Genomic DNA, 105,340 nt, shown 5'->3' with positions numbered 1-105,340 from the left:
TGTAACTACTTAGGCATAACAGTGCATTGAACGTCAATCAATAATCCACATAGCTAAATTATATTTCTTTTATTTCAGGAACATGTAATAGACTGTTTCATTCTATTCCACTTCTAGAATGGAAATCTTATGATTACACTCCAACGATACAACCCATTACCATTTAATGAACAATAAGCGGGAATTAATTTGTCACTGGCAAAAGTAACCTTAGCTACACATTTTTAAGGGCACTTTAATAAGAGCAAAATTCCCTCATCAAATTCATACCGTGACCAAGGCTCTGACATTCTGCATTCTGGAAGTGCTTTGAGTTCTCCATGAAATCAGTGATAAAAATGAACATCTAGTGAGGATGAAATATCCAAGTTAAGATCTGCTGCCTTTAGGTCAGTGTAATAGTAGACTGCTCATGGACCAAGTTCCAGCAGAAGAAAAAGCAGGAAAAAATAGGAAAGATACTTACCGGGATGCTGAGTTGGCCACCTGGGCTCCTACCGGGCAGCAGTGGAGATGCCACTGGGAGAGCAGATGGGTTTCCCTGGCCCACAGGGAGGCTTATCCTGGGAGCCAATGCTGATTGGCTGAATGCCTGGAAAGCCAGGTAGAAAGCCAGCTGGGACACAAATCTTCCAGAGAGGGGGAGAAGGAGTCAGAGCAGCACAGGGCTGCTGTGAGATCCATGCAGAGGCACAGAGGGAAACTGAGGATCTGGAAAGCCCATACCATGGAGGAGCACCTGAATCCGGGAGAAGGATCAGTGGGTCAGTTTTCATGAGGGCCAGCTAACACCGGCTGAGCCATGAGGAGCAACTGTATTAGAAAGAAGATGGAAGTGGGTCTGAGATGGGACTTACAGAGACAGGGGACAATTTGAGCCAGTCCCCTTTTCAGAAGGCTGCAGGTAAAAGAAGAGGAGACTTCTTTACTGAGGAGAGTCTGTGAGAGAAAGGAGAGGGTTGTCTTATGCCCCACCACCCTCTGGGAAGTGGAAGGAGGCTGTATTGACTAATTGGAGGGACCATTGTAATTCCCTCCAGCACAGAAGTGACGGACTTAGACCAAGACAGAAACCTTCACTTCTCTGAAAGAGAATATCCATGTGAGGGTGACCTCATGAGCCAGGGCAAATTGCCTGCTTGCTTGAGAAAAAAGATTAACTGACAAATTAAATCATTACCACCTCCAACGAGTGTGGTGTGAACAGGGTGTAGGGGAGGTGGAGCCCAGTGGATAAGGCCAGGACATATACATTTCAGTCCCATACCATCTGATCATTGACTTCTCCCATTCTGATTATTTCTTTACCAACAAAGAAAGGCAGGCAAGTGAGGTGGAAGACCAAGACCAGATTGGAAGAGAAGGGTATCTGGTTGGGTCACCCACTCACAGTCCTCAAATATCCTAGTCTTAGAAAAACTCTGGCCAGTCAAGAAATTATAAGTTTAACCGTTTAATGAAAAACATGCTACAGAAATGATATATACATTCCCTAACTTAAGAAAAATATGTTAAAGCTAGAAAAGAGATCAACTTGAAACTCTTTTAATTTTGAAACACCAAGCAGATTATTTTCGATATCACTTAAACTGTAAAGGGGTAGAGATTAGATCAATAGGATTTACATTGAAGAGGTGTTCAGGAGAAATAAATTTCTTAGGATACAATAGGGGATTGCCTGGATATTATGAAACAGTTTAAGATTATAAGTGAAAAGCCAGAAACCGTGACTGAATAGAAAGTCTCAAAAATACAGCATAGCCTTTATTAAATGACGTGCTATCCTTAACGTGAATAAACATGTTCAAAATTGATAGTTCCAAGCACCAGTAGTAGAAAAACATATAATTAGATAGACGTTGGGAAAAAGAAAATTCCTCAGCTACCACAGAATGCCAGAAATCTATTGCAGGCAGAACTATTCAGGAAAGAACAGCTTAGAGGTTACCCGATAATATATAAGAGGGAATTTTTCCTCTAGGTTGGTGATTTTAAAACAAAGAAATATTGAAATAGAAGGTGGGGTGGATGGGGAGGGGAATGGGGTGGCCTGGTTTCAGTTCCTGACTACCAATGACTCAGACTATGTTTATACCAGAGGTATCAAATTCGACCCTGCAGGCTGGATGAGTGGCATGGGGCTGGTCCTTGGATTAGATCAAGCCCACAGATCCCCTACCTTCTGCCAGCATGCTGGATCTGGTGCCTGCTCCAGCCAGTCTGGGACCAACGCTGTGTGTGGCATGGATCCTGGAGTGGCCAGAACAGGCACCACATGGCATAATACAGCTGGGGCATGTAGTGTGGATCCCAGACTGGCCAGAATGGTAACCACACTGCCTGCTGTGCCCTGGCCGGACTGCATCATATGCAGCAGCATACTCAGCTTCTGCTCTGGAAACCATGCTGCCTACAGCACCTGCTCCAGCCACTCCAGGATCCACAGTTCATGAGGTATTCACAGCCCCCTGCACAGCGCAGTCACAGATTCATAAATTGTAAGGCTGGAAGGGACCTCAGAAGATCATTGGGTCCAGCCCCCTGCACCAAGCAGGAAAGACAACTAGGTCCCAGACTGGCTGAAGCAGGTGCCATATGTGATGCAGTCCTGGAGTTGCTGGGGTAGGCACCATTTGCAGCTGCCACTTCCTCTTTTTCTTATATCCTTATCATAAACTAGATGTTTTTTTCCAGAATTGTGCACAAGTAATGGCTCTTTCTGTTGCTGCAGCGAGTTCCTCCTTCATACAGGTCTCATCAAGGAGTCGGCAAATAAGCAGGTGCTCTATAGTCTGTACTTCACTACACTCACATATATTCATATCGTTAGAGAAGCCTCATTTGATCATGTTTGCTTTTGATGTTGTAGTTTGCATGTGCAAGAGATTCAGGCATTGCCATGTTGGCCAGTCCAGGACCAACCCCTTTGGTTTCTGGGTCCTGCTGGGGTTCTAGGTCCATTTTGGAACACCTGATTGCGTGTAATCTTTCTTTTCATAACCTCAGTCATGCCACATCAGCCGTCTTGTCCAATGGCATGACACTGGTCACAAAATTCTTTTAAGCCATTTAGTGCTTCTTTGTGACCATGGAATGGATGCCCAGGGTTTGTCATCTGCCATGATCATTCTTTTTGGCTTGTAAGCTTTCTTTTGCAGGTAGTGCAACGCCAGTGAGTAAGTACAGGCTATCCTTTGGTGTTGGCTTTAGACCTCCTATTATTTCATGACAGCTGCCATTTAGAACTGGGTTTAGTTTCATGGCTACATGCAGCGCGTGATCTGGAGCTGTTGCCTTATGTGGCACAGTCTAGTTAGGGTGGGTACTGTCCAAGGTTCCCTCTAAGGTGTGCACATGTGCAGCTGCGCACGAGTAAAAGTTTGGCCGTGCACAAACTTTTTCAGGCCGCACACCCACCGGAAATGGAGCTGGGCTGCAGAGTGGGACACTTGGTAAAGGTAAGCTCCTCTCCTAGGCGGAGGTGGGGGCTGGCGCAGGCTCTGCTGGCTCTGGAGAACTGCTCCACTCCCCTGCATTGCCTAGGGGAGCAAGGATGCACGTGGAGTCAGGGCCAGGGAATGTAGCATTTCCTGGAGCCAGCGGAGCCCATGGAGCAGTGCCCCAGAGCCGGAGGAGCCTCACTCGGGGCAGGCAGCAGCTTCTCCCTGAGGTGAGGCAAAGCAGAGATGGAGGCTGGGGCGGGGGCTGGCGTGGGGTCCGCTGGCTCCGGGAAGTGCTCCACTCCCCAGCCCTGATGCCACGTGCCTCCTCACTCCCCAAAGCAATGCAGGGGAGCAGAGCAGTTTCCGGGAGCCCGTGGAGCCCACGCCAGCCTCCAGCCCCCACCCCACAGGCTCCAGCCCCCAACCCCCAGACTCCGCTGCCTGCCCCGGTGAAGAGCGAGGAGTTAACCTTTTGTAAGTGTCCCACATCTCCCAGAAAGGGGGAGGCACGACCAAAGCAGGGCGCTCACGGACTGAAGCGGCACACTCACAGATGGAAGTGGCACACTCATGGACTGCTACTCCTTAGCGGGAACATTGGTACCGTGTGTAGTGTGGTGCCTGCTCTGGTTCAGCCAGTCTGGGATCCACGCTTTGGCCCCGCTAGCTGGACTGTGTTGCATGCACACCTGTTCCATCCACACCAGGGTCCATGCCTCACATGCCCACACATGCAGTGTGGTCCCAGCAGCTTGCAGGGCTGATCTGGAATGTACTGTGCTCCGTGTGGGTCTGCTGAGGCCCAAAGGCAGCACCAGGGGCTAGATGGCAGGGCTCTGGAGGCCAGATATGGTCTGTGGGCCATATGTTTGAAACCCCTGTTCTACATCACAGAAGTGTTGCCACAGCCAGACCCATTGATATGGATGCAGCTCTGCTAGAAGTTTTTCTGCCTCCAAAATTACACTCTAAAGTCTACACGGTATCTGCCAGCAGGAGTTGCCCTCTTTCAACAGAGTTGGGTCCAGCCTGGGGGTCTTGCCAGGAGAGATACGGTGGCTGCAGCTTTTCACTCCCTCTCATCAGCATAGTTCTGTCATGTAGTAGACAAAGCCTGTGTGTGTGATCTTGGGCAAATTAAAGAACATCTCTGTGCTTCAGTCCACGTTCACCACACAAAGTTCTGCCACTCTTTCGTTGCTACCATAGTTAGAGCAATAGCAGCCCTATAATGGAGACATAACCCAAGTCCACTAACTATAAAATGTTAGTCTTCAAAGGAGACTGTAAATATTTAGGGTCCCATTTGCTGTATGTCTGTACTGTGGCTATCATAATGGCACTTTAATTCCATTGATATAGCTGTTATTAACAATGTCAAAACCAAAGCAGCGAGACTGTGCATTTGGCAGCTATGAAATTTGCCAAGGGACGTCACTTTTCCTATAGAAATGTAGACCCATAGACCCATAATATCCTATGGACCCATAATATCATTTTGCATGATTTTTAAATGTATTTGTAGTTCTTCTAGTTGTGAAAATTTTGAAATCTCACATCAAGAGCAATCAATACAGAGATAGCTTCCTGAGTCTCTAGAGAGTAAAACAACATCTTGGGAGGACTCCCCATTCACCATGGCAAGGGCTAGGTGAACTTTGGGCATTTTTCCAAGCTGCCATAGAGATCAACATTTTTGCTGTGAATTTGCCCTTCCCATTGTCCTCCCCTCAGAAAACAAACCTGGCTACAATTCACAGTTGAAATATATGTGGATGTAACATCTGCCAGTCACTATTTTCAGTGAAAGTTTTTTTCACTGTGTCTCCGGAGAACTGATTTCCAGAAGTCTGCAATGCTGTCCAACCTCCCCAACTCAAAACTTACTTCACCCTGTGTGGCAGGGACAGAAGATGCTTGCACCAGATCTCAGCAGTTGACCTCTGGCTCCTTGAGCCTTGATGGCTGTGCTGTTCTCTGTGCCTAGCAAAATGTTGGCACATTGGTGCCCCTAGACTACCCACTCACTTCTATTCTCTGCCTATCATCAGCCAAATATGAGGCAGAATAGGTACCTGGGAATGACACTAAGCTCACATCCAGAGCTGCTCTTAGAGTTAGATCTCTGCCTTGGGTATATTTATTGGTGTGCTCTCAGCACTGCTCAAAGGCACTCAGGTTGCCTCATGTCTGGGAGTTACTGCCCTCAGAGCTGGCCAGAGTAACCAAGCATGCTGCGTGGCAGGGGTCCAAGAAAGATCACAGAGGTGGCACAGACAAGTAAGCAGACACCAGGCACAGCCAAATGAGGGTTATTTTAGAAAGAATAAATTTGGAGTTTCTGCCATAAAATATGGTCCTTCTGAGCCAGGGGTTACATGTGGCCTCATAAAAGATTTTGAACAAACAGGGGGATCATTATGTTACCTCCTACTTAGATTTAAAAGAATAAAATGATGGTGTGAGGTTCAGTCAAAGGATTTCCAGGCATTAATCTAAAGTTCAGCGCTCACAATAGGGTCTAATCTCTCTAACCTCAGGTCCCAAAAGATGTTCTGAAAGATTAGAAAGCTGTTGCACCTGTCAGCTTTGTATCACTGTTCTGTGTAACCATGGCACTTAAATAATGTGGAACACTTCAGGGATTCATTTCTGGTGTATGAGAATCTGTTGTGAAGGCTGCTGCTCCATAGTGGGTTCTTCACCATCTGAAACAGGACCCTTCTGATGTGGGGCAGAAAGAGCCATCAGTGTTTTAAGAGATTAATCTAATAGAAAACATCTGAGTACTATGATGCTCTTTCCTGAGAGATCTGGAAATCCTTCCTGATATTCAGAAGAGCCAGATAAACTCTATGTGGTTTTCAGACTGATGAGAAACATCCCTGAGGAGTGGGTTTCAAAAAGCCATTGCCTGTGACATGCTCTACTGTGGCCCCTCAACCAGCATCTTAGACACAGCACTGGCTGAGGCCTGATATGTTGCACTGGACTTGATGAGCTTCATATGAACTGCAGGCCGGAAGACCTTTCCAAAAAATGGACTATTCCTAAGATCTTTTTAAATGGCAGAGGCTGAGCTCACTCACTCTGTGACTATGACGTTATTATTACACAATAAAGAAAGAAAGAAAGATACTTAGCTGTGTTAGTCACGCTTGGCCCACTGGCAGCTCACCCCCTGGCCACAGGAGAGGAAAGCAGACTGAACCAAAAAAGGATCAGGCCCCTCACCACTTCTGCTGATCCTTTTTTTCTGCAGCCAGGGGGCGAGCTGACAGCTGCAATACATCATTGCTAAAGGACATTCAGATACAGTTTAGTTTGTGACAATGCAAACTCATCTAAAGCCCCCATACTGGCGCACATGTAATATGTGATGCCATTAAGCCACACAAATGATATTTTTGTTACATGTACATTGTGATGCCTGTCACGTGTACAAGCACCCTTAGATACAAACCATGGAGTTGAAGACAAATACCAACCCATTGAAAGTGGATGAACAAAAAGACTTCATTCAACTCTATTGTTGCTCCTGATGGACTGGAAAGGAAAGATATACACATGACATTAACTGCTACTTTATTTTTCCTGGAGAAAGAGGATTCTAAGGAACAGGTTAAATTTTCTTATCTTTAGTTTTCTCATGCATAGATACAAGCAAGGTTCCACTTTGAGCACTGTAACAGAACAAGCAACATGCAGAACAGAACACCCTTTTTGATACTTTACTTTTTGAAGAATGATATAAATTATTCTTTCCTAGTAGTAATGTTCAGTGACTACTGATCTCCCACCACAGTCTGTGTAGCAGCTGCTTATGTTACAGAAAAATGTGAGGTCACAGCTTCAGGGGCAAGAGATCATCCTCCATTTGGACAGCAGGATTTTGAACTCAGAGCAGATACTGGCAAGCTACAATTTCTTGCACATAGACCCTAGAGATTGCAACTCGACAAGGAGAAAAAAAATCATTTGAAAACTATTCCATGCAGCCTCAAATACATTTTCCCAAACACATGTATTATTTCCATACTTACTTTGCTAAGAATCAGTTCTATTGCTGCACGCAACCTCTGCCTCTTCAATTTGTGTGTGGAGCAAGAGTGGCATCTGGTGACCAAGCAAAGAAACCACAACTGCTTGCAGTCATACTAAAGGGGAGAGTATAGCAGCAGGACTGTATACATCACACACACACACTTTGGTGGAGCTCAGTATATTCAATGATTCCCAGGGGACAGGATCTTTCCTCATTTACATAATCAAGGCCACCTTAGAATCCCACAAAACAAAAGGGCACAATCCCCATCCCAGTCTGTGAGCCCCTTTGTGCTGCTACTCTGCTGCTATTTCAGCGAAGTTGAACACCTTACTTCTAATATGAGAAAGAACTGTTCTGCTGCATGCACAAAGTAAGCATTTTCTAGCCTGGAAAGAAATCAGCAACTCAGCACTGGGTTGCAGGAACTGCACAGTGCTTATAGCCAATGCCAAGTCATGTCTTTGCATAGCAGACAATAGTCTTCCTATTCATTCTGAAGAACACCCTCTTCTCAGATAGTACTGGGAGCCTGTCAGTGAAAACTTATCACTGCAACTGGGTGAAAAAAAGTATTGGTAGGAAGGGAAATACATCAAACAAAATATATCAGATTCAACATTTTTTATTGAAAAGGGTGTAAAGTCTCATGTCACTCACTGGCAGAACAGAAGAGATAAGACAACAAAGAGGTTTTGTGTTCTATCTTGACATGGGTGGAATGTAAACCTGGACCTATAGTTGAAGACCGGAAAAAAATGATTGCTAAAGAGGTGTAATTGGAAGAGGAGGGAAAAATAGTTTTTAAAAGTCATGATGCAGTTAAAATAATGTATGGTTATAACTGTGTGGATGTTGCTTTTGCTCTCTAAAAGGGTTCAGATTCTGACAGGGTCCAGTTAGTTTTTCATCTTCTAAAAAGTGAGTTTAACTGAACACTAGCAATTAGCTATACAATGGGTTTTCCAGAGGAATCCCTAAAAATGGAGCATCTGAACTGGGTGGCCATTAAAGATCCCAACATGCCTTTTCCAAGAGTAGGACCTGCCAATTTTATTTTATTCTTAGGCCAAAATTACTCACCACAATCACTTTTGTGCAGTGTGATCTCCACTGATTAGTTTCTACTGCTGATTCCTGAGATGGCCATGCTAGGTACATGTACTTTGAGAAGTTTTTCAGGACTTTTTGGAATAAGATATAGCATAACAGAAATGAGAAAAGTAGTTACCATGCTAATCTGCAGTCAAGAAGAAGGCAGGACTGAAGGCAGCACCATGACAGACTGACTAATTCAGAGAGGCATACACTTTTGTAAGCAATAGCTTACTTCATCAGATGCTACAAATATAATAAAAATGTAAGTAATTGGGATTGGCAGAGGATAGGACAAGAGCATGTCTTTAGGGTTTGGAGACAGTTCTTGAAATACTGCTGATATTTTCCCCAAGTTAGATTGTCAGGTGAAGTGTCTTTACCAGACTGGGATTAGTGCTCATCCTATTTCCATCATAGCCACAAACTATCCCTCTCTGTTGGGTAATTCAGGAATGATTCTTTGGAAGCTAATGCCATTTCCATGACCAAGGTCTAAGTAAGGAGCATCCAGAAGCCAGTGAATCTGTGAAAGGAAATGTGGTCATACGAGTCAAAGTATTACCATAATGCAGAAAGGGTCAAAAGAATAAGCAGCCAACCAGTGTAATTTACTTTCCTGGAGTATTGAAGCTATGTGAAGATGGCAAACTTAGCAGCACCTTCAAACACACCACTTTGTGTCACGCAGGCTGTGTCCTGAGCAGGAGTGTAGTAGAGTCCACACAGTGCCACAGGTAAACTAGCATAGGGCTGAAGGACCACACAAATGAGGCTATGGTGCTTTCAGTTTAGGAGCCATCCTGTCCAGAGCAGTGCAGTATACTTGAGGGTATCTCTGCTTGGCACAGGAAGTGTCATATAGATATGCCATTTGCCTAGTCTTATTCCACTCCCAGATTTTGATTTATTCTGTCCTCTGGGGCCACAGCCTATTCCTGCTAGAATCAACACAGGCAGTTCCCATTGTTATCACCCAGAGCTGGACTGTGCTTCTAGTTTTTGGGAGTGTCTACACGGGACACTGTAATGCACATTAGCCTAAGTTAATGTGCATTACGTGTGCACCCTTAATGCACATTTTAAAAAGGTGGATTTAGGCTATCCGTGTCCAAATTTGATACCTGCAAATAATTAAAATGCATTAATGAACACGTAGACATATGTTATTGGTACAAGAGGAGAGTACAGAGGTTTAAGGTGTGTGGTCTACTTCACTAAAAGGAGTTCAGCAACAGTGTCTGAATGGTAAGGACAGAGGCGTTTATATAAAACCCTTTGTAGCAAAAAGACAGTTTAATAGGAACTCTGAAAAAACCCCAAAAGCCCCCATACTGACAACTATTGCTTCAGTCTTTCTTTTACCTTAGCATACTCATTGTACTTTTCACTCCCGTCTGTCCCAAGCTTTTGTTTGTGCAAGTAGGAAGTGCTGCCACTGAGCCATTGTCCACTTTTTCTAATGTGCAGGACCCCATCAAAACTGGCAGCAAGCCACACTGCCACAATTCCCTCCATAAAACTACTGAGCTGGGAGACTACGCAGCAGAATATGCATTACAAGGACAAAGTCTCACCAAAGCAGAATCAGTGAGTGTAAACTAGAGATGGAAATTATAGGAGACGCAAAGCACTGTCCAAACACCGAGAGGACACAACTGTGTAACCATTTTGAGGGAAGAAGGGCAAGAGATACTTTCTATTTAGGCACCCATCTGAACTATGAGGGGTTGCATGCAAGATTTCCTCAAATGATCAGGGGTCAAAAAAGATAATGCAGCAAGAAGCAACAAGAGAAAACTCTCCATGGACCAGGGAGAAGAGAGAGGGATGGCAACATGTTGCATAGCAGCTAGCCAGCCAACCATCTGATGAGGAATGCTGCTGGTGAATGGACTCCTTCCAGAATGGAGAGTATCAAGTTCAGGCCAGCATCTTGAGAGATCAGCTGTTGCACTAACAGTCCCAGGACTAGGGGTTGCAGGGTGCTCACTGACAGCCCAAAGCCACCTACAGGGGATGGTGGATTGTCGCTGTAGCCCCCAGAATCTCTTGGGGTGGCCCACCCCAACCCCCATAGCAGGGCTGTCAGTGATCAAGTGGTAGCTTCTGGCCCTGGGAGGGGAGGTGGGGACCAGGAGGGTGGAGGTCCTACAGCCATGCTCCCCACCCCAACTGTAGGGATGAAGAGCTGTCAGTGAGTGCACTGCAGCTGTTGGAGTTTTGGGGGAGTTGAACCTCTGATCCTCACTCCCTGTGTAGCTATCATTTACCACTAAACTATCATATGCAAGTGGGAAGCACCATCGCCAGCAGCCAGATGTTTGAAAGAAAGTGATTGTGGCTGTTGTGGTTTGTATTTAGTTTAATATTATTTGAGCATGTTAGGCATGGTCGGAGCATGCCTACTGGTTTTGATCTCTCAGGACTTAGGCATAGCTATGCATACTTCTGGACCCTCAGAAAGCTTAGGCAGGCATCTAGGGAACTTCCAGGTCAAAAAAGGAAAGTGCTAGTGAATTCAGACAGCTAGACAGTCACTGAGCAGAGGTGTTTTGGGCCATAGCTTTGGATACGGACACCTGAAATCTGCTCAAGTCCTATTTTAGATACTGAAGTCCTTTATTTGGATCCAGCCTTTAGTTTGGTGAAAGAAAGCATCACTATGAGGCAACCTTATGGAATATGAAAGCGTTTCATCACTACGTGCTGCACTTGGGCAGTGCTTAGGGACTTGGGTGCTGCACTTGGGCAGTAGTAACCGGCAGCACACTTATAAGATGGGAAACTCCCTTCTTGAGAGCATGGAGGCAGAAAGGGATCTTGGAGTCATCACTGATCCCAAGATGAACATGGGCCGACAATGCGAGGTCACGGTTGGCAGGGCTAACCGGACCCTATCGTGCATCCACAGGTGCATCTTAAGTAGGGCCAAGGAGGTGATCCTCCCCCTCTATGCGACACTGGTCAGGCCACAGCTGGAGTACTGTGTCCAGTTCTGGGCACCCTGCTTCAAGAGGGATGTGGACAACATTGAGAGGGTTCAGAGGAGGGCCACCCGCATGATCCGAGGACAGCAGGGCAGACCCTACAATGAGAGGCTACGGGACCTGAACCTGTTCAGCCTTCACAAGAGAAGGCTGAGGGGGGACCTTATGGCTGTCTATAAACTCACTAGGGGGGGACCAGAAGGGTTTGGCGGAGACCTTGTTTCCCCTAGCGCCCCCCGGGATAACAAGGAATAACGGCCACAAGTTGTTGGAGAGTAGGTTTAGATTAGACATCCGTAAGAACTACTTCACAGTCAGGGCAGCTAGGATCTGGAACCAACTTCCAAGGGAAGTGGTGCTGGCTCCTACCCTGGGGGTCTTTAAGAAGAGGCTCAGTGCCTACCTGGCTGGGGTCATTTTAAGCCCAGTTTTCCTCCTGCCCAGGCAGGGGGTCAGACTTGAAGATCTACAAGGTCCCTTCTGACCCTACTTCTATGATACGTACAATTCCTATGAATAAAGAAGAAGGGACATTAACTGAATTCTGGAGCTCCTCCATTTCCATAGAATTAATATCTTACAGTTAGGTTACTTCCACCTTGGTCCTCTCTGCGGCTGCCTCTGTACAACCAGGCCCCTACAATTGGCAAGCCTCATGCAGATATCAAGCAGCCAGAGTTGTTCAAGTGGATGCCTCCTGTCGGCACAAATCCCAGGATTCACAGAAACATGAACCATCCCTCAAAACACAGCCAGATTCCAGAGTCTTCTCTCTCAAAGTTTCCTACATCTAATCCTTGATCAGAAAGACATATTATGGAATTTCTCTACCTCTGTATCTTTCCTGAGTATTTCTCTTTGGGACAAGCTGATCTTACAATTTATGCCATTACTCTAGGGGCCAGTCAGTAGAGTTTAGGGATACAGCTGCAAAGGTTCGTTGACACACCAACTGCTGAAGCTTCCTTAGACTGACGAAGGGTTTTTGAACCCAAAAGCTTGCTTAATAACTATTCTCCAACCATTTGGGTTGGTCTAATAAAAGATATCAAATTCACCCAAGGAACCTTGTCTGCCAAGGTTCGTTGAGTAACTGAAGAGCTGAGGTGTTCCTGATAGTGGCTACAGGAGGTACGGATGGAAATGAGGAATCTGGGTATCAAGATTCAATGCTAAATGTATTCCATTATTTTGATTATTCACAGTTTTCAGACCAAAAGGGAAAAAGTGCAAGCACCCCCAAGCATGCTTTACCAAACAGATTAGGTATGAATTTCTAGTATCATCTTCCCTATGGGGTGTTTATTATTCTTTCAAGACTACCATTTCTATAGAGCTGATCAACTTTTTGTTATTAAATCAAATTAACGCAAGCTGAGAAGGCAAACATGTGCCATCTTATTATTTGGCTTCAGAACATCCGTCCTTTTATTTTTACTAGCTCACTATACAGATGTACAGTACACTGATACCAAGTAAGAACTAGAAGTTTGATTCACAGTAATAATTTTATTTTCAAGGAGGTGTATTTAACTGAAACCAAGAATGAAATCACTTCCTAATACAGTCCTTGGCTAGTGACCAAATTCTACATTTTTCTCCCATTTATTCATCCTTTTTGGTAATCACTGGTGATGACACCACTTAGCCCTGAAAAACGAGGCAGGGGCAAGCACTGATCTTCAGTTGTTTAAAATTTATAATAGACATATTTGTGTATTTGTGATACCCATACGCATACAGAAAGTACAAGAACAAGATAAAATTATTCCCCAACAACAGGGCATGTCGTATAGCCTATATAAATTTATGATGTACAGTAATACCTTCTAGCACATTCTCTATACATCATGGCACACAGTAATAAACAGACAATGATTCATTAAGGTTTACATTTTACAAAGAATTTAGGAAGAGAAAATGCTACCTATAGTGAGCCGATTCACTGCTGCATTACTCCGGGTGCACGAGTGTAACAGAAGTAACAAGGTGCTGAATCAGGGCCAATGTCTAATGTGCCTGAGTTAACATTATAAAAAGTAACCTGAATGCAACCTGAAGTTAAACTATCTCTAGTTTTTTGCAGTTAATTTTTTGTCTGTATTAATATAAAGTAAACCAGTGATATCTGGCTCAAGGATTTTACAAGCTCCCAAACAAATTAACAAACAGGAAACAGAGGCATCACACTCTCAGAACTGGAGAATAAGTTGTCAGGAGCAACTGACAAAAAGGATTAGAATAGAAATAGGAATCTGGTATTTAATTTAGCCAGCGTTACTAGCACTGATTCACATATAGGCTCTCCCCATTCTACAGGCCTAATTCAGTCCATTTTAGTCAACTGGATTGGATTAATTCATTTAGAAAGATATTGTGCTGCAATTAAATAGAAAATAAGATTCTAAATCACATTCAGAAATAGGCTTCAGCTCCTCAACCACATAAAAACTTTTCAAATTTTTATCCATCATCAAGTTGTTTACCATTATATTTGGTTTACCAGAAAAATACAGACTGCTAGAGTCTATAGGTTCCGACTACAGATTCTGGAGTCAAGAGGTTTACCACAGTAAATGGAGAAATACATATATGTATCTAAATCCTACCATTCTGTAACTTTGCAGGTTTTATGTAGTACGAAATCAGCAAACTGCAACCTCAGGAAAGAGGTGAATGCTTTTCTTGTTATCTTACCATAGCTGACTGGCTTCCAACTTAAACTTACAAGAAATAACAGCAACAGAGAAGACCAGCCACAGGAAGAGAAACAGTAAATGTCACTGAAGATAGAAGTACCAGCCAGCTGGTCCATCCAATTAGTGTTTCTAATCTCTCTTTGTGTTCAGTAGATGCCTTTGATTTCTAGGTTTGCCTATGTTTTTGTTGCTTAATTGCAGCTCCTCTAGCTAGCTAATGGAACCACACTGATGAGATTTAAAGGACAGCTCTGCTCACAAAATTCTTTGTGGATGGGGGTTGTCCTTGGGGCTTTGACATAGACGTGGGTGCTCTCAGAAATTGGGAGAAGGCAGCAGACAGCTTTTAAACACAACTTCAATTTAAAAGAGTGTACTTTACACTACAAATCAATGTTTATTTTACCACAGAACCACTAGAATCTATGTTATGTGCCACAGTACACCTTCACTAGTCCACATGATCCAGGGGCAGAGCTTTCAAGACAGCATAGTCATATGTCCATTATCTATCTGCTTTTGTCCCCGTTGCTTCATTTAAAGAATTGTACTATTTAGAAAGTCTTTCGGACATGTTCACAAATAGCAATACAATTTTTTCCGCCTGGAAATATAAGTGCTGGTGATTCATCATCGTTTCTTTGTCCCACTGTTGCTATTGGTGGACTTGTTAAAACTCCTGCTCATTTGTGGAAAATGTACAGTTGGGGTTCTTTCGGTTGGGCCATACAACCCTAAATTTCTGGCTGCAGTCGACTTTCGAAGAGGTTTGACACTAGGGAAAGGGCTAAAGACTTGCGATTTAGCATTGCTGGCTTGGGGAGTTTTAGCTGATGTCCCACTGTCACTGGATGAACTAGATGACTGTGACGTGTGTGTTTGGCAGGACTGACCGGACACTGGCTCAACATCAGTTTTGCTGTCAGAGGCAAGTTCTAACGCCTCCAATTTTAGCTGAACTGCTAACACATTTGCATTGGTGTCCTCAGAAACTGGCTCAGCCAACTGTCCATCAGCTTGCCGAGTAGTCCTGCCATCGAGGTCACTTCCCTCTCCTTCTTCAAAATCAGAATGTTTTAGAGTCTCCTCTTTTGCACCAGGACTGTTTGTTTTACAGCCTTCGTTCTGCTCTTCTATTAATCCAATGGTATCCCCATAGCCCAGCTGGCTTTTGGCTCTAGCTATGTTTTTGCGATGCACTCGGATATGAGTGCGCCAGGGAGAGTTGAGTTTTGTTTTAAGGTCTTCATGGGGAATGGGTGACATTTTGCCTGCTGCATGGCTTGGAATGTGAATGACTGCATTCTTGGCAGATCTGTTATTTGGTTTCATCTTCTTTCCTAGAAGAAGATGGTTTATCACTGGCGAATGATTTACCTGAGAGGGGAGAAGACTGGTAACTGGCCCTTTGTCTGAAAGAAAAAGTTAAAAACAATAAAAAGTTATGTGCTATTATAAATGTTTATCCCAGTGATCCAAGATCAAAGACAGCCTTGATACTGTTTTTTGTTGTGTTGTGAAGACTTGTAGGACTGTGCCCAGTAAAAACTGAATTCCTCTTACACTATGTTGTACCTTCAAGTATGGCAAAAGCTTTCCTTTGCCTACCTTCTATTGCTAATCCACTGACTACTGTTTAAGCAAGGCACATCTATAAACTGGCTACATTGTTTCTGGAATTGCAGTAGTTAAGGTGTCAGCTCATGTGACACTGGACAACTGTGAAATGTAAATACAAAGATGATTTTGCTTCCTAGTGTTTACAATTGAACATATCACTGCATATGGGTTTTTACCATTAATGGGTATATGGCCTACAAGTGAAAAACGAATGTTAATCTTGGCCTCAAAAATGTACCCTTCTGTTTAATCCCTCCTTCAGTAGTGAGAGGCAATTCAGTCTCTACTTAAGGTCAGTCACACAGGCCTTTCTGTGAGCAAACAGTCAGAAGATACGCCAATTTATTTTTAACAGATGTCTCTCCACACTGGATGGAAACCAGGGCAAACTACCTCATTCTGCCAGAATTCCCAATTGTTCCCGAGTGACAGACACAGATTTATGGGACAGTTTATCTAAATCAAACTAGCCCCTGCTCATGATTAGTAAAGTCAGAAAAGGTTGGGCAGTCCTTGGAAATGAATATCTTTGGTCAGTGCTTCCATTCAAACACTGAACTATTTCAACATAAGTCCCCGCTCCTCCAATTCATATGAATCTAGTATCTGTTAAAAGTGCTGAACAAACTGTTGTGGGGACTAAAATCTTCTATGGATAGGACTGATTTACCACCAGTAGAAGTAAAACTTCCTTGCCCTGATCCATTAATATGCTTTCACTATCTCTTGTGAAGACTCACCCTTAGCAGTGAAAAGGGACTCATTCCTCCATGTACTAAAGATCAAATCCAGCCTAGAAAGAAGAGTCAGCTTAGCTACGATTGATTCTCTGTGAAGACTTCAGTTCATTTAAATGGACATACCTCCACTAAAGTCAATGAAACTAATCAATGTATAAAGTCTGTCCCTTGGTTTTAAAGGATTATTTTTCACTTCTTAAATGCTTAGCTATGGTCAAGTCCAAGGATGCCATGAATTATAACTTGTTAGCAAAACCAATGCAACACACCCAAGTAGCAAAGATATCTGTAAATACCATTATTCAGCTGGTCCCCGGGACCTAATAAGATCCCAGGGTCATCATCTTCATGCCCTGATGAAAGAAAAACAAAACCATCATCTTCTTATTTACAGTTTGAGTGAAATTGGACCTGCTTCATTGCTAATGTTTTGCAAGTTAATTTATTTTCTTTTGTTCTCTCCTTGTATATGATAATTTAAATATAAAAGGACATAATTTTCCTTTCTTTTCTTATAGTGAAGCTGGCTTTCAAAAGTATATTGGTAAAGCATATTCTGCTCCATTACCTGCTCTGATATACACCTGATGAACCTGCTGTTGCTGTTTCTTCTTTATTCGAGAATACTGTCTCTTTAATGCGTTGATGTCAGTGGTCATACGCTCCATCATCATACTGTTAAAAGCAGCATGGTATTCACTTCGACAAGAGTCTATTGCTCCCGGACTTAGCTCGGCAATGTTACTGCAGCCCAGACTCTGTTCTTCATTGTGATCTGTACATGGTGGGATAAAATGAAAATAAAGAACAAGTATCACTTCAGACATGCTTAAGCATTAATCAAAGAAATGCTTAAGGAAATTATAAGCCAAAGTTTTGTTCTCTTATTTTAATTGTACTGTGTAATAAAAACAGTTATCATAATAAAAGTCTAAAATATTTAACACAGTTGTAGAATAAATACCTAAGTATTTAGTACAGCCCCCATAGTAAGACTCAAATTGGTAACCTTCTGGAATCACTACTCAGTTTACAAAAAATAAGAAGGTACAGACCTCTTTCTGCAATAAACCTTGTAAAGCTACAACATTGATCGTATCTATCCGAGAAGATTTAGCATTTATGAATTCTGCATCTGTACAGGGGTCTGGACTAAATGACCCTTCCACTCGCCTCCAACCCTATGATTCTGACTTAGTTGTGTAAAAAAACACAGCTCAGTTAGTCACTGAAGTGGGTATTTCACATAATTAACTACTAAATAAAACTCTCAGTTGTAAAGTCATTAGAAACTGAGGTTACCAAACTATGATCTGTTATATATGTCACGGTCACTTGGATAGACCAGTTATTTGGTTACATGACTGTCCATCTGATGATGTGCAGCAAGAAGGGGAGGAAAAGCAGCAGCCTGAGAAGAACAAAGCAGCTCAGAGCAGCAGAAGGGGCATGTGTGGGGGAAGCTAGAGAAGCAGGTGGCTACAGAAAATGGGTGATCAAAGAGCCACTGAGCAACAGGAGCAGTGTGCATTATTTTCACAGTTGCTCTTGATGTACTGCTAAAATGGCATATCAGGGTTCAAGGGCTAATTTTTTTCATGTCATGTTTGCTTATATTAGGCCTTATTTGCAATAACAGTGTAACATTCTGAGTAAATATCAGCTTGAAGCAGCAGGCAGAAATTTACAGTCCTCCAAAAAAGGAAAAGAGAAAACATCAAGCAGAGAGCTCTAGAACACATATCACAGCAAAACAACAGTAAGCATGATGAAATGAATCTATTAAAAACCACTGTTATGACTACATAACTTGTAGCTATTCTATCTGTTGGCAGAGGTGAGTAAGAATCAATCAAATGTTGGTGTGACCCCTAAAAATGGTCAATGTCACTGACTACGCGACCAAGAAAAGTACAATGTAAATGACAACAAATCTTTAAGAGTGACATATCTTTAAGAAAGCTGTTTAAGAAGAATCTCCTACCAGGCATCACAAAAAGCAGACTCTAAATCATGATATTTTACATATACTATTATTGGAAGTAAAAAAAAAAAAAAAAAAGATAGGTTTCTAAAGTGCATTTAAATTTGCTGATAAGGTTTGGATTTGTAATGCTGAGGTAAATCCGATTCAAAAGTGGAGGGATATTTGAAAATGTATATATGCTCCAAAACATCAAACTGTTGTCCACAGAATTAGACATACACAAAATAGAGTGATAAGTAATATATAGAGTGATGAGTAAATGTTTAACTAGAATCTGCAGAATTATTTTTTGTTTTTACCACTTCCAGATACCAATACCATCTAAACATATTCTAACAAAAACCAAGGTCATCAGTGTTAAATTTATCTGTCCATAAATATTATTTTTATCTGTACTGAACAAGCATTCGATACAGGTTAAGAGACAATGTATTCAAGGATTGTATGCCAAGTTATGATAGTTGCACAATGTTCTTCGCCTGAAATTCACACTATGGCTTGAATAATTCCAAGGAAACTGCAGAAGATTCAAACTTGCAAACATTTAATGCCATCATTCAAAATGAACTGATGTTGCATTTACCTTTGATTTGTTTTTGGTACTTCTGCAGCTCTGGTGCCAAGAGCCCACTGAATGGTCCAAGGCAGCCGACAGCACTGGCAATGGAATCTTCATCTTCTAGGTCATTCTCTTCATCGCTATCTCTAGTTCTGCTCAGCCTTCTGTCACACAGGAACGCATGGAAAAGAAAGCAGTTCTGAAGCATGCAACTAACTCTTCATAACAAAATAGTTTTAACCTCTTCAGATGCAGAATGGAAGATGCCAGTGCATTTGTTTATCAGCTGTATACATATAGTCTCAGCGTTGCTACATCAGAGGTCAGCAATGTTTTTGGATAGTGTGCCAAAAACACCCTCAATGTTGACTTGCAAGATGTTGGCATGCCAAGGGCGAACAGCAGGGGAGCCATGAGGGGCCCAATCCTTGTAGCAGTGCAGCCCCTGCCTTTTCCCTGCCATCTGCCCTGAGGTACATGTGCACTGGCTGCCAGCAATGACCCAGGCCAGGGCTCCGCAGACTCCCATGCAGCAACTTCCAGGCTCCTGGATGCCTGCCACAGCCAGCCTGGGCTCTGAGTCCAGCACAGAGCCCGGGATGCTCACAGAAGGCTGCAGGGAGGCTGCAAGCAGCTGCACTAGGGTCCTCAGAGCTCCAGCCTGGCTCATTGCCAGTGGTGGGTTCACGCATACCTCAATGTGGATGGTGGGGAAGGGGCTGGGGCTGCACTGCCACAACAAAGATCGGGTCCCTTGTGCTTCCCCTGCCCTCTGCCCTGAGGCGTACGTGCCAAGCAAAATGCTGCTGTGCGCCACGGTCTGGCACACATGCCGGGGGTTGCCTACCCCTGGGCTACAGGGAATAAGAGGAATGAGAGATGTTCTGGATTGATTCTAGACTTACCCTGAAACAGAAGTTGATTTTACTGTTGCTGGAAAAGGAGTAATATTGTATGTATATTTCTCCCTTAATTCTGCCAGTTGTGGGAAAGGAAACTGGGCCATGGAATAAACAGTCTACAGAAAGAGAATACAAATTTTAAATCTTGTACATTTAAGCAATATCCGCATTACAAATTACATCATTGCACAGATTTTCATAGGCTTGAAAGATTAAACATTGCACCTTCACATATACACGAAGAAAATGCGATAGGTTTACTTTCATGATGCAATCAGTATTTCCTGTAGGAAAAACAAAGAATGCTTCAATAGAAAAATACATGGTCCCGAGCAAAAGTAAACATAACAGGTAACCTGAGACGTCATGTATGCACACCTATCCGTACAATTGCTCATGTGTCTCAAAGAAATACCCGATGTGAATGGAGGATATTTTGAAAAATTCAATCCATAAAATTATTGTTTGTGGCAAGGCTGTTTACTTTCTCTAATACAAGACTGTAAAGCTTTTTCTAGGCAGACAAGGTTCTTTGGGTGAATCTGATATCTTTTATTTAACTAAAGTTTTTTCTAAGTATTGGGTTTATTCTGTAAACCCACTCCATGCCAGCACCTAACAAATATCCAAAGCACTAATTTATATGAGAGTTACTGAATGCATAGCAGTGGAGAGTTGAAGGGCCGAAGAGAAGAGAAAGGAGAAATCAAACAAAATAGTTTGCGGGCTAAACACTCTGCAAGGGCTGTCTGGCCCAGGTCTATAGCACCTCTGGGCCACACCCTAATGCAGATGTAATGTAGCTACACTGAAACCGTGCTGACCATGCACCAATAAGCTTGCTACCTCACGTGTGCTTATTGGTACATGACCAGTTCCACTCCAAGACAATTCCCTGCTCCAGGGAATAGTGGGCAAAGAATGGGAAGCACAGCCCAGAGGCAGGGTGCCTATGCCCCGCGTGTTTCTGCATTACAAACATTTATCACATAATCACAAACGTTTAAGGAAAGCATAACAGATAAATACAACAAACTATAAAATAGATCTATAATTTTTAACCCTAGGAGAACAACAAAAGATTGGAAAACAAAACTTATACAAAGTTGCCCATGGTAGTCATTTCATTTGTAAAGAAAACTCTGCCCATTAGTTGCAGAGAAAAGAATTGAAGAGCTGAACAACCATATCATTCAAGGCTCATCTTTCTTTGTATTTTCTCTGTGTGCCTCAGTTACCCAAGCTTCGAAATTTCTAGGGGTGAAATTCTCTCCCTACTGAAGTTAGTAACAACATAAGTCAACATTTTGCTACATGTACCTTTAAAAGATTCTACTTTTAGGAAGCCATTAGCAGGTTTTCTGTAGCCTTCCAGTAATTCCCTGAGTACCCAACAAAGCACTGACTCCATCCCAAATACTATGGGGTAGACCCTCTGCTGTTGTAAACTGTCACAGGCCTATTGATGTCAGTGGTGTTATGACTGTGAGGCTCTGTCTTCAATGAGGAAACCCCAGCACTCCCTTATCACAGAAACTACAGCCAGACAGGAAGGTCTTTGGCAGAGAATATTTATCTGCATTCAGGCAAATTGTGACAAGCTATCTTACCAATGGGACAAAACACTTCTCAAAATTGTAAACAATGGTACACTGAAGTTCAGCCTGGTAGTTATAGAAGACAGGGTAGATTTGCATCTTAGACTAACTAAGTCAAAGCAGTATCCAGGTAGGGGCTGAAAGAACATAGATTTTTGAACAACCTAAAAATAATTCCACCTCCAAAGGTAAATGCTTTTTAAGGGTGACAACAGAAGATGCTTGTATTGTGAATTGACTAAAAATTAGCAGTTATAATCTTTGAGGTAACTGATCCTGCTGGATGCTGAACAAGATGCTGAACATTTTCTACTTAAAGATTTATTGATAGTGATTTGATTGGCATGCAAAGAGGATACTATATACAACTGAAACCCAAGTTATCTAACAGGCTAGAAGTATCCTACACATCATAAGCTTAATAAAAATATTTCTACAATTAAAATAATCCAGTCAGGACTATTCAGTGTATGAAATCCAATCATGGCAACATTTAACACCTGAAATGAAAGGGACACATAATAGTGAAATAGACTTGATTGATTTTTTTTTTAGCTCAAGCAGAGATAAAACTGATAAGTATATACTGATAAATCATTTTCTCATTAACAGTATTTGTGATACAGATGCTTATTCACATCAACACGTTATCTTTACTACAGCGCTACTGCTCATCTGTAATCACTGAATATAGCAGCATATGGTTTGTTTGTTTGTTTTTTGTTTAATGTTGTACAATTGTTCAGGACTTCCATGTCATTGAGACACTCCATCAGAAATCAGTGCCAAAGATAAAAAAAAAATTCTGAATGAAAGACCAAGTGTTTTTAAAAGTGCAACTTTTACCCTTGTTGAAACCAAATGGTTTCTCAAGTCCAAGAACTTTGAAACGTCTTATTAGTTGTGACTGGAAACTTTAGTTTGCATGTTTTTCCTGTGGTACAGTCTGCGACATTCTGATTTGAAGGCAAAATGGTCTCAATTAGGATAAAAGGAAATCAACATAGTTTCTAAATAGTCTCTTCATAAGCAAATTTTGGTGTAGGTTTAATGCACTAAAGAATAATCATAAATATGGATTAAATATTGAGTCTTTCTTGACAGAAGAGAAAAAATCATGGCCAGATGCAGTGATGCAAGCAATTGGAAGCAGAAGAAACATTCATGGCTGAACTAGACAAAGGGCTGTTACACAGATGGCAGTTTTTTGCATTAAGAATTTTTATATCTTGAGGTATGTGCATGGCCCCAAGGTCAGGAGCATGCCCCCAAAAATCTCACAGCATGAAACAAAGTTTTTCCACTAGATGAAACTATACAAAACTTCTACAACTATGAAAGGGAAATGTTATTTGAGCCCCACTGATACTTCTCTAATCTACCAACATAAGAAATATGATCAATATGTCTATCTGCTTCTATTTGATCACCTTTATACCTTCCTGCTTTTTTGTGACATTGTTCAATCCCCTTTACCCTAGAGAAGGAAATTTAGGCATGTCTGGAATCCATTTATACTCTGTTTGTCAACAGCCTTCCTGGGTAACTTATTCCATATGCTTGTTACCTACTACATGAAACAGTTATGTTTGATTTCTCCATTCACTTGTTTCCAAAGTTTTAGATACCACTTGTGACTTTCACACACATTGTGGGTCTTTTCCAGATTCTGCGCAACTTTTTCATTCAGCATCTATATTCAGTTATTCAGAGTGTGCACTTAATTACATTTTAGCTTAATTACTCATACTTTTAGGGCCATGGAACTTCATTTTTTCATCTGCTGGCCAAGAGACATATGGCAAAACCTTTCATTTACTGTGATGGAGATGACAAATTACATCACCTAGAGGTGGACCCTTCTTAAAGCCTCCAAATCCTTCAGAAACTGGGTGTATTGTTTGTCGTTATGATGGTGACACTTCTGGATTGTGTTAATAGCCTTGCATCATTTCAAAACACCTCATTTATGACCTGTTTATAAAACCTTGGGCAATGCAATGATTATGGGTGAAAGTAAAAATCTCTCTCTAATCCACTTTTATAGGGTTTCACCAACTCTGTGTACATACTACGTAAAAAATAAGTTGCAAAAGTCTCCACGCTGTCAGAAAAGCACCATGGAGAGGGAGAGTACATAGAAAAAAACAGCAATTTTGCAAATAAGCTTACTGGTAGCACACACAATAGCACTCGCCCCACTGGTTGATGGCTTTCCTTTTTTTTTTTTTCTTTTTTTTTTAATTAAAAAGGAGTGAAAGCTATCCAGAGAGAAAGCTAATAGGGAGAGCCTCAAAATTAAGATAATGGCAGTGTGATATATGAGCGCCGGGGGGGGGAGGGGGGAATAGAGGTCAAAGAAATATACTGTCTTCCCTGAAGGGAGTGGAACAGCCAAATGGCTTATAGTCCAAACTTCTCTCAAGGACAGAATCACCTCAATGTTCAGCAAATATTCACCACTACATTTCTGATTTGGAAATATATAAATTATGAGTAAAATGGACTATAACCCCTTCATTATCAGTTCTGGTTGACTCCTCTAAAGAAGCTGAAAAAAATATAAAATATACCTATTAAACTGGGTGTGACAGTAGGGAGGATATACGTCCCCTAAGTACCCCAGGGACCCCAGTCAACCCCAAACGGGCTGAGCAGAAAGAGAATTTACTTTTAGAGCAGGGAGAGCTGGACTGCAGCAATGTGCGGTGCCACCACCATGATTTAGAAGCTCCCTGTCAATCAAGCTAGGCGGCGCCCAGCTGATGATGTCAGCTGCTGGTGCTGCTGCAGGAAATGTAAAAGGTACTCAGAGTGTCAGCACGGAGAGGAGAGAGAACTGCCTCCGGGCCAGCAGAGCTGGGGCAGGAGTGTTCTTGGAGCACCATGGCAGCAGGGTGCTAGGGCCCCTACGGGCACACCAGCACAGGGCAAGGAGGCCCCAACAGGCTGAGGCCAGAGCAATGGGTCCAGCCTGGCCTGGGGGGGCAGCTCCCATAAGAAGTTAAGAGGATGGCATAACTCAATCAGGGCACTTGCCTTAATTTTTAGTTCTTCCAGAACACAGGCTTTTGCGTTTGTTTTTTATAACATTAGCTTTGATTTAGAGAGGCCCCCAAGGCCAGGGCCTCAGTGGCCCTTTACCTAAAGCCTGCCCAGGTGAAGGGCCTAGAGAGCAAGAACCAGACTGACAGCCATGAGAGGGCCAGAGAAACGCTATCTGACCCAGCCAGCCATTCACTAAAGAAGAAGTGGAAGTTGGAACACTGGGCAACAAATGCCAGGACTGGATGTAGCCGAAGCTACAGCATACAACCATAATGCCTCAACACCTATGGTTGGCTTGTGGCTGGGGTGTAGGGGAGGTGAAGCCCCATCATCAACCACATCCAGACTGTGAGTACCTGTAGCAGAGAAATTCATCATCTCATCACTGAACCCCGCCTTAGAGTTCTATTAACACCAAGTCATGGCGGAGAATTGAGGGAGAAGACCCTGCTTTGGGTACTCTCCGGAGCGGCAGTCGAAGAAGCAAAGGTGTTACAGTGGATCTTCTCACTATTTAACTTTTGTTTTCAATATTCTGTTTCCATTTGCACAGAAAATAGTTCATGTTTTAAGACGTAAGATTGCTACATCGTTGCGACACAAAACAATTAAGCAGACCCTTCTGCTCTGGGAGGGAAAAGTATTAGAGATGGTGAACTCCTATATTAGCTAAAACATTATGCAATAACCTTAGTGGTTACTCTCAGCACTGCACAGCAAGTATGTACTTTGCACTAAGCATCTCCTATTTTTGGCTGAGGTGAGAATAAATTGCTAATCAAAACAAGTTAAATATAAAAAGGATAATTTCATTAATAGTTTACAATGATTAAAAGATCTTTCTTTCTCTTTAGTTACCAGTGGTTTGTCTTCCATGATACACACTAGGAAGGAAAACCCTGTGCCTGAGTCTTTAGCTCACTGCAACTTCACCAACATTATTTTGTATAACAAGGGCCACTTCGTGATTTTGTATTGCACATCAAGCAAGGCATTGAAACATAATGAGTACAAAGAAGGCAACAGCTTGCACTGACATTTATCACTTCCTCCTCAACATTTAACTTGCCTTTTGAAGCATTGTAACACAAATTTAAAAATGTGTGGGGGTAAATCCCATTCAAAGGAACAATTAAAACAAAATTAAGCCAAATTATTCACATCTTCCATTCCTAATACTTTTTCACAAAGCAAAAAGAAAGCAATGTCTGTTAAATTACCATTTTTCCCCCTCAACTTTACCACAATACTTTGCCCAACTTCAGAAGAGTATTCTCCTGTGTAGCCAAGAAAAGCTTTCAAAACAAGTATGTTAGTTAAAAGAATGACAAAAACCTTCTCCAGGCTTATTATTTTGAGAAAGTCTAAATTGACATTCTAAGGATCAGAACTCTTGAGTCAGATCCCACCTCACCCTCTAGTATTACAAGTGAATTATTCACTCCAATAATTGCACCCAGTTAGTTAGTAGATGCTAATCTGGTCAATGGGAGCTTTGTTGCAGAGTCAGTGCAATCTGTTCCAATTTGCAGCTCACAATAGAAAGTATAATGCAATTACTTTAAAGTGGCACAAGGATTTTTTTAGCTGATCAAATCACCCACAATGTCAAAAGGATACATTCTAATGAATATGTAACAGAAAGAGATGGAAATAAGATTAAGATAAGAATGCACAAAATTTAATCACATCAAATATAACACTCAAACATTAAGTTGTTGACAGTGCATCCACTTATACAAAACTGGGCTAGCACCTTCGGAAATGGAGCCTGAGACTGCGTCAGTGAATTTCTGGACAGTGCTAGGGACAGCTGCTGTGAACACATGCCCTGCCCACTCACTCCTGTTTTGTATGAGCCACATGCTGCAAATTTGTCATGTAGGTCTTTTTTGGCATGCAGCTAGGATGCACGCAGTGTTCTGTTTCTCAGTTGCCACTGTGTTCATGAGAATGACAGTTACATGACATTTTTTTCAGTACACAGTAGTCATGGAGCAGGAACAACTGAATGGATCAAGTTTTTATAGCAGTGCTCCCAGACAATCCCTGACACAGGGTATAGCTGCCCCAACAGTTTTCTACATGCAGCTTATAATAGATTAAAATTTTACTTTAACCATAAATGGAGGAGTTGCCTCACTGATGTTTAAGTTTAACAGTAGGATATTGTTTTTTGTCCTTGGAAGAATTCAGGACTCCACAATATTTGACGAAAAATCTTATTATTTAGACACAGGAAATTGACAACTGTTTAAAGAAGAGAAACACACTAATAATCGTTATAGTATTAATCACTTCTTACTAACCTGCATAAGTTCATTGCTGTCAATCAGACTGTCTTCCAACATCTCCTGAGTTAGTTTGCCCATGGTACTGTAGAATTCATCTGCAGTTTCACAACATTCAATTTGCCTATAATCACAACATAATTTTTGTGATATAAACTAACTGAATATTTTTAAAAATTAGCTGTATTTTCTGCAGGGTAAGTATATAGCATGGCTCCTCTATGACTGACTGCACCCCCATTATGAAATCCAAATGCAGTGGTCACCAGCACCAAGTGTCCGGGAAAGAAGGGAGACTACTTTACTAAAATTCAGACTGAAGGTAGCATGAAGTAGGAAAAAAGCAACCTGCAGTGCAGTAATTGGAACCACACTGGTGTTGCGCATGGTATAAGAATCTGAGTACAACAAGGATTATCTTTTTAATTTAAAAATTCCAATGAATGTAATTACAATATGTTGACAATCAGCTTTCTATTTAAAGTTTTTAAAATGGTGACTTACAATACTTCCTCAACTTTTACCATCTCACTTTGATTTGTTTCACTTCACTTTCCTATCCCTGCTAATGGTGTACATTTTTCCTGTGTCATTTTTCATTTCTACTGTTTGCTCCTCTCACCTTCATACCTTAACCCCTCTCTTGTCCTCTCCGTGTTCTGAATCTTCAAAGGCTTTGCAAGAAAGCCTGTGTTCGGTTCTCTGCTACCTTCTATAGATTTAAATCTCTTTGCTTCTTCCAGCAACACTTCATTTATTCTTCTCTTTTCTAGTATATTTACTCACTCCCCCACACCCAGTCACACACAGGTCCTCCTCACTCTGCTCTTTTTCTATGAGAACCAGTGACCCCTGGGTCATAACAAGAAAATGGACCGACAGCAACTCTCTTCTCCCCATCTTCACCTTGGGGACCATCTTCTCCCCAAGGGTGTGCAAGCCTTAAAATTGTCAGAAATGGAGTATTAAGTGAAGCAGCAGAATTTCTCTTGAATCCTTTAGAAAAGAAAAAGCAGCTCCTCCAACACTTCAAAAAAAGGAGCAGAGACTTCTCGGCTCTCTTAACACGCTTCTACCTTATGGTTCACATGCAGTAGAAGGCAGAGACTAACTGAACAGACCTTTGCAGTTTAGGGGTCAACTATCCCATCACACAACTGTCATTTTGCTTGGTATGGAAGTCTGGACCCAAAGCAAATATTTTAGTAGAATTAGAAAAAATGAATAAAGTACTACTCAGTGCAGAACACAGGAAAAATGTCTCGATGTATGTTGCACTATTCTCTTAGTATATCTCCCAGTTGCCCTTACTGCTAGAGACAGGATCCTCTTCTGTTTTTAAATGAATTCCAAGGAATATAAAATTCCCTCACAGAAGATGAAATTGCCAGTTACTGGAGGCATTGGGTATGTATATGCATACTGTTGGCTCTTCTCTCTTCTCTTTGGGCATGCACCAGGTCAAAGTCAACAGATCCCCTCTTCCTAGACAGAGAAAATGAGAAACATGTTCCTGCCCTCTTAGCCAGGAAGCTGCTGGTAAGACTGGATTTCTTAATTTCCACAGAGCAAGATGGCTGGGAAGAAACAGGAGTTTAAACTACTTTTAAAAATCAAAACCATTAGTACTGCATTGAATTCAATGCAGTTAAGACCCTGCTGCCAAATCTCTGAAAGGATGTCAACTTTATAATGTTTTGTATAAATGTAAGAGGAAAAAACAAATTGCTACTTTGTATGTAATGTGCCCAGGAGGGGGACAACAGCCTAGTGGAATGTACTGTTAAAGCTTGTGAAGCAGAGTTTGATTAACAGATGCACTAGCATGATCAAATGGAAAAAGCTTTTGAACATGCCATGTATTTCTTCAGAAGTCCATGAAAGAAGAATAATGAATATAGTTCCCTCTGTTTTTTTCTGAAATAGCATTTGATCAATCTTCAGATAACCACTTAGGTATAATAAAACAAAGACAGAACTATGGTGATAAATCACTACAATACTACTATCTACAAGAGACAATAAAAAGGCAATAAGAGGCTCTCAAAGACAATAAAAAGTCCTTTTTTAGATATGTGGGGAGCTGGAGGAAAAACAAGGGTAACATTGGACCCCTGCTAAACCATATGGGACAACTGACAACAGACGTCCAGGAAAAAGCCAACCTGCCTAATGGGTATTTTGCATCAGTTTTTCACCAGCCCCAAGGGACAGCCCTGCTCAATATGGTACGGGACGGCCAGGGTGAGGGAGAATTGTTACCCTTCATCAATGTAGACCATATGAAGGAACACCTTGAGAGGCTGGACACCTTCAAGTCAGCTGGCCCAGAACGTTTACACTCCAGGGTACTTAAGGAGCTGGGAGGCATCATAGCTCAGCCCCTGGCACACATCTTTAAGAACTCCTGGTGCTCTAGCGAAGTGCCCGATGATTGGAAGAAGGTGAATGTGGTGCCTATCTTCAAGAAAGGGAGGAAAGTAGATCTGGGAAACTACAGGCCTATCAGCCTGACCTCTAACCCAGAGAAGATTTTGGAAAAAAATTATCAAAGAGACCATTCTTGATAAACTGGCTGATGGCAACATCCTGAGAGATAGCCAGCATGGGTTTGTTGCAGGTAGGTCTTGCCTGACCAATCTCATCTCCTATGGCCAGGTGAAATAACACCTGGACAAGGGAGAAGAGATTGATGTCATATATCTTGATTTTAAAAAAGCCTTCAATCTGGTGTCCCATGATCATCTCATGGAAAAATTGGCCAACTGCAGCCTCAGCTACATTACAGTCCAATGGCTGGGGAATTGGCTCCGAGGTCAGACCCAGAGAGTGGTAGTCTATGTAAATAAATCATAACGGTTGCGCCATGACCAGTGGTTCCATCCTTGGGCCTATACTCTTTAACATCTTTATTAAATGATGTGGACATTGGTATCAGGAGCGGACTGGCCAAGTTCGCCGATGACACCAAACTTTGGGGTAAAGCAACCACACCTGAGGACAGGATGGTGATCCAGGCTGACCTAGACAGACTCAGAAAATGGGTGGATGAAAACTTGATGGTGTTCAACACCAAAAAATAAAAGGTACTCCACTTGTGGGGGAAAAAAACCCACACAGCACGTTTATAGGCTCAGCAGTGCTATGCTTGCTAGCACCACGGCCAAAAGGGACTTGGGGGTCATAATTGACCACAAGATGAATATGAGCCACTAATGCAATGTTGCAGCTGGTAAAGCAAGCAAAACTTTGGCTTGCATTCATAAATGCTTATCAAGCAAATCCCAGGATGTCATCCTCCCATTGTACTCGGCCTTGGTGAGGCCACAGCTGGAGTACTGAATCCAATTCTGGGCTCCACAATTCAAAAAGGATGTGGAGAAGCTTGAGAGAGTCCAGAGGAGAGCCACGCACATGATCAGAGGGCAGGAGAACAGGCCTTACAATGAGAGGCTGAGAGCCATGGGACTTTTCAGCCTGGAAAAGTGCAGGCTCAGGGGGCACCTGGTGGCTGCCTATAAGTATATAAGTGGTGTGCATCAGGATCTGGAGGAACGTCTGTTCACCAGAGTATCCCAACAGATGACAAGGTCAAATGGTCACAAACTCCTCCAAGACTATTTCAGGCTGGACATAAGGAAGAACTTTTTTACTGTCTGAGCCCCCAAGGCCTAGAACAGACTGCCTCCAGAGGTGGTGCAAGCCCCTACTCTGGACTCCTTTAAGAAACATTTGAATGTTTACCTTGCTGGGATCCTTTGACCCCAGCTGACTTCCTGCCCCTGGGGCAGGGGGCTGGACTCGATGATCTTCCGAGGTCCCTTCTAGCCCTAATATCTATGAAATCTATGAAGATCAAGAACAAGTTATGAGATCTATATGTATCAGTTAAGAATAAAAACAGTTTCTTTGCTCTCATATAGCATCTTCCATTTAAAGACCTTGACAAATTGGAAGATTAGACCAAAAGAAATCTCATGAGGTTCAATATGGACAAGTCCAAAGTCCTGCACTTAAGACAGAACAATCCCATGCACTGGTACAGTTTGGGAACCGACTGATTAGGCAGCAGCTCTACAGAAAAGGACCTGGCGGTTACAGTGGACAATAAGCTGAATATGAGCCAACAGTATGCCATGGTTGCAAAGGCAGCTAACAGCATGACATTACTAGAAGCATCGCCAGCAGATCAAGGGAAGTGATTCCCTCTATTCAGCACTGGTGAGACTAAATACATCTGGAGTACTGTGTCCAGTTTTGGGCCCCCCACTACAGAAAGTATGTGGACAAATTGGAGATAGTACAGTGGAGGGCAACAAAAATTGCGGGGGAGGGGGCACATGACAGCTAAGGAGAGGCTAAGGGAACTGGTTTTACTTAGTCTGGGGAAGAGAAGACTGAGGGGGGATTTAATAGCAGCCTTCAACTACAGGGTGGTTCCAAAGAGGATGGAGCTGAACTGTTCTCAGTGGTGGCAGATGGCAGAAGGAGCAATGGTCTCAAGTTGCAGCAAGGGAAGTTTAGGTTGGATATTAGGAAAATCTCTCTCACTAGGAGGGTTGTAAAACACTGGAACAGGTTACCCTGAGAAGTTATGGAATTCTCCATCCTTGAAGGTTTTTAAGACCCGGCTAGACAAAGCCTTGACTGGGATGATCTAGTTGGGGCTGGTCCTGCTTTGAGCAGGGGGTTGGACTAGATAACCTCCTGAGGTCCTTTCCAACTCTAATTTCCTATGATTCTACATCAACACATTTTGCAAACATTGACTTCACAGCATCCTTGAAAGGCAAGTAAATATTATCATCCCCATATATAGATGCATGGAATTTACAGAGTATAAGTATTTATCAAACACTTTGCAAGAAAACTGGAATTATAAACAATTTCTTTTGGCTCCTAATCCTATGGATTAATCCAGTGATTCTCAAACAGGGTGTTCTGGCATCCCAAGGTGCCACAGGGTTAGCACTGTATGCAAACACCTACACATGATTAACAAGATAAATGCATAGATTTCAAATAGGCATTTACAGTGTCAGAAACATTCTGACCTGTTGTGGTCTTTCTGAGTTCTTTGCAGAAGAATTGTTTTAGTATTTTTTCATAGTCAAAAGACAAGTGAAAGCTAAACACTGGTATTTTCTGAGGGATGCTTCAAATCTAAGAAGGTTGAGAACCGCTGGATTAACTATTATATATTCATCTCCTGGATATTCTGACCTTCTCATGTCCATGCCACCAACTTAAATTTGCTAAAACTAAGGAACAGAGAGATGTCACTATTGAGAAGACTGGGAGGTTCTGCAGAGAATCCGTTTAGTAAATCATGGACATCTGGACCAGGACGGGATGAATATTATCATTCCAGATAATTTGACAGAGTAAGAAAAGGCATACCTAGAGAATGGCTGCCTGTGGGAATGGTAAACGGAACTCAGGTTCCTTCCAGGCTTTGTCTTCAACTGTTTAAAACAGAGCAGGTGTTTTATGTCATGCCAAATAATCTAACTTTAACATCTGCTGATCCAGCTCCCATCTGCAAGGTGACAGCCTTCTCATTGAGCCAGCATGTCTAGCAAGTCAGTCCCCTGAAAATACTTCACTGCTTTGAACAGCACCCTTTTGATCTCTAACCACTGTAATTTTTTTTTGCCTCCTGGCTCAGCAAAGAACTCTAAGTTTCCTTCCTGCTTGTTTACACAGGAGGTAAGTGAGGAATTTTCTGAGTAGAGGACTTATTATTCTTTTCTCTCTCTCTCTCTCTCTCTCCTCCCCCCCCCCCACACACACACAATTCTTTAGGCAGAAAGTGTGTTGCTGGTGCAGCAAAAAAACCACCACCTTTGTCCAGCACTGTTACAAAAAGGAGACCGAAGCCATTTACTGTGAATGTCTAAATTCAGGAATTATGATCAGAATCTAGAACTGCTAGAACTTGCTCAAATCTCAATATGCTCTAGCTGAAAGGCCAATGATCAGTGAAAAAGAATAAAGGCAATGTATGTTTAATGCAGTATTTATAACTACATTGTCTGCATTATATCACTGTGATATTATACAAAGCCTTAAGAGCTATAATCAGCCTCTAAATATTTTATTCTGACAATTTTATATTTGATGTCAATATGCAAGGTCAATTGCCAAGAAATAATGATCAGCTAGAAAAGCAGCACCCCTTTCAAAAAGAGCATTCACCACAATCTTCTGAAGACTTAAATGCAAAGGGCCTACACCATTCAGCCTTTAATGCTGCACATTCTTTTGACCGTTAATAGTATTAGAGAGTGTAAATTTCTGAGAGAGAGTTATAGTTCAGTGGGTCAAGTACCAAATTAACTAGGCACCTGCTTTTGACCTTGGTAAAATCACTTCACTTGTGTTTGGTGAACTGTAAAACGGAGATAAAACTTCCCCTGCTTCTTTGTATTTATATTAATAGAATTCTGGGGGGAAACATTCATGTCTGGAATCCATGCAGTTCTAGGCTTGCTCAAATGAATTTATGTTACAATAACAAAACAGAACGATTCTCTGCATTATCATGAAAGGAATTCATTTGTGAAGCACCTTTGCAAACTAGATTACAAAGGTGGACTAAAAATGTGAGACACTAAAATACCACAAAGCATCTTTACATGTGCTCCAGGAGTGAGCAGGGAGAGAGCGGGGGGTGGCTCAGTCTGAGAGTTGCTTTAATTAAAGACCCACAGCATATCATGTATTCAGCATCCCATGAAAATGGTGGCAGGGGCACTTTAGCTAAAGCTCGTTTAACGAGATTTAGTGCCCCCGCCACCAATTTGAAGCACTGAATACAGGAGACACAGAGGCTGCTGGAGCATGCTCGTTAGCACACTCCAGCAGACTTGATTAATCAAGCCTGCTCTGACACACGTCTCTTGAAAGCACTTCTGTGCTTTCTATGAGGCTTCCTCTTGAAACTAGTCCAGAGGATTGCTCTCTTCTTCTCCTTCCAACCCTTTGTTGAGGTCTACTTCTACCATCATGACAGCTAATATTAGCTACACAGGCAACCATGATAATGCTCATTTTAGTCAACTGTCCTGTATCTTATCTAGGTTTCCCTCATCCTTCTGCCCCTGTTCCTGACAACTATTTGTTATTTCCATGTTGAAGTCTTGTCTTCAGTTAGATTTTATGATAAACTTCACATCAGCGAACTCCTTTCATTCTGTGTTTATGTACTACCTAGCAAGATGTCCTGATGCCAGGTAAGATATTTAGAAACAGAACTCTGAGCATGAAGGCATTGTGGGACAGAAGCAGCGCTTTGTAGCTACTTTAGTTAAAAATAACAATGACATAACTATGCCTGGTTTAGTGTGAATGTGAACAATTCTCTCTGGCTTTGCTCATTAATTAAATGAAGATTGTGGCTAACTGGGCACCAGTTTCCAATTAAAAAAAGAAACAGAATTATTTTTTTAGGTTAAATAAGCAAGATACAAACCCAGCTCTGATGGAAACCTGTGGGTGAAGTTTTAGTGGTAGTTTATTTTTTTTAATAAAAAAAAAAAAAAAATCCTTTGTGAATACTGCTCTAGATTCAACTCTGTAAATATTGCAGCCTCAGGTTTGTTGCTAGGAAGGTGGGAGCTGGTGGGTGTCAGGAAAAAGCATTAGTTGCAGCTGCTGATTCCAGTACTTTTCCAACTGAATGAACAGCAGCTTGGCCTGCTCCTGCTCCCCATGAACTCAATGACAAATGCTCATAGGGACTGGCCCTTTTGTTTGGAATGCAAATACTTGCTGTGATAAGCATAGCAGCTTAGAAGAACCATTTGGTTATGAGGCTCCTTTAAAATAAAATTAAAAACAAATCCACGTTCAGTTCCTGTTCCCTCACAAAGTGAAAAAAATTGCATGTTGCAGGTTTCCCAGGCCATAGACATGAGCCCTAATAAAAATCTTAGTTACAATGTTCTTTAAAGCAATTGCTTCTAGAAGCAGATAAGGTTTTTAGAGACTTGCCTGCTGGTACTCACTTATCATGTATTTGCAGAGAGAAACCTACTGAAACTTACATTGAGCACATTAGCCAAAAAAAAAAAAAAAAAAAGTCTTTTTCAGCTTCAGACAATGACTGTGACCCCTACTGGCTTCATCTGGTGTTCTAGAAAGTGCAGAGAGCTTGTCAGATCAAACCCAATTCTTTAATATGAAGAAATGTTTTAATGGTATGTAATTGACAATGAAAATTTGATAAGGAAAGAACCAGTTAGATCATCTTGCCCATCTTTATGCCATTATCAGGCTGTTTCCAAGAGTTCATTTTATGGCATACCATCTTGTCACCTACATGGCCATTTTAAAAGTAAGTTTCCTGTCAGGCCATCTCTTGTTAAAATTTTGAATCTGTACACTTACAAATAATACTTATTCAAAACATATATGTCGCTTATATTAAAGAGAAAAAATTACTTACTCTCCTAATTTTGCCCAGATAGCCAAGGCTACCCTCAGTATAATCTCAGAACCTTCAAAAAATACTGAATCCCAGATTTTTAGAACTGTATGGTTAGGAAGGCATGTAGCAAAGAGGGTCAGGAACCACTGCATTGTGAAGACATTTGTTAGTGGGGGTTCATAACCTCCTGAAATGGGAAAAAAATAACATGACAAGTCATTCATGGTTTACTGTTTCCTACTGTTACTCTAAAATGAGTACAAACTGTAGCAGAGTGCATGCTAAAATCTGCAAATACTTCTATTGCAGCTGATGTATCTAGTCACTTTTTGTTCTGCTGTAGCTTTGGAAAGCTCTGAGCAGTAGCAGAGGTACTGAAAATGTCTATAAAGAAGGTAGTTTATTAAGTGATGACTTAATAAACATGAAGTTCATATTTGGAAGCCGTTTTTCCACAAATGCTTGTGGAAAAAATTATTTAGAATTACTTTGGAAGATTTAAAATGTGCAGAAGTTTGTGACAAGTGTTTCTTAAGTGCCCTACGGTGAGCAGCTCTTTCAAATATTGCCTAATACGTTAAAAATCTCACTGTACTGCCATAGCAGAGAGCTGCAGTATATTCAATTTTCCTCTTGGTTTGTTAACAGTTTCACAAAAAACTTACTCTTTCAGTATGGAATTCTGAAATTACACTTTGTCGATATGACTGAAGCATAATCAGTGAATTCTACTGGTGTCAATTCAAAGGAGGTCAGAACAGGAGGGACTGACCACTGCTCTCCAAAAGTACTTTTGTCAAGACACTCAACACTAAATAGAGGTTTTCTTAATTAGTAATTATCCCATTCAGACACCCTAATCACAAGATTCCTTACCTCCTAGACCAGAGATTCCCAAACTGTGGGTCGCAACCCCAAATGGGTCACAACATCAGTGGATGGGGTCGTGGTGCGGCGCTGTCTCCTACACCAGGTCTTGCTCACTGGGCTGCAGAGGCCAGGGGAAGGGCAGTAGGGTGGGGAGACCCAAGCCCAAGCCCATATACTGGGTGTACTGGGCAGCCCACATACTCCCCTCATGGGCTCCGCTCTCACTGTGCCGCCTGCGGGAAAGGGACAGGGGCAGGGAGCTGGGCTCCATGCTCTGGCCTCAGCAGCTGCTGCTTCCTGTGGACAGCAGCTGGGGCTCAGGTGCTGCTGGGCCGGAGGGGCAGGGCGCTGCAGGCTCTGGCCCTGGGGCACTTGGGGAGAGTGGGGGGCTGCAGATTGGGAGTGAGGGGCACCTGGAGGGGTGGAGGGCTACAAGTTTGGAATGTGGGGCCATGCTGAGGAAATGGGGTCGCGCTAAGGGAATGTGCTCATCCTAAGGAAAAGTTTGAGAAGCATTGTCCTAGAGGGCGTAATTATTTAAAAGAATTATCACACTTCACTAACATGGATCTCAAGGGTTTCTAGCTTCTCGAACAGGCTTGTCCAACATTCGGCCCATGGGCCGCCACGTGGCCCGCCAAGCCATTTTCTGAGGCCCGAGGTGCTGCGATGGAAAACACTGTTCACTTTCGTTCACACCCCTTGTCCCTCCCCCAGCCCCTCAGCAGCTTCCTAATGGCTGCTGAAGGGCTGGGGAAGGGACAAGGTTCCCACACGCACCACATCCGCTTGACATTGCCGAAGTGGTACAGCTCCTCCCCTCCCCACTCATTTCACCGTGTCCCTTTCTAGCCCTGACCCTCCCTTCCTCATTTGCATGCCAGCCCCACCCTGCGCCGGTCCCCGCCAGTCACACGGGCTAGAGCAGGTCGCGGTGCAGCGGGCGCAGGGGGCGCAGATGCTGGCTCGGAGGGATGCTGCAGCCAGGCCCATGGGAGATGCTGCTTCCGCTGCTGCTATGGCTGTGGCTGTCGGGGCAGGAAGCTGGCACTGCTTCCGCCTCCCTGCATACCCCTGCACCATCAGACACTGCGCTGGGGGTGGTGAGTCGCGGGCCCTGGGGAGGGAGGAAGCCCTGCTGGTTGGGCTCGGGCTCAGGCTACCCCAGGGGAGAGGGAGCAAGGGGGTGTCCCTGCACGTCCCGCACCCCGCTCTAGGGTCCCTGCATGTCTCCCTGGCTGCTGAGCACAGGCGTGCAGGGGTAGGAGCATCCTCGAGGCTGCCTAGGTGGCAGGGAGGACATGGAGGGGTCAGGAGGTGCCCCTTGACTCCTGTGCCCCCAGGCCGCGGCCAGATTGGACAGGCCACGCGAGTGCCTGCTCCTGCCAGCCCACTGGGTGATAAAAAGTTCATGATCCAGCCCCACATTCAAAAAGGTTGGACACACCTGTTCTAAAATAATAAAAACTTAGGGCTTGTGAATTACACAATGCTGGCATGGGGAGGAGAGAGGAGGGGAGGGTGGGGAATGTTATGCATTGAAGCTCAAAGGGCAAAGCAGTTTTTCAGGCAACAATTAATAAGTAGCTCTGATGTTCAAAATGAAATTTTGCTCAGTGTGTAAATAGACATCTAAGTAAAAAAAATAACGACCAGCCAATTTGGCCTATTGCCCATCGAGCTTCAGAGAGGAACCACACTCAAGTACAGGTTCCACCAGGAAACTGAGGAGGATGCTGAAGACCATGCAATTAGACAAATAACTTGTGCTAAGACAAGAGACAACTCCCTCAGGAGAGCCTTTGTCCCATGCTGAATGACTTCAGTTTGTCATCTACATCTTACGCCCCTGTTAACCCAACTCTGTCTGCAGCCACTTCTGGGGTTAAATTGCCTTTCCATTTACTGTGCCCCAGAGAGCTGCAGGTTTAATTTAAGGTCTCCGGTATTAAAAACTCTCTCATCATATTAACAGTTTTAGTCTATTAGTGAACCCTACCAGTACACAATTCAAGTTAATTGTTCTCAAAGCTACAATATGTACATATTTATACTGCTGTGCTTTTCAATCTGGTGCTTACTGAAGCAGATATTAAAAACAATTCAGCAGTATTTGTTGAACCCACCTCCACTTTCCCTGTTTGCTGCTCTTTGAAGTATATCCAAGTGCTGGGACAGTTCAGGAAGTTTCATTCTCAAAAGATCTCGGAAAACAGCCATATCCACAGATAATGCACGAAGGTTATTGACAAAATAACTATCAGGCAGTACCTTGTCAATTAAGTAAATCATGATCTGTAAGAGATTAAATTGAATATATGCTCATAAACTTACAAGATTGATAAGGCTAGAGTAAACAGTTATTTCCCAAGAATAGCAAAGACCTCTTGTGCATAATATATATACACATTTTGTACTAAAATTGTCTAGTCCACTGAACTAAATTTTAGACATCTGACACAGATCAATATTTTCTAATGGTAACATATCATCATTCGGATGTAAAACATTTGCAGAATTGGGTCCCAACTGTCCTAGTTTGTATTGCTAACAACAGTCTGAATAACTTTAAGAAATTATGAACTGATTAAACTTAATTCAGTTTAAATGGAAGCTACATCAAAATAGGAAACCATTTTCCATTCAGAAAGACTTTTTTTTGCCATTCCTATTGTATACATGTTTAGGAGACACTGTGATGATAAGCTGAAAAATTCTTAAAGCAAATGTCCACACAGTTTAAACATCATAAATGGAAGACTTAATAGTCAAGTCAACATCTAAATTATTGACAGCATATGTGATATTGCTCTTTAAAAAAGCACTTTTCTCACATTTTAGTGAGTGTGATATTTCACTGAAAGTTGCACCTTCACGTTGTCATCTATAAAATCATAAGCTAAGCAATATAACAAGATAATTCAACATTCATATTTTAAGTATAGATAGAAGGTTTAACTTCACTGGAAATAATTTGTATATACTGTGAAATTTTTAAGGATCAAAGACAGATATATGAATGTCTTGGTAGAAGCTGTTGTATACGAGGCGAATTGTATTTAAGAAGTCTAGCAGCATTTATCTCTACTGTAGGCATTCAAGATTTATTTTTGTACCAAGAACATGCATGTCTTCACATCCCTATCCTGACAAATCACACAACTACCTAGCCCTGTCCTTTTCTCTCCAAATTAAACTCTTCAGCCTCTCCTTGTAGAGGTCTAGCCATCACCTAAATCTTAGCATGACTAGAACACAACTTTGTTCTTCCTTTTTCCAGCCTTCCCCACTATCTCTCTTGTGGATCACTATGGACACCACCCCAACCTGCCTGTCATTCAGGACTGTAACTTGGGCATCATGGGTAATTGTGGGGCTGGAGCTGTCTTTTGAATCCCTGTTTTTATAGCTTCTCAAACAGTGGGTTTCTGGTCCATGAATGGTCACCTCAGCATTTGATAATGCAAATAATGAATAATTTTAAGCATTTTTAGGGGGGAGGGGTCCTTTACATTTCTCAGCGTTTCACAGAAGTAGGCTGATTAAAATATTATATGCAAGGAGGAATGAGTCCCGTATGTCTCAAGCTACATTATTAAGTCTTCTGTGCATACTATGATTCTCTCCTGAAAAAAAAAAAAATCTCATTTCTTTAATCAAATTCTGAACATTTTAAGGTAAATTAATTTAATGACATTAATCAAAATGTCGATATATTTTCCTTCAATAAATATCTTCTGATTTCTCATCACTTCACCTGTGAATCATTATCTTTAAAAAATCACATATACTCACAAACAATTAATTCTATCTCCTGTTTCATAATTGATATTACTTCAAGATTCTGTGGCATTTTCCAGAGATAATAACTTTTCTGATTGTTGTTCAATTTTGTAACACTTTTTCTTGTGCCAATGAGTTGTTTAATCTGTTATGATTTGAAAGGTTTTTTTTAAAGCTATAGGAATAACGCACATTTCAACTGTTTCTAGCCACACAAACTGTGTGTACTCATACTTACCTTAGCCACTTCTGTTTAAGTTAAATTTATTTAATTTGCTGAATGTATTGGTTTTTACGCAGCACAACGGTTTTATGGAGCAATTGGTTTAACACCAACAGGCTTACCCTTAGCAGCAGAGCATTGTCACAGCCTGAGTAAAGCTCCCCAGGCTGAATACTTACCAAGCTGCCATGTGTGTCCCATTATGCTAAATCCATATGGTTTTGGACTCCTGATTTTGAGTACACTGTAGCACTACTCCTTTCCTCATCCTCTCTGGGCTACTTTCTGGATATGGGCTCTGTCTGTTATCCCATTCGTAGAAATCTATCTAGCTCTTTTAGACTCCCAGGACTCTCCCCACCCCAACCCTGCACGGACCTAAAATATACTTTCCCAGAACTTCAGCCTCTTACTGTTGTCCCTGAAAAGGTAATATGTCATAGTGGAAATGGAGACACACTTGGACTTTGCAAATGTTTCAAAACTATTCATTGCTTAGTGTATCAGCATAAGAAATACACAAAACACTGAGCACCTGTATTTCCCTTCATTTTCCTCACCACTCTTAAGTGTTCTTTGAGCGTAGATTCAAAGTCATCTGGGAAGTTCAGGATCCTTTCACCTCACATGGTTTCCCCTCCAAAGCAAGGAATCTCTGCACCCCCCCCACCCTTTCCTGCTTCCTTTTTCTTGGTTGACCCCTCTGCTGTGAAAGTATGACCCTTTGATCTTTTCTCCTGTGCATGCTTCTTTTGTCTCTCTGAAGCCCTCCAGCTGTGATCTTTTTAGATCCAGTGCTAAAACTGACCACTGTTTTTCTTTGGGGAGAATTCCAGCCTTTTAAACCCCAGCTCTCCAGAGTGAGGCTGGGGGAAAACTGGTTTTACTTAGCTACCCATTATTGTCCTCAGGTTTGATTTCTCCAGAGAGTGATAATCTTTAATGACTGACACAGTTACAAGTAGAAGGCAGAGTAGAAATGTACCTTATAGACTAACTATATCAGAGATGCATAACTACCTCTATCTCTCTTTACAGGTAGACATGCTGGTGCCAGTCTTGTGTCTCTTTAACAGACAGAGCATGACACTTTACACAAGAAAAAGACAGTAATAAAACATACGCATGCAAAGAATTCATAATACAAAAGTGGAATTCATAAGTAACATAGAGTTTCTGCAAATTGTCAAAAATGTCCAAAGAGCTCCTTCCCTTAAAAAAAACTTGAGGAATATGTGGTTGTCATGAGACACACAATAGCAGTAAATTACTAAGGCAATTACACAAGGCAGTCACTAGGGACAAGAATGATGCAATGCAAATTTACTTCTGTCGTACAGTGGGATCACTAGTATTTTCCTAGTATCTTAAATAAGTCTATAGGATAAAGCAAAGTATCAGACATTACCCATCAAGACCTTCATACCATGCTGGATTCTGATCCACTTATACACTGCTCTATGCTTGCTAGGGCTGTGCAAAATTTTGGCAGCCATTTCATTTTAGAGGTGTTTTGGGCTGTTTCAGCACCCAAAACACCAAATCCGAATTGAAATGGAAGGTTCCGAAATGTTTTAGACATGTTTCAGATAATTTTGACATTTTGGAGCTGGGCTTGCAAGGAAATAAAAACTAGGAGGGAGAGGGAAGAGAGTGGGAAGGACCCCGGATCTGTGCGCACGGTTTCAGCAGGCTGCCATTGCAGGCTGAGGCCAGTGGCAGCCACTTGGTGCAGCCTGCACCGAGCACTGGGAAGACTGCGGTGCTACCACTGGCCCTCAGCCTGCAGCAGCAGCCTGTTGAAAACCGGCACACAGATCTGGGGGCCCGTGCCCCTGGGAAAGAGCTGGAGAAATGATCAGAGAGCTGGGGGAAGTGATCAGAGAGCTGGGGAATCGAACCAGGAACTGGGGGAATGTTCAGGGACCTGAACATTCCCCCAGCTCCCAGATAGATTCCCCATCTCCCCAATCTTTCCCACAGCTCTCTGACTGCTTCCCCCAGCTCTTTCTGCGGGGTGTGGGCCCCTGGATCTGCATGCAGGATGACATCAGGCTGCCAGATGGTGATGGTGGTGGCTCTGGGCTATGTCCCCAGCCAGCAGCAGGAGCCTACTGAAACCCCACACGCAGATCAAGGGGTCCGCATCCCCCCGGAAACAGCTGAGGGAATGATCAGAGAGCTGGGGAATTGAACAAGGAGCTCCAGCTGACAAGTGGAGCTGCCCCAGCTCCCAGACAGCGTGCAGCGCCCTGCCAACCCACACTGCACCTACATCATGGGGCAGCTGCCACATGGTGTGGCAGGCGGTGGGGGGTGGATCCCCACTGCCGTGTGCTGCACTGAGGGGCTCTGACACAAGCCCCCAGAGGCCCCGATCACCACTGCTGCAGCTGGGGAGTGCAGGGATTTTTTTTTTTTTTTGAAGTTCTGCACTCACTGACTGTGTAGTATGCAGATAACAGCATGCTGCGGCTGCAGGCTGGAGCCAGTGCCAGCACCCGAGCATGCCCGGCGCAACCCACACCGAGCGCTGGGAAGAACCAAGTGCTGGTGCTGGCCCTAGCCAGCAGTGGCAGCCTGCTGTCATCCCACATGCAGATGTGGGGGCCTTCACCCCCCGGGACAGCTGCGGGGCTGTGCTGGACTCTGAGGGGTGTAGGCCCCTGGATCTGTGTGTGGGATGAAAGCATGCTGTTGGCAAACAATACTAGTTTTGCTTTGAACATTTTGAAGTGCAGTTTGACAAAAACCCCTGCACCTATCTCCTTGAAACTTGGCAGGCTTCATTCCCTTAGAAGGGGCTACCATCCCTGCAATTTTCATCTGAATCAGGCAGGAAATGTCAAAGTTATAGGCATTTTAGTGATTCCCCATTATAGCCTATGGCCAAAACACTGAAACGGTGTCAGAACTGCGAAACAGATTTGGTCAAATTGAAACAGGACAGTGATCCAAAACACCAAAATGAATCTCTGTCCCTCAGAAACGCTGAATCCGAAACCGAAACAAAACAGCCGTTTCACACAGCCCTGCTTGCCTTTCACAGCATCTGATGAAATGAGCTTGAGTTCATGAAAGCTGATGCCATATATATCTCTTAGATAGATTATAAGGTTCATATCTACCCTGCCTTTGCCTGACTTCAGACTAAGACAGCTAACTTCTTCTCTCTACTATAATTCTGCCTGTAGCTTCTAAGATTAGTAATAATACCTAAATTCCCCAGCCTCTCTGAGGACAATGACCCCTTTTCAATCTCCACTATACCCTTAATTCAACCTCCATTATAAACTAATTTACATTACAAATCTGTCCTGCAAAGAACTCCTGAAAAATACTAGCAAATTTTAAACCAGATCCTAATCCGAAAATTTTGTGACTCCCTTGAAATCGTGTGCCAGTTTCATTTAAATTAAAAGGGCAGGATTCTATTTACATGCAGAAATGATACAGTCTGCATAGGTCATATGCTATTTTGATGTTAAATTATATTTGCTTTATGCTGACCTCATGATTTGTCAACCCAAACATCTGTCATGATTTTAATAGCACATAATTGCAGTGCATAAATAAAGTTCTCAACAGAAGGGTTTTGGCTGCTGAGAAGGTGATGGGTAGGGTTCCTGGGCCAGTTTGGCAGTGTGCAATCAGCACACTGGGTGAAATCCTGGCTCCCCTAAACCAAGTCAATAGGAGTTTTGTTATTTATTTCACTGGAGCCAAGATGTCACCTATTATCTGGGTAAATATTAACAGGGGTGACATTTAAAAGAGGTTTAAGTTAAATGAGGTAATGAACAATGCATTGATAAGAATCAAGCAGTTCATTCCTGTGACTTGCTGTTTTAAGTTGTCTGCAAATTAATCCAACAGTTTACACCAGTGGTTCTCAACCTTATTGGACTCAAGGCATGTCTAGAAAAAGATCAACTCTTAGCTTTTGCTCCGTTTTTGAATACAGAAAAATAATAAGAGTAAATCATTTGCTGCAAAATACTCAAAAACACCAAAGGACAGAATGTTTTTAACATTATGAATTCCTATTTGAAATTTCTGGGTTTTGTGTCTGCACACTTAACAGTGCTAACATTGTACAGTACCCTGCAGCACCCTTGAAATGATTTCAAGGCATCCCAGGATGCCATGGTGCCCAGGTGGAAAATTACTGGTTTATAGCAGGTCCCTATTTAAAGGTAATTCTCACACCACACCTGTTAGAAACACAACAAGAAGTAATACTCACTTTCAGAGCATCCCCTTCATTGCCTTCCATTACCTCCAGAATCAGTGCCGCTAGTATATTAAAGCCTTGACAATAACCAACAGACTTGTTCCATCTGGCATAGGCCAACAGAACCCGTTTTAATACGACTCGGTCTTGTTCTGCCTCCTGGCCACAGTAAGAACTACAGCCAGTTCGATGAAGATCCTAAAATAGGAAAGATATTTGAGATATTGTCCTATTTCACAAGCCCACCCTGGAGACTTTTGCCAACCATACCCATGCATTTATACTCAATATCATTTTGCCACTCCTTAGAGATGTGTGTTTTCTTTTATGATGCTGAGTTTATTGAAGGAGTGAAATACTTTGAGCAAAGGAAGGTTCTCCAGGAGATCCCTGGGGTCTAACAGAAGGTGAGCCCCTGGCTCATTTAAACTCATTGTTTCTCTGTCTACCCGGCTGGAAAAATGGGTCTGGAAGAGACCACTCTATAAAACAAACAATGCATCTGAGAAATCTTGGGTAAGTAAATTACCAGACAAGAGGTTGGTATCAAATTGTCACAAATGGCAATGGGGTTTTGAGCTACTTTCAAATAGGTAAAATGCAATAGCTGCAAAAATTTTAAAACCATTTACTTCAAGGTGCTATTTACTTCTGAAAAGTCCAGAAAAAAGATTTTGGAAAAATTTATCCACATATATTAACCAGAAGCCTAAAAGAGAAATATTTAATTTTCCTGTTTTCAACACCTCAACACATGGGGCAAGCATTGTAGTGCGGGTTTCAGTCAATGGCATATACAGATTTAACGCTGTCTGGTTTGGACAACAGGACTAGTGTGGGGGTTGTGGATGACTAACCGTTAACTGCTACAATTTCAAGTTCAATCTTAGAGTTAAATAAAAATGTTATACTGTCATCATGCTATTTTCTAAAAACATTTTAAGTCTATGTCTTAGGAACCACAGGTCTTTTAAACTAGACATTAATACTGCATATTTTGCAGTTGTGCTTTATCTTGGAACTTGAACACAGACACAAACCCTTCTCCAAGAATCAAAGGAAAAATGAGAATCATCAAAATAAAAACTTGATTTTTAAATTCAAGTCTGGAGACTAGCTCATTTGTGTGTAAGGAGCATGGACACATACAGAAGTACACATGGTGTTTTTCAAACAATTATTTAGCAACCTAAAGGCATGCATGAGGTGCACACTTGCTAAAGTAAAAATGAAATGGATAGATGATCTTTTCATGAAATCATCCATGTAAAACACTGTAGGCTGCAAAACACTAGAAATATATACATAATACCCTGAAATCACCTCCTCCCCAAACTAGCACATACTCTTAAAACAAAAATGCCAAATAACTGAAACATATCACAGGCTGAAGTCTATTTCACTATGGTAGGTTCAGTGAAAATATGGCCAGTTACTATATTACAGCACTGACTAGTACCAGAGCCTATCTTGGTAAAATACAAGCAAAACCTAAATTAGAAGCTTCTTAGCCCATTATTAGTTTGGAAGTGCTAACTATCAAGCAAGTATCCCTTACATTTTAGAACCATTGCTTCTAGCAGGTCTCAAATATTTATTTAACAAAAAGTCAGACTCTGAACTGTAAGCTTTACGTGACTCAGAATACAGTACGCAATTAAATGAACATAGGAAAATGCAATACACAGATAGAAAAGGTGCATTAGACAGCTGGTCATCTCCATCTGCCAGGAAATAACAATTAACAAGCAGTTCATTCAGAAAAAAATCTATCTTCAGTAAAAGCTCTTCTACATGAAGGATTCCCTACATGCACAGATTTTTCCATTCTCCAAATAGGAATTGAGGATTTTCTCTCTAGCATACATTCAGAGAACTGAGGAAGAAATGAAGACAGGTGGACCAGCACAGTTGTTCCTCAATCACACCAGATTTATTATGTGTGTTATACAGATGTGACAAAGGAGACTAAGTGGGTTGGATTCTAGCTTGCAGTTCTAGTGGGGAGCACTTTGGTGGAGCTCAGTATGAGGAGGTTTTGCTGTAAATAATTATGAGTAGATAGGCTGAGGTGCCATTACCTTTACAATTTGAATACCCATGGAATCATCATCAGGATTACTTCTCTCATTGAAGGTGAAGCGCATAGTTTTATCCCAGTCGATTGCTATACTACGTAAGTAGTGATCTGCTAGAGTCAGCCATACCTAAAAATATTCACAGAAATGTTAAAAAATGTATTATTCACAATTTCTGTTTGGAACAGAAGCACAAACTATCATCAGTTCTACCTGACAGTGATTTTCCCTTAGACATGACAAATGCAGAAGGAATGATGTAAAAGCAATTGCTATATAAGAAAAGTAACACCCTGATTTCTAAAATGCAAATAGAGGGACCAGTCCTGCACTCTAAGAACTCCACTGACATCCATTGTACGCTACATGAATAATCACACATCCCGCAGATGCTCCATCTGCCTGTCTTCCCTGAACGCACATATCTGGAGATGCTAGCTACCTTCAACAGCATTCTCTCTCATAGACCCAGTGGCCAAGAATCCACATCTCAGAAGATAGCTGATCTGCAAGACAGGCAGAGGAACAGCCAGGTGACGGATGTCCACATCATCCTTCTACCACAGGGTAACTCACAAGTAACCTACTAAAAGGTAACAACCTGAAGTTACCCTTTCTGTAAGCTCCAGCATGGAACAGCTTTTTTGGAAAACTTGCATAAGAAAATTTGTAATAATTTGCATCTCCCTAGCTCTCTTCTGCTGACTTCTACAAAAGAGGAAGTGATCTGGCAGAGAGTAAGGAATTTCAGAACTAAAATGGTATTCAGCATATAGTAAGCTACTGTTACAAAAAAGCTTTGTGAACTGCGAGCATCTCGATGTATTCTTGAAAAATTAGACTGGTTTCAAGCATAATGACTATATATATCTAGGATGCATAGATGTATATGTGACTCTAGGCCAGCACCATATATGCCTAGAAGTTACAGAAAATATTGGATCCTTTTAAACTAAGATACAGGAAACAGAGAGAGGGATTTCACGGGAAATGTATTTTCTCTAACTATGCTAGCCAGCCTTTAGAAAGAATATGTCTGCATCTGCAGTAGGTAAACAAAAACAGTGCTTAAAATGGTGACATTTATGGCTACATCATCCCTCGAAAGCCCATATGTAAAATGCAGATCCAATCCCTGTTTCCTGAAAATGTTTTGAATTCCTGTTGCAAACAGCCATTTTGAAAAATCATATAAATGATAACAAATTTCCACTTATTGAGGAGCACTGGTACAGAGCTGCCTCCATATGCAATTTGAGGTCTGTGCCTTCATTCATGTTTGGAAAAAGTCCAGCACATTGAATTATAGAAAACAAACAATAGACCATCAAATAATAATGGTTACTGATGTTAAAAGTCTGTTTTTTAGGAAGGTGTAAGAAATGGGGGAAAGCGGTGAGGAGCTGGTTTGTATATTCTAAGTGAAAGACAATTCACACACTTCTCAGTTATAAACACTTAAATATTCACATCTTGCAGGGATTTATTTTCAGCTTGCTGAATCACACTCTCCCTGCATTTCCCACCCTTCCCCTACCCAGAGACAGCCTCTTATGCAGACAAATAACTTGTTCTGCTGTTACTGTTCCCCTGTAAGTCTCCAAGAAAAACTCTGCTCCAGTGCGATTGGCTGGTTAGATTCTTTATTTCTGCCAGACCTTGAGGAAAATGTCCCGTATCATAGGTGAAGTGTCTGCACTCCTGCTGTGCTGCCCTCCCCCTAGCACCAGAAAGGAATCTCACTTGTGCTTTGGAAGCACAGACTGATTCCTCCAGGTCAGCAAAAACATATAAGGAACTGGGTGAGAGGAACAGATTTAACGCAGTTGTATACTGCTATTCCTGCTGGAACAACAGTGAAAGTATAAGCAACATTATAGAGGCATGTATTTTTTCTGGTATCTTTTATTGATCCAAACTGTATAGGTGGGAGAGCTATTGAATAAGCTTTTGGGCATCAGGTGCCTTTTCTCAGGCACTTGATGCCCAAAATCTCTCCCAACGACATAGTTGGTTAATAAAAGATATAACAAAATCCTTGCCTCTTGTACGTTCCCTGGACCATCACAGCTACAACAACACTAGACCCCCACTACAACATACAGTTACAGTTGTGATGAGGGAGAGGAAGAATGATTATGTAGCTTGTTTCATTCAAGCCCCCACAGAACATCAGTGAACAGGATCTGTTCATAGTATCATGGGAAACTAGGGCTGGAAGGGACCTCATATGGTTATCTAAGTCCAGCCCCCTGCTCAAGGCAGAATCATCTCTGACTAAAGCATCCCAATCCAAGTATCTATCTAAGTTACTCTTGAAAATTTCCAGAGATGAAGATTCCATAGCTTCTCCAGGTGAAAAGATTATGCCTTTATGATTCTTTATTTCCCCCGCCTTTGATTTGAAGGGACAAACTCAAATCCCTCACAGACAAACTTTCAACCTATGAAGCTAAATGGCTTCAGATATTGTTAATCAAGCAGTAAAATTAACTCAATTTAAAGTTAACTCAGTGATCTCAATGCAGCTCACAGTGAGCACTTTTTTACAGCACTAACTCACTGCAGTTTCACATTAATGACAGCCTCCACCTCTGCATATTACTCTTGATGCTCAGCTCTACTACTGTGTCAGCCATCTGCCTTTCCCTAATCAAATATTTATGTGACTATTCTTGCCAGCATTATGCCTCCACAACAGTTACCAACTTCAGTTTTATAAAATTTGAAGGCTAGTCTATTGTATGGAGATTTATCCCCAGTGCCAAGCACTATCTAATGGCACATCTTTACCTGTGGAACCCATTGTTGTAAACAAAAACCTCCTAATCTTTTCCCAGTGTGACCCCACTACTGGATTTATAACCCTACTTCCAGTTGACCTGTGACCCAAACTTCTGGTCCAGGTTAAATTGTTACAACAGAATTTCTGGGGAGCTTCAAACCCCACTTACCATGTGCCACGACCCCATGGCACTGAAAGAGTAAAGAGCTGAGATTTGCAGTGGTACATATTACTTGGGGTACAGGCAGAAGTAACTCCACTGGTGCAAAACCTAGCTTTGCTTCTCTTTGAAACAATGCAACTACACCAGTGGCTGGTCATGGAGATGGCTGTGCACCAGAAAAAATCCCCAGTGCATATAAATCCTAAAACTACCAAGTTTACCTTCAAAGACAGTGGCAATATTGATGTGCATGTTTCTAAGCCTTATGAAGAAGCCAATATAATGTACCTTGTAAAGTGTGAAGATCTACCTACCTTTCTCCTCCATTCCTTTGGTATCCCTGTTGGTAGCCTGGCCACTGATTTGAGAGCATCATGCCACTAACAATAAAACATCCAGTAAGAGAAAAATATGGGATTAGCCTAATTCAGTAGCATGGATAAATATTCAATATCACAGGTAAGATGCATTAATTTCATTTCCCACAATTTAGAAATGAAATGCTTAGCTTTAAGATGGATGGATGCAAACTATTAGACTTAACATGGAAGCTTTCTCTAAAGGCAAAATATAATCTATTAATTGTTTACCAATATAATAACCAATTTAAATTTTTTACCACAAAAAGAATTATGAGCAGTCAGATCAAACAAAAGTCGCATTATAATTTCCAAATATTAGTGAGAGCAAACCTTTATGTAGTAGCAACTGGTATTCCCACACACAGAGACAGAACAAAGCAATGCTTTGTAATGAGAGTACACTGGAGAAAAAGTAGTCAGTCATTTAAAAACAAGAGAAAATAAATAGAATTACCTGCTGAAAACCATTTTGACCTAAAGATGGTTCAAGAGTAAATTTCAACTTTGTATCAACCCCTAGAAACAAAAGAAAACAAAAAGGAGGGGAGGGGAAGACGAAACAAAACCATGATTATTATTTGGGAAAGGAAAAATTAAGTCAAGCACAGAAAATATAGAATTTCCAGCTGAACTATGTGCTCCCGGATGACTATATTTCAACCCATTTCTATGAACACTGTTTTCAGTATTGAAGGTGCATGTCAAAACATATCAGTGATGTTTTCATGCAATGTGTCCAATGTGCTGCTGCAGTTCAACACAACTTATTTTGCTAAAAGTGCAGAAACACTCCACATACTGTAAAACCTAGAAGAATACTATTCACTGGAGTGCTCATTGTGTAGAGTTCTCAAACTCCTCTCCCTTCCTCAATGGACTCTCCATTACAACAGGAACTACATATCTGATTTTTCTTTCCATATATTTGAGCTTACCGATGTAAAAAAAATGGTTATTCACTTTAACACTGGCACATTAACAAAACTAATATTTCTCATGTTAAATAAGACATAATCTAACTAGACTTTTTAAAGTTTGCCTAATACTCACATCTAAATGTAGTATTAATGACTTATACAGCCAAATAAAGTCTAAGTATTAATGTTTTTTTATATAGCTGGCAGATTTATAAACACAATGAATGAAGTGTTAGAATCCCAGGCTTGACCTGAACACATCATAATTGTGGCATTTGGGTTCTACTGCAACAAAACATTAAATAATAATAATACTTCTAATTTGATTTGTGTCACATTAAGTAAAGTTATTCCTCAGTCATTTTGAGTGTTGCTGTCCAAACCCAAGGTGCTGAATAATGCAATATTCTATTCTTCACATTCTCTTGCACTACCAAGACACTAGAGCAATGCACACAAAAGAATGAAGCCATTCTTAATGTTTTCCCTGCAACATTTAAAGTCACATGTTTGTATTTATACTTTGTATATGGCACCTAGCCTTCCTATATTTTGGACATAACCTTTTTTCTATCTACATAAAGAAGCTAGTCCTGCAAGATAACAAGTGCAAAAAAAATCCCATGTAAATCAATTATTCAGAAAGGCACAACGCTTCTCAAGATCTGACTGTGTGTGCATTGGGATGAACTGCAGTGGCATTTGCTGCTATTAAGCAGTTAAAGGTTTGTCATTATTTCTATATTAAACTGATGAGAAACTGAGAACATGATTCAGGGAATAATGTAGCATACAAGGGTCTAGGCTGAATAAGCCTTTTCTAGATACATTTTTAAGGGGAAAGTTAGGTTATTTTCAAGGTGGTTTTTTTAATCTATCTGTAAGAGTAGCATTGGGATGCTTTTGTTTGTTCTGTTCAAAAGCATAGCAGAAGCAGATTTCCTCCCTGAATACTCTATGTGGAAGAAAAATAGAAATATGTATCCTAAATTATGGCCATGTAAATCATGGTGATTAGTTCATGATATATCATAACAAAGTGCTACAACTTTTGCTGTAGTAATATAATATAACATTTTAATATAACATGTCCTAGTAGCAGTCAAAGACAAGGTGAAACAACAGTTTTACAGTTGTTCCTCCCAGCTCAACACTCAAACAGTAAAAGTATTTTTACAAGGCTTGAAGACCCACTTAAAGCCAAGGCTTCTGTAATCCTGTAATTTAGGAAAACCCACAAGCCCAGCTAAGAATGCCAACAAGCATTCCTGGTATAATATAGTCTCAGCTTCAGGCAGACTCTCATCCACCCAATGTCTGGGAGCCCAGACATGACAGCAGATATCACTAAGCCTATCTGAATGAATGGGATCAAATGGCTCCCAGATGTCAGCCAAATGCTTCCAAATAATGGCAGAGAATTAATGAAAATCTAAAGTCAATAGGCATAGAATCATCCTTTGAATACAGAAAGATATGACTTCATAGATTTCATAGACATTAGGACTGGAAGGGACCTTGAAGATCATCAAGTCCAGCCCCCTGCCCCAAGGGCAGGAAGTCAGCTGTGGTCAAAGGATCCCAGCAAGATAAGCATCCAAGCATTTCTTGAATGAATCTAGAGTAGGTGCCTGTACCACTGCTGGAGGGAGTCTATTCCAGGTCTTGGGGGCTCAGACAGTAAAGAACTTTTTTCTTATGTCCAGCCTAAAATGGTCTTGGAGGAGTTTATGACCATTGATCCTTGTTTTTCCTTGGGGTGCTCTGGTGAACAGACATTCTCCCAGGTCCTGATGTACACCCCTTACGTACTTATAAGCAGCCACCAGGTCCCCCCTGAGCCTGAGCTTTTCCAAGCTGAAGAGTCCCATGGCTCTCAGCCTCTCTTCATAAAGCCTATTCCCTTGCCCTCTGATCATGCGTGTGGCTCTCCTCTGGACTCTCTTGAGCTTCTCAACATCCTTCTTGAATTATGGAGCCCAGAATTGGATGCAGTACTCCAGCTGTGGCCTCACCAAGGCCAAGTACAGTGGGAGGATGACATCCTGAGATTTACTTGAGAAGCATCTATAAATGCAAGCCAGAGTTTTGTTTGCTTTACCAGCTGTGACATTGCATTGGTGACTCATGTTTATCTTGTGGTCAATCATGACCCCCAAGTCTCTTTCAGCAGTGGTGCTGGCAAACGTAGCACTGTCGAATCTATAAGTATGCTGTGGAGTTTTCCCCACCCCCGCTGAGGTGGAGTACCTTACATTTATTGGTATTGGACATTATCAGGTTTCTATCTGCGCACGTACTTACTAAATTTATTCAAGTCAGCCTGGATCACTAGCCTGTCCTCAGGTGTGGACACTATGCCCCAAAGTTTAATGTCATTGGCGAACTTAGCCAGTGCGCTTCTGACACCAATGTCTACATCGTTGATAAAGATATTAAAGAGAACCGGTCCAAGGACAGAGCCTTGGGGGACACCACTGGTCATGGAGCTCCATAATGATTCACTACCATCAACCGCTACTCTCTGGGTCTGACCTCGGAGCCAATTTCTCAGCCATCAGACTGTGGTGTAGCCAAGGCCACAGTTGGCCAATTTGTCCATGAGGAGGTCATGGGTCACCAGATAAAAGGCTTTTTTAAAGTCTAGATAATATGACGTCAATCTCTTCTCCCTTGTCCAGGTGATATGCCACCTGGTCATAGAAGGAGATGAAATTGGTCAGGCAAGACCTACCCACAACAAGCCCGTGCTGGCTGACCCTCAGGATGTTGCCCTCAGCCAGCTTATCCCAAAGGATCTCCTTGATAATTTTCTCGAGAATCTTACCAGGGATTGAGGTCAAGGTGATTGACCTGTAATTCTCGGGATCTACTTTCCGCCCTTTCTTGAAGATGGGTACCACATTGGCCTTCTTCCAGTCTTCAGGTACTTCACCTGAGTGCAACGAGTTTTCGAATATTTTTGCCAATAATTGGGCTATGACACCTGCCAGCTCCTTCAGTACTCTAGGGTGTAATCTGTCAGGACCAGCTGACTTGAAGATGTCCTGCCTCTCAAAGTGATCCTTTACTAGATCAATACCAATGCTGGGTATAAATATGCCCTCACCCTGGCCATCCCACATCTTGCTAGGCAGGGCGGTCCCACTGGACTGATAAAAGACCAACACAAAGTACCCATTAGGTACCTGATAGTCTTGGTGGAGTAATCACAACCCCGTTCCTCCAGTCAAGCATAGGAGACTTGGGGAAGACAACTGACATGCTACTGCCTAATGATCTTGAGGTGACAGAGGTGCCAACTAGTCCAGTAGTTTTCAACCTGTGGTCTACGGACCCATGGGGGTTTGCAGACTATATCTAAGGGGTCTGTGAAATAGGATGATCAATCAAAAGCATGTGTATAGCCACACTTACAATTCAAAGGGGTCCACACCTCCATTTGAAATTTCCAAAGGGGTCCACAAATGAAAAGAGGTTGAAAACCACTGAACTAGTCTGTAACCTCTCCAAAATTTCCCAATCAGATTACAGCTGGATCTGTCAGTCTCTTCACAGCAGCTGCTAAAACCTCTCCACCTTACCCGTACTGAATATTAGCATCTAGGGTGTGTGTGACCAGAAATATGTGTTACATTGTAAAGAAAGAGGACAGAGCAGCTTTATTGGCCAGGGAAAGACCATACTCTTGAAGATTCTTTTACCAACTATAATCAGATTACTGGTTTAAAAAAAATGCTGCTCAGTTTTGTTCCACAGCTTGTTTTTCTACAAGGTTATGTTCACCTGCGTATGGGGGAAATAAAAGTAGTGTCTCACGTAATCTTTTGTGCAACCCATCATTAGTCCAGCAACTACAAGGTACAGAAGGACAATAATGAAGCACACATGAAAAAAAAGGCCCCCAGGACTTCTCACAATAAATGGGTATCAACAGATACACATCATTAAGGGAAACCCAAACAGGAACCCAAAAAAGTTTATTCAAAATTGAGGAAAGAATATTCATATGCTCCCTGGTCTTTGTTTCATAGTTGGTAGGGTCGGAAGGGACCTAAGCAGATCAAGTCTGACCCCCTGCCATGTGCAGGAAAGAATGCTGGGCTCAAATGACCCCGGCTAGGTGATTGTCTAGCCTCCTTTTGAAGACCCCCAGGGTAGGAGTGTGCACCACTTCCCTTCCTATATTTTGGTTCCAGCTCCTAGCTGCCATGACTGTGAAGTAGTGCCTCCTGATGTCTAGCCTGAACCTACTCTCAGTCAACTTATGGCTGTTACTCCTTGTTACTCCTGGTACTGCTCGGGGGAACAGGGACTCTCCCATTGCCTGCTGGTCCCCCTTTACAAGTCTCTAGATGGCCACCAGATCCCCTCTCAGCCTTCTCTTGTGGAGGCTGAACAGGTTCAGGTCCCGTAGCCTCTCCTCATAGGGCCTGCCCTGCTGCCCCGATCATGTGAGTGGCCCTTCTCTGGACCCTCTCGATGCTGTCCACATCCCTCCTGAAGTGTGGCACTCAGAACTAGATGCAGTACTCCAACTGTGGCCTGACCAATGTCACAGAGAGGGGGAGGATCACCTCCTTGGACCTATGCATCTATGGATGCATGACAAGGTGCTGTTACCCTTCCTGACAGCATCCCCACATTGGCAGCCCATGTTCATCTTGAAATCCACAGCGACTCCAAGAACCTTTTCTGCCTCTGTGCTGATGAGAAGGGAGTTCCCCAGCCTGTAGGTATGCTGCTGGTTCTTCCTCCCCAGGTGCAGTACCTTGCACTTGTCAGTATTGAATCCCATCCTATTCTCATCCACCCACCTCTGTAACCTGTCCAGATCTAGTTGTAGCCTGTCCCTCTCTTCTAGCATGCCCACTTCTCCCCACATCTTAGTGTCACCCGCGAATTTGAACAAGGTGCTTTTCACCCCCTCGTCCAAGTCACCGATGAAGATGTTGAACAGTGCGGGTCTAAGGACCGAGCCCTGGGGAACCCCACTGCCCACATCCCTCCAAGTTGAAAATGACCTGTCCACCACCACTCTCTGGGTGCAGCCCTCCAGCCAGTTTGTGAACCATCTGATTGTGTAGGCATCAACACCACTGTCGCCTAATTTTTTAATGAGGATTGGGTGAGAGAGTGTCGAAGATGATCATGATAAAGGCAGCAATCCTAACTACAGCACTACTGCGTTTCCTGCTACATTTCCCTTTGGTTTACGATGTCCAAAGGAGGGCTCTCACCAAAGTCCACCCACCTGCTTTGGGCCAGATACTTACCTCAATTTTTTTTTGTTATTCAGTCAGTCTCTAGTGGTTATTACCTTGTCTGGAAGGTTTCCTCTCTTTCTCACTCTGCTTTCTCTACTAAGACAGTCATATCACTTTGGCCAGCTGGCTGAAGCCCACCACAATGTTTTGATGGAACATTCTGCACACCCATGATCTCTCCTGCCACGACTTGTTGTTAAGGGAGAAAAGAAATGCCTGGACATGTGGCTTTTGATGTTGTTGGTCTTGATATGCCTCAGTGTAGCGAGGGTTCCACCAACCCTTACACCCTCACCTGTTCCACTGGGTCTTAATTCACAGTCTGTATAGTCAGCCTCAGAGCTGTCTAGACACTTTTTATGTCTCTGGGTCTTGATCCTGGTTATCCTCCACCAGGCTTGAATCAATACAAGGAACTGACTTGTATTTTACCTGTTTTTTCTGGCCTATTGTCCAGATAGTTGCATCTCACTATCCTGCTATATCTGGGAGGTATCCTCTCCCACTTCAAAGAAAAGAGAAAAGAAAACAAACTTTGACTTCTTCCTGCCCTTATAGTCTTGTTCAGGGTTTCTTCTCTGTCAGCTCCCTCAACAGAGCTGCCTCCCTGAAAACCCTTCCTAATTGCTCCCTCTGTGCCTTCAGTCATCCCTGCCACCTCTCTGACTGAGTCAGCAACTTCTGGTTCCGGGCATCCCTCACTTGCCTGCTCCGGGTCCCTTTTTAAATTGGAGCTCATGTTTCCTCCACCTCCCCTGCAGAAGCACTGGGAAAAGAAGGATCCCTGCATGGCTCTTTGTAGCCTTGGGGCTGGGGTGGCTGCTTGCATCTCTGGTGAGTTAATCTTTGTCCCCGATGGCTCTTCTCTTTCCTTACATATGAAAACTCCAAATCAACAGCTAATCTACTGCTAGATATGGGACTGTGATGTTCATGGTTACTCCTCTTTTTCACTCCTTTGCCCTGTCCTGTCTTGGGGTGCAGAACAAGTGTAGGAGCTGCAAGCAGAAATGTGTGTCAGGACTTGCAGCTCATCCAAAAAGTCTGTCAGAAGAATGGCAGTGTCTGGAATATTAGAAGGCTCTTGCTCGGGTCAGCCAGTACAGGACCCATAGATTGGGACCTACCAAATTCACAGAGGCTGCCTCCAGATTTCACAATCCTGGTGCAGCTTCAGGCACCCTTTCTGTAGTAGAGCACAATGCCCCACCACACACACACACACACCCCTCTGACTGGTTGAGGGGCCCTGGAAGTCCTGCCCCTCCCCAAAGACAGACAGAGGTGAGCATCTGTCAATCTCTGAAGAGGGGCAGACTTCTGGGGCCCCTTGGCCAGAGGCATGGGCAGGGACCTGCTGCAAAAACCTCTTCCCCTCTTCCCTCTCTCCCCCCACATAGCTCCCTTTCTCTCCCCCTTCCTGCTTGCTGGCCATTTCCCCACTTTTTCACAGTCCCCATGCTTTTTTTGTGGGACCTACCAGATTCATGGTTTCCATGAAAATCATGAAGTTGGTAGGTCCCTACTCATAGAACAGCCAGGACCATGGGCTGTGAAGTCTGTTGTAAAGAAATATGCTTTAAGTAACTAGAAGCCCCATGTAACTACACCATTGTATCCCTGAGAACTATGTAATGTTGCTACACTAGGCAAATGCCTTTCCAACATAGCCAGAGACTTACCAAAATTGTTTTCAAATACAGATGCAGACAAGCTAAATTGATCATACAAATGGCTTTGCATTTGAGTGCCAGGATGACACATGGTATACACACAAACACATAAAACTGGAAATTCTATATTCCATGTTGTTCTTGGCATTGCTTTATGTTTTAATACTGATCTATAGGAGTTCTATTAAAATGTAATAAAAACTCTAGGGTGACCAGCAGACAGAGGATCAATGTTTAGTCATGAGTGGCTGTTTATACATTAAATTATAAAGTATTCATATTTACAATATTTTATTAAAAATAAAATAATTATTTGTATTATCAGCATTTTAAGCAGAAACATTTTGGTAGTAAGTATGATTGGGTAGCCAACAATTAGAAGTCACCGTAGAATTTAAAACAGGATGAAAGGCCACTTCCCAAAACTGGTCCCAGTTCTTATTGGTTCCCTAAGTGGCTACTTAAAGATTTCATTCTAAAACTGAAACAGCAGCCAGGAAAAAGAGAGAGAGAGAAAAAAAAAGCAGCTCTATAATTGATGCCTATCCCTGTAAAAAGAAGTCCTTTAGACAATACACCAGCACAGACAAAGGAGTTTCAATGGGTGAAACAAAGGATTTTCCCCAGGTCAATTTCTACCAGAATTGGTGGGGAAAGGTAGAGAGTAAGCTCCAAGTTCACTTACTAAGTGGTACAAAAAGCAGAGGAGGGGAAAGGGGATGGTGCAAAAAGAGAAAGGTGACCTGCAGGATGCATTAGGCTGGGCATGGGAGGAGAAGGAACTTACCACTAGAGCACATTGTTGATGATGTCAGGGCACAAAGAGGATACACACAGGCCCATCATGTAACAGAAGTGGCATACTACCTCCCAGGGGAGGTTTCAGGATTGACTGACAGCAACCGTTCCCATACCAGGGGGCTCTGCCATTGGCCAGTGGGTCTGGGAATGTCCCTTCTAGTCTAGGATCTGTTCTCAAGACTGCCTTGACCCATACCCATTTTTTCCTAAAAATAGGTCCAAAGGAACCTCAGATACATGTTAATGCAGCCATTTCCATTGTCTCACTATGCTGCTCTCTAGCACCCTTCATCCTGGGATGGCAAAGTGCTTTCAGTGCATCTATTAGAGATGCATATCATTTACATGAAAAATCAATACAGTAAAGCTGACATTTTCACATGGATTAGAATCAAGACACAACGTACTCTTCAAGAACCATCCCCCTCCCCCCCCCCACACACACTGTAGCTAGTGCAATCTCAAAGGACACTGCAATTTGCTGCTGATGTGGTTAGACCACAGCATTTAGGGATGTTTACCATCACACTTCTGCTGTTGCTATCACACTGAGGAAGACAGGAAGAGACCATTCACCTGTCATTATTCAAATGCAAGCAACACAAACAAGATTTTTGATAGATGCAAACCCTGGCAGGCTTGACAGCACAGTGCAATTACTGCATTGGGAGCTGATGCTGGCAAGGAGCAGCCATTTGTGTGGAGCACGTCACTGAAATATATGCCTGAGGCACACCAGCTCCCTTCCCTACTGAATGCTGAAGCCCACCAGAGCAGTATCCACCCCAAAATCCCCAACATACCAGTTCCTACCTGGGGATTTCATCTTTATCTTGCCACCGTCTTACAAGAAGCTCCTGTCCATAAAGAAAAACAGAAGCCTTTGCCCCTCTCCCCAGCCCCACATCCCAGTCTAGTTGAACACAGATTATGTGATTAAGGCTCTGGGAAAGGCTGCACTTCCCCTGTCAGGATTAAGCATGGCTAAAAGCATTAGGAAACAGCCACATGCACCATCCACAAAGCGCCACATTCAAACAAAAATAAGACCTGTGAAATCAGAAGGAAACAGGGAGAAAAGACTACTGATGTTCTTCTGTCTGCATGTGCCCCAGACCAACGTTACCTGGTTCCAAGGTGCAGAGCAGGCGAGGAGCAGTCCTGGAAATGCAGCTCCTCTTCTTCAAAACATTGCTCAGGATGTTGCCCACACCACCTCCTGTATTTTGCCTCTTTAAACATCTTCCCCCACGTCTCAGGGAGCCTGTCAGCTTGTCCTGCCTCATGAGTGACTACCAGGCTTTGATAAACCATCCAGTCTCTATGCCAGCAGCTGCCTCTCCCCTGCAGGTGCTGCTCCGCTCCCCCAATGACGTAAATTCAGATGGAGTTTTGCTTTACTGGCAGCTCTCAAATGCTTTAGTTTGTCCACAATGGAGAGGTTCAAGTCTCTCCCAGACAAGGGATTAGGGCAGCCTGCTGCCGTGTTTGGGAGGCACTGCAAGGAGGAAAGGTGCAGGAGGTTGATGCGTGTTGTAGGAGCTCAGCTCTCTTTGGTGGAGGACATCTGCAGTGCAGAGACAGAAAAGTCGAAGTGCACTAAAAGAAGAAGGAAAAAATGCTGCTCCCGCCCACAATGCCATCATCACTGACTGAAAATTCAGCAGTTTCCTCCTCCTCCACCATCACCACCTAGGAGTGAGCAGGCAGCATTCTGAAGGAAGCAGCGGCTTGATAGAAAAATAAATGCATCTCAATAGAAACTAGATTACAGCATCCATGAAAGAGCTTGTGAGAACGACAAGAAGGGTTTTAGCTTTGAGGAGGGGCAGCACCACCAAACTCAGAATATTCAGCATATTATACAGTCTTTTAAAAGAGGCTGCTGCTCACTCCATTTTGCAAATAGATCATCTAGCACAGGCAAGAATTACACATTTAAGTACAGCTCTATTTCCTGGGAGTAGCCAAGCCTGCTGTTTTTTGCAAAGGCTTAACAGCAGGACTACACCTTTACAAAGCCAATTTTAACGTGTTTTGTTTTTATTTTTTATTTTTTTACACTAGGTTTCAATCTACATGTATAGAAGCACATATAGCATGTATTGTATTATCACCCATTGCTCACAGCCCTGCTGAGGAAGACAGCCATATGTACTGCAATAACTTAGAGCAGAAAGGGGATGAAGGATGCTGCACGAAACTCTTTCCTCTAAAACAGTGACATCAGGCACAGCAGTTCAGCGCCAGTAGTAGGGAATGCTAGCAGAACTGTCAGAAGGTTCTGCTCAATTGCCTCATTTTTCATACTTAGCACAGATATTTTATATAAATATGATATTCTCCTTGAAACTCCCATGAATCAGAGCTGAAACCTAGTTCATTCCTAGGGCGGTACATCAAATACTAAATAGGCAGCCTGAATTCTGGCCAAATGTATTCAAGAGGTGCATTTTCAAACTTAAATTCACTTCTACCCAACATTTTAAGAGGATTTACTACACAAATAAGGAGTAACTCCACAGACTGTCACTTTCAAACCAGAGACTGACAGCTAGAGAAAGATAATCTTTGAGACACCAATGGCACATACAATCCCTGCTGTTTTGCTTCTATGAACATTTTGAAAACAATTTAGTCAATCTTAAACCAGAGTTCCCAGTATTTTAAAGTACACACACCTACTTCTGAGTCTACTTGCTGGTTGCTGTTGTGGTTTTGTAATGGCAGTTTACTATTTAAAAAAAAAAAAAAAAAGTTTCCATCATTCCAAAAAGAACAGAGAAACTGATTATACCTGACTGAAGCCAGTTACATGTAACATGCTTTCAAATGCACAAATAAACTGAAAAAGAGGGGAAAAAAATCATCTTAGCAGCTACTACTAAAATTCCAGTTTGATTTTGATTGTTTTCCCCCCTTAAAGGGCTTTTTTCTTCTTTTTTGGTTTTCTATAAATTCACTAGTTTTAGGATGCTAGATCGTATGTTAAACAGATAATTATGTTTGTATATCTGGTTCTTTTTTTTAAATGGGTGACCCTTGTCTACCGATGTATGGATGATTCAGAATCATTTTTTTTCTGTGCCAGCTGGAGGAAATTATTGAGGACCAAAGCATTAAATCTGAAATGTATTGGTCTACCTGGATACTGCAGATACAGCACCAATAGCAGAGTCACAGTATTTCCCAGTAAATATATAGAAACAACCATTAAAAGTCTCTCTTTCTTCCTACTCCTCCTGAAGCTATGTATATAAGTAGGTCAATTCAACACCACATAGTTTAACTGCATATGCTTGGCCAAAATATCCGTACGTACAGCCTAAATTTCTGACTGACCCTTACAGGGTATTAGTCATTCTATAAAACTAAATACAGGTAACACTCCATTTTAAAATCATTACAATGTCTCAATACTTGCTGCCTCCATACTAGTAAATTGCATTGGCAACTAACCCAGTGTCCTTATAAGCAACATTTATTCTAATTTGGTCTCCGAGACCCTAGAGAAATTCTGCAGCAGCCTTTAACCCCAAACAGCAGACAAAAAAAAAAATGAAGAACGCCTTGCATTAAAAAGCTTGTCTACTCTATCCTAACTATACAGTTGGCCCAATAAAAGGTATCAATAACCCAAAGAAATTCTTGTCTCTTGAAAAAAAATGAATACAGCCCTACTTAACAGGTTCGATGACAAAGAAAATCACAAACTGGAACACAAAATGGATGCTAGTGATTTAGCTAAGTCTCTTACCAACACCAAGTACCTAATTATTGAAAAATAAAAGCTTACATTCTGCATATGTGTATAGCATTGGTCCCTTTCCACTCATCAGGAAAGGCTTTTTACTTGTCAGTAAATGCTGTCCAGAGCAAACAGTAATCCACTCTCATGCCATAAATAGCTATCCATAAATAGTATGGAAGGACACCAGCAACCAGATAGTGTTATTTTTTTTATAAGTTTGTGGTATAAATTTATTTTGGAGAAATAAAGGGCAGTTCCAGCAAGAAAGTGTATTTATGCTGATATAATTTATCATCATATTCCTTTTGCAGTTTTCTGAATGTAAAAACTAGCAGGAGAAATGGGACAACATGTATGAATATTAATAGAAGTGGCTGCACTGTGTTGACCTCACATGGTGGTAGTGATGAGGCTTCTCCAATGTAGGCAAGAACAGGAAGCATTTTACAAGCATTGCAGGTGGCTGAACAAGTGCTAACAATTTTTCTCTCTGCTGCAGACAGGCCCCTAACCTACTGAAGCTTCAGATTTTTCCGTTTGTAAAGATATAGACATTTCATTTACTCTAGGAAGTAGTGGGAGGGATGAATGATATTTGTAAGGTATAAAAATTAAGTGCAGCCACTGGCAGAAGCAGAAATGGAATTTAAATGTTCTTGGCTCCCAGCCCCATGCAGAATCCACCAATCTTAGACAATAAGGACTCTAGAAATTGTCCCATTTTCCAAGTGCTTTAGGAAACCTTTCAGCAGTACCTAAAGGCTTCCTAAAGTCTGTTCCTATACTGTGATCATACTATGAAAGCTGAGGATTTGCTGGAATGTACAGCTTGCCTGTCAAAATGTATTAATTCTCTGCTTGCTAACCTACCATCACTTCTCCAAAATCAGCCAAGACTATTTTCCAACTCCAAATTTCTTCACATAGTGGAAAAGGATAAAAAAAAACCTATATTTTATGTTCTTACATCATGAATTATCAGAGGTGTCCTAGACTTTTTTAGAATAATTCTACCACAACCTTAAACACTAAATGCAATTTAGCAAACATTTAATGCATGATTCTGCAGAGACATTAATCAGAACAAAGTAGAAATCTTCGACCATGGGATGCTGTTCCAAGAAGAAGGCTTGCTAGGAAGAGATGGGACCCACCTGATGAAGAGAGGGAGGAGCATCTTCACAGACAGGGTCACTAACCTAGTGAGGAGGGCTTTAAACTATGTTCGCTGGGAGATGGAGAACAAATCCCTGAGGTAAGTGGGGAAGCAGGGGACCCGGAGGAAGCAGAAGCAGGAGAGGGCAACAGGGGAGGCCTCATTCTTCCTGAGAAAGTAGAGCAATTGGCTAGTCACCTCAGGGGTCTGTACACAAATGCACAGAGCCTGGGAAACAAGCAGGAAAAAACTGGAAGTCCTTGCACAGTCAAGAAACTATGATATGATTGGAAGAACAGAGACTTGGTTGGACAGCTCACATGACTGGAGCACTGTTAGGGATGGGTACAAACTATTCAAGAAGGATAGGCAGGGGAGAAGAGGAAGAGGAATTGTCCTGTATGTAAAAGAGCTGTATGATTGCTCAGAGCTCCAATATGAAATTGGAGATAGGCCTGTTGAAAGTCTCCCGGTTAAGGTTAGAGGGGAGAGCAACAAGAGTGATGTTCATAGATTCATAGAAGTAGGGTCTAAGGGGACCTGAGCAGATCATCAAGTCCAACCCCCTGCCCTGGGCAGGAACAAATACTGGGGTCATATGAGCCCTAATAAGTTTAAGCTCATATGACCCCAACTAGGTAGTTATCAAGCCTCCTTTTAAAGACCCCTAAAGTAGGAGCCAGCACCACTTTCCTTGGAAGCTGGTTGCAGATTCTGGCTGCCCCGACTGTGAAGTAGTGCCTCCTGATGTCTAGCCTGAACCTACTCTCAGTCAACTTGTAGCCATTATTCCTTGTTACTCTGGGAGGTGCTCAGGGGAACAGGGTCTCACTCAATCTCCTCTGGTCCCCCCCTGGTAAGTTTATAGATGGCCGCTAGATCCCCTCTCAGCCTTCTCTTGTGAAGGCTGAACAGGTTAAGGTCCCGTAGCCTCTCCTCGTAGGGCCTGCCCTGCTGCCCCCGATCATGTGAGTGGCCCTCCTCTGGACCCTCTTGATGCTGGCCTCATCCCTCCTGAAGTGCGGTGCCCAGAACTGGACACAGTACTCCAACTGTAGCCTAACCAGTGTCGCACAGAGGAGAATCACCTCCTTGGACCTGCTCGTGATGCATGTGTGGATACATGACCAGGTGAGGTTAGCCTTGCTGACCACATCCTCACGTTGGCAGCCCATGTTCATTTTAGAATCGATAATGACTCCAAGATCTCTTTCTGCCACTGTGCTTTCAAGAAGGGAGATCCCCAGCCTATTTGTTGATTGACACCAGTGGTTTGTGGATGAGGCTGTAGGGAAGGAGGAGACCTCATTAGCACCTTGGGCACATTCATAAACGGTCAAAGGGGCCTAGTGTACCAGTGTGTGCAGGTGTATAGGGCCAGTCGCTCAGAGATGGCTGCAGGACTTTTAAGCTGGGCCCCAGTGGGGGAACCTTGGCTAGCAGCCCGAGTTAAAAGAAAGGGTGTCCTGGGACAGTGGGAGTTCGTGGCTGCTGCCCAGCCATGGACTTGCGGCCTGTTGGCCCATGTCCAGTAGACAGGCCTCTGGGCCAGACAGCCTGGGCTCCATATTGAAAGTAGAAGGAGGGCCACAAGCCCCAATATTAAAGAGCTAGAGCCTTGGAGTCAAACACTATCTGGTGGGTTTAGACTGGTAGGCCTAGCTAGAGAAAGACGGGGGACAAGAGAACCCCAACACTGAATTACAACAGGCAGTCTCCCGCTTGTAAGAACATCTAAATAATATTTACATCAAGACGTGGCAGGAGTGAAGGTGGGGCACATGACTTATGAGGAGAGGCTGAGGGAACTGAGTTTATGTAGTCTGCAGACGAGAAGGCTGAGGGGGGATTTGATAGCAGCCTTTAATTATTAATCTGAAGGGTAATTCCAAAGATTATGGAGCTAAACTGTGCTCAGTGGTGACAGATGACAGAACAAGAAGCAATAGTCTCAAGTGGCAGTGCAAAACATCTAGGTTGGATATTAGGAAAAACTCTTACTAGGAGGGTAGTGAAGCACTGGAACAAGTTACCTAGAGAGGTGGTGGAATTTAAGGCCCAGCTGGGGTTTAAGGCCCAGGTTGACAAAACCCTGGCTGTACTGATGTAGCTGGGGATGGTCCTGCTTTGAGCAGGAGGTTGGACTAGATGACCTCCTGAGGTCCCTTCCAACCCTAATTTTCTATGATTCTATGAAATACAACCAAGGGTTATCTGCTAGGGCTGCGTGAAACTTCAGCAGTCATTTCATTTCAGAGGTGATTTGGCCCATTCTGGTGCCTGAAACACCAAATCCAAAACAAAATGGAAGGCTCTGAAACATTAACTTAACGAAACCATCTGAAACATTTTGGAGATGTTTCATTAAATTTTGGAGTTTTGGAGCTGGTTTGCAGAGAAACAGAAACTAAGAAGAGGGAGGGGGAAGGATTGTTCTGATATTGACATCTGTAGTTGGTCAGTGTCTGTGATCTTTCCTTGATGTTCCTTCCAATCCCAGTGCTCTGGGGGAGGGACGACAGCCTGCTGTCATCCCTCAGCAGATCTGGGGGCCCGCGTGGGATGACAGCATGCTGCCGCTGCTGGCTGGGGCCAGTGGCAGCATTAGTCCGCCCGGCACTAAACACCGGTCCCAGCTGCAAGTGGCAGCCTGCTGCATTCCTGCATGCAGATCCAGGGGCCTGCACCTCCCAGGAGGAATCTGGTACAGCCCTGTAGCCCTCCCAGGGGGCACGGTCCCCCCGATCTGCATGCAGGATGACAGCATGCTGGCACTGCCAGCAACTGATATGAGTTTTGCTTTGAACTGTTTGAGGTGCAGTTTCACAAAACCCTCTGCACTCATCTCCTTGAAATCTGGCAGACTTCGTGCCCTCAGAAGGGGCTATCATTCCTGCAATTTGCATCTGAATCAGGCAAGAAATGTCAAAGTTATAGGCATTTTAGTGATTCCCCATTATAGCCTATGGCCGAATCACTGAAACAGAGCTGAAACTGTAAAACAGATTTGGCTGAATCAAAATGGAACAGTGATCCGAAACACCAAAATGAATCACTGACCTCTGAAATGGCCAAATCTGAAAATGAAATGAAACATAGCTGTTTCACACAGCCCTATTATTTGCACTTCTCCTGTACTTATTGGTTAATATTAGCTTAAATATTCTTTGTGGGTCAGTCATAAGAAGACAAAAGAAACACTTACTTGCACAGATCTGACATTTTATTATTATTTAATTATTCTTATTGCTGTAGCACCTAACAGCCCTAGTCATGCCCCATAACTTTACCAGTACAAGCTGCTGCACAGAGAACAAAGATATTCCATGCTCCAACCATTCAGAAGTCAACTGACTGGCTGAGGGAGTACTTTTCATTGACACATACATGCAGGAAGCCATGTAATAGCACAGTAACTTTTTATAATTTAAAGAAAAACAATTGTGAACAACCAAGATAAATTAACCTGGCAGAATCCCTACTTTTGTGTGCGTTTCCACAGCACACAGATTCATAGATTGTTAGGGGCTGGAAGGGACGTCACAGATCATCAGGTCCAGCCCCCCCTGTTCTACGCAAGAAGACCACTGGGGTCAAGTGACTCCAGTGAGGTGACTGTCCAGTCTCCTCTTGAAGACATAGTTAAGGCCCTGAGCTGAGCAATATAACAGTAAAACTAATAACTAGAATAATCAAGCATATCTAAGACTCTTGCTCTCCATACTGAAGGGCCTAGGACAACTGGGCCATGAGACCCCACTTTCCTTAAGGGAACACATGGGGAGTATGCCACACAGGCCTAGGGGAGAGAAGTTTTAGTGTAATTTTTATCACTAGAACAAACTGGTGGGGTTTCTGAGAGGATCTTTACAAGGTGAAGACTGTTGGCCACACTATTTTCTTTTAGTATTCTGCAATACTAGCCAATGAAAGAAGTGGTATTCAATTTTTCCTGCATTCCAACTACAACAAGATGACTAAATAAGAGTAACTTTCTGTATCGAACTGCATAAACTTGCACTGTTTCTGAAAAGTGCATAAGCATCAAAGTGGGGGGGGGAGCGTTTAAAGAAGCTTGCTATTACAACAGTTTATTAAACTGAGATAAAAGATAAATGGCACTGGTTGAAGGGGCTTCTTATATTGCTAAACTGTGGGCAAAAAGTTGGGTGTTAGCAAACAGGATCAATATTTTCTCCCATTTATACTTACATATAATGAACAACTTCATAAATGCATAGTTGTTGGTTGAATAGTAGGCATTCTATAGTCAACTGACAAAGGGCATGCCAAACATTTAAAGAACGTTGGTTTATTTTACATATCTTCTTTGAATGTCTGGGGCTATAAAAGACCAAATTGTATGTAGTTACACGATTCTTCAGAGGGTGGGTTTTTGCTGCTCCAAGTCGGTTGAAAAGCTGGGTGATATAGGGATTGCTATGGTAACCATATTCTTTAATTGCTGCAATAAATAGTCACGAAGTCTTCTATAAATGCTTGGGACCTAAGTTTTCGGCAGCAACAATGTATTTTAGGTATAAAATATGTACAGGGGAGCTTTATAATAAAATATCAAGCTGTGAGTTGGAGTGAAATCTCAGATAACCAGAAAAAACCTCTCTCAGAAAGATTATCTGTTTTCATTACCGCAAAAAACTAAATTTTTTTTGCTAGAAAACGTGAAGAAAGAAAAATCTTTGAAGAAGCTCCATATATAAAACAAAACTGCTGCTGAGAATAAATCAGCATAAAAATTACTGAAACTTTCCATTACCTGGATAAATCATGGAAAAATAAACACGTATCTTGGCCAGTGTTCAAGTCATAGAACGCTATGTTAGCTAATCCCAGGCAATCATTATTAAGACTGAATCACTATATTAGCAGATGTAACAGCAGTGTATAAAAAGAACACCAAGAACTACTATTTGATGCTTCTGATTTATAATTACATTTCTAAACAATATTTGCAGCATGCTGTGCAGCAGAAACCACCAACTTTATCTTACCATTCTAAAAACAGAGCTCTTCTTCCATCTTTTCAATTTGATTATTTGTTTAGCAGCTGGTTTATAAATTTAATTTTACAACGTAGAGTGCTGGTTTAATTGTTCTGAGCTATCATTTCAGAAACAATGAGGCTTTAATCACCAAACCTAAGAAATGAAAATAAAACCAAACTATGCCCTTACACTATATTATAAGATCCATCCATTGACAGACCTCAAACATCACCACCAGTACATCTAGAGCAGGGGTCAGCAACCTATGGCATGCATGCCGAAGATGGCACACGGAATGCTTTCGATTGGCACGCAGACTGCTCCCTGCTCCGAGAGGCAGGAAGAGCTGTGCCCACATGGCACGTGGCTGCCCAGGAGCAGGCTTGAGCTGCCGCTGACCCCAGCCAGGTAAGAGCCTGTCGGGCCCCAGCCCCAGCCCCACCCCCAGGCCAGGGGCTGTTGGTGCCCCGATGGCCCCAGCCCCAACCCCATGCTGCCAGCAGGCTCCAGATCTGCCTGAGCCCAGCCGCAGCTAGCACCACAACCGCAGCTTGCCCCAGCCCAGGGCCACCGCCGGGCCAGGACCATCCCAGAGTTGCTGATGGGCCTGGCCCGGCCACATGCTGCTGGCGGGTCCGGCCCCAGCCGGCACCTCCGTGGCCACTGGCCCCAGCCCAGTGCCGCTGCCAGGCTGGGGCCATGGACCTGTGCAGGCCCCAGCCCCATCCCAGCACTGCTGACTGCCCCGGCCCTGTGCTGTCGCCGGCAGCATGGGGCCGGGGTAGTCGGCAGCACCAGGATGGGGCTGGGTCCTGCGTGGGTCCCGGCCTCATCCCAACACTGCCAATGGCTCCAGCCTGGCAGTGGCACTGGGCTTGGGCCAGTGGCAATGGTGGTGAGGGCTGGGACCTGGGCAGGTCCACAGCCCTGGCCCCATCCCGGCACCACCGCCACCACCTGCTCCAGCCTAGTGCTGCTGCCGGGCTGGGCAGCAGCAATAATGCCGGCTGGGGACCGCTGGCAGTGCTGGGATGGGGCCAGGCCCTGGCCCCATCCTGATGCTGCTGATGGCCCCAGCCCAGCAGTGGTACTGGGCAGGGGCCAGCAGTGGTGAGGGCCAGGGCCGGGACCACCAGCAGTGCCAGGATGAGGCCCCAGCCCCGGCCCCGGCCATGTGCTGCTGGCGAGCTCAGCCCTGGCCATGTGCTGCCGGCGAGCCCCGCGCCAGCCGGCACCAGTGCTGCCTCTGCTGGCCCCAGCCCAGTGTCCCTGCTGGGCCGGGGCTGGAGACCTGTTCAGGCCCCGACCCCATCCTGGCGCTGCTGACCGCCCCGGCAGCCAGCTGGGGCTGGGCTGGGCCGGGCCTAGGCCCCAGCCACAGCAGTGGTGCCAGCTGCCGGCAGGCCCGGCCTCAACCCCAGCTCCAGCCCCCACCACCGCCACTGCTAGGCTGGGGCCATTGGCACCATCAGGATGGAGGTGGGGCCAGGGCTAGGGCCTCAGCCTGGTGCTGCTGCCGGCCCCATCCCGGTGCTGGCAATAGCCTGGCAGCAGCCCCAGCCCAGCCCCATTCTGCTGCAGGGCCCAGCCCCGTGCTACCAGTGGGCTCTGACCCCAGCTCAAGGCCTGCGCTGCCCATGGCCAGGCTCCAGCCCCAGCCCCGTTGTCCATGGGCCCTGGCCCCAGCCCCATGCTGCCGGGCAGCCCTGGCCCCAGCCCCACACTGCCCGCAGCCTCAGCCCCGTACTGCCATTGGGCCCCAACCCCAGCCCATGCTGCCCACAGCTCCGGCCTCAATGGGTGCAGTGCCAGCACCTGCTGTCTTCCTGGAGCCCAGGGCCAGGAGACAGCCAGGGCTGGGGTGGGGAAGCAGCAGCTGTTTGCATCCTCCCGACTGCAGCCGGCCCAGGTTCGAGGTAGCTGCTGATAGCCACAGAGCCTGGGGTGCTCCCAGCAGCCGGTTGGGAGGATGGAAGCCCTGCTGCAAATAGCCCGGGCTCCGTGGCTACCAGCAGTTACCCAGAACCTGGGTCGGCTGCAGCTGGGAGGCTACAAACATCTGCTGCCTCCTGGCCCCGGCCCCAGCTGCCTCCCAGCCCCAGATCCAGCCCTGAGCTCAGGGGAGGCAGCAGGTACTGGCAATGCTCCCCACTGTGCTGCCTTTGCCGTCGCTTCTGCAGAGCAGCATGTGACACCCAGCATGACAGGGCACAGCAGGGGGCGCAGAAAGCCTGCAGCATCAGGCAGCTTCCCTGTGCGGCCCCTCTGTGCACTGCCACTCTGGGTCACACATGCTGTGTTCGGGAGGGCCCAGGGGAGGGCAGCAGGGCTGGGAGCACAGTGTGCGTGAGGACAGCACAGTGGGGAGCATCGTCAGTATCTGCTGCCTCCCAAACCTGGGTCTGGGAGTCAGCTAGGGCCAGGGCCAGGGCCAGGGCCAGGGCCAGGGCCAGGGTGGGGAAGCAGCAGCTGTTTGCAGCCTCCTGGCTGCAGCTGGTCCAGGTTCTGGGTAGCTGCTGATAGCCACAGAGCCTGGGCTGGGGGGCATGGGGCAGCAGGGCTGGGGGGCAGGGGCACAAGCAGGGCCCTTGCATGTTGGCACTCCGGCACCTTCCAAGGTAGGCATTGTGGGGGTTTTCGGCACTCCGGCCAAAAAACGTTGCCTACACCTGATCTAGAGCTTTGATTAGAAATGAACTGCCAAAGCTCTTGGATGCCTTTGTGCTGGACCGGGAAACATTTAGAAGCTGCATTTAAACAGCTTTGGCATGGGGCAGGCACATTTATGCGTGGTGACATTAACTCTTTTGAGATGCTTTCTAATTAATCTTTGCTGTCATCCTCGTATCAAAGGATTGCAGACAACAAAAAATTAATTTTTGGGACTGGTAGCTGAAAGAAACTCCACTGCAGTCATTTCACCTCTTGAAGCAGCACTATTGACCATTTCTGTTTCTCTTTGAAACTTCCCCTGAATATAATTCCCTTTTTCTCTTCTGCAAGTGTCTTACTGAGAGTTAGATAAGATTATATAATTCAGTAAAATAAAAGAATGCAAATTTAATAATCTGTGTCTAACCTTCTATGCAATAAAATAATGTGTATGCTCTTTCTATTTAAAAAAAGTTCAGAATGCTGGAGGAGAGAAACATTTGACATTGAAAATACTAATCACTGTGTTTCATTATTAATATCTTGAGGGAGATGCCTACTGATTTTCCTTTATCTGAATTTACAAGCAAGTACAGTACATATCATCAGAAACCAGAATATGTGAAATTTCCCCCAGTCCTTTTAAAAATGGAAGCCATCAACACAAATTGTATTAATCATACTATTTGGTACTCAAAATTTGTGGGATTAGACTGGACTTGTGCACCAACTCAGCAGCACCAGACAGCACTGAGCAGTTATTGTCCTCTGTAAAAATACAACCAGAATAAAAATTAATCAGCTTTGATCACATCAAGGACTTAGCACAGCTTTAAGCATTCATCTTAAAGGAATTAATAGTAATCTATTGAAATTAATAACAAATATCAGCTCATAACCTTGCCACAGAAGTTTAATTTTAGATGCAACCAATTTAATATATTTCTAATGCAAATTAAGTATTAGAAGTTTGCACCTATTCTAACAATTAATATGTGCCCAATCCTTAGTGAAAGCTTGAAGACCAATAAATATATTAAAAAGTTGGAAACAAAAGATAAGACAGAAAGAGATTTTTACTTAGCTTTAGTTAAGAAAAAGAAAAGACAGTAATCATTGCAATCTTGTTACTCTGACTTTAATATTGAGCAGTAGAATGACTAAATATTGGTTCTTAATTCCTTTTTATGAGGCTAATTTAATCATGTGGCTGTTCAAAAATTTAAGTGGTAGTGAAATTTATAGTAGATTAAAAATTAATTTAATGCTGAAGCCTGAACTGCCGGCTTTGTCATTAAAGCATTTTGAACACATATAGCACTCCTACTCACCAGAAATATAGGATTCCCCTAGAATTATTGCTACAGTAAAACAGAGGACTAGTGGATAATTGAACTTTTTGTGTTTCCTAAGAGGAGACATATACTTGAATCAGAGAAACAAAGTCAATACTGCAACTTCACTACAGATGAATGGATTTTAATGAAAGCTAGCTACAAATTCCAGAAAAAGGATAGTAAAAAAGATTTAGTCTCAACAAGACACACGGTTACACATTTAACTGCAGAATTTTATAGCTAAGTACCTAAAGAAAAAAAATGTTTTATTTCCAAGCATATTTATTCTAGGGAATAGTATTTTAAAAACATTAGACTCCTATATGCATTAAAAATGGCCATGTTTATGAAAGATGGACTGGAATTGGGGTGAACTAATTAAATCCTGAAGTATTTTCTACTGAACATATTCCTAGACAATGGTGTGTATATATATATATATATATATATATATATATATATATATATAGCGTTTCTATAACCATAATCTACTGATTCTATCATACCTGAATTTAAACTACTTGCTTACGTTTTGCATAAAGCTTGAGGAGAAAAAAGGTAGGACTTGGAGATTTATGATACAGTAAGTAATGTTGAGAAAGATATTAACTTTACTCCAAAGCATTAGCCTCGTAGTTTCATAGTAGTTTCATAGTAGCTAGGGTCAGGAGGGACCTGAACAGATCATCTAGCCTGACCCCCTGCCACAGGCAGGAATGAATGCTGGGTTCACAAGACCCCAGACAGGTGATCGTCCAACCTCCTCTTGAATTTGCCCAAGGTAAGGGCAAGGACCACTTCCCTGGGAAGTTGGTTCCAGATTCTGGGCACCCTAACTGTAAAATATTGCCTTCTGATCTCTAACCTAAACCTATTCTCCATCAGCTTATTACCATTATTCCTCGTCACCCCAGGTGGTGCTGGGGAGAAAAGGGCTCTACCTCTTTGCTGGTGCTCTCCCCTGATGAGTCTGTAGGCAGCCACCAGGTCCCCCCTCAGCCTCCTCTTGCTGAGGCTGAACAGGTTCAGGTCCTTCAGTCTCTCCTTGTAGGGCCTGTCCCGCTGCCCTCTCACCAAGCGGGCAGCCCTCCTCTGAACCCTCTCCAGGCTGGCCACATCCCTTTTGAAGTGCGGCGCCCAGTACTGGACACTACTCCAACTGCAGCCTGACCAAAGTCGCATAGAGGGGGAGTATCACCTCTCTGGACCGGCTTGAGATGCACCTTTGGATGCATGACAAGGTATAGCTGGCCTTGCTGGCTGCGGTCTGGCATTGGCGGCTCATGTTCATCTTGGAGTCATTACTGACTCCAAGATCCCTTTCCGCCTCTGTGCTTTCATGAGGGGAACTCCCCAGCCTGTATGTATGCTGTGGATTCCAAGGTGCAGCACCCTGCATTTGTTTACATTGAACCCCATCCTATTCTCATCTGCCCACTTTTGTAGTCTGTCTAAATCTAGTTGCAGCCTCTCTCTCCCTTCAAGTGTGTCCACCTCGCCCCACATCTTGGTGTCATCAGCAAACTTGGAGCATGCTTTCCATCCCCTCGTCCAAGTCGCTGATGAAGATGTTAAACAGTGTGGGCCCAAGGACCAAGACCTGGGGTACCCCACTGCTCACATCTCGCCAGGTTGATTACAGCCCGTCCACCACTACTCTCTGGGTGTACCCCATCAGCCAATTTTTTACCCATCCAACTGTGCAGGCATCAATGCCACAGTCGCTTAATGTATTGATGAGGATGGGGTGAGAGACAATGTCAAAGGCCTTCTTAAAGTCTAGAAAGACTATGACCACAGTGACACCATCATCCAAGGATTTAATTACTTGGCAATAAAAGGCAATCAGGTTGGTCAGGCAGGACCTGCCTTTGATGAACCCATGCTGGTTGCTGGACCCATGCTGGGGTGGGGTGGGGTGGGGTGGGGTGGGCCAGCCAGTGGGGGCGTGCAACCCGGCCTCATGGATTGGCAAGAATGCTGTCTTCAGAATAAATTCTCAAAATGTACTCTGAATGATCAACTTCTTAATTTTTTGCTCTGATTTCATTTAGCATCTCTAAGAATAAAAAAAAAAAAAAATCACAGAAGTTTAAATTTGCTTGACTGAAGAGAATCAGGAGAATAATTGTAAAAAAAATCACTCAAAAAGATTAAAAACAAACAAAGCCAACTATTAAAATCACACAGCTAAGCAAAAAAATAGAATCCAGATGTACAGATACTGAGAGTCTACAAAGAGAAACAAAGGCTAAAATAATGCCATAAGAATGGCACAGATAAGCAAGAAAGCAGTCTGCACATTTCATATTCGCCCAACATTTGTTGAAACAGCGATGAAACTGTACAAAACAGAAAGTACTTGATTTACTTATGAAAATTGCACTTTCACTTGACTTTCTGATAAAGAAGGGTTGAAAAGCCATTGGACTGAGATTCAGGTCACCTAAGTTTTATTCCTAACCCCTCTGTCTACTTGTTGAGCATTCTGGAACAAGTCACTTCATTTCTGTTTCAATTTTTCCTTTGTGAAATTTTTCCTTTCCACCCTTTGTTTTACCTGTTTAAACTGTAACATTGAGGCAGACGCCATTTCCTACCATCTATTCTTCCAGTGTCCAGCAAATAGGACCCAGACCTCAGTCAGGGCCTCTAGTCAGTACTTTAGAATAAGCAGTAATAATTTGTAGTTAATTTCTTAGCTTAAAAACTTCTTGAAAGTTAACTATTCACACCATATAAAATGTGTGCGCATAGTTGGCTTGCACTGTCCACTCTCCTGTGATAATTAATCTAATCAGCATAGATATGGAATAGAACTAATCATCTAAAAGTTTTCATTGTTGGCAAATGTAACAGTGCCCAGTTTAACACAAATAAAACATGTTTACATGGATTTTTGTGTGTAAAAAAGGTGTTCTGTGAAACACATATGCAAATTTGATGCCACCCTCATATTTCTGGCAAACTGCAAGCTCAGCCTTTAACCTTACAATGTCAGGGACACACAGTAAATCAACAGCAAACTCAGTTAAAAATGACCAATATCAGAATCCGCATAGCTACAGTGACAGTGGTATGGCCACAGTTTAGACCTAGGACTGCCTTAGTCAAAAATACCACAAATGAACCTTGATCTGAGTGAACTAAATTTTCTACAAAGACTCCCAACAATTCGTTTTTAAAGTTAAATCTATCTTGTAAGCTGTAGTGCGCTAGCTGCTAGCACTTCCTGACTCTCCATTAATTAAGCTATTTCTAGCACTAATTATCCTAAAAAGATGTTTCTTCCCTTTGATCTTCAGGATCCAGGAAATCTTTCTTTCAAAGGATAACTTAAGCAAGCCATGTATAAAGAATATTATGTTCTGAAATAAAAATCTTCAGTACTGCTTAAGGGCCAATTTATCCAACATCATTGGTTGGGCATTTTCAGCTTTACCCCATCAACAGTTTTCTTCAATCTCACAAAAGGCTGAAGACACATTCTGTTAACTGGAGTAAGGTGAACAGTTTGAGCACTGAAGTTATCTTCCGTAATTCATAGGCTCTGAATAGCAAACAACCAAGAAGGTCATGGAAAGCCAAACAAACTTGAAGCACATAGTCTAGTTGCACAATTCCCTCTAACATTCTTTTCTTGTACTTACCATGCTAAAACAGACATTCAAAAGGGTGCAAGAACAGACAAGAAAAATTAGAATATTCTAGTGATATGGGATTCATAGGAGCAATGCCCATATAGGCATCAATACTGAGATTTCATAGGGAAGAAACAGACATCACCTCACTTCACATTTGTGCTACCATAAAATTTAAATAGTGGCACAAATGGCAAGCAGACAGACAGCCCTAAAGGTGTTGTACCATATCAATGACCACCAGAAAAGATAGTAGAATTGTGCCACTTTATTGCGGCAGATGAATATTTGCTTTGTGGTGGGAGAGTGAGAGCAACCCAGGGCTGCAGACACTCTACAGCCACCCTGAGCTGGTGCTCTGTAGGCTTGAGGGTCCCAGTCTTGCACACTCCAGCAATTCCCAAACTGGATTAGACCCTGCAAGCACTGGGTGCACCTGTCCCATTTTTCTCACTTCCAGAGACATGCTCTGTGGAATCAGGGTAGGAGGCAGGGGTCTCTGTAAATGGGGAAAGTCAGTGTTCCCCATTTGCAGAGAACTAGGCAATTTCTGACACCCCATATCTCCATGCCAGGACTTGCACTGACCCATGCCTCTGCCTGAAGCAGGGATCAGTGCAGATCCCAGCATGGGGCACTGGGAATTCTCTGCATTCCACCCCACCCCACACCTCCTTGCCAGGGCCAACACTGATCTGTGCTTTAAGCAGAGGCGGGTCCCAGTGTGAAGGCATGGGGCACTGGGGATTCCTCAGGTTCTGCACCACTTTGTGCCTCCACACCATCCTGCACTGACCTGTGCCTCTGTCTGAGGTATGAGTCAGCAAGCCCATACCTGGCAAAGAGGTACTAAGCAGTAGGCCTGTGTGAAGTGGCTAGTATTCGCTTTGGATTTGACCAATTCGGGGGACAGCAATTCATCCCGGCTCTTTAAAAAAAAAGCTCCTGCCAGGTGGGCAGGCAGTCCCTGCTGCCCCCCACTGCTCCGTGCTGCATGGGGGGGGCTCTGCCACAAGCCCCCAGAAGCCCTGAAAGCTGCTGCAGCAGCCAGTAAGTGTGGGGTTTTGGGGGGGGGTTTTGTTGTTGTTTTTTTTTTTAAGAGCTGGGATGCTGGGCCCTGGCAGGGCAGCCATTAACAGGGCAGCAGGCAGGGAATGGGGCCTGGTGAGGGTCCCCTCCCTCCTCCTCCAGCCCCCCTCCCCCCCACTTAGTGGCATGGAGCCTGGGTCCAGCTCCCTGTGGCAGTGAGCAGGGACTGCCCAAATCGCCAAATCTCTGAATCTTCCTCCAAATTAATTCGGAGGCTTTGAATCGATTCAGACCTTTTTATTGGTCGACCAATTAGATTTGGGTTTGGCTACTGAATCAGGCCAAATCTCCTCCGAATTGAATCAACACCTGAAGTTTCATACAGCCCTATTAGGCAGCAAAGGACATAGGGAATCCCTGGGCAAAGGGAACATGTTGCCCACTGTCCCACATCAGGCCCAATGCAGGACAATATATAATGTGCATTTTGCCCAATAAAGCAGACCAGCTATGGCAGGAAGTGTCCCATCACAGCTGATCTGCTTCATTTGGTGATGTCTGTTTTTACCCATACATACAAACAAATCCTCAGAGTTCCAGTGACAACAAGGATGCATGTGGAACAGGGCTCTGACTAAATGCAGGAGCAAGATCAGAGTCTGACACTGTCAGAATCAAGAGATGGTTTCTATGAGACCGAAGTTTGTGTTATTTACCATATTTACTCAAACAGAGGATGACCCTGATTATAAGATGATCCCCCCCAATTAGATTCTGCATATGGAAAAGTCATAAATTTGTTTAAAATTTCCAAGGTATAAAATATAATTAGTGGAAGTTTGCATTGGATTTGTCTCCCTCCCACTGCTACAGCAGAGAAAATAAAACTGGGAGAGAGGGTCAGGTAGCCCTTTGTTCTCTGCTTCCCCCCTCTTTTTCCCCCTCTCCTTACTGTCACACCCAGCTCTTCCTGAGCACATGAAAGGGAGAAGCAAATCTGAAAACAGAAACCTTGAAATTAAACACGGCTGTAGCAATTTACATATAGTACCCATGCACTTGGTTTATCCAGAATTGATGCATGTTAAACATTTTTTTTAAGCTGCTGCAAGTTTGAGCACAGGTACTCCATAAACATACTTTTGAGCAGCACTTTGGTAGGGGTGAACCGATAGAGATTTTGGGGGCCGGTACCGATAGCCGATAGGAGGCATATCAGTCAATACCAATCAGATATGTGGGTTGAACACGCACAAATCAGCTGGCCTGGATAGACTGTACCCAAGAGTACTAAAGGAACTGGCAAACATCATAGCACAGCCACTGGCAAGGATAGTCAAGAACTTGTGGCGCTCGGGCAAAGTACCTGAAGATTGGAAGAGGGCCAATGTGGTGCCCATCTTCAAGAAAGGGAGGAAAAAAGATTTGGGAATTTACAGGCCAATCAGTTTGACCTCAATCCCTGGAAAAATATTAGAAAAAAAACAAAGAAACCATTCTTGGCAGGCTAACAAAAGGCAACATCCTGAGGGACAGCCAGCATGGGTTTGTTGCAGGTAGGTCTCACCTGACCAATCTCATTTCCTTCTATGACCAGGTGACATATCACCAGAACAAAAGGGAATAGGTTGCTATCATATATTTGGACTTCAAAAATCCTTTGACCTTATTGTCGCAGACACGTCGGGTTAAACGCCCCAGGCGAGAACGAGGAGGTAATAACACAGAGGCAGAGTCCCTCGGCACTTAAAGCGTAATGCGAAAAGTTTTATTTTCGTACTCAGGTTGGTAGTGAGGCTCGGTTTTCTTAAAGCGGTATTCAGCTACTGTGGTTACAAGTACTGCAGTTGTTCGCTCCCCTGGGAGAGATCGCTTATTCGGGATACAAAGGGATCGCCCTGGGTTTTGGATATCGGTGGGCGTTCGCGAGACTGGGGGTAGAATTGGCCAGATTCCACCCTGCTCGTTTAGTCTCGGACTCCGGAGTGCTCTCTTCCGGGTTCATGGTTATTTTATAAGACTAACACGAATGTATGTATCCCCGTAAGCCAACTGGCTTTTAGTATCGTGTTTGTTTCCTTATATGGCGGTCTGTCTCCAGGGTTTGGGGTGGAGCTGGGGTGGAGCTTATCAGTTAAGGCAAAAAGCGTGGTTAATTATGAAATGGCGGCGGCTGATTATCCGGGAGTGAGTACTACCCAAAATGACGGCTGGTCACTCGGGAGCGAGCAAGTGTTATACACTTATGTCCCATGATGTCCTCATGGAAAAATTGGGCAACTACGGCTTTGCTACACTACAGTCTGATGGCTGGAGAACAGGCTCTGAGGTCAGACCCAGACAGTGGTAGTTGACAGAACCGAATCAACATGGCACTCAGTGACAAGAGGTGTCCCCCAAGGCTCCATTCTCAGACCTGTACTCTTTAATGTCTTTATAAATGATCTGGACTCTGGTGTCAGAAGTGGACTGGACAAGTTAACTGACAACATCAAACTTTGGAGAAGAGAATCCACACTTGAGGATAGGCTGATGATCCAGGCTGACCTTGATAGGTCTGCAAGGTGGGCGGATAAAACCTGATGGCATTCAACATGGAGAAATGTAAGATGCTCCACCTTGAGGAGAGGGGGCAGGGGGGGAACCCACATCATGCTTATAGGCTCGGCAATGCTACACTCGGAAGTGTCATGACCCAAAGAGACTTGGGGGTCATGATCAACCATAAGATGAATATAAGCCACCAATGCAATACCACAGCTGGCAAAGCGAACAAAACTGTGGCTTGCATCTACTGATGCATCTCAAGCAAGACCCAGGATGTCATCCTCCCACTGTACTCATCCAGTTCTGGGCTCCACAATTCAGGAAGGATGTGGAGAAGCTTGAAAGAGTCCAGAGGAGAGCCATGTGCATGATAGGAGGGCAAGAGAACAGGCTTTATGAAGAGAGGCTGCGAGCCATGGGCCTCTTCAGCCTGGAGAAGCATAGGCTCAGGGGTGACTTGGTGGCAGCCCATAAGTACATAAGGGGTGTGCATCAGGATCTGGGGGAACACTTGTTCACCAGGGCATCCCAAGGGATGACAAGGTCCAATGGTCACAAATTCCAGAAAAAACTGTTTTAGGCTGAACATAAGGAAAAACTTCTTTATTGTCCAAGCCCCCCCAAGGCCTAGAATAGACTCCCCCCAGAGGTGCTGCAAGAACCTACTCTGGACATTTTTAACAAACATTTGGATGCTTATCTTGCTGGCCTCCTTTGACCCTAGCTGACTTCCTGCCCTTCAGGAAGGGGGCTGAACCTGATGACCTTACAAGGACCCTTCCAACCCTAATGTCTATGAAATCTATGATTTCCGATACAACTACATGCAGCTGGTAAGTCTGTTGTGGTGAAAGGGGAGGGGGAAAGGAAGAGGCATGGGGGTGCAGATTAACACCCCCTGCTGTGAGGGAGGGAGTGGGGCTGGGGCAGGCACCACCCAGCTGGGGTGGCATGGACACGGGAGAGAGCTGTGACTCGTCCAGGGGGCAGGGGTGAACAACTCCCACCACTGCTCTTGCCGCTTGTCCAGGAGGGCACGGGGGGGCATGCACCCCCAGATCTGTGTGGGGTGAGGCAGGGTGGGCTGCAGCTGTAAGCTAGGGTCAGAGGCCACATTGTGCTGTGCACTGGGAGGGGGGCTACGGAGTGGAGGCTGCAGCCATCCCAAATTCTGCTGTAGCCTCCCCCATAACCCTCTCCGAATGCTGCAATTGCCCACCCCAAGTGCAGCGCATTGCAGCCCCCGGCCCCAGCCTGCAGCTGCAGCCCTCCTACCCTGCCCCACCCTGTGCAGATCCAGGGGCACATGCCCCCCCATGCCCTCCTAGATGAGCACTGGGAGCCGCTGGACTTCCCGTCAGATGAGCCATGTGCAGTGGTGGGATCTGCCCCCTCCCCCTGCCTGGGCTGTGCTTCTGTTCCACTCCTGCCCCACCCTGGCTGGACAGCGCCTACTCCAACCCCAGCCCCATTCCCACCCTCACCGCAGGGGGCATTGAGCTGCACCCCGATGCCTCTTCCCTTCCCCCTCCCCTTTCACCACAATAAATCTGCCCCAAATTATCGGCCACTTCAGCCCAATTTCCAACATAGTCGATTTTCTTAATAAATCTGTGCCGATCTGATATTGAACCGATGTATCGGTGCACCTCTATATTTTGGCATCTACTTGCATGTAGTACAAACTATGCATGATATTAGTCCAGTTCAGTGAGCTGGACCTCCCACGAGTCAACAGCATTTCAAACCATGGTGACCTCACAGCTCAGCACTGCTCAGTGTGTGCATGTACTCCAGATACCCCGACAAAGGATCCATGTGCTAGTTAGGCCCAAACATGACTGGAACCAGGTATTCTTGTCACTTGTCCTGGGATGTTTCAAAAATGTATATGTAGACCAGGCACAGGGCAATCTGGTTCAGCTTTACCTCATGGAGGGCAGGGCTATGCTCATCATATGCACCAAGCTGACAGGGAGCAACAGAGGGATTCTGGGTGAACTGCCATGGCTCACCATGATTTGAAAAAGACAGCAGTGAGGGGGACTGAGCTTAATGGACACTACTATGTCTTATTCAGATGGGCTCCACTATTCTTGTAGTAAGTTCATATTGGCATGTTTGCCCAATGTGGGCCATGTGTTACAGTCATGCTCACTGTTTGCTGAATTTAATTAACTTCCTGGTTGGTTTCCATTACTGAGCACATGCTGCTTTTGGCAGCAGTTTAATGAAAGACTGGGTGCGTTTACACACAACCTATTTTACTGTGCATTAAAGTGTCATATAAAAAAACTGTGCAATTATGCTAATGCACACTAAAATAGGCTACTGCACTTTAAGCATCACTTAAAAACCGTGTGCATTGGTTACTGAGGAATACACATAAAGGCAGCCTAACGCACATTTCTTTAGTACCTCATATTGGAGGTACTAAATTTAATGCGCATTAGAAAAAGTACCTTAATGCACATGTAGATGTGCCCACAATGTATTAGTGAGATTTAATTGTGTGCAGTTATAAAATGAGAGCCTTGTTCCCCTCATATCAACTGGGGGAAAACACTCATCTTCCATATGAGTGAATATGGAATATTTAACTCTTTCAGTAATGGACTTCCCCAGTACCTGCTGCACTGCCATGATCCCACTGAAAACAACAAACTGGTTATTTCTTGTGCATTCAGCAGAAACAATGCAAAAATCTTTTTATTGTACTAGAATGTTGCCTACATCATTGATTACATAGGCTGATCTGTACATCCAGCAGGAGGTACCATTCTTGCAAGCTCCTTGTAACCATTCTTGCCAGCTCAGAGTCCAGAGGAGAGCCACGTGCATGATCAGAGATCAGGAAAACAGACCTTATGATGGGAGGCTGAGAACTATGGGACTCTTCAGCCTGGAAAAGCGCAGGCTCAGGGGTGATCCGGTGGCCACCTATAAGTTTTTATCAGGGGTGCTCACCAGGATCTGGGGGAACAACTGTTCACCATAGCGCCCCAAGGGATGACAAGATTGAATGGTCACAAACTCCTCCAGGACCGTTTCAGGCTGGACATAAGGAAGAACTTCTTTACTGTCTAAGCCCCCAAGGTTTGGAATAGACTAAATAGAATGTTTATCTTTCTGGGATCTTATGACCCCTGTTGACTTCCTGCCCCTGGGGCAGGGGCCCGGACTCAATGATCTTCTGAGGTCCCTTCCAGCCCTAATGGCTATGAAATCTCCCAGCCCTCTTCCCATTTTGGCCAGGCCTCACCCAGCTTGGTATGCCCAGAATGGAAACAAAAGCAAAGTCTGGGAGCCCTGGCTAGAATGGGCTGATGATCTCTTCTTAATCCCAAGGTCACTGCCTCAACCCAGAGTGACCAGGTTGCTGTATTTTAGTGGAAAACCATAAAATCCTGATTTCCAATTCAATCCAATATCACTACGGTTTCTCCCACTGATGTCTACATTGATCCCTGAAAGTTTGCAATTAGTCAGGCTCATTTTTCAAAAGTTACTGCATTACATTAAAAAAGTCATAAAGCAGAACAAAGGGCCTTAGCTTCACTTAGTTAATAGTTACAATACCTGTTTATGAAGGTTGAGCTGGCAGGTAGGGGGAGGGGTATGTGAAGTCAGCCATCAATTGTACCAGTGCCCAGTAACCTTCTGGGGGAGAAGGTAAAAGCTCAAAATGTAAATGGAAATTGCACTCATGCATTTTTAAGATTGAAAATGAATGGATAAAACAGAATTGAATCTACCATTTCAGTGTTACCATGGCAGCTAAAAGACTGCCAACTACCCTTCCCCTCCCCGCAAATATTTATGACAGCTGGTGCTCAAAGGCCCAGAATAACAACTACATAGGGATCCCAGAACTCTAAATATGCATATGGTTAAGGGCCTGAGTGCTCTACAGAAAGCTGGGCCTAGATTTTGGTGGAGGGTTCTGTTGAGTTAAATATCCAGATACACCATAAGCATTGTACCTGTTATTAAATAACAGACATTTATTTTATACTGTGCCCACACTCATCTTCTGATACGGATTACCATTCTCCCAGTAGAAAATACAACTATACAAATGTTCACAGTCTTTCTCCTGGATCAAAAATGTCTATTCCAGGAGGAAAAAAACACAGCTCCAAACAGTTAGAAGTTGTTCCCAGGGGAGTTCCTCCCAAGATAATGAACATTTGTACACTTTCCCCCATTTGTACACTTTAACTCCTCAGAGGAGCATAAAGAGTGGAGCCAGAGGAAAAGGCGCCTGTGCCTTCCTGAGACCAGGATCACCAGGTAGCAGGATCCAAGTGCAGGGAGCTGCTCTGCCCCCTCTGCCTTTTCTCACTCCAGAGTCTCAGGAACAAGAAGGTTGGATAACCCATGTTTTCCCCAGACCAGGATCTCCTCAGTCTCAGGAAGACACTAGGATCCGGGGTAAAACGGTGGTTGCAAACTGAACATCTGTACTACTCCTTCTCTCAGAATCATTTCTAGCAGTGGAAATTTTTCCACAGCCAAATATAAAGCCCATGCTATATTTTTGTGCAAGTTTTATGTGGGTCTTCACTGCTGAGGAACGTGGAGCATGGAGTTTGTTAAGATGGCGCAAAGAAGCAGAAACAGGGGGTGGTACCTTTCTAAGGGTTAAGGCTGGAGAAATTTGGAGAGGTGGAATTCAGACATTGGGCTAGTAGGAGGTTGGGGGGCTAGATGGGAAAGCAGGATATAGAGCTGCTGGGAAAAGCATCATGTGGAGCCAGAGAGGCAGGAGGAGAATATTTGGTTCAACAGTAAATTTAGTTCCTTAGCTCCTTCAACCAACCAACTTGTCCTAATGCAAAGATACCAAGAGAATCCTAGAAATGAACTGCAGAGCGATCTAGCTATTTATTTACAAGAAGGGCACCAGTACAGCTAGTTAGGCTTTTCTGATGTCACTTGATTTTTTCTTCCTGTTAGACATAGTCAATTAATTGAAACAAATATGGTTTTGCAGAAAAAAGGGTGGTGCCCTTAAGTAAATTTTGTTTTGGAACAAAAATGTAAAGATTTCTAAATAAAATTGAAACATTCAACTTTGATTCTTTTGGAAGGAAACATTTCAATTTTCCATTTCAAAATGGCTTTTCATTTTTCATTATAAAATAACAGGTTAATCAACCCAAAAAGCAAGTTTTCAAGATTTACTTACAAGAAATTTTGAATATTTTTGTTTAATTCTACTCTGGAACAAAACATTTTGATTTTGTAAAACTTCTTCAAAATGAAAAGTTGAATTTCTGGACTATTCTTGTCAGTCGTTTGTGACAGTTTTTGTGCTCAGTACCACCCTAGTAAAGTACACAGACCAGAGGACAGGTTTTAGTCATGATATAAAACCAAAGCACAGAATAATTCTGCATCTTTTATTTTTTAGTTCTGTCAGGCCAAAAAAGAAAGCCTTTTTTTTTCCAGTTTCAAAATCATTAAGTAAACTTTTTTTTTTTTTAATGTGGATAATTACAAACTGAAAATTAGATCTAAAGCATAAAGTGGTATCAGAAGGTTGCCAGGTCTTTCATAATTTCATTAGTTTGTAACTAATTAACATAAATTGGACAGTTTGTTGGCTTAAATTTACATTGTTTCTTTAGAAAGGAGAGTAGCAGACTGCTGAGCAGCAAAAAGTCAAGTGAAATGTTCTGCATGAGCCAGCCAAGACTGCACAGAACACCTAGCCCCAGCCATGGCCAGAGAACACGCACAGGGAAATCAGCTGTGGTACTTCCTCCCTCAGATTTAGCAATATGACTGTTTAAAAACAAGTCAAAATTTAGAATCTATATAAATCACTGCTAACCCAAACTGCACACAACGTGTTTACCTAGTATACATCCTATCCATATGTAAAAATGATAACAATGATACATGACGTTCTGAAAAAGAGGTGGATAATTCTTACCTGGAAAAACATCAGAAGAAGCAATGGTTGAGGCAGCTCTGGGGCCACTAAGTAGGTTTGAGACTCCATCAAATAATTGCCTCCAACAAGTGACCCACCTTGAACTAAGAGTCTTGTCCCTACCATAGTCTATACTGGCAATTTCCATCAATGCTTAAATCACCAAGTGGAATGCCTTGATATAAATACTCAATTTTACGCTTTTTTATTTATTTTCTAAGGAAATAACCAATAAATCATGTAGATTTGCCACTTAGTACATTTATAGTATATTAGAACATGATGAATGCTATACTGCATATTTACTAATTAACTTTTTGCTCATGATATATGTCAAGGAGCTGCTTTAAGATGGCAACTAGAATTTAATTAAAAAGATGAAACTCCACATAAACCTGAGCATATAAAATTCAGAGCTCAGGTAGGGAGAAGATATAAAATAGGAGTATGAGATCCCTCATGTGGGCCCAACAGGGGATAATCCTGGTGGTCTCCTGGCAACAGATGCTAGGGCCCAACATCTATAATGACGCCAGTCCCTTGAACCTGATAGAACAGGTTACCTATTCCCTGCAGGATCAAGTCCTGATACAGTATGTGATCTATTGTGTCATGTTCATGAAATTTAACTTCAAAAGTTAGACATTGTTCCCGGATTCTTCCCTTAAAAAGAAAAACATGCAGCCTACCACCCAAAGGTTTTATAAAAGCTCATGGATTTAGCATATTTACTTAGACCTGAACATATTTTGAATTCAATTCAGATTTTATTTCAAGCAGGTTTAGGGTTTTCTTTTTTAAAATTGTTTAAGTAACAAAATTCAAGATTTCTGATTTAAATTAAAAATAAAAATTAGATACCCCTTTAAAAATTGCATCAGACCTGCTCTGTACTGTGTAAAGATCCCAATGAACTGTTTATAACCAGGGATCCTGGTTTCTCTGATTAAAAAAAAAAAAAAATCCCCAATTACCGGTTACAAAAAAGTTAACCCAAATCCACATTTTTACATGATTAAAATGAAACACCACTATATATCTATCCATATATTAGTGCTGTTTCATTTAAATCATGGAAAATGTGGATAGGGGGTTACTTTTTTTAACCAAAAATTGGTTGTTGTTTGTTTAAATCAGAGAAAACCAGGATCCCTGTTTATAACAATGGGAAATAATACTAGCATCCCAGGCCTAAATATCAGTTAGTGGCCACCCCTTCAGCATGTAGGTGGCTGTATTTCACTTGTCTTGTGGATGTAGCTTGTAAAGAGCTTGAAGACCCTCCACAGAGGAAGCATTTCCCCAGGTGAGAGAGCTATTTTGAAATACTTGGACCTTACTATGTGGAAGAAAATCAGTTTAAAAACAAAATCTTCCGGCCAAGCATAGCTTGTCCTTGTTTTTATTTGGCTTCAACACCCCCTACTACACATTTTAAGCTTGTGTTTTAGTGTTTCTTTTCTTATATTTCTCCCTTCACCCAAATAATGATGAGTTTTAGCATTCCCAGGCTCATTTACATTTTCAACCATTAAAAATACAACACCCAGGTACCCCTGGTAACATTCTCCATGAACTGTTGCACAAGGTGTAATGGTGTAATAGTGCTGTTCACAGACCCCTGGGCCAGAGACTTACTGTAACTCTTTTATTATGAATTTAAAGTACATACTGTCTAGTGTTAGAAGAGTATAAGAAGCCTCCTTTTCATTGGAAGAGACCAGGCTCTCGCTGCAACAGAACTTGATTACAAAACATTCTTTCAAATTCCCTGAAGTCTAAGATGGCTGAAGCTGGTAGCTAAGGAAAGATACTAATCAAATGGCACTGATTTTACAATGAGTTTGCTATAGTAACGCTCTCTTCAAAAGCTTTTCCCCTATATTGTAATCATTTCAAAATTCCACAATTGTTCCCATGGCATATTACACTGGGTGTGATCTTATCTGAAAGGCAAGCAAAGAACATTGACTTCAACCCTCACAAAGCCTAAATAACTGGAACCAATGTAGAAACTGGGGCTGGAAGTAGAACTGCAGCCCATAGGCCAACGCAATCTACCAGTGGGGGCAAATGCCACAGCCCTTCTGTGCCATTCCCTGCTGTTTGAGACCACAAGTTCATCATCTTAAATGTACATTCCAAGATGACCTGTCCTTGGCTGTTCCATTACTGTAATGCCTCCCAATCGAGATAGGACACAGAACTTCTTCCATGGCACTCAATGGGTACAAAGACTCAGGCATCAGTACAAAAATTTTGCTGGAAGTCCCCAGTGTACCCTCCAGTAGCCCTGATATAGATCTTTAAGTGATGCAGATAGTCTTGAGTCATCTCTCTGAACTCTACCCTCCACAGGGTAATCCAAAGTTTGTTAGAGAGAGAGACTAACTGAAAAAGGAAGGGGGAAGAGAGCGGAGGACTAGACTGAGATGAAACAGAGAAACAACTAGCTGGACATGAAGACTGGGAATCAAATTGTAGAAGAAACTATGCAAGAAGAGGAGTCTGATGCATATCTGTGGTGTTAGTGAATAACTGGGACATATGGAGCAAACAAACCAGGGAGCAAGGTAAAGAAACCCAGGAACACAGGCTGCAAGGACTAGTAGTAGAATCGGAAGACAAGTTGGAAAAGGTGCCAGGAGGAGGAGACTGAAACTGAGATGAGAAGCCTGAGGGACCGAGACTGGGACTGGGTAGGCAAAGGAAATGGAATTAGGATGAGTAACCAGGAAAAATGATCAAGCTTGAGGAGGAAAGGGATGTCAGGTGCCTATCCTGCTTCCACAGTGCTTTCAGGGAAGGAAGCACACTATACACACTCACATATGTCAAATACAGTAGTGTACACTGGCAACGTGTAGGGGGTGCACATGGGTGCACTCGCACCCACTACAAAAAGGTGCTGCTGCCACCCACACCTCCTCACCGCCAACACCGCTGGTGGCATCTGCAGGTGGTCAGCAATAGCTGCTGGCCGCCACCAATGCTGCTGGCGGTGTCTGCAGGTGGTCACCAACCCCTGGTCAGCGCTTTCCCCCCTCCCCCTCATCGGTGTCTGTGGAAGCTCCCCACTTACCACCACCGCGCTCCCACCGCCACCAGCACTGCCATGCCCCCCAAGCTGCCAGGGGCACGCGTCATTCATGGTAATGTATGTGCTCAGGATTGTTTTCCACACTTGCTCTTAAAAGAATTACAGCCTCAAATGGGACTTCTGCCACTCTCTTAGAAGTTAAAAGGCAACTTCATATTCTGTAAGACTACCTGATACTAGAAAGATATAGCATCATCAGGGATCCAGGTTTTCTGCTTGCTGCAGAAAAACATGGATTTTCTCCTTTAAAGGAGAAAAAATGTAGAAAACCACAGGTTTCTCCTTGCAGGCTGGCAGAATTCCAGCCTGTGTGAGGCTGCTTGGGGCTGGGGAAAAGCAGGAGGAGGCTGATCTGATAAAGGGGGCAACATGTGTGTGTGTGCATCCACACTGAGTCTCCCTCAGTGAGGGAGGGAGCGGGGAAGGGTTGGTGGCTGTGAGTGTTGCCCAGCTCGGGCAGTATGTGGCCAGGGCCAAGACGGGAATGCACGGCCACAGGGCCTGGCTGGTGAGTGGAATGGAGACACAGGCAGCTCATCTGGGTGAGGCTGGCTCTCCATTGCTGCATGCACTCCCAGGGTGGGGTTGGGCACCATAGATGATGCATCAGGGGGCATGGAGGAGCATGTGCCCCCCCCCAGATTTGTGTGCCAACAGGAGCACAGGGTTGCAGCCTGGCTGGTGGACCTGCACAGGGCAGGAGCTGCCTGCACAGCCCAGTGCGGGAGGGCAGAGTGGGGTAGCAAGACTCATGCTGCTGCCCCCACCACCACTGGGACCCCCACAGCAGCCATGCCACCAGCAGCATGAGGAGTTATGGACCAGGGGAGGCTGTGCTGCCCTCACCTCCTCCCACTTCCAGATGTTCAGGCACCAGGGTGTGGCTCTACCCTGGAGGGGAGATGGGATGGGGGGCAGCACAGGTGGCCTAAAGGGCGTGGCAGCCAAGCCATGGCTGTGGGGTCAAGAAACAGCCAGGTACATGAGTGACTGGCAGTGAGAGGAGTTGAGGGCAGCACAGCCTGCCCCCTGATCCATTACTCCTTGCGCTGCTGGCACGCGACTGGTGTGGGGGTCCCAGTGGTGGCAGCAACAGCAACAAGTTCTACCATCCCGCTCTACCTTCCTGTGCTGGGTTCTGCCCACCAGGCCACAGAAGCAGCTCCTGCCCTGTGCAGGTCTGGCCAGGCTGCAGTGCTGTTGGCACACAAATCTGGGGGGGCACATGGCTCCCCATGCCCCCCCAACATGTTGCCTATGGCTTTGCTTATGGTCAGGCATCCCTTGCCCCACATACACACTCCCTGCCCCACACACTGGAGGGCTGGGGGGGGGGGGAAGCAGGTCAGGAGTGAGGGGCACCAGCAGGGCTGTGGGTTGGGAGTGAGGGGCACTAGCATATCAAGGCTGCTCAGTGCCACAAAGCAGTGGACAGCCACAGCTGGACCCACATCCTGGAGTGTGAAGGGGGCAGGGGGAACTCTGATTTTCTAAGATAAAAAAATCAAAATCAAATGCCAAAAGACATAGGTATTTGGAATTTATTTTATTATAATGATTGAGGCACTGTTAGGCTTCCAAGTTGCTTTAAAATTGTAAATATATCAATAAAATATTGTGGTCAACTGATACTTATATCTATATATCTATATGTGTGCGTGCATCTATATCTAGATAAATATATCTAGATATATAGATTATATAGTGGTGTTTCACTTTAATCATGGAAAACCATAGATTTTGTGGGTTTCATGAGAGAATTTTGGATTTTTAAACTGAGAAAACCAGGATCCCTGATCATTAGGAGAGGGACGTTGAGCATTTACACAGGTGCTCTGGGGAAGGGGGTGGGGAGGGGGTAGTACTTTCGTTAGAGCAGCTCCAAGAGCCACTCTAATTAAAGCACCTGGAGCATCTTGTGTATTAGCATCCCCACGCTGAAAAGTGGCGGCAGGGGTACTTTAACTAAAGCTCATTGAATAAGCTTTAAAGTGACCCCACTGCCATTTTTCAGTGGGAACACAAATACACAAGACGCTGGACTCTGCTGGAGCACAGTAATTACCACGCTCCAGCAGACTTGATTGAGTCTGCTCTGATGCAGTATAATTTCAGCATGTTGGAGCAGCCTCATTGCATGTATATAGGTGCCCATTATTAGTGGAAAATGGACATTGAACTCATAATCTATTCTTTCATTGAAGAATCGTTCATTGAATCTTGTTTATATCAGTTTAAATCAAGCTAAAAAAAAATTGTATGCGTGCGAGAGAGAGATAAATGTGACAGGTCAGCAGCACAGGAAGAAATCACTGCATTGCCAAGACATTCAGCCACTACAATTCAGAAATTCCAAATAATCCAGCAGTGCCTCAGAATATGCAACTTCAGTCTCAGGTGTACATTTAAAGGCATATTTTTTCCTTTTCTTTAACATTTTTCTTACCTTATTTCTGAAGTCATATACATTTTATACACTGAGAGCATAAGTGCCCTTCTATGCCTGATACATCTCAAATAGGCTGAAGTATGAATTCAGAAAATAACCAATCTATTAAGAAATAGTGCATTACCAGTCATTTCTAAACCTATTTTTAGGAGAATGGAAAAACGAGCCACCATTAGTCATCATCACTGAGTAAAACAACTGAAGTCTCAACTAGTGCAAACAATAAAATATTCTGGCTCCCCCTGCTGGCTCTCAGTTAGGTACCTTTACCTGTATCCTGTATCAGAAACTAAGGAAATAAACAAGAACAGAAAGAACTGACATATAGTTATGGAGTTTTTTAATAGAATTCTGCAGGACAGTAAATTTGGAACGTTGATAAAAGTTTATTTTTGGGTTTCTGCAAAGGCACTGTAGTGAAGAATACTTAATATCTTCTTAAGCCATTTAACAAATGTAACTAGGAATTTTGATTTCATACACATTTTTTCTATAAATTCGTTATGGCTGCTTTCACAGAAAGAAAATTCATTCTGTTGGTGGTACTAAGAGTATATTTACTTGAAATGAAAAAAAAACCCCACAAGAGAATATTACCAGTCATTCGTTTAACAAATTTCATTCAGTTGATGCTATAACTGAATTCTGAACAACCTTGTGTGAAAACCAAATGAAATATCTGGCAACCAAGTTTCTGGATAACTAAAACTTTATGTACCAATACAGTTAACTGAAATTAAAATTGAAACAAAATATCTTCTGAAAAAAATGAGGGCATGGTGTTAAAGTGCATAGCGCAAGGATACTCTACACTTTGAGTGCTCAGAAAGCAAATAAAAAAGAATATTATCATGCATAACAAAACACTTGTCTAATTTTTGGAGGAAAAATAGGTATTGCACTCTATATCTCTGAATAGTAGAAGCCATGGGCAGCAGCAGGCAAGGGACTTTCCCAGCCCACTGCAGCTGCTGGCGTGCTGGGAGGAAGGGAGCAGACTAGCTATGGGTACCAGTCTCCCCTCGCCCCTCCTCCCCACTGCCCTTCTCCTTGCTGTTTCTGAGGCACCTTCCATGCCAAACTGTCCCCCAAGCTAAACATTAACCAATACTTTACCAGTATCAATATACTTATAGTTTAAACATTAGAGGTGCACTGATAGAGATTTTTTGGGCTGATATCGGTGGCTGATTTATAACGAGCCATATTGGTCAATACTGATCTGAATCCGATATGCAGCCCCACAGCATGAAGAATGATGTCTGGTAAGTCTGTTGTGGGGGGAAGGGGAAAGGAAGGGACATGGGGGCAGGGCAGATCAAGGCCCCTGCAGTGAGAGAGGGAGTGGGACTGGCACTGTGGCAAGGGCAGGTTCTGTCCAGCTGGGGCAAGGCATGGGGCAGAGCCAGGGCTCATCGCGGGGGGGCCGGGGGGGCTCCGAGGCCTCCACAGTGATGAAGGGAGAGGGAGAGGGACTGGGGCAGGTACTGCCCAGCCAGGGTGAGGTGGGGCATGGGTCAGAGCCATGGCTCATCCAGGGGACATGGCGGGGAGGCAGCTTCCATTGCTCTGCATACCCCAGGAGGGCGTGGGGGGTGTGTGCCCCAGATCTGCACGCAGAGGAGGGCAGGCTGTCACTGCAGGCTGGACTTGGGGTGGCACTGAGCTTTTCCCAGTGGGGGACTGGGCCAGGCTGTGCTCAGGGCAGATGGTGGTGCTGGGAGGAAGGGTTGAGAGGGGCAGCTACAGCAAATTTTGGGGTGCCTACAGTCCCCCAACCCTCCTTCCCACCAGTCCGAGCACAGTCCAACCCAATCCCCCGCCAGGAAAAGTATAGCGCAGCTGTAGCCCCAGCAGTACCCCACCCTGTCCCACACACAGATCCAGGGGCACATGCCCCCCATACCCTCCAGGGGTACAAGCAGTCTGAGAGGGGTGGCTCCCGCTGCGAGCTGCGGCTCCACCCTGTGCTCCACCCCGCCCCAGTTGGGCAGTGCCTACCACTGCCCCTGCCCCACTCCCACTCCCTCCCTCACTGTGGGGGCCTCAATCGGCACCTCCCCACACACCCCTTCTTTCCCTCTTTGCCCCTTCCCCCACAAGAGACTTTCCAGACAGACCCAGCTGCTCTCCATGCTGTGGGGCTGTACTCCTAGCTGCCTGTGTGCATTTATCAGCCACATCAGACAAAAGCAGCCGATTGCCAATGCTCTCAATTTTCTTCATGTCGGTGCCGATCCAATACAGGACTGATGTATCAGTGCCCTCTATTAAATATTTAACCTTTTCACACCCCGGGAATGGACCCATGTGTGTTGCACACCAGCTCAGTCCCATGGGCAAAGCCTGAGATGCCCACCACATGCGATGCCCATTTCAGCTGCTCTGGACTCCATGCCTCACCCAGCGCCTGACCTGGCCATTCCAGAAGATGCACCACATATAGTGTACACTCCAACCAGGCTGGGACCTGTGCTGCACGTAACACCCACAGGCCGGTACCGCATGTAGCACAGTCCCAGACCAGCTGGGGGGGAAGAGTTCCACATGTGGCATGGATCACGGAACCAGTGCCGTGTGCAGTAGAATCCAGCTGCAGCCATGTGTTGCATGTGGTGCCTCTCCAGCTGGTCTGGGCCCATACTACACACAGGACCTGCCCCAGCTGGACTGTGCCATATGTTGTACCTGTTTCAGCCGTTCTGGAATCCACATCAGTTCAGGACACACACCACATATAGCACCTGCTCCAGCTGGTCTGGGACACATGCTGTACAGAGTGTCTGCCATACTACCTTCAGTGTAGATTTTGGGCTGGCTGGAGCAGGTGCTGCATGCAGCACAGATTTTGAAGTGGCTAAAACAGGCACCTGACACCACCTACTACAAAGAAGTACAAGAAGATCCTACTCCCCTTTTCACCAAGAAACTCAACAATACCATCAAATCATTTCCATCAAGACTAAAGAAAAACTACAGACCTTGATCCCCCCACTACCTAATCTGGGGACTTTTTACATGCTCCCTAAAATCCACAAACAAGGGAACCCTGGCAGACCTATCACATCCAAGCATGGGACCCTAGCTGAGGAAATATCAGGTTTGTTGAATCAATCCTAAAACTGCTCATCACCCACAGAGCAAGTTTTGTACAAGACACTACAGACTTTCTATGGAAACTTAAAAACATAGACCACCTTCCCAGCAACACATTCCTGGCCACCATGGACGTTACCAGCCTATATACCAACATCCCACACCAGGATGGCATCCAAGCCTGCCTTGCACATCTACAGGAACAAGATTACAACTCAGAATACAGACCCAAAGATATTACTGACCTTATACACTTCATCCTCACACACAACAATTTCACTTTTAATAATCAACAGATGATGGGAACAGCTATGGGCACTAAAATGGCCCCACAGTATGCCAACCTTTTTATGAGCCACATGGAAGAAGACTTCCTCAAGAACTGCACCATCAAACCCTTGCTATACTTAAGATATATCGATGACATCTTCAGCTTTTGGACTGAAAACCTACAATCTCTGATTGAGTTCCATCCGCAATTCAACAAATCACCATCCCTCTATCCAACTTTCTCTAGAATACTCCAGCACCCGCATCTCCTTTTTAGACACGATGATCAGTATCCAGAATGATAAAATACAGACCACGTTATACAAGAAACCCACAGACCAACATACATATCTGCACAGAACCAGCAATCACCCTAAACACACCAAAAAAGCTGTGATATACAGCCAAGCCCTCAGATACCACCGAATTTGTACTGAAGAGAACACCCGGGATTGCCACCTCACCAATCTTAAAAAGGCTATCACCCAACAAGGACACTTCTCCAGAGAGATAGATCGCACGTTTGAAAGAGCAACCTGGATACCACGTGAAGAACTGCTGCAGTACGGAAACCGCCCCTCCAACAAATTGCACACCGCTGGTTATGACATATCACCCCTCCCTTGAACCTGTACGAAAAATCCTCAAACAACTGCAACCCATACTAGAAAGAGACCCTATTCTTAAAAAGATCTTCCCAGAGCCACCCATCCTAGCCTTCAAACAAGCACCGAACCTCGCTAACCTCATCACCAGAAGCAAATTTCCTCAAGCCCAGAATACACCAAAAGGATCCAGAGACTGTGCCATGACAAGAAATGCAAAACCTGCCCCCACATCTCCACCACCCCCACTATTACTACACCCCACAACAGAGCCATCAGCATTCCTGAATCTTACAGCTGCACCTCCAGAAATGTAATATGCCTCATCCAATGCACCAAATGCCCTGATGGAAAATATGTAGGAGAGACCAAACAACAACTGCGCACCAGAATGAACGCACATCGGAAATCTATCAAAGACAGAAATAACCAATTACCTGTGGGGGCACATTGCTCACAAGAAAACCACTCTCTCCAATCTCTCAGTCCTGATCTCAAAGGAAACTTACACAACACTTCCCAGAGATGAGCCTATGAACTCCACTTCATCAACCTCCTGGATATTAAAAATCATGGACTAAATATAGACATTGGATTTATGACACATTATAATCTGCCTGACAACTGACTCCCCAGCCCAGCCTCTGGCTTCTTTACTTTTCATTCCATCCAGGAAGAGCACACACCAACTGCTGAAGCTTCCTTAGCCTGACGAAGGGTTTTTGAATCCGAAAGCTTGCTTAATAACTATTCTCCAACTATTTGGGTTGGTCTAATAAAAGATATCAGATTCACCCAAGGAACCTTGTCTGCCTATGTCCTTAGACCAATACGGCTACAACCTGCATCCCATCCTACTGTGCATTTTGTCTTGTATGACAATGTCCACTTGTGAACAAAATGCCTGCTATTACCAATGAAAATCATGAATAAGTAAAATGTTGCATACATGATGTATATTCTATTCAAATTCAGTGTTGCACCATTCATAGTAACAGTTCATTCCCCCACACTTGTTCTACTTATTTATCATTAAAAGAACAAATGAAGACTTTCCAGACTATATTGGACACTTAACAAACTTCTAGTAAACGTATGTTAGGCAAGGACCCTCAACACTACCAGAGGTCCAAAATGTCACGCTGCAGAAGCCCATATGTAAATCCAGATCAATATCTGAATCCCTGATTAGTCATCTTGATGGTGCAGGAGTTGAAATTTTTAAACTTCAAGTTATCACTTAGATTTTGCAAGTTTATTCACTGTGGAGGAATAAACTGGTGTACAGTATATTTACAAAAGACTGGAACAAATTTATCCCCACAGTAATGTCACCAATTAAGTGAAATTGCAAAAGGAATTAAATTTGACATATTACGTTTAGTTAAGGGTCTAAAACAGGGGTTGGCAACCCGTGGCACGTGTGCCGAGCATGGCGCACAAGGCCATTTTGCTTGGCACGCCGTAGCCAGCCCTGGCTCCAGGTAGCTGCTGCCAGCAACAGAGCCCGGGCTGCTCCCAGCAGGGCTTGCAGTGCCCAGCTGCCTGCTGGGGGCAGCCCGGGGATCCCAGTTGGCAGCAGCTCCGCAAAGCCGGGGCTGGCTGCAGCCAGGAGGCTCCAAACAGCTGTGCTGGGCTCCAGCATCAGCTCCGCACCACTGCATGCAGGCACGCCTCAGAGCGGGCGGTGGGGGAGGGGCCTGAGGCAGCGCAGCCCTGGTCTCTCCCCCGCTCCTGGCACAGAGGTGATGAGCCCAGCACAGCTGTTTGTAGCCAGCCCGGGCTCTGGGCAGCGGCAGCAAGCAGCAGGCAGAGTGCAAACAGCTGCGCCGGGCTCATCACCACTGTGCCGGGAGCAGGGGAGAAACCGGGGCTGTGCTGCCTCAGGCCCCTCCCTGGGAGCAGTCCAGGCTCCAGTAGTTACCCAGAGCCAGGGTAGCTGCTGGCAGCCACAGAGCCCGGGCTGTGGGGCAGGGGCTTTGGATGGGGGGCACAGGGCAGCAGGGCTGGGGGACAAGGGGCACAAGCAGGGCATCCTGCCATGTACCCCTTGCCCTCACTTTGTTTTTCTGCCATGCCGGCAGTCTGGCACCTTCTGAGGTAAGCATTGGGGTGTTTTTCGGCACTCTGGCCAAAAAACGTTGCCTTCCCCTGCTCTAACATAACACGAAAACGGGGTGTAGAGTTGAGGTAGAAATTCTCAAATTAGTACAGGTACTCCTCACTCAACATCGTCCCAGTTAATGTTGTTTCGTTATTACATTGCTGACCTATTAGAGAACATACTCGTTTAAAGTTGCACAATGTTTGGGTATAATGTTGTTTGGCCACCACCTACGAATAGGTAACTAGTACTGTGACGTAATTGGATTCCTTTAACGTAATTTTGCTTTAAGTCACATTTTTCAAGAACATAACTACAATGATAAGCAAAGAGTAGCCGTATTTGGTCTAAATAATTTTAACATAGTATTTGGTTTGAATAATTTTTGAGAAGCATGGTAATATCTGTAGAAAGACAAAACAAGACTGGATTCTTGGCTTTAGATACAAGTTTCATTGCTGGTGTGTGTCCATGCATATGTCTGTGTGCACGTTTCTTCTTTTGTTTGTTTGGTTTATTTTTTTAAGGTAGCATAAACATACTGTGAAACTGCACTATTCATAGAGCCCTTATATAAATGTCTATTTATACAACATTAAAAATAACTTTGTTTCAAGTGGGAATCATTTTATCCTGTCATTCAGATAATCTAAAAAGTATCTAAATTGTTGCAACAGGTGGACAAGCTGGACATGACAAAAAATGTAGCAAAAACACTCCAACTTCTACCAAGGATGGAGTGGTGTTAAAAGTTGGAGTGGTTTTGCTGTATTTGTATTCTTCTCAGTTTATCCATATAAAATAGTTAGAATGTAGCAGCTGCTCCCCTTTTGAAACTGCTCCAAATGTACTCATGTCGATATCCACTGTAAGAATATGCTTTCACACGTGTTCCCTGATGTTTACTCTTAAGCTGAGGCGATACAGTTTAGATGGAAATGACTGCAAAATGAATACGTAACTCTTTGGATAACCGTGCTCAAAGAGTAGCCATCAATGACTTGCTGTCTAACTGGGAGGAGGTATTGAGCAGGAGCCTCCGGAGTCTCTCCTGGGGCTGGCACCGTTTAATATTAATATCTTATGTACCCACCACTCGTAAAAGGTTACTGACCCCTGATCTACATAAAAAGTGATTTCTATTGTTGTCTTTAGCTGAAGAATGTACAGCTGTAACATGCATTCACTGGCATATATATGCCTGGAGTCCTGTATACTGAAATAAATAGAATCACATTTCAGTAATTTCATACTGTGCATTTTTTATTATGTCACCACCATAATTGTTCCGATTTCTAAAAGGTTGAAAAAGGAAAATAACTTTTCACCACTGAGTACGATAATATTGCTAAGGTCTTAAATGCATAAATGTTGAGAAAGTATGTATCCCCTAGCAAATATAATTTTTGAACCTTGTACATATACAGACTTATACAGTTTTAAAAACTAACATCATGTGGTCATGATCCCAAAGTCAACTGAATCCAGCACAGCCTCAGCAGATTTTCAATCCGCTTCTAAACATACAGGACAGCTGAACTGCAGCTGCTTTACTTTACAATATACCTGTTTGAATTTCCTAGTTTCACATATATGGAGATCACAATGTTAAATAAATTTTATTATTATAAAGCCATCAAGTAGTCTTAAACACATACATAATTACTAATAGCCATGCATACCATGTATCAAAATCCAAACTGTTTTCTCAGGAATTACTTGTTCATTTATTCTAAAGGAAGTGCTCCTTTCTAATTATATAAATACAAAAAAGCATCCAAAACATAGATTCACAGTTCTCTGTGAGGTAAAGATGGGTATCAATGGATGTTTTGTCAATGCATAAGATGGGATGAAGGTGTCACCTTAAGAATGTGTATATGCCAATTCACAAACCTTTAGGCACATACATAACTTTAATCATATTAGTCCTATTCCCTTGGTTAACTATTGTCTCCTTGCGTAAACAATTGTCTGCAAAATTCAGGAGACTGGACTTTATGGCCCAGAAGGCCCCCTTCCAGTTCTATGTTCCATTTCACTGACATTACTTCTGAATAAGCTATGCACATGCTTAAACATTTGCATATCTGAGGCCTCTTGGAATGCCTATATAGCACAACGCTGCACCAAGCTCAAAAGTGCCTTGCTCACTCTACATACACTAGCTCCTGAACTGGAAACAGTGCTGTTGTGTTAATGTAGCATTGCACAGGCACCACTGCAAAGGAGCTACTTCTGATTCAGGAGCAAGCACACATGAAGCAGGTAAGGTGCATCTCAGTATGACAGTCCCCTGAGCTCCACAGACATACCCCTATTGATAACACCAATTTTTATGAGGAAAAAAGAAGAATTAGAAGAACTAACATTTTATATAGTCATGTCAAAGTATTTGTATGCCAAGTTTCATGTAAATCACATTAACATTTACAAGCAACTGAAAAAGGAAGGAATTTTACACAAGACAAACCCTTAACTAAACTACCTTAGCATATGACACTATAGTAAGGTTTAAAAATAAACCTTATACATGCACCTCAAAAATGCAGCAGGCATTTCTTTGAAGTTATCATGCTTATGTTTACTGTACCTGAAAATTTCTGTACCTGTCACGCTGCATGTTAATGAAAAAATAAGACAGGGAACATTAGGTTATTTTCATATATCCTTTGTATAAGCTTTCATATATGAAATTACACAGTTTCATTGAATCAGAACTAGCACAAGTGATTCAGCATCTTTAGATAAGGACCTACTAGTTGACCATGATCAAAATAAAAACAAGTAAAAATATCCTATTTATCGCTCTGAAAGACAACAACCGAACACTCAAACAGCAACATTTCTTATTCTTTTCTTCTCGACACATCTGTTTGAAACCCCAATAAAAACAACAGATGTTGATATACAAGCTTCCCAAAAAATGCTCTCATTCTAAACACACACAAAACCCTACCAATTACTAACACAAATCTGGAATTAAAAAACTCATATACCACACATACATTTCTACTGAACAGGATTTCAAATAAGAAAGATACTTAAGTATTCTCCCATCCTCACATAAATTTAAAACTTAACTTTGCAAAAAGAATCAACATAGTTTTTTTTGCGCTAGCATTAAAGCTTTAAACACTACTCTAGGAGAAGGCATATTGCTCAGAGATGGAGCTTAGACTATTAAAGAAATTAATTTACCTACTGTTTTGGACCAAATTCTGCTTTTACCCATCTATAACAGGCACATGTGAACATCAGCAGGAGCCAGTTATACACATCCAATAGCATAACCTGGTCTCTTGATTTTAAAATTAATTAAAAAATCTCAAGACTCTCAAATGTGAGGGCTTAATTGAAATACTGTCTACATAACAGAAATAAACTACTCTTTCACACGCACACAGAGCAGTACTTACGTCGTTTCTGGGAAACAGCCTGCAAACATGCAGTGACAATATCACAGTTCTTCTGCACTTTGTGTAAAAGCCTATCTCTCTGTTTCAGGTGACGAAGCAACTTTGCTGACTGGACACAAACTCTGTAATTCAGTTCTTGTTTTATAGCCATCAGTTCATCCGCATCTGTCAACAGGCAGAAAACAAATTACTATAGTTCAGGCCAAAATATATATGACTTGAATCCACTGCATCTACTTCAGTTGCCAATTAAAGGGCCTGGTTCTGTAGACATTTACACAAAAACCCACTCATCTGAATAAAAGGACATTGAATGGGACTATGCATATGAATATAAGTGCATTAAGGAACACAGTCAGTCAGTAACTGACTTGCACACATTGAAAAAAAGTAGTCTCAATTCCCTGCACCCCAATATAGGAAAGCATGTTTATTAATGACATATGTAACCAAAAGGACACGTCTACTTCCCAAAAGTTGCTTATGAAAAATGAGTGCCTGTGTTTCCTTACTCTAAACCAGGGTATGCAGACAAATAAACAAGACACAAAATGGGTTTATACAGAAAGGTGCAAGTTTATTAGTTTAATGTGGTGGAGAAGTGCTATTGCACCAAATGCCTGTTCTTAGACACCAGGCTTTTCACTGGTTCCAGTGTGGGAAGTACAAAGCTCCCATCGGATAACCAATAAACCAAGTAGATGGCACCTTAGGCAGGCCTCCAGGATCTTGTATTTACTTCATGGAGCTGGCCCTTTTATCCCAGTAGCTGATCAGAGATTGCCACTAGTCAGTGTACATTATATTTCTAGATACTAAATTTAACTGTGCCTTCCTGATTTTAACAAGGAAGATGAGAAAAAAGATCACCAGACCTTGGTAATTTGGCCCAGGGAAGAAAAAAATTCCCATAAGATTGAACAATAAAATACAGCTCTTGTGCTACAAGTAGGGGGAGAGAGAGAAAAGGGCAGCTAAGAGAGGCAAGAGGCTTTTAAAAACCCAAATAAACCAATTGCTAGACAAGGGTTTAGGAGACATAGGAGAGCTAATCAGGGTGCCTCCTCCCCTCTGATCAATGTAGAAGGTGGAGACTGTGAAGGAGGTAGCCCTTGTCTTGCTCAGTACCCTCTCCCACCCACCTCCCTTCCAGGATATGCTTGCCATCCCCCAATGCCTGGTCAGTATCCCCACCAGCTAATGGGAGAGAAAGGCAACTTTAGAAAAAGTCTGTTATCTTGAGAGAGAGAAAAAAAAGTGGTATTCCTGTTACTACATAGGAACGATTAGAGAAGTGATGGATTTTATTCTTTCTTGTCTCTCTCAGTTATTTGCTAAGCTCCAGTTAGACTCAAGCAAGCAAGCAAGCACACATGTGCAAACCCCGACACAATTGAGGTCAACAGAATATATATTCTAGAATGAAATCAGTCACATGTTGAAACTGCAAATTTATTCTACACACTTGAGGCCAAGGAGGAACTTGGCCTGCCTCTGTAACATCAGGAGTGATACCTCATTAAGTAGCCAAGTACAGAAGCAGAAAGCTGTTAGTTCATTCAAATCTGTGCAGGCAGATTTATTCAGCCATGCTTTGGTCAGGAAAAAAACAGGAAGTGATTTAACACTAGGAGCCTTTAGACAGGCTAACTCAAAGGAAGCACACAGCAATTATAAGAAATATGTTAGTCTGACTATCCGGTGTCTCAGCTGTGGGGCTGATTCATTTAAGAAGCAGATGGGTTCAGGGTTTCCAAAGTAGCAGGAAAATGGTTTAATAATTCTGCTAACATTTTTTCTACTAAATGATTCCCCCTGCCTACTTGAGCTGTATACAAAAGCAGTCTGCCAGTAGCAACCCTCAGGGCCCCAGATGCTGCCTGTCTCCAATAATCAGGTAGAAGGCAGAGTAAATTTATACTTTATACACCAGTGATTCTCAATCAGGGTGACACTGTACCCTGGAATGCTGTCAGACCCTTTCAGGGGTGCTGAGGGGTGCCACGCAATCTTAGAACTGTTACATTTGCAAACATAATTCACAAAGTAAATGCAGAGATTTCAAATATAAATCCATAGTTATGGTCTTTCCTAGTTCTTTGCAACACAAAAAACACTCTATTATTCTTCTGTAGTAAAAAAAAAAAAGACGTTAAGAGATAGCATCTTCTGAAGGGTGGCTCAAGTCTAATAGTGTCGAGAACCACCATTATAAACTAACCAGAGCAGATTCTAGAGAGACAGAGAGCACATGATCAGGAGCTGTCCTGAGCTGAAGCTCACTTCATTAGATGCTGTGGAAGAACCTGGAGAAAGCAGAGTATGAGGAGGAGAGAGAAATCAGACAGCAAAAGATGAGGGAGGAGGAGGAGGAGGAGAAGAAGAGGGGAAAAGGGTGTTGGCAGTTTGCCTTTCCCAGCACTGCCTCTCTTTTCCATACCTCCCCATCCTTGTCTTTTATAGTCTAATATCTCTTTCTGCCAGTCCTTTCACAGCATGATGAAATAAGCTTCAGCCCAGGAAAGCTTGTGGTAGGTAGGTACATACAGGGGTGGATCTAGGCGGGGTGCACTGGTACAACAGCATCCTCCTTTGATTCCTGCTGTACCCAAAGTTTAAAACCAACTGCCTGGCAGTGGCAAAAGCGTTTCTAGTTAGCCAGTGCTGATGGAGTCACTTGACTTCATGGCTCATTGTAATCTACCAGGATCCCTTTCAACTCTTCATTCCTCAGCCATTAACAACCCTCTCTTCTTTTTAATGGTCTTGATGTTCCACCCATCAAGCCAGTCTTTCTTCTGCAATTCCTTTCTTCTGCAATTCGCTGTCTGTTAACAGCTCCCGGTAAGGTAACCTACCTAGCATTTCATAGCCCTGCCGAATGCTTTTAACTTGAAATAAAACCATTAACTCAGGCATGGAGATAGCTTTCAGAGAAGCTCTGGATATGCTGTCAAGATGGTCAATCAGGCTAGATTTTGTTTTAGGAATCTGAAAGAAATGTACGTTTAATTCTAATGCCAACAGCATTAATGAAACTATTTTTTTAGTATTTTTGCCTCGTGTGTTGTGTTTTTATGCATAACACAGCAAATGAATGCACATTCCAATCAAGTTATTTTGTTTGTGCTTTGGCCTCTACTTTCTTTTTAACTAGAGAAAAATATGTGCTGTTATAGGTGATGATGCACCACACCATCTGCACCCCTCTTCTCAAAATCCTAGATCCACCCATGTGTGCACACACACACACACACATCCTTGTATGCATGTACACACACACAGACACACACACACCACACACTCACATGCATACATATGCACACATGCAGGCATGCACATGCACACACAAAATATGTAAGCACACATATACAAGTGTGTGTGTGTGTGTATAGCTCTAGATTGATCTATAAAACTGATCTATCTATAGATCTATAACACTGATTAATCTCTTACATCTCATTCATACATATTATAAGTTATATATATAGAACTATCCATATAGATCTATCTATATACAGATCTATATCTATGTATCTATATTTATATATCTATAAACGACAGGCAAGATATAGGTTTTACCCAAAGAACCTAATCTCACACACATGCATGCAATCGCACACACACAGGCAGTCGGGCTGCGAGCCGTGCAGCGGCGGGGCGGTACCTTTGCGGCCCAGGTAGCGCTGCTGGCGGCGCGGGCTGGGGCGCTGCTGCAGCTCGTGGAGGACGCGGCTGTGCGCGCAGCCGCCGGGGAAGGCGTCGGAGCCGGCGGACGCCTCGGTAGAGCTGTCCAGGCTGTCGCGGTGCCGTGCGGGGCCGCCGCGGTACAACTGGGTTAGCAGCCCGCTCACCAGCCGCGACGTGCGGCTGCATCGCCCGCTGCTGCTGCTGCAACCCGTCGGCCCCGGCCCCGGCCCCGGCCCCTCCTCAGCCGGGCTGTCCACGCCAGCCGCCTCAGCCCCGGCCCTGACCCCGCGCTGCTCCATGCCGCTGCCGGCGCCGCCGCAGCCGGGCACAGTTCCGGGTTCGGCCCATTAGTCCCGGCCGGGGGCGCCGTCTCCAAAGCACTTTCTCTGCCTGAGGGAGCAGCTGGCGTCACCCTCCCCCCGCACATAGTGGTAGGCGCCACCTTGGCACACGCCGCTGCCAGCGGGGCGGGGCATTCCACCTGCGCGGGGGGGGGGTCGCACCTGCTGGGCAGGGAGAGCTCGGCCGGGACAGAGCCCGGCCGGCCGGCGGGGGCCAGTGCAACGGTAGCTTCTGGCCTCTTCCTGACGCTGGTGTCTGGGCTTGAGCCGCCTCCTGCCGGCAGCAACCTGCCCGCATTGCCATGGAGCAGGGCGGCAGCCGGCCACGTCTCTGTCCCCTCCCCCCGCACGGGGCCACGAGCAGGAGCCGCTTACTGCCTCGCCTCACTTTTTTTAAGAGGCAAAGGATCGGGGCAGGCCGTGCTGCCAGCACCACCCTCGCCTGCTTCTTGCCTGGGTCGCTGTGCAGCTGCCTCCACGGCTTCCACCTGCCCTCCCTGCAGGCATCTGGCTACATGCAGCAGCAGCAGCATTATTTTCAGTTCTTTTCAACATTTACTTACAAAAGAAAATAAAAGCTATGTTATCATTTCAGGCAAAGC

At 43.7% G+C, this 105,340-nt stretch overlaps 1 protein-coding gene across 4 annotated transcripts; it reads right to left on the bottom strand.

Moving 5' to 3' along the window:
• Positions 1–13,062: 13,062 nt before the first annotated feature.
• On the bottom strand, positions 13,063–104,973 carry TBC1D30 (TBC1 domain family member 30). Of its 4 annotated transcripts, none has more exons than XM_019493141.2 (14): positions 104,375–104,973; positions 100,708–100,872; positions 50,401–50,462; positions 49,899–49,964; positions 46,640–46,765; positions 44,571–44,756; positions 38,445–38,613; positions 35,467–35,635; positions 27,036–27,141; positions 20,084–20,196; positions 19,203–19,342; positions 17,201–17,407; positions 16,929–16,985; positions 13,063–15,684 (listed from the first exon to the last, which is right to left on the bottom strand). In XM_019493141.2, exons 1-14 carry the CDS (start codon positions 104,694–104,696, stop codon positions 14,903–14,905), a joined length of 2,670 nt encoding a protein of 889 aa, XP_019348686.1. In that variant the 5' UTR covers positions 104,697–104,973; the 3' UTR covers positions 13,063–14,902. The 4 variants fall into 4 exon arrangements, with proteins under 4 accessions (XP_019348686.1, XP_019348694.1, XP_019348690.1 ...); XM_019493149.2 differs by lacking the exon at positions 104,375–104,973 and adding an exon at positions 59,731–60,171 and having other exon boundaries at positions 100,708–100,795; XM_019493145.2 differs by lacking the exon at positions 16,929–16,985 and having other exon boundaries at positions 104,375–104,957.
• Between the last annotated feature and the right edge of the window lie 367 nt (positions 104,974–105,340).

Source organism: Alligator mississippiensis, chromosome 4, assembly GCF_030867095.1.
Source record: "Alligator mississippiensis isolate rAllMis1 chromosome 4, rAllMis1, whole genome shotgun sequence".
Classification (NCBI taxonomy): domain Eukaryota; kingdom Metazoa; phylum Chordata; order Crocodylia; family Alligatoridae; genus Alligator; species Alligator mississippiensis.
Note: the sequence above shows the minus strand (reverse complement) of the source record. Positions and strands in the feature narration are given on the sequence as shown.

Excerpts from the sequence above, each read along its gene's own strand:
- TBC1D30 (XM_019493141.2), bottom strand. The coding sequence starts at position 104,696 with ATGGAGCAGCGCGGGGTCAGGGCCGGGGCTGAGGCGGCTGGCGTGGAC. Across the intron at positions 27,142-35,466 it reads ATCTGGGCAAAATTAGGAGA|GCAAATTGAATGTTGTGAAA; the intron begins GTAAGTAATTTT and ends TTGTGATTATAG. Across the intron at positions 16,986-17,200 it reads TCAGGTGTATATCAGAGCAG|GGCATGAAGATGATGACCCT; the intron begins GTAATGGAGCAG and ends TTCTTTCATCAG.